Source organism: Pleurodeles waltl, chromosome 7 (genome assembly GCF_031143425.1).
Source record: "Pleurodeles waltl isolate 20211129_DDA chromosome 7, aPleWal1.hap1.20221129, whole genome shotgun sequence".
NCBI lineage: Eukaryota > Metazoa > Chordata > Amphibia > Caudata > Salamandridae > Pleurodeles > Pleurodeles waltl.
The window spans coordinates 655172610-655316788 of NC_090446.1; positions in this window are offsets into that span (position 1 = coordinate 655172610).

Genomic DNA, 144179 nt, shown 5'->3' on the forward strand with positions numbered 1-144179 from the left:
CCAAACTCCGGATCTCCATCTGCTCTCAAAGGGAAACTAAACTTTAATAATATTTAAAGGCAGCTCCCATGTTAATCTATGAGAGGCTTTGCACAGTGAAGACCGCATTTGGCTGTATTTCTCTGTTAGGACATGTAAAACACATCAGCACATGTCCCACCTTTAACATGCACTGCACCCTGCTCACGGGGCTACCTAGGGCCTACTTTAGGTGTGTCTTACATGTATAAAAAGGGAAGGTTTAGGCCTAGCAAGTGAGTACACTTGCCAGGTCGAATTGGCAGTTTAAACCTGCACACACAGACACTGCAGTGGCAGGTCTGAGCCATATTTACAGGGCTACTCAGGTGGGTGGCACAATCAGTGCTGCAGGCCACTAGCAGCATTTGATTTACACTCCCTAGTAAAATCTTCTCGTGCACTTTAATGGGGACTTACAAGTAAATCAAATATGCCAATTATGGAAAAGCCAATTACACATACAACTGGTCAGCAGTGGTAAAGTGCCCAGAGTAACAAAAACAGCAAAAACAGAGTCCAGCTTATAGCAACAACCTGTGGAAAAAGTTAGGGGAGACCATGCCAAGGATGCCAGATCTAGCAGTAAGGTTAGGAATAAAGGGAGGGAAAGCAGACAGAGGCAAGGGCATGACTCTGGGTCATCATGAGGAGGAAGAGAAAAAACCCAGTGAAAGTTCAGTCTGCCTCTATGCTTATTTACTTCGCATGACCACAACCTGAGACTCTTGTCACTGACACACACTTAGAGACCGCAAACAGGACCCACCTTAGGGAGTCCTTCCATTGTGGAGGCTTGCAGCCTTTTGATGTGTTGCAAAATTATGACTAGTGCTGACTAATTCTGCCAGCGGAACTGTAAAATGTATTAGTAATTGTGCATTACAAGAGTAACGCAGAATTACTAAATTCCTTCATTTCTGCCAGCAAAATTAAAAATGCTGCCCAGCCCTACTTTCAATGTTAACGGTAGGCCATTGTTGGGGGGGGGTAGTCAGATTAGGCTGTGGGGTCTGACGGATTTGACAAGCATGGATGAGCAGTATGTCTTTGTTGTTATGTTGTTTGTCCAGGGTGGGGGGAGTTGGGCAAGTTCTATTGGTTTGCCCTCTTTTTTCTTGGGGGGTTGAGTTTGTTGTTGAAGTGCAGGTATTGGCCCAGGGTGTTATGTCTCCTTTGAAGGGCAGCCGGGGTTGGCTGCCTCTATGGGTAAGAGATGTTATTTTCTGCTCCAGGGCACATTATATGGTAAAGATGTCACAATTTTGAGCACCCATGCATCTAATGAAGCTGATGGAAGGTTTCTTGAGGCAATGTAGGACTTCCTCAAGGGCAGTATGATATCCCCGGTCATTTGAGTTGGGGACTTCAATTGTGTTCTTTATGGCGGTAGCAACCAGTGTCGTAGTTCGGACTCTTGCTCTGAGCAAGACTGCTGGTCTCAGGATTACAGTACTTTCGTTTGTAGGTGACTAAGGGGGTCATTCCAACCCTGGCGGTCGGTGTTAAAGCGGCGGCCAACCCGCCAACAGGCAGGCGGTCAAAAAAATGGAATTCTGACCATGCGGAAACCGCCAACAGAGACCGCCACTTTAACACTCCGACCGCCACGGCGGGACAAACAAACAGCGCGGCGGTCACCGCCAACAAACAGGCGGGAGTCAATGTACCGCCCACCCTATCACAATCCACCAATCCGCCACCTTTTCCGGGGCGGTAGCCCCGCCGATAAAAACACGGCAGAAACAGACATCACGAACGGAAAACGCTCACCTCTACACACTCCACGAGGAATCTGAACAGCATGGAACCCGAACTACACATCCTACCAGCTATTGTCTTCCTGCTCCTCTACCAGGAGCACGAACGGCGGCGCAGAAGACACCGGTGAGTACTGCACCTACGACACAAGGGAGGGGGGAGGGAAAAAATTACGGGCACACACATAAGCGACACACCCACCCCCACCCTCACCCACTACAACACACACATCAATGCATAGCAACACATCACAGTTACCCTCCCAATCCCCCGGAAGAATGCAAAGACAAAAGGAAATGACCATGAAAATAGAATTATATTGTACGTCTAAGTAAAAATTTTATGTCAAACATCTAGAACTCTATATACATATTTAAATTGTCCGGTCCAAAACGGGCTACAGCCATTGTTCCTGGGCCAATGGGCCTAAACACATGGGCAAAGCCCACACAGGAGACCCGAATCCTTTGGAAAGAACACTGCAGGGGCATCAGATAGCAAAACTACAGGCACCTCAGGGGGAAGGGAAGGGGGGGCACCTCAGCCAGATGAGTCCACGATGCCAGATCCACGAGGGGCCTCCATGGCCACTGTCCCATCCTGGGGAGTGCAAAGCCACAGTCTCACAAGTCTCTACAGTGGGTGGATCGCCCACTGTACCATCCTGGGGAGTGCAAAGCCACAGTCTCTCAAGTCTCTACAGTGGGTGGATTGCCCACTGTACCATCCTGGGGAGTGCAAAGCCACAGTCTCTCAAGTCTCTACAGTGGGTGGATTGCCCACTGTACCATCCTGGGGAGTGCAAAGCCACAGTCTCACAAGTGGATTACAGACTCCACTGGTTCTGGAGGAGGCATGGTGCCCAGAGTGCTTCGTGCAGCCCTGCCCGACATAGATGCGGGCCTGCCCCTTCTGCCAATGGGCCAGCCGTGCGTGACACGGCGGTGCCCAGCGGAGCGGTGCTTGAGATGAAGGGCCCAGCGGAGCGGTGCAGAGACGGCGGTGCCCAGCGGAGCGGTGCTTGAGATAAAGGGCCCAGCGGAGCGGTGCTTGAGATGAAGGGCCCAGCGGAGCGGTGCAGAGACGGCGGTGCAGAGACGGCGGTGCCCAGCGGAGCGGTGCTTGAGAGGAAGGGCCCAGCGGAGCGGTGCAGAGACGGCGGTGCCCAGCGGAGCGGTGCTTGAGATGAAGGGCCCAGCGGAGCGGTGCTTGAGAGGAAGGGCCCAGCGGAGCGGTGCTTGAGAGGAAGGGCCCAGCGGAGCGGTGCTTGAGATGAAGGGCCCAGCAGAGCAGTGCAGAGACAGCGGTGCCCAGCGGAGCGGTGCTTGAGATGAAGGGCCCAGCGGAGCGGTGCTTGAGAGGAAGGGCCCAGTGGAGCGGTGCTTGATAGGAAGGGCCCAGCGGATGGTGGTGCTTGAGATGAAGGGCCCAGCGGAGCGGTGCAGAGACGGCGGTGCCCAGCGGAGTGGTGCTTGAGATGAAGGGCCCAGCGGAGCGGTGCTTGAGATGAAGGGCCCAGCGGAGCGGTGCAGAGACGGCGGTACCCAGCGGAGCGGTGCTTGAGAGGAAGGGCCCTGTTCAGCGGTTCTTGAGACGGCGGTGCCCTGTTCAGTGGTGCTTGACTTGAAGGGCCCTGTTCAGCGGTTCTTGAGACGGCGGTGCCGTGTTCAGCGGTGCTTGACTTGAAGGGCCCTGTTCAGCGGGGCTTGACTTGAAGGGCCCTGTTCAGCAGTTCTTGAGACGGCAGTGCCCTGTTCAGCGGTGCTTGACTTGAAGGGCCCTGTTCAGCGGTTCTTGAGACGGCGGTGCCCTGTTCCGCGGTGTTTGACTTGAAGGGCCCTGTTCAGCAGTTCTTGAGACGGCAGTGCCATGTTCAGCGGTTCTTGACATGTGTCTCCAGGGAACCAGATCCGGCCATGAAATGGACTTCACTCACCACCAGACATGTGGCTGCCAGGCCCTTCGTGCACATCTGTCTTCTCGCTTGTGGGGCCCTCCTGTGCTGCAGTCCCGGGCCCGTGGGTGTCCTTCACACCTGGAATGGGGCTGGTGGGGCCCTTGCCACCCTTTCCCTGCTCCTCTGTGGCCCTTTCCTCCCTTTTTCGGTGTGCCAGGTGGCACCCCACTTCCTGACGGTGCCAGGGTAGTGTCTTTGGAGCCTGCTGTGTCTGGCCTCTCGCTCCGCCCACTTGGTTTCTTGGGTTTTTTTCCTGGGGGGGAGGGGGCTGGCTGTCTCTTTACTGCTAGCCGAAGTGGATGGCCTTGAACGTGGGGGACTCCAAAATCCTTGGACTATTGTCCTTGTAGGTCTAGGGTTTGTGGTGGCTGAGGTGCTGATTGGAGACTTATGAGTTGGAGGGGGTGGGTCAGGTGATGGGAAGAGGTTAACTTTGGACAGGAAAAGCTTTTTAGGAGCAGTGGGAAGGGTAGGTGTAGTGGGTATGGGAGTGGAGGAAGAGGATGTGGTTGTGGGAGAGTCAATTCTGGTGTCTTTGGGTGCAGGTGCTTGTGCTGGAGGCTGTCGTGAGGTGGATGGCTGTTGGGTGGGTGGCTGCCTGCGTTTGTGTGGTTTGGAAGGGGGTGACAGACACACTGGGAGAGGACACAGGGGACATGTAAATGGTAGTGGGGGTGGTGACTGCACATGTGCGGAGTGTTCTGGTGGGTGTGCTGGTGATGGACGTAGTTGCTGATGATGTTGTGCATGCAAGTGTGAGTTGAGATGTCACAGGGAGGGAGGAGGGAGACGAGGAGGAGGGGGACACAGAGGAGGCAGTGGCTGTTGGCATGTCTGCATGTGGATGTTGCTTGTGTGAATGCTTGTGTGATGTGTGGTGCTTATGTCTGGATGTTGAGGTGTGTGCAGGCTGGTCTGTAGGTGTGTCTGGGATAGGCAGAGGTACAGGGGAGTGGGACTGGGTTGAGGAAGTTGGAGGTGGGAGGCAGGAGACAGGGACAATGGCTGCCGTCAGTGCTGAGGCCAGAGCGTTGAACGATCGCTGATGGGCAGCCTGACCCGAATGAATGCCCTCCAGGTATGCATTACTCCGGTGCACCTCCCTCTCTACACCCTGGATGGCATTCAAAAGGGTAGACTGCCCAACAATGAGCGTCCTGAGGAGGTCAATGACCTCCTCACTGACGGCAGCAGGGGTGACTGGGGCAGGGCCTGAGGAGCCTGGGGCAACGGAGATGCCCACCTTCCTGGGTGAGCGGGCATGGGGCGAAGGCTGAGGGGCTGCAGGGAGGGCGGAGCTGGTGCGCTGGGTGGCGGCTGTACCTGTTGTTGCGGTGGGCACGGATGTTGCCACCACCACAAGGGAGCTCCCTTCCGAGGACGTGTCTGTGTCGCTGGTGTCACCACGTGTCTCCGCTGTGGAGCTCCCCTCGCCCTCTGTCTCACTGGTGTACTCCGAGTCAGTTGCATGGCCCTCCATGGCCATGTGAGATGCAGCTCCCTCGTGCTCCGATGCCAATTCTCCTCCGCCTGGTGATGCTAATGCACACATGAACAGAAAGACCACCAAAAAAGGGGGGGGGGGGAGAAATAAATACATGTTGAGTGCATGCATTGGCGACACAGTTGGCGGAGAGGACAGACACAGAAGCCCCCTGCACTACGCCGCGCACTTGGTGTACACTACTCAATCCGTGGGACATGGCCTACAAGCCTATGGATGACAACTGCACACATAGATGACACAGGGCCATGAAAACTAGTACTAGGCACCCTACAGAGGTGGGGGGCGGGGGCACAGGGCCATGCCTTACGGAGGGGACTAGCCTACAGAAATCGCCCTGGCCTAGGGATACCCACAGCCCTCCTCCCCCACCCAGACACCTCCAGTGCGCGCTAAGATAGCTGAGTGTGCTTGTACTCACCCCCTTGTGTCTGCTGTCATGTCCTCACGCGCCCATCCAAATCGGGGTAGGCCACCGCCAGGATCCGGGACATCAGGGGGGTCAATTGACGAGTGGCACCCCTCCTACGTTGGGAGGCCATCCCCAGCAGAGCCTCCGCGGTCTTCCTGCTCCCGCGGCGGATGTCCTCCCACCTCTTGTGGCAGTGGGTGCCCCGTCTGTTGTGGACCCCCAGGGTCCGGACGTCCTTGGCGATGGCACGCCAAATGTCGATCTTCTGATGGGCGCTGACCTATGTGACATGTACAGGGGGAGAAAATAAAATATCATCATTTTCTGCATGCTCGATGTGATTGGCCCTCATCCCCACCCTTGCCATGTGGCACATGCTCTCATCTGTCGTTTGATGCATGCCTCATTCGCTCCCATCCTCACCATCGTTCATTCACCCCACTCAACCCAGGCATTGGCCACAAAGCATAGTCCCAGTGTACTTACCTGTTGGTCTGGAGGACCGTAGAGTAGAGCATAACGGGGGAGGACCCCATCCACGAGTTTCTCCAATTCTTCAGAAGTGAAGGCAGGGGCCCTTTCCCCAGTCGCAGCAGCCATTGTCTCTTCCAGACCGAGGTCACAGCAGCACTTGCAGTATAGGTCCTCTCCTGTGGATGATCAGGTCTCGAGTGATTAAGCAGATAGAAAATGGCGGTCACGCCTGCAGCGGTGCGTACCGCGGCGGTGCGTACCGCGACCGCTGGCGCACATCGTCATTGGCTCCTGAGACCCATAGGGTTCAATGTTAACCAATGCGGCTTTGCGCCGCGGTCTTCGACCGCCTACCGCCACAGTGTGCCACGCCAGCGCATTGACCTCACATCCCAGTGTCGCACTTCACAGGTCAGGAAGCTGCCATTTCAAGGGCCCACATGGCTTAAATTCTACTGCGTCACACATACCTAGGCCTTGCATCAACACTCATACAAGCCATTCAATGCATTGAGAATCGTGTACTGTGCAAGCTGTGGGAACGTACCTGTGGGTTGATTGACTCTGTGCTCCATGTTGTCCTTCCTAGGCACCGTCTGCTGGGACTTGCGAGGAGATGGAGGAATCTTCCCGTGTACAGACCGCTGGTGGACCTGTCGACAATGGAAGAACGACATGTCATACTAACATACAGACTTGACAGAGCCACTATACAGGAACTGTGTGCCCAGCTGGAGCCAGACCTGATGTCACCCATCCGCCAACCCACAGGGATTCCCACTCTAGTGCAGGTTCTGTCAGTACTCCATTTTTTGGCAAGTGGGTCATTCCAAACAACAGTGGCCATTTCATCTGGGATGTCTCAGCCTATGTTTTCCAAGGTGTTGTCCAGAGTGTTGTCTGCCCTGCTGAAATACATGCGGAGCTACATTGTTTTACCTGAGGTGGGCGATTTGGCAACGGTGAAGGGTGATTTCTATGCGCTTGGACATATTCCCAACATCATTGGTGCAATTGATGGGACACATGTTGCTTTGGTCCCCCCCAGCACGAGTGAACAGGTGTACAGGAACAGAAAAAGTTATCATTCCATGAATATCCAGGTTGTCTGTTTGGCTGACCAGTACATCTCCCATGTAAATGCCAAGTTCCCTGGGTCAGTGCATGACGCCTACATCCTGCGAAATAGCAGCATCCCTTACGTGATGGAACTACTTCAGAGACACCGTGTGTGGCTAATTGGTGACTCTGGTTACCCCAACCTGTCCTGGCTACTGACCCCAGTGAGGAATCCCAGGACAAGGGCAGAGGAACGGTACAATGAGGCCCATGGGTGTACTAGGAGGGTGTTTGAGCGGACCTTCGGCCTCCTGAAGGCCAGGTTCCGGTGCCTCCATATGACAGGTGGATCCCTAATGTACTCACCAAAGAAGGTGTGCCAGATCATCGTGGCCTGCTGTATGCTTCACAACCTGGCTTTGCGACGCCAGGTGCCTTTCCTGCAGGAGGATGGTCCAGATAGTGGTGTTGTGGCAGCTGTGGAGCCTGCGGAGAGTGAAGAGGAGGAAGACGAAGAGGACGACACAGACAACAGGGACACAGTAATACAGCAGTATTTTCAATGAGATACTGGTAAGAATCAACACCGGCATTTTACATTTACTTAAAGTCTCCTGCCTCTCTACTGTCTGAGTTTCCCCCCAGTTTATGTTAACTGAGTTGTGACTTTCCCTTCCAATTTCAGAGATGTGGGCCCCACACCGTGACCTTTGCTTTGTTTCTCCATGGACTACAGCCGTGTGACAGTGGTATGTTGTCATCACAATGTAACTGGACATTTTGGAACGGTTCTGTGTAATACAATTGTTCAAAAATACAGGCAGACTCCAGATTATTTTTGTGCAATAAGTGAGTTTATTAAAGTGCTCAATTTTGGGTAATGGTTGCAATTTGGTGAGGGGTGATGGTGGAGGATTGTCCATGGCAGAGTCCAGATTTTCAGTCTCACAGGTGCATTGTCCATATGCCTGTGGAAGGTGGAGCAGGGGCAGTTTAAGGTTGGACAGGGTGACAATGTGGGACAGTGGGATGACAATCAGGGGGTATCCATTCCTGGCGGGGGTCTTGGCAGCTTACTCTGTCTTCTTCCTAGATCTCAGGCCCCGCTTGCGGGGTGGTTCTCCTTCTGAAGGGGTGGGGTTCTGGTGGCCTGTTGTTCTTGTGTCGGGGCCTCCTGTCCACTAGCGCCGGCGGAGGTGGTAGCCTGTTCTTGGTCCATGCTAGTGACAGGGGCCCTTTGTGGTGCCACATGGTCCCGCAATGTGGTGACAATCTGATTGAGAGCCACAACGATGGTGCCCATTGCGGAACTGATGTGTCTGAGTTCTTCCCTGAACCCCATAAACTGTTCCTCCTGCAGTACCTGGATCTCCTGGAACCTGGCCAGGACCGTCGCCATCGTCTCCTGGGAGTGGTGGTAGGCTCCCATAATGGAGGAGAGGGCCTCGTGGAGAGTGGGTTCCCTGGGCCTGTCCCCCCCGTTGCACAGTAGCCCTCCCAGTTCCTCTGTTTCCCTGGGCCTCTGTCCCCTGGACGGTGTGCCCACTACCACTGCCCCCAGGTCCCTGATGTTGTTGGGGTGGTGGGTTAACCTGGGTGCCCTGTAGTGGTGGACACACTGCTGATTGACGTGTCCTGGAGACAGAGGCATGGGCCCGCTGGGTGGGTGCTGTGCTGGTGTTCCCAGAGGGGGGTAGGTCTGCTGTGGCCTGTGACTGTCTGTGGGGAACCGACTGTCCCGAGGTCCCCGATGGGCCGGGCTGGTCATCTGGGTCCAGGGAGACAGAGCTGCTGTCATCACTGTGGGCCTCTTCTGGGGGTGGGATGGACATTTCTGGACCCTCCACGGTGTCGTGGCGTTCGGGTCCTGCAGGGATATAAGAGTATGTTTATTGGTTCTGTGTGTGTCATAGAGTGCAATGGGTTTGTACCCGTGTACCCCAGTGCTGGCATTCCTTTGTGGGGGCTGTTGTGACGGTGGTTTGGGGGGGATGGGCATGTGCAGTGGGCATGCTTAGGTGATGAGTGTCCATGGTTTGTGGTTGCATGCAGGGCTTGGTGTTGGGATGGGTGGGTTGTGATGGTGAGACATTAGCAAGGAGGATGTGTGATGGGGGTGGGGGGGGAGGGTGGGGGTATGATTTGGCATGCTGGTGGGGGGGATGAAATAGTTGAGATTAGACTTACTAGAGTCCATTCCTCCGCCTACTCCTGCGAGGCCCTCAGGATGCAGGATCGCCAAGACCTGTTCCTCCCATGTAGTAAATTCTGGGGGAGTGGGTGGGGGTCCGCCGCCAGTCTTCTGCACTGCGATGTTGTGTCTGGATACCATGGAACGCACCTTCCCCCGTAGGTCGTTCCAGCGCTTCCTGATGTCATCCCGATTTTGTGGATGCTGTCCCACAGCGTTGACCCTGTCCACTATTCTTTGCCATAGCTCCATCTTCCTGGCAATGGTGGTGTTCTGCACCTGTGTCCCGAAGAGCTGGGGCTCTACCCGAACTATTTCCTCCACCATGAGTTCAGCGTCTGAAAACCTGGGGTGTCTTTGGGGTGCCATGGGGTGGTGTGGATGAGGTGTGAGGTGGTGTTTATGGTGATGAGTGAGGTGAGTGTGGTGTTTTGTGCGTGGATGTTGTGTGAGTGATGGTGTTATGTGCCTGTGAATGCTCTGTACTAGCTGGTAGTGTCTCTCTCTGGCCTTAGTCAATAAATGGTGGTCGTAGGGGTTTGTGGGTGATGTGGGTGTGTGTTTTATATAGTATTGGGTGTGTGGGAGTGGTGTTTGTATGTGTATCAGGTGTGTGTATTTTGAATTGTCCAATGTGGTTGTGTTTTGTAAGTGTGTGTGTATTTTGAGTGCGGCGGTGTGTACCGCCAATGGAGTACCGCGGTTGAAAGACCGCTGCATGGATTCGTGGGTCGGAATGGTATGGGCGTATTTCTGTTGGCGTGACGGTGGAGGTTTGGTCATCGCCAGTTTTTCGCTGCCCTTTGGTGTGGCGGACTTTTGTGGATGTCGGGTTTTTGGCGGTTTGCCTGTTGCGGGTCAGAATGACCGTTGCGGTTTCCCACGGCCCCCTAAGTCTCTTCCTACAACTAGTTGTAACTGTTGTCCAAACCTTACCGGCTTACTAGCAGTACCTCACCAGAAGCACAATAGTAAAAGGTGATTTGTAGCAGTCGCTTACGCATGGACTCAAAGTAAGATCTCTCAGGGTTGTCGTGGTTAAACGGAAATTACCCTTTTCTCACAGTTTTATTATGTCTCATACAAACAAAGGCAATAACACAGATGCAGTGAGATTATAATAGTTTTTATTCAACATAACTGCAATTTGTGATAAGTTGCATGAACTGCAATGATTAGGATAATGAATATACAAAGCAACAGTATTGTGAAGAAGAGAGTCATTGTTATAAAGACCCCCACCATTGTGCAATATATAAAAGAAATCTATGTATATGTATAAGATGGAATATGCCCTAATACCCTAAGGAGAATAGGTCTAACCTCCTACCTAAAAGGAGAGATGGGTTCGTTAAACCTAATCTGCCAAAGCCGTGTCCATGAGAGGAGCCCCCAACCCTCGTTACCTTGGAATGAGGTCTCTATCTCAGACTCCGCAGGGACACGAAGACTGGGTCAGCGTCAAGATGACTGCAGCATCGGTATCAGCGATGGTGGCGATGCCCTCTGGTCGGAATCCCTCTGATTATCTGTCAAAAGTGTGTTGTATTTATACAGATCTACAAGGTCCCCTGACATAAGTGTTATTCATAACAATAGATAACAGGCATGCTTGGGACGGCAATTAATATCAACAATCCCTCGAAAGTATAGGGAAAATCCCTAAGTGTGAATACCTACTGTATGTTTGTCTTTCGTGCTTGATCTTGACGCCTTGGCGCAGTGACACTGATAATAGAACCCATAACAAGTGTCCTAACTATAAACAAGGCCGCCATCTTAAAGGAAATAAATAATGAAATGGACTAAGACAGAGCAAGCTAAGTAGGTTAAAAGTCACTGGGTGACGGGGGCACAAGTTTACAAGCCTACGGCTAAGCTAACTCCTGTTATCCCGTTAAAACAAACTAGGATTCACTACACCAGCACCCACCAAAACAGGGGATAAACCACAAATGACTAGATCACTATCCTTGGTTATTCAACATCAAGGGTTCCTGGATGGTTGGGGCACACTTCACCCGCACTTACAGGAACACACTCGCCACTCACTGCCACAGCGACCCATACTCGTCTTCTACGAGGCTGCAGGCGATCACTCACTTGTTGCAGTTTCTCTCTGACAATGTGCCAGTGCTGCTCTGTTTGCAGTGGGGTGGGGATATCTGCTTTGCGCAGAGTTAGTGCCGGCCTCCCAAACTCCTGACCGATGAGGTCTGTAGAGAGTCACTGGATTCTTCACTAACTGGTTACTTAGTGAAGAACTGGGGCACCACTCCACCATTAGAACGACTGAGTGGGAGGCTCTCAAAGTGGTTATGAGGAGTGCATGCATAGGGACTACCTGCGCTGTGCGGAGTCAGTTGGGGCAGACATCAAGATACAGGAATGGCAATTTGTTTATCTCCATAAGATGGGAATAGGCTCACCAGATATTCGTGCTGAGGTGATGCAGACTCAGGCTCATATTTATACTTTTTTGGTGCCCCATTTTCATAATTTTTTGACGCAAAAGCGGCGCAATCTTGCAAAATACAATTGTATTTTGTAAGTTTGCACCGTATTTGCGTCTAAACCCGGTGCAAAAAAAACTGGAAATATGGGCCTCAGTGTGCTGTTCAGGCTCTGTGTAACACCCTAGACAAATACACTCTTAAGGTTTACCACCAGTGTTTACACAGGGAGGGGGAAAAGTGCAGTAGGCTCTTAGCTTGGATTTTAAAACCAGAGCTAGATGCCCCATCCTACATCTTCATACACCAGACGGGAGCCTGTTGACAATTTGGCTGGATGTCCTACACGCCCTTGTGGCCCATTTTCGAGTTGTATATTGTGCTGGTAAGGTTTGCCAGCTGGGCATGGTGTAGACGTTTCTCACAGAGATGGATCTGCTGCACATATTGCATGAGTGTGATCAGGAACTAGATGGGGTGATTACTTTGGTGGAGCTGGGAAAAGCCTTGTGGAATCTCAATAAGTGAAAAGCCCTGGAGTGGGTGGTTTCCCTATGGAATAGTTTCAGACCTATTCCACGGAGCTTGGGGAAACCCTGCTGAGGGTTCTCCTGGAAATGCACAAGGAGAGGATCCTTCCACCCTCCTTGCTTGAGGCCATTTTCTGCCTCATGTTGAAACAGGGAGGGAACCCTGTGGACCCGTCCTCGTATAGGCCACTCACCCTGCTGAACTTGGATGTTAAAATCCTCTGTAAACTGCTGGCTTCAACATTGGGGGGATGTACAGGAACCTGTACATGAGGATCAGTGTGGGTTGATGCCGACCCTCAGTTCGGTCTTTATCATCCAAAGCCTGACTCATGTCCTACACAAGACTCATGAAGACGATCGGGAATAGGCCCTTGTATTGATAGACTTAGAACATGCCTCTGATACAGTTGACTGGGGTTGTCTGTTGGCAGAGCTGCAATAGTTGGGCTTCTAGAATTGGGTGCAATTACTTCCTACTGACCCTACGGTATGCGTCGGGATGAGGGGTGCAATTTTGGAAGCTTGGATGGTGGGGAGGGCTGCTCTCCTTCACCACTCCTTTTTGTCCTAACCATTGAGCCTTTAGAAATACTATTATGAAGGGACCTGGAACCCTGGGGTATTTAAGTGGGTGGGACCAATCATATTATTTCATTGTACACAGATGATATGCTAATATATGCCCAATCCCCTGGCGAGGCGGTGTGGCTCCTGATGAGGCTTATGGCTGAGGTCAGTGAGATCTCCGTCTTGAAGGTCGACGTTAGGAAGACACTATTATTTCCTATGAGAAGACTGATGGGGACATCCCCGGAGCAGCTTCATGACTTGTGGATCCGATGGGAAACAGAAGGCTTTAGATACCTCAGCATCATGGAAGAACATAGGCATGGTCCTAGGGGTCCTCATAGGAGTAATTGAGTTCTGGAATAAATTGCCCCTGTCGATGATGGGTAGGGCAGCGATTCCTAAGATGATGTTCCTCCCACGCTGTCTCTGTATGATGCAGAATTCCCTGTTTCCACTTTGCATGCAAGTATTTAAAAAACTGAATAGTCTGTTGGTTTTGAGGGTATGGGCTGCCAAGGAAAGCTGGGTTGGTCTGTCCGTATTTAAAAGAGACATGGAGGAGGGTGTCTTGGCCCTTCCCGACATGCAAATCTATTACTTTTCAGCGCATCTGCAGCATACCGCTCAGTGGCTAGCAGAGCCTGACAATTGGGATTAAAGGTCTTTCAAGACATGCTTAAGGGGGGCATGCTGGCACATTTGCTGATGGCATGGGGCTTCTCCGAGCATTCAATTCCATATCTGGTATTACACACAGCCACAATATGGGTATCAGTGGTAAAGAAGGTGCTTTGCAGGGCTCCCTTTGGCAGGGAACTGGGTCTCTTGGAACTTGCATCATTTTGTATCATTGATTTGGACATGTCAATGGAACAGTGGAGGGTGGGCAGTTGTCTCTTGGTCGGTGACGATACCTGGCAAGGTCTTTACTACTTTCCCTGACGTGCAGGGGGCATTTCACTTGAGTCCAGGACAATTCCTGCAGTATGCCTGGCTGGAAAACACAGCGATGGAAGGGTGGTGCAGCTTCCCATTGGCACTGCCACCCTCCCAGGTATTGGGTGGACTGCTAATATGGGGGCGGTTAGGCACCTGATCACCATATCCTATAAGGTGTTGAAATGGAACATGACAAGACATCCATACGGAGCTCAGCAGGCATGGTAAAATGAATTGGGGAACATTTAGCAGATGCGGACTGGGGGCACACCTGTGAGCTGGTGTGGACTGTCACCTGTAACAACAGGTTTAAATTATTGCACTGTAATTACCTACACCATTCGTGTGTGACTCCGTTTCAGATGAACAAGTTAAATCCCACAAGGGCAGTGAAGTGTGTGAGCTGTTGGGAAATGGGTGCCACTTTCGTACACCTTGCATAGTCCCACAGTGCAGTTCATGGGTTTTGGAGAAAGGTAGTGCTAAAGATCGAGACATCTACAGACTTTACGATGCCTCTCACACCTAGAGCCTGCATACTGGGGATAGTGGGGAGAGCAAGGGGGCAAAAGATCCCATATAAGTTTTCCCAGCTCACCCACCTCCCCGCTAAACGGTGGGTGGCCATTGGGTGGTTGGTTCCCGAACGCTACAGATGACACTCAGGCGCAGGGAAGTGCTTAAATTGGGAGTGGCAGAAGAACAACATCTGCACCTGTCTCATATGGATGCAAAAGTTGTTGATGATGTGATGGCCTGGGGATTCCTAGTGGATATACTTAATGGCGATGAGGATTCAGGTACTGACTCAGACTCAAAGTTTGGGGGAGATGCCGTTATATTGCATCCACATGGGCACAGGAGCCGGGACCCTCAAGTGTAACTATAATTTATATGCATCAAAATAAGTTCACTTGGACTATAGTCTACTGTCTATCTCGATATGCACCTTCATGCTGCGCTTTCTTGCTATGTTCTGAAGCATCGGTAACTAGGGGATGGTGCGACACTTTGATGAATCTGATGCACCTGGGGAAATGAACTGCATAATATACAGTGTTGTAATACGTTGGGTATTAATAAAACGAAGTTTTTTTTAAAGGCTTTGACGCTCGGGGCTGTTCCATTCGTCCTGAAATATTCGTAAGGAGGACAAAAAAAAGGGATAAAAACTCTTTTTTATGGTGAGTAGAAGGGACAAAAGGGAGTGCAATGAATGTCTGGGGTTTCGTCCTGCCCTGGGCGCCTGTTCTTGTGATGGTTCCTCTAAGAAATCGCTGCTTCACTTTCTTCTTCAATTGTAAATTTTGTGTATTTACAAAACAATTTTTAATACCTTAAACAGAAAATGTAACATGGTTTAGTGTAAAGTGGCTCTTCGGAATGTACAGGTGCTTGAAAATGAGGATGTCAGCTTCAGGGTTGATTCTTTTTTAAAGCTAAAGGTTAGCTCGAGGAAAAGTATAAACTAGTACCATTTTATAAATGGTCTCTAAGAGTTTTATATAATATACCTGGATGTCTTATTTAACATGTATAGTATTATCTATTGCTTTTATGCATAATTCGGTGCAGAATTGGATTTTATAGCAAGAATAATAATTAATTAGCTGTAGCAGCACTATTTTACTAACTGAGGCAGCGGTATATTGTACTTGTCATGGAGAATGTAAAGGCAAGTGCTCTATTTGACTGGAAAGCTAGCAACATTTTGATACCTCTAAAGTAAACAACAGTACATAATACAGTCACACATAAACCAACTTAACAACGCAATTAAAACATAACACTGCCCAATGCAACAGAAGAGTCAAAAAGTGAAAATAACACCATTACCACAGTAAAACATAACGGGCCAGATGTATCAAGCCTTTTTGCATTCGCAAACGGTGCGAATGCCCGTTTGCGAATGCAAAAATGCCTTTCAGTATTTATGAAAGGCATTCGCAACGCTAAAATAGCAATTCCTTAAGTTTTGCGACCCTGTTTAGAGAATCGCAAATTGCGATTCTCTAAATAGGAAATCGCAAATAAGGAATCCTTATTTGCGATTTCTAAACCACATGTATCAAGCAATTTCTTTATTACGAATTCGACATTAAGGAATCACAATTACCACCAAGTAAAACTTGGTGGTAATCATGTGCAAATTTTAAAAATGCATTGAAAATGCATTTTTAAAATTTACATGTAACGCACAGATGCCCCTTTGGCATGTGTGCGCCTTACATGTCCCCAAAAATGTTTTGGGGTGCAGCAGAGGGGGCCTTAGGCCCCCAGCACCCTGGGGTTTTGCATTTCCAAAATTGCGAATTCCAGTTAGGAATTCGCTATTTGGGAAATGCAAAAAAAACGCAAATATGGGCCTACAGGCCCATAGGTGCGAATAGGGGCTGTATCGCTATTTGCGATTCGGTAATAGCATTTGCCATTTTTAAGAAATCGCTATTACCGAATCGCAATTGTGATACATAGAATTTTGCGTATCAGAAATAGCAATTTCTTAAAATTCGCTAATACTGATTCGCAAAAGGCTTTTTTGATACATCTGGCCCAACATCACTTTACGATAATGCAGCACAAAAACAAAACAGCACGAAAACAAAACATATCACACCACCACCAAAATAAAATGCTACACAATAAATGTGCACAAATATTATTTTCTCTCCTTACTGCCCCAACAAGCCTGCTTTCATAGTATGGTGGGCCAAGTTGTTTCCACCAGGCATTGACTTTATTTAAAGAAAAGGACACAAACTAACGTCAGTCAAAAATGCTTTGTGATCCTGCTCCCTGAGTGTTTACACAGCCCTACTGTGCTGTCCCGCAGTATGAATTGTTGTCTAATGAGACCGAGACATTCACAGAACGTACCTAGTACACATTTAACCTCAGTTCTAGTGAACCCTTGAATGACAGTTACGGGCCATCCACAAGGCTCCTGCAACGCACCTTTATCTTGTACTGCAAACTTCACTACTAGATATATGTTCTAGCGCCTCTACAAAGACCTTCCAAAACCAAACTTGATTGCCCTCTAGTGTGTTCTGTAAACTCAACACTGACACACTCACAGAGCTCTTAAAACATTCAAGCATGGCATCGAAAATAAAGCATGGAAGATCTTGTTTCAAGTAAGATAACTCAGAATGTTAACTGCAGAGACTTACTCATACTGCATGTTGCACGTTCAAATGGCAAGGGGGCAGACTCTGGTCACACACATTAAAACCACTGAACAAAATAATAACAATATTTGCTTTTAACTCTCTCGATGTAATCTACTTAAAATGTACCACACAAAATATGTCTATTTGACCTGTGGGCCTCAAGTGCTTACAAAGTGTTGTAAAAAGGCACAAAACACCATAAAAGCTATGAAAAGCGTGAATGTATCTTTCTACTATAATAAAAGGAATTAGGATAAACTGGTAATTTATCAATGATGAGAAAGCAAGGCCTAGAAGAATATATCCCACAGGTTAAGGCTAGATCTCCTACTAGATAGCTCAGAGTATTAAGCGCTTGCTGCAAATATCTGTATATTAACTCAGGTCACATTCCATTGCCTGTTGGCTGGCTTGGTGGATTAATGAATGTTCTGCAGAGATGCCTCGCCTGAGGATTTCTCATTTCGATTACTAGAAGATACCATACCAGACTGATGGACCTCGATTGCAAATGTCTTTAAGGAACAGGCTGTAATTTCCTATGCAAGTTAAACAGGTAAATAAGGCAACTTTTCCTCTGTATAGATGTTGCAGTGACCAGTTCCAATTCTTACATAAGAGCTCTTGATTACACATAAATTCACTAGCTGCAGAGAAGTGCCATTACTTGTCCCCTCACAGTACGGTAGCCAACTTGTACAGTGATTACCAGAAGATTTAGGGCCTCATTACAAGTTTGACCATCATGAGACCGCCAAACTTGTGATGGTGGTTGGACTGCCGCTGTTTTGGTGGACTGACCGCCAAATTATAACTTTGGCAGTTGGACCGCCAAACGAGCGCCATCCTTGCTGGGAACATGGTTCCCGAAGGTATGATGGAGGTCAGGCTTGCAACCAGCCAACGCAGTGCTAAACTCAGCGCTGCCTGGCCGATTACAACCCCTCTTTCTGACAGACTTTTCATGGCAGGCAACATGCCATGAAAAGTCTGGTGGAAAAGAAGTGCTAGGCACCAGAGGGGGCCCCAAAACTGCCCATGATCTTACATGACCTGCCCAGCACCCTTGGAATGCGCACTGTCTGTTTTGCAGACTGTGCGTTCTGAGGGTGCTGGAGTGTTGGAGGAGCCAAGGCCAATATCCTAACACTGTTCCCACCGGTCAGCCCAGCCAGATTGCGCATTACAATGTTCCTGCCGGTCAGCCCAGCAAGAACATCATAACATGCTTGGGGAAATGTCACCGCTATGGAGGTGGCATTCTCCCCGTGAGTTTGGCAGTCCTGTGGTGGGACCGCCAAACTCGTAATGAGGCCCTGTGTTTATTTTCCAAGTCAAAGGTCTTATTCCTCTAGCATAGTTTAAGGGTTAATGTGTTTTCTACAGAGATTTACTGGTAGACAACATTCTGTTACCACTTCCTTATATGAACATGCACAACCATCATCTAATTAGTTTAAACTTTATATGCTCATGGGTCCTTATCATATGTCAGGAATTGCTATCCCATACAGGGAAATTCTCACCAAATGCAAGGGAGCAAATGTTTTTCCAGTACTAGCCTTGATAGTCCTGAGATGGTTTTCAGCTGCCACCAACAGACAGAATATTCTACAATAGTATACCCTATGCTCAAAAGTGCTGTTATGTGATACTTAGATGACAATTACTACTGTGACATGCAGGAATGGCAGCTGTGAGCCAATACATGGCAAACATATGGCAGTAATGATTGTAATGTTCATGTGGTCATTGCTGCCAGTGATGGCAGATGCACCATATTCCAGGGATTGTCATCATATGGGAGCAACTATATTCCGGTGGTTATCAAATGCCAGGATGGCCATCAGGCCCAAGAGAGACAATTGGATGTCAAGAATAACATAACACAGCACTTGTGTTTTGAAAGCACACATTCACTTCTTGGGGAACCTTGACAAGTGGTTATTGTTACCTAAATCAATAGTACTCATATTATTGACCACATAAGGAAGAAATGCTTACTGGATCCTCTGGGGTGTGAACCTCTTGCCATGAGGTCAAAGACAGGATTCTGGATTGAGGGCATTAAGCCACTGAGCCACCCGGACCCTGTGCCACTATACTCCAAAGAGGGGTATAATTTGCTGTCTCATGACCATATGTGATGAATAGTTAGCCATTGCACAATAGAGATATATATCCCACCATGATCCAAATATAGCCACAATGTACCTGAGATTGTCTGCAGATGGTCGAGATTGTCATCAGATGGTGAGATACTCAGGATGACTACCAAAAGCCAGCCATGGCCATTATATACCAATGGATGGCAACCAAATACCAGGAACACCATAAAGTGATTGATGGCAAACAGCACTGTTTTCCAGGATTGTCTAACTTTTAATGTCCCTTGTTTAAAGCAAGAAAAATCAACCCCATATTTACCAAACTCCACATCACCATCACCCTTCTGGAGATGACAACATTTTCCCTAGTAACCTCAAGCAACAGCTTTTGTTAGGTGATTTCAAAATGTGTTGGGGTTATAAAGATTCTGGGGCTTCTATCTTTCAATTGTTCTTACTCAATATCAACCTCACTCAAATCTGCATAATCACTATTACACAAAAGGCTCCACTTCAGACCTCCTTATAAGTATAGAAGTAAAGAGAACTCCTGATATACTGATCCCTGTAGAAATGTCCGACAACTTGATCATTCACTTTTCTATTCACTCATCGAAAGTTGTAACCACCTAACCATCCAGGAAGTTCAAGTAAGGGGTAAATGATTTGAAAGGCATTGACACAAAGTTACATGCTTCAGAAGTAGTTCACAGATAACGAACTGTAACAGTCACACAAAAATTCCAAAGATGCCCGCTCAATACAATGATAGCACAAGAGATATCCTGTGATGTCTCCCAAATCACTGATAAGAGAAAAAACAAAATGATTAGCACATTGGCTTTCAAAAGTCTAAGACAGCAGAACAAATCTAAGAACCATAAAAATCTGGTATCAAAATCAACCCCTGGAAAACCTGATTCAACTTCTCAGTGAGAGAAGGAGCTATAACAAAATGATATTTTAAGCAAAACCTATAACATACAAATAGTGATGGACCAAGCTAAAAGAGCATGTGTAAGAACTGTTCACATTTCTGACAAAACACACTTTGCCAAAACCAAACCCCTCATCAGCTTTCTCCAAAGAAACATCTAAGGAGCTCTTCATCTTCTTTGTTATCAAGCGGAAAAATATACAACCCTCCATACAACATCACTTGAAACCTAATTTTTATGAAACTAACACAGATACTTTTAGAAGCTCTCAGTCCACTTTTAGAGAAATCTCCTCTTTAAAATTAAAAACAACAATTACTAAACCAACTGTTTCTCTCACTTTACTGAAACCATTCACAGAACATTCCACAATTAAATTGGAAACTACCCCCTCCATTACTTCATCCTGGTGCACTGTGATTAACACGTCTCTAATCCAAGAAATAGTCCAAGACTGTTTAATTATAGGCCAAATCTCACCATTACTAAAAGAAAACATCAACACATCTCAGCAACATGAAATATTTTACCCTTCCAAAAATGTTCTTTTATCTCAAAGGGTCTAGAACATTTTATTGAGAAAAACAATTTGTTGAACAAGCATCGATCTGGTTTCAGATACAATTACAATACAAATTGTTCTATTTTAAAAATAATTTGTGCTGTTCTTTATAGCTCTAATCCTCCTTGTCCCTAGCAGCTTCCTGAGCCACAGCCGAATTATAGAACTTTACTAAAAATACTGTAATATAGAATGAGAAAATGACTCCATTTTCATTTGGGTCCGATTATACCTGGAAAGTTTGTGCCGGCTTATAAACAGGGCCATCTGTCTATCTCACCTCCCTAACAGCCCAACAAGAAATGGTCCAAGGATGTAGTCCCAATCTCATCATCATTAACATATTCATGGATACTCTAGACTCTACCCTCAGCCTCACTAACATCTCTTTCTACTTTTCTCTTTGATAAATTTTCTAGAGCATTCTCTAGTACATTGCCCAGAACTCGGCTTCAAGCCCCAATGACACTAAGGGCATTCTATTTGTGCAAAAAAAGAGACAGAAAAAATAGTTGGCCTCAAATCACCCCACAACTCACTGAATACTATTTGAGTGAGATGTGTTTCATGTAATGATAAATCCTAAGAGATTTCACAGTAATAGTGGAATCTAAACCCTCTTTCATTAAGAAATAGCACACACAAGAACACTAAAACAATGGATATATTCTAAAAATGTATTTTAAAATCAAACTCCTATCCTAGTGCAAATGGTATGAAATTACAATGCCAGAAGGATTTACCAAAAGACTAAACAACAAAACATCTCCCAACATATTTGTTACATACCATTATAACAATCCCAAAATCATATTTCTTTTCAATAAGCTCCTCTTAGTTCCAAAAGGAAAGCCTAATTTGAGTTTCAGAGATGGTTCACCTCTTCATACCTGTTTGAACAAAAGTAATTTATGTTCAGTATAATAGCAAAGCCTGCCATTCTTGTCTTCTGCTGGTAGCTAGGCTGATACGTGGGGCAAGTGAAGGCTCAATGCCTTGCCTTTAACCTTCAGACAAAGTAAGTGATGTGATTCTACACATCCTCTCTCATTTGTGAAGCCTGGCACAAAGTTCATTTTAACCCCTTCACACCCTGTGCTTAGTGTATTAAGCAATATGTAGTCTTTGTTAAATCTTTCAGGATAAACAAATAACAGAAATTGGCAAGATAACCTTCTACTTATTTTCATTCTGCAAGGCTGTGTTATCTTGAACAATAACACTAAACAAGGCAAGTAGTTATCAACTTTCCATGGACATTTGTTCACAACTTCATAACAATTGATTAGAACAGAACAGTCAGTTTGATTAAATACTGTGCATATATTCAATCAGACTTGATTTTTATGTTGCAAAGATAATTTTAATTAAAAGATAGGTATAATCCATGTTAATCACATACATTTTCTTTAAAATGGTCAAGTTAGGGAAGCTAAAAGGGGATAACTACAAGAGAAAAAACATTTTCAAGGAATTCACCCAAAAACATATGTTAAAATACAACCTCAAGTTTATGTTTTCACAATCGAAGCTCATCCTAAGATTACTGTTCACTTCCTCCACACCACTTCCAACATAGCTGAATTAAATCTCAATACTAAATTTCAATCTTGCAGTTTTAGAGTCTGTAAAAGGAATTTGCCTTAATTTGGAAACAAACACTGTGCTATAAACATGTATCAAAGCTGAGACAGGGGGATATCAATTACAAAATCGACGTAGCATCCAGCAGTTTATCCTGGACCGTGACTTTAAACTAATTAGCCAAGCCATCCTGTCATAACTAGACTATGGTAACTTCCTACTCACTGCTATTTCTGAACTGCAGTTAACAACCCAGCATGCTGCTGCTACCATGGACAAAGCAGCAAGAACATTCTACCTACCACATCCACCTCTTTGGTGTCCCTGCAATTACTCTGTCAAAAGAACATCTATAAACATGTTTGCATCACACATAAAGCTATGTTTTTGGAAACCTCTGATTACCTAGCATGAACATTGACAAAGTCTGGTGCCCAATGCATCCTTCGAAGCAAAGACAATCTCCTCCTGGATACAACAAGTTTTTAGGAATAAGACACAAAAATAGCACATCTCAGGAAGGGCACCTACGGAGTGGATCTCTAACCCACTAGCCATCACAACAATCTCTTCCAATTAATTCTACAAGAAACATTTGAGATGTCTGGTATTTAAATATAATTTCCAAACTTGAAATGATCACTGTCTCCTGGAACTTCCAGAAAAAGATATGGGTGTGAAGGATCTTCTCAAATCACTATTTATTTATACATTTTTATAGAATGTGGCATAAAAGTTTCATAGCGCCTTACTGTAAAACAGGTTTCATTACGTTAGCTATAATTATACAAACAGTTGCTAGTTATAATCACTACGAAAGACAAAAAGTGGCGGATAGATATGGACAGTTGTTCATTTTAATTGTTATGAAGAAACAGACTTACATTTGTTAGAGGATATAGGTGGTATAGGTAGTAGCAGCAAAGTTAGGTCAAGGGACAGAGGTAGTTCAGTAATCACAGTCACAGGAGGAAACATTATCATTGGGAAGGTTGGCTGAAGGGCCAGCCATCCAATGTATGTTTGTAGGAGAAGGCTTTCAGCTCTGTTTTGAAGATCTGTAAGGAGGTGGAGGTGGTGCACAGTTACTGGGGCAGCAAGTTCCATATTCTGGTTGCAGTGCCCGAGAAAGATTGTGCCATGAGTTGTTCCTTTTTAGAGGTTGGAGGTTCTAACAACAACCCTTCAGCGTTTTGCGATGATCCAGTGCCCCCTGATAGCTTCAGTTTGTTTCCAAGGTAACGAAGAGTGGATGTATGTAAGGCATGTGGATAATACCCATTTTAGTAGAAACCCCAGAGGCTTGATATAGAGGTTGAACAGGGAAGTAGCAGGGATAGAACTCTGAGTGGCTCATTGAACGGCAGGATTCTGTGAAGAGAGAGTGTCAGCAATTTTCATCCTATGTTACCCACCAATGATAAAGAGTGCAAACCATTTTAGGACCACACAGTCAATGCCCATCTGATTTTTTTGTATATCAAGAAGTGTATGATGTTGTTTTTAAATGTAAAACTCCTTTTTAATCCTACCATATTTGAGCGCTGCTGTCATTACACAAAAATCTCCTTCAAATATTTCACTTGCTTTTGAAGATACTTTTATTTCTTTGTTATACTCCTCTCTGATGAATATTTATTATAAGTGCCTAATAATATTTGAATGGTTTTAATTAACTTTCAATTCTAGAATTTACTACTGCAACAGAGCCAATGGGAAATCTGGAGAATGATTGTCGGCCAAGTGATCAGGTAAAGCTAGTTAGGTTGGGGAACTGTTGGTTTCAAATCATAAACTTTTTCTGCACATTATTTCATATTCAGCATTTTGCTTGTCATCCACAGCTAGCAACTTCCCCATAGCCAAGGTCCCCTTAGCCTCTACTTGAGTCTGGTTGTGGTATACAGCCACATACCCATCATGGATGTATTGTGTGCTGTAGGTTGTATGTTATTATCGTGAAGGCCTTACAGAGACCTTTCTAGAGGTACAATGGGAGATGGAACTGCAGGCACACTTTGATTAATATAGTTTCTCAACTGGCTAGTAAATTACCAGACCAACTCCATAAACTAATACTGTCCTGCAATCACATCCACATTGAAATGGGGAGCACAGGTGAAGGAAATATATAAAGGAATAGAAGTATTCAGATTAACCAAAATGTACAAGGAGTGTAGGATCAATCACAGTGCTTGATTTAATTGCATTAAAAACGTTCTTTTTCCAAACCAATGGTCACCAAATGCTACAATACCCCTACAGATATTTAATGTAATGTACTTATTTACTCTGTTTGTAGTTATATACGATTCATGTCTCCGAAAAACGCTTTTTGCTTGTGTATTATTAATGAGAATGTTAATTTTCATGTTGTTTCAATCAATGTTGGTCATGTGAGCTTGTGCATTGAAAGACTCCGGCGTGCACATTTACATGAACCTTTTGGGTTTTGAAACAGATATGAGTGTTAATGGTTGTTAATCTCTGGGCTTTCATTCAGTGATATATTCACAGACATATATCCACTCACAGTACATATTTTTATTAGCAGCTTAAGAAAGAGCTCATGGGGGATAGGGACATCAGCTTCCACCTTAAAAAAAGAATTCAGTGTCAACCATGTACTTGTGCTATTTTTCTAACCAGAAATACCCAACCTGGCTCTAAAACACAGCATATTACCAACCTTTGACTACATTCAATTACTTTGAACACTGTAACAATATACTAAAATTCCATGTGCATTGCAAAAAACATGTGCTTGAGAAAAAATAAGTTCCTGCAAAGATGCTTTTAGGTCTCACCTATGAACATATTTCAGCTGTCTGTTGGTGAAATCCTGTTGTATATGATAACAATACTTAAAGGGTATTTGTAATTGTATTTACATAGCACTTTCTACCCCTGATGAGGTGATGAAGCGCTTTTCAGTGAGTAGCACAGGGAGAATTAGTGTAGGGACATGTAAGCTGTTACTCTGAGCTGTGGACACTTGAGTCAGTTGGTTAGATTGAACAGGATAAACAAGGGACAGAGGGGGAAGAGTCTAGACTGTATTATTTGGGAGTTCATATTAGTTACATGAGCTTTGGGATGAGCCAAAGGAAGGATACAGGAGGGAAGAGTCTAGGAAGTGTTAATTTGGAAATCATTGTAATTAAATGAAGTTTGGGGTGATGAAGAAGGAACAGAGGGAATAGTTAGAAAGGGCTATATGGGAGGCCATAGTACTAGAATGAGCTTTGAGGTGAGTCAAGGAGGAACAGAGGAGAGAAGAGTCAATGAAGGATCTTAGGGAGATAATAGTAGTAGAATGAGGTTTGGGATGAGTCAGAGAGTGGAGGTAGAGGACATACTGAGAGAAGTATAGGATGAGACGTAGAGCAATGCATTGGAGGGAGTTAAAGGCTTTTTTTCTTTCTTTCTTTTTACAGTACAAGTATAGTATTGAGCATATAGATACATACCTAAATAAAAAGGGTATACATTTATAAGGAAAATAATAAAGAGATAAAAACTTTGCACTGCACAAAGTTCCATAGGTGCAAGCATGGATGGAAAGAAAGAAATTCAGACTTTCAGGTCTTGCTATGCGTAAAAGCTAGTTTATTACAGTAATTAGTATACATTTGTTAACTATATGAATTGTATTGTTATGCATTCCTCAATATTTCAATAGTGAAGCACTTATAGATAGACAGTTATGATCATATTTACATATATTGATAGATGAAGAAAATAGAGACCCAAACGCATGAAATCAAATAACATATGAAAACTATGCAGTGACCTATATACATGTTAAGCATAAAATATTGTGTGCATGTGTGTACTTTTAACAGTAAATAATATATACATTTGTTAAGCAGACATATAAAATATCTATATATTATTAAACCATAGGTAGAATATATATTTGTACAAAGAAATGCACATATCTAAATACATATATATTGTCAAATAATACATATTTACATGCACAGGAATATGCTGTTCATTTATGCTTGAATGTGGTGGTCAAGTAGGAAAGAGCCAACGCATGAGTAGTCTTCTGAAGTTAAGATAGTTATCTGTGACTCTTATGTTTGGGGGAAAGATTTCCATGGCTTGGCTGTTTGAACAGAGAAAGATGTGCAAACCATATTTTTTTATTGTTTGTTGGGGTTTTAAGGCGAAGCACCAACCTTGAGCAGAGGTTCCTTTGTACTATATATTTGGTGATTTAATTCCTGTTAAAAGTGGTCTTGGTCCACGTAGTGCTTTGTGGGTGATACAAACAGCGTAAAGGTGCAGCTTCTGACAACCAGTAACCAATAAAGGGCCTCCAAGGCAGGGGTGATGTGGGCTTGTGGTTTTACATGTAGGATTAATCTGGCAGAAAATTTCTGAATTCATTGTAGTATTTCCATTGTTGTTAAGGATTATCTGTGGTTTAGGCCATTGGAGATAGATAGTTGATTGGACCTTGGGTAGAAATCCTAGGTAGGGAAAGATTTGTCTCAGAGTTTTCATAGTAATAATGCTTAATCTTGCTAACTTGTCCACTTGGGCATTCATACTTTATATAGTTTAGGAATTGGTTCCAGGTCTTCAGGCACAAAGTGGGTTATAATGTTTCTGATCTCCCCATGTGAGTATTTCAGTTTTGCAAGGATTCAATTTGAGATGGATCCATGGGGCAGTCTCTTGCTTATCATTGGTTTGTTTTCTAATCAGTCTCATTTGCTTACTTTTTACTTGATTGCCCTCCTTCGTCATTTTGTTATTGTCCCTCTCCTGTAGCATAACATCTTCTTGTATCCTTCAATGGCAGACATCAGGGAACTCATTTTTGTCTTTTGTTTCAGTAGTGCATGGCAGTGAATTTATTTTCTTACTCTCTCACCTATGTGCTGCTTCCCTCTTTACATTTGTGCCCCCGATGCTCTCCATGTTGCTCCACTCACCAGCTTGCCCATTACTCTTGTTACTCCATTACTTCTGTTTGTGTCAGCCGTAGAAGGTCAAATTGTGGAGGGGTAGGCTTATGGTGTGTTTCTGTCAGCAAGTGCTTTTATGGTTGAAGACAAAAAGCCTAAAATACTGGGCTACAGTGTCCTTTTCCATAAAATGGTACAATGAATTTGAGCTTAGAAACAGTTAATGGGTGTGAGTATCATTGAATGGTTATGAACAAACAAGCAATCACTTTTTTAGCTGGTGCAATCCTATGGTTTATCTATGATAGAAGGATGAACTAATTATAAAAGGTGCAAATTGGACAGGTCCCCAAGTGTAGTAATGTGACACAAGGAGAATATGTACTCAGGAATCTCTCATAGTGACAGTTAGTTGTCTTTCAGCCATTACAACATAGTTTGAGAACCTGGAGGTAGAGGCAGCATAGAGAAGGGGAACAGCTTGCCGTCAAAATGGTGTGAAAATGGAAGTGGGAAAGTGAAGAACAGAGGTAAGTATAGAGATGCAAGAAGAGAGATAAGGAAGACCTGAGTGCAAAGAAAAGATATGAAGATGGACATAGGAGGGAATGCATCCCATTCAAATTTTCAAAGTACATTTATCAATTTGAGTAAGTTTAGAGGTTCAGAGCAGGAAACATTATTTTTTAAATGAAATCAGTGTAAAATCATGGTTGGGCTCTCCAGATGATGGTCCCTTGTTTAAAATGTGAACAGAAAGGGAAAATGTGAAGAGGAAGGGAGACAGTTATGTTATAACAGAAAACTGGTGAGAGCGAAGAAAATTAAACAGACTGAAATGCTGGTAAATATAGAGGAAGAGGCGTGGAGCTGAAACAGGCGACATAGTGTAGATAAAGTTGAGAGAGACAGAGAGACAGAGAGACAGAAAGGGCATAATAAAAAGGCAATAGTATGATATTACAAAATCACAGATGTATCCTAATTCATAGCACATACTCTTTACCTTCAAAAGACATCACATAAACGTTGATCTTGATGACATCATAATAAAGGAAACTACGCAACATTTATCCCTGTGACATTACCTGAACGCAACCCAGGAAGGAAATAATATGAACTTTGATCATCAGCAATAGCTAATAGGCTTTGCCTTCAAAATGTGAGAGCAGACCTAATGGCTTTGCCAATGCTTTTTTGCACTGGATCTCCAGTGTGTATGTAAACACACAAACACATATGCACACACACCTATATAAATGCATACATATATATGTATATTACATATTAGACAGTGTGGTCCTTACTTTTACCATAAGAAGGAACATTTTGTTTTGCTAAGAACTTTGATACCGTTTGATGAATCTTCACAAAACTTTCCAAAAAACACAGTTCATCCACCTCAACTCATTCATGGGAAGTTTCTGGGAGCTCCATCAAGCTGTGACCAAGTAAAACGGAGGTTCCCAAAATATTGTTTTCCCACATTTAATCCCATTAGAAAGTTTGTGACGCCAAACAGAAAAATGGCAGAAAAGAATTACAACATATTTGGCAGTAATTTCAATCTTTATTCAAAAAGTGTGCTTTTTGTTATTTATTAATGTAAATCCAAACAACCATTTTCAAAACATTTGCTGTTAAATTATTGTGCTAACTGGACGATTGGACCTGTGAGAGTCCTGTACTGCAAATTAAAAAAACAGAGTGATCTGATTGGCTGAGACAGCCTTTTTTCCCTGTCCATCACTTTGGAGCTGTGGGACCACTACTGTCCCATGAGCCCGCGCAATCATGTAAGCTGGCAGCAACATGAAGAACAATTTTAAGATTGCCATTACAGGACACGGGGAAACAATCCTTGAGTCCTGAACTAAGTACAAAATATAATATATAAGGGTGCAGGTTAGGGGTTTCTTGACCCCATGGCACTTCCATGGGGTGGTCACAGATGGGCCCCAGGGGAAAAAAATGAAAAGAAATTTGTGCTGCAGGTCCTGTGGTACTTCCATACTTGTTTTGGACTGAGCATGGTCACACATGAGGTATGGCAAGACATCGGTTTCAGTGCATCCGCTCATGGATTTTGATGGAAAGTGATATCTTCAAAGACGTGCAGATATAGATTTGTGACAACATCTTGTGCCTCCCTGACAACTTGTGTAAAAAGGATAAATATTGTTATTTCTCTTTGGCATGTGTTCTGCATGCTACTGTACACACTGACATAGAGAAATTAGTGTTAAATGTTAGTTTATGTGGAGAAAAGGATCCCTTTTTATAAAAAAAGCTATCCGAACCACACAGCTGACACCCTTGCACTATGGAGCATGGGTGTCTGCATTGGTGCATGGCTGCGAAACGTTTGCCATTGCATATAGAAAGTAGAACTGTGCCATTTCATAGTAGATATGAGATAGTTCTGCTCTCTACAATTCATACAACAAACACACACCTTTTCTCCCAATTGTACAAATGATTTCAATTCAACTCATTTCTTGCTGCACGATACTGAGTAAATAACTTCTATTCACAGTTATTTAACCTGTACCATGGGAGTACCACTGGACCAATCTGATATTTGAAAAAAGAAAACATTCTACCCAAACACCCCCTCAAAAGGGCATGTGAGAAAGAATCAGGGCAATGCATAGCAAACAGTTAACACCTAAGGGTGCTTGAGTAAGCTTGTCAGCTTCACTGTCTAATGTCTTACATAACAGGGCAGAGACCAAGACCAGCAGTGACTTCACACTCATATGTGGTTGATTGACTGAAGAGATTACCTACCTTCAAAGGATTAAGTATAGTGCACAGGCTGATTGTAATAGGGGTTTGCCATCTAAAGGACCTTGTGTCTAGAGAAAGTGGATCCTCTGTGAAAAGGTGGGCAGAGGGCAAACGCTGTGTGTAGTAGGGACTTTACCACCTAGGGGGCTTTGGTCTCTGATGGGAGTATGCTGTCTGTGAAGAGTTGTACATAGGACGAATGCTATGTGTAGCATAAGTTTGACCATCTAAGTGGGTCTCATTGTCTGAAAGGAGTGGACTCTCTGTGAACAGCTGTGTACAGGGCAAAGGGTGTGCTTAGTAGGGGCTTGGTCACCTAATGGAGTGTTGGTCTCTGGAGGGAGTGTCTCTCAGTAAAGACTTCAGTAGCAGAATTCTGTACCAGGCAATGGCTGTGCATTGTATGGGTTTGGCCATCCACATCTCAATGATTGGACACAAGAGGTCACCTACCTGCAAATTGTCTGACATGGAGCAAAGTGTGTGCATAGCAGGAGCTTGGCCACTTCATTCGGCTTTTGAGTCTGAAAGAAGTGTGTGCATAGAGGGGCTTCACTACCTAAGGGAGCTTGTGTTTTTTAACTTTTTTTCATCAGCCCCTGGGTACTCTTATGGGAGCCAGCACAGACCCCCATGTGCGCTTTCTGTAGTATTATTTTTTTACTTGAGGGTCAGGCCACCCCTACACTGCCCCCTTATATCTTATTTTTTTTGTTTTTTGTTTTAGGACTCAGGCTTCGTGTTCTGTAATGATGGCTGCAGCATCTCTGTTTGATTGGTGGCCAGTCAATCAGATCACTCAGTCTTATAGGACCTTACCGGTCCCACTTGATTGAGATGGCTAAAAAGCCAATCAGATTGCTCGGTTTTATTTAATTTACAGTAGTGCAGGACTCCAGTGGGAGTCCCCCTGGACCAACCATCAATATATCACTACCTTTTGAACCCAAATTTCCCAAGAACCTGAACAGATTCAGATCAGATCTCAAAAAGCAAGCTCTCTGAGTAAAGATCTAGCAAAATCATAGTAAATCTGCTCCTTGATCTCAAAACGAAAATCTTCACCGTCGAAAATTAGACCTTACTGTAAATAACCGTGAATACTATCTCAGGGCTCTCGACATCTCTTTGACTGTTATAGTGTGTGCAGTTAATCTCATACTTTCACTCTTATAACACCAGAGATGATCTCACGCTTTTACCTTTATGGCAGCAGTGTTAATCAGACACCTCCCCTCTCATAGAGCCGAGCAAATAAGGCAACCTGCGTCATACAAAGGAAATCTAACGCCTCAACTCCTTCCGCTTCACATCTTATGTTGCACTGCAACGTTTCTAATGGCAGAATCAGTCCCAGCCTTTATTCAGGCTGTTTTGGACACATGCAATGTATTTGAAAATGCACATTCTTTCAGATACCAGTGTTAAAATCAGGGTTTTGAATGCTGTTTGCATTGCACTGCAGTGCGTTTCTAGGGATAGCTGGCATTCCTAGTATTCCTAGTGAGCATGTCCAAATATTGTGCGTTCAGAAATACGCCTCTTATTTAGTGTTAAACAGTATTTTAATTTCTAGGATGCAGAGATTCAAATGATTGAAATTCAGAATACTTCTACCAGTGATGACGTACATCAAAAGAAAATAGTCTTGCTGTCGGGAAGCTGGTGTTTCGGTTTAGGCCCCTAGTTGCAAAAATGTATCTATTCAGGAAATAAGGCAGATAACTGGAAACCATTCAAAGCAGACTCTCACTGATATCAAAATAAACTGGGGCATGAAAAACCTACAGGCAATAGATTTAACAATGTCATTTTTATATATCCCAGTCAGATTGAGCTAAATCCATGTCACGCGATGCCCTTTTGAACTCTCGGAAAAAGCTATTATCGCCTGTGTAATATTCTGTGCAATGGTACATTCTTCAGTGCTTGGGACGAGGACCTGCTGAGAGTGAGTGAACTCTTGTTTGCCATTGATACCACACTTCAGTCAACAGGGGCCTTGGGGAATGGTGTCAATTAGAAAGAAACAGAGCGGTTTGGGTGAAACAGACACCAAAACACTAAAATCAGCTCCAAATTGTAAGAAAAGGGACTAGGGTAGAATGTTAACGCTCGTTGTTGAGTGGGGCGACATTTTATTGAAAACTGGAAACAGGAATAAATCAACTAGTGTATGTGGCATGACTGTAGCTGAATCCTACAAAAAACATAACATTACCTCTTTGTCCCAGTCCTTACTGTTTGAGTGTCTAATGTGGCAAGAGAAGCCAGAAGCAGCCCTCTCTTTTTGTTTTTCCTTCATTTTCACTCGGATTGGGAGGAATGAAGATTACCGATAAGTAATCAGGTAATTTACAGGTTTGAGGAAGAAATGTACTTATGAGTCAACGGTTGTGCATGGTCATCAAAATTTCTGTAAATTGAAGACAAGCTACGGCTGGGTCAAGGCTAGACGCGCATAAATGTGTAAAAGACATTGTTCCACTTGAGAGCACAGAATACTGAGGCAGCGTAATCCTGAAGCCATCTCGGGCCTCTTTAATCCATTTACAGCCAGTCCCTGCCCCTGCATCTCACTCTTGCACCTTTCTGTTTTCTACCTTTGTGGGGCTTTTTTGTTTTTCTCTTCCTCCGTCTTTCCCAAATGTGTCTTTTGCTCGTAGTAAATGCTTGAGGGAACTAAATATGTGGTTGCCCTAAAAAATAAGCGCTGGTGCTCCGCACTGGAAACAACAAGCACAAAATGAGCACTGGTTCCACTCAATGTGAGGGAGCAGTACATTTTAAACAGTTTTCAACAGTTAAAGCCCAGGGACAAACTACAAAACATTCCAAGTGGTAATGCCACAGGCATAAAGAGTTGGTTAGACAAGCCCAGAGAAATTCATGCATGTAGGTACTTCATAGCCTGGATAATCTGGGCCATCATAGTAAGAATGGTACCTGAATATCGAGGTTAAAATATTTTGTCACATTTAATATTGCAGGGAAAAAAACAGAACTTCAAAAATGTTGTGAGGCTTTATATTGAAAAGAGGTATATTGTTTTTTGCTTTTTTTACTACTACTTATGGCTATAATAACATTTATTTAGGCATAGAATGTAGCTAGAATACTAAAACTTCAATGTGTGTTTTAAATATAGATAAATGATTTGTTGTGTGTAATTTTTTGTTGGGCTATTTTTTGGTTGCTACTTTAAAAGTTATTTTTAAAAGCAATTAGGTCAAATAGCATTTTCCAATAATTACATTTTGAATTTATTTGAAATACATTATAATATATATTTTTTATGTTCTCATCACCATACTTGATTAACCCAGTCATCAATGATAGCCACTCCAACTCCTCCACATGTACAAAGGCGCAGAGAGAGACAGAGGCCGTTCCTTTTTGCAAGGGATTACTGAGCACTGCTTTTGCCCAAACCAGCAGAAACCAGCAGAAATAGAGTGCAAGTGGTGTATATAATCATAAGTCTTCTTCATATTTAATTTGTAGCCATTTAACCACTGAGGACCATACTTCTGCCTTATTCTTGCACTTTTGATTTCCTGAGTCCATTAGATATACTTTTTTTTACTTGTGCCAACCAGTCCCACTAGCTTAGAGGTATCAGGATCAACCCATTTTCTACAAATAGTATTTTCTTAATATAAAAATGAGTTTCTATATTACGGTGTGTACAAATCAAAACTATTTTTACATTATGGTTTTTCAGGTTTATCGAGGGATTGAGAGGGTAGTGATTTAAAGTTATGTTAATAGTAACACTTTTTGTGGGGATTCAAATGTGTTTATGATATTTCTTGTTTAAAGTCTGCTACATGTAGGAGTATGTGAGTGGTTAGTGTTTTTATCACTTTACATTTTATTATTTTAAAAATGTAAATGTAATTTTGCTTAAATGTAGTTAATATAGTTAGGACATCACATATTTTATGAAATGTAGGACTTTGTATATTTTGGGAAAAAACTGGAATAAAGGGAGACGTGAATTCTATGGCACAGCAAAAGTAGGTCCGTAGCTGATCTCAAATTGACTGCTCACAAGCAGCCATTTATTTAGTCACAAAAATGCAGACTTTATACATATCATCTTAGAAACCAATAACAAGTCACAGATTGAAAAGTAAATAATATACCATCACATAGCCACCACATCAACTGCATCCTTAAACTCGTGACTACTTCTCTAGGTTCCCCTTATCATAATCTAAAGCTTTGATAAAACATTAACCTTCCTTTCCCAAGTGTGTTTATTGCTCTGTTCCCAAGACTTCTTAATTGTCTCTGTATACTCTTGACTAAAGTTACCTTTGACCAATATTTTCAAACCACGTCTCTGTTGACAGTGAGAATGAAATATGGTCTTCGGTGTGATCATAAACTCTTCAAGACTTGTTAAGCATGTATTCCCATTAAGCTAAAACTTGCTGAGTTTGTGTTCTGCTTTCTGGTGAACTCTCACCTACTTTGTTTCCTTGTAGCTGTGGTCTGTACTGCTTTTTAACTACGTATAGTTCTACAGCACTCCCTAATGAATCTGTGGTGGTGAGATTTCATCAGTTTTTATTTTTTACTTTCACTCATCATCTTACAGCAAGCTAAAGCTAATTGAATAAACAACATATCAAAAGCAATAAGGCAATAAATGGTAATTAGGATTTAAGCTATCCTGACATCCAGAATGTAGCCAATTGAACCAACCCTTAAACCAGTAATCTTGGGCACCTCCTTCATCCACTATTTCTTTTGTAAGTTGTGCAAAGTTTGTACGGTCTTGGACAATGTTCCAATGTTTGCATCATTTTCAGGGACATAAGTACAACAAGCAGTTCCTATCTTGGCACATACTTCTCCTTACATGACTGTCATACGAACATTTACATTACTGTGCAGCATGATCATCATTCTCATGGCACAACGCTCTTCCTTTGCAGCATTCAATCTGTCTTCGGTGGCATTGATCACCTTCATTCGTTCCCATCTAGTTATTTGCAACCATAGAGCAGTTGCTTTTTCCTGAACGAACAGTAAGACACTTACAAAAACACCATCATTGAACAACCTGTGCTCTTGGGGAACATCTTTCCAGGTAGCAGTGCCATAATATGCTACAGCTCTTCTCATCCAGTGATAGTGCAACAAGGTCGTTAGGTGGCTCTTGGGGTTGTCATGTAACTTCAAAATATTTATTCCCGGAAGTACCAAGACAGGTGTGCGAAAAGTAACCATAGATCAAAGGCCGCTCCAGTTAGGTAGCACTGGGTATATACCAGTTCTCTGCACTGCCAAAAATAGTCCATAAGGCAGGAGGTGTCCCCCTGCATGTCGGTGTTATCTATTGTGGTATTACAGTTGACACTTATCCCTACCTTGATGGTGCCAATCCCTGTGAAACATAAATAAACAGATATTAATCTCATGACTGTCTGGGGCCATAGTGCACCATTCATCCAAGTATCTCACACTAGATTATCACCCATAAACTTGCACACTTTTGTATTGCATCCTGACTAATATCAATGCCAATCAATAGGGATATGGCCCGACATGAAAACTGAGTGTTAGAATGCCATTGTACATGAGTATAAACTGATCCAGTATCTTTTAGTCCTGACCTGCGGATACAATCTGGGGCAAGGGCTTTACTAAGTAATGATTGCACCAGTGGGCAGGTGTGCCACCCCTAAAAAGCCTGAGTCTAGAACCATTTCTATCCATTCTGTAGTCCTATAGACCTATTTTCGGCATTTGTGCTATTTTGTCCTTAAATAGATTGCCTGTTTGTGAGGAGATGTAAAATTCCTAGTAGGGAGTCATGCAATGTGGCATTAGCTCTACAATGTGCTACCCTAACATGTATTGGCTGCATTTGGGCCCTAATCTTTAGTTGAGTGGATCTTTAGTTGAGTGCAATCTATCTGATCCTATGGCATGGGGTATCAATGAGCAAAAAAAAATATTAATTGGTGCTTTCTAATTATATTTCTGACATGTGTTGATACAATATATTATCTAACAAGCTAGAATGAACATTATGAGACACATTGGTATGTAAAGTCATTTCTCTTGACAGGTGTATGATGTAGTGAGTCAAGCTTAAGTGTGCTTCACTATAGAAATGCAACAACAGAAATGACAACATAAAAATACAAAAAATAAAACAGAAAACACCTAACTTTCCATTTGCAGAATCATAAAATTGTCCCAGTTGCAATCATCTTTCTCCCTCTTTTCCCATTTAAGTCACTGATGGTGCTTGCTGTGAAGCGGGGTCCATCCAGACATCTGATAGGTGGATCTATGGCTTCCTCCCATCAACCTTTATTGCTGTGGTAGTAAACATTGTTACTGAGAAAGGGCCTTTGAACTTGGGATCCTTCCATTTCCAAACAAAGGGCCTCATTACGAGTTTGGTGGTCTTGCAACCGCCACACTTGCAGTGACAGTTGGACCGCTGCACTTCTGGAGGTTAGACCGTGAGATTGCAACCCTGGTGGTTCGACAACCAGGGGGCTGCCACCACCACCAGGATTAGGGATCCCGACAGGGTGGTGCAGGTCAGAGTCATGGTCAGTCATGGCAGTGCTGAGTTCAGCACTGCCATGCTGATCACAAGTCTACTTTCTGCCAGCCTTTTCATGGCGGAGACCCAGTCATAAAAAGGCTAGGGTGAAAGTCAATGCTGCGGGCCTCCATCCCCAGCACCCTCAAAATACACACTGTTTGCTACGCCAGACAGTGCGCACTCCGAGGGTGCTGGGGGCACACTTCATGTGACGGCATTGGCTTTTGCTCCCTGAAGACCCGAGGCCAATTCTGCCACACTGTTTCCACTGGGCTGACAGGCAGAAACCTCCTTCCACGGAGGTTTCTGCCTGTCAGCCCAGTGAAAACATAGTAATTGGGCTGGGGGAGACCTCCAGGACCACTTCGGTCTCCTCCACACAGGTCTGGCGGGAGAACGGACAACCTACCAAACTCATAATGAAGCCCAAAGTTTTTTAGGAACACTCAACTCATATTTACATAGCTGGGAGGTCACCCTCAGTGGTGGAGTGCTTCTCATTTCCTCTGCTTGCTTGTTTGGAGCCTTTGTTAATTCAGAGAGATAAACATGCATTTCATCATTCAGAATTTCAGATGTACTTTCCATTGCACTTTACATCTAGTGGCTGGTATATGCATGTTTATGAGCCTTCCTGTCACTATCTGATGGAGATTTAAGTGGTGGTTGGAAATGGTTGTGTTCCTAAGAGTAAATAGTGTTAGTGGTAATCAATATAACCATTTTTTTGCAATGTGTGCATAATTTGCTTATATTATTTTTCAGCAAGCCATTAAGGTCACTTAACTATACTGTTACTCTAGGGGTGCTAGACAGAAGATACTTTGGGGGTCATTAGGAGTTTTGCGGTATCAGGACCCAACAAAAGGCAGCCAAACTAGTGCCAGTACTGCCAGTGCGGTCAGGCCGCCACGGACAGCGTTAGCTACCTTCAGACTGGAGGTGACCATGTTCCTGCCACTGGACTTCTTACGAGGCTGCACGCCGCCAAGGTTTTCTCTGTGGTCGCACCACCATGAAAACCTTGGCAGAAACCAACTCTATAAAAGGAGACACTCACCTTTTGGAACACATCCCTTTCCGTAGCCGCCATGGATCTGGAAGTCCTCCCACTGTTCCTACTTGCACAATGGCTTTGGAACCAGCGTCGAAGACAACAACCATGAGTGCACACTCCTACCTGACACCAGAAAAACCCAAAGTACACATGCACACACAACATACACATCCGGGACAGCCAGAAACGGCCACACACACGTGACCACCCACCTATAAACACACACACACACACACACCTACATACACACACGCATGCACGCCCATACTACACACACACACACACCCACACTAACCACGCCATCGCCAACAGACACATGCGATACACACACCAACCTGCAGATGCACAGCACTGGCATAGTCCAACACAACAATACATAACAGCATACGTTCACACAAGGACTCCACAACCACAATAAAACACAAACATTTCAGCAAGCAATTTAATAACACACTACCCATGACACTACATACATACAACAAAACATAACTACACCTGACAACCAATGCACACAATCACAGAGCCCTACAAAGAAACTATTGTCATACCACTCTAAAACAACACACAACGCATCAGAAATATCTATCACCACACACCACGCACACACACAACAACCACACAAGGGTACACAACACCACCATTACACATGTCAACACAAACAACACACAATTCATCTACAAACATACATGTACCAAACACAAACACATTATACACACAATACACAGCCATCACAGTGGGACAACTGTCAGGGCCACACATATACATGCAGGCCATAAACAACAGTTATCACAACCCATACACACATATGTCAAACACAAACCAAAGCTGCAAATTACACAGCAGCCATGTGGGAAGAACAGCAGGACAAGTATGCTACCATCAAGTCAACAACTGGGTGTCCCAGATATAATGACTGGAAATATAGAAGGATGAATATAAATAAATAACTATGAACAGATATAAGGCACTTGGCAAGTCCAAAGTCCAACATGCCAAAGGCACAAATGACACCTCTGTGTGCCCCTACTTGACACCTGACTGATATATGACTGCCACAGGGTAGGGGCATCAAGGGGGCAGGCAGACACGTCAGGGATTGGGGGGAGGAAGGTGGGGGTTGGGCTTGGGTTTGGGAGGATATTATTTGGCCATGGGAGGGTGGTCCTTGGGCTTTGGATAGGAAGGGGTTGACTTCTTGGCACGGGGCAGAGATACAAGCAGGGGGCAGGGGAGGACTTGGAGGTAGAAGGGCTGGGCTTGGGGAGGGACACAGACTATTTGGGGTATAAAGGGGTGGGAGAGGAATAGGGAACAGGGAAAACTTCAAGAGGAAATGCTGTTTCAGACATAAGGGATGGTCATGGCAAAAAGGTTTGTGGGTGGAGTTAGAGGGAGTGGTTGTAGGAGGTATTGGGGTGGATGTCTTGGGTGAAAGTGAGTGCGATGAGTGCTTGTGGGTGCTGGGTGTCTGTTGGGTGGGTGAGTGCGGGCATTTAGTTTCCTAGGGAGGAGGGGGAGGAGTGAGGTGCTGGGGGATGCCATGCTGGATGAGAGACTTTCTGTTGGGGTGGTGTCTGCAGGTATGTGTTGCATGTGAGGGAGTCGGAGGTTTGTGGTGGCTGTGGATGTGGTGACTGGGTCTGCTGTTGTGTTGGATGTGGGAAAGACAGGAGTTGTGGCTAGATCAGTAAATGTTGATGTGGTGGCTGAAGGTGTGTCTGGTGTAGTATCTGTGAAGGAGGGGGTGGTGGAGGAGTCTGTGGAGGAAGTGGATGTTGGTGTGTCTGCCGGGGAGTGTTATTTGTGTGCATGCTGATGGTGAGTCTTGTGCTTGCGTTTGTTTGTGGCACCCTTGGCTGTTGAGGTGGATACATGTTCATGTGTCTGTGAGCTTTGACTGGGTTTGGGAAGAGGAGTTTGGGATTGGGAAGATGTAGGTGTAGAGAGATGGTAGACAAACGTTGACTGGATGCCATCAGTGTCAATAACAGAGCCTGAAAGGAGCTCTGTAGGCCAGCCAGGGCACGTGAATGCCCTCCAGGAACGCATTGCTCTGCTGGACTTGAGCTTCCAGTCCCTGGATGGAATTCATGATGGTCAACTGACCCACTGAGATCAACCTCAGGAGGTCAATAGCCTCCTCACTTAGGGCAGCAGGCCTGACTGGGGCAGGGGTGCCTGTGGCAAAGGAAATGCCCACTCTCCTGGGTGAGCGGGTATGGGCAACTGTGGAGTTACAGCGAGGGGTGTGGTAGCAAGGTGGGTGGCAGTAAGTGATGGGGCTGGGGTGGTCCCAGAAGTGTCTGCCACCGCCAGAGAGTGTCCATTGGAGGAGGATTCTGAAGATGACGTGGATCATCCGTTCTCCGGGTGGCACTCCCCTTTCCCTCCGTGCCATTGGGTCCCTCGCTGTTGCTGGTAGCATCACTCCGGGTCCCGTTCCCTGCAGCATCCCCACTCACTGGTGCCCCTTCTCCTTTGCCTGCTGATGTTGGTGCACACAAATAGTGAGAGAGAAGGAGGGAGAGAGATAGGAAGAGAGAGGGTTAATATATTCCTCCCATGCACACTTCTAAACATGCGCATCTGTGACAATACATATCCTGCCTAGCCTATCTCATGTGCCAATACACATGTCCTACATCATGTCACAACATGTGAACACTACCCACCCCTGTATGCCAACACTCACACCTACATCTACATCCAAGTAAGTCTTCACAACTAGAGCCATACACATGATCACCACCATAACCATGTCCTCATGTATATCATGCCCTTGATGAACTACAAATATATCCCTGAAATCATAGGTATCCATACTCCTGTCACCCACTGGAAGTGCAGCTGCCTGAACCAAACACATCAGTCCATGTCCTTTGTAATATGTGCATGAGTGGATACTGCTGCCCACATCCCCACACAGCATCTCCCTGTCACATTACATGGCTGACATAACACTCTGTACAATAACGGCAATTAGATCTAAGAAGTGCTTAAGGCACAACAAGTTAGACAGCCATACAGGTGACATCTGCTGTGAACAGCACAAGTCATGGGTACAGGCATGTGATTAGTCTGACCACATCACAGATAGAGAAGCTGCAGACACATCCATACCCAATCACTGAGTGCAGTGTCACGCCTGATGAACATCAGGAACACACATATGCTATCATGATCCACATGCATTACCAACACACATGCAGTATCACCAGCAGCACTTCACAACATGATAACACCACCCTCACTCACACCATTCCAGATTTAGTAATATCTGCACCTAAGTCCAGACAACAAGTATATCAGATGGAAATTACCTGTAAACATTATGCATACATGGACTAACACCACTGCATTTGCACTGACAACACATCACACTATTGCATGGGACAGCCTCAGAAGAGAAAATATAACATTCATTTCACATCAAAACCTCATAAGTCATACAATACAGAATCCTGTCCTAATCACCCACTTCAGCTAGGCCAAGGGTGACAGACATTTTCCCACACTATCAGATGTTCCCCGAAGTAACCATTGATACATGATGTGGGCATCTAATAAGCTATGTTGCACTGGAATTGCTAGGCCAGTGGCATACATGCCATTAACATTATATATGGTGAATAAAGAGGTCTGTCTAGGCACTTACCACCTATAGAACCATCCCATTGTGTGCAAGCTTTAATCCCCACAAGTCCAGCACTTAGAAATGCATGATTATTGCAATCAGACCGCATCAAAGGTACCTATCAAATGAGGTTACTTGTGCAACCTTCACAAACCCAAGAGATGAGCAGATTACTAAGATATGGGGATCCAACTGTCAAGCCATTACTCCAGCCCTATACAAGTCATATTTGTGCTGGAAATGTTATGGCTACCTCACATGGAGTAAACAACAATACCAGTACATGATGTATGTAGTCCCAATGAAAAACGCTGAGTTACACAGTTGCATGAACAGATAGGGAGTGGACTGACACATTAGAGCAACAAATGGCCAAATGCAATGGGTAGGGTGATACACAAGCTCACATCCATAATAAAGGCAGGATGGAGTCACACATGTGCCAATCTGATAAGACCATCTCCATAATGCTGACATGGAGATGTCTGGAAATGGGAGATGTACATCCACTGACAAGAAACCATCAAAACACATCTTCAACTAATCGTCAGGCATGGTGGCTACTACCCATCCCCGCAAGTCTACATGTATGTTGCATTGACTACATTTTTACATAAGCTACAGTGAGGCAGTGAATTCCATACAACCAGATTCAAGTCCCAGGATACAGTCGGTACTCACCCCTTTGTGGCTACTGTGCTGCCCTCTATCGCCCATCCACCTCAGAGTAGCACTGCCAAAATGCAGACCATTAGGGGGTCAGGGTCTAACGGCCACACCTTCCTCACTGGGAGGACATCCTCAGCTGGGCCTGCGTGTCCTTTTGGGCCCAGCATCTCAGGTGGTCCCACCACTTGTGATAATGGGTGCTCTGCCGGCTATGGACCTCCAGGGTCCACACTTCCTTGGCGATGGCACGCCAGATCCCTTACTTCTGATGGACGTTCACCTGCAAGGATAAGACAAACAAAAGGAGAAAGTAATGTCTACTGGCACCATACCTACAGGAGAGGCCTATACACATCCAACTCACCAAGTGCCCAAACATACCCATCCTCTCTGCCTAAACGGATTCAGTTGATGCCCTTTGCATGCATCTATACTCCCTCACGGTACACTTACCCATTCACCATCACACGCATCCCTATCACACATGACTATGGCATTCGGCTCACCTGGTCTTCTGATGCCCCATGCAGCTGTTCATACAGAGGTAGGACCCCTTCTATAAGCTTCTCCAGCTCTTCTGGGGTGTAGGCTGGGGCCCTATCACCTGCAGGATGTGGCATGATGGCTCCCAGAGACAGTACACACCAGCTCAGGTCGTGGAGGCCTTGCTAGCAACAGTGTCATGAGTCAAGTGAGCAAGGCTGCAGAAAAGGGTGGTCACGGCCGCCACGTACTGGACCGTCAACCCCTGGCAGTCATTGCCATTGGCCCCAAACCCCCATAGGTACCAATGTTAACCAATGACAAGTTGCACAGTGGTTGTGACCGTCTACTGCCATGAGGACATTCGCCGGCAGACTTAGGTCACTTTTATCTGTCCAGTGCTGCAGGACAGGCGGCTGCCATTTTGGGCACATCTGATGCATTAATCTGCCAATATAAGTGTGCCATACACATTTTAGACCAAATTGGGGAGTAACCCCATGTTGTACCATCATGGTAGTGCTGACACGCGTGACATGCATGACAGTGACGTGATGTGCCAGTATATCTGTTGTTGGGCTTGCTTGGATACTCGGTGGCACATAGGTCGTCGCACTATATTGATATATCCCATTACATTTGTAATGATCAGTGCAGGACAGCCCAGTCTGCCACATATGGTACACAACACATGTGATATGTGTCCTATATGACCTACAGTATCAACATTGTGGTCCAAGGCTGGTGTCCAAAGCGCTTCTGCATGCACATTATAGTTTAATGAAGGAGTGCTATGCAGGTCCTACATTGTTAGGTGTGTGCTATTTTGAAATGTTCTGCTTACATGTAGCAAGTGCATTTCTCAATGTACATCCTCTCCTCTCTACCTAGATACCCTGCCATGAGGAGATTGAGACAACCACCAGTGTCCTGTCCACTAGTTGACCTTGCAACCATAGACAGGCATATCATCCAGACCTATCATCTAAATCGACAGACCATCATGGATCTACTTGCACAGTTGGAACCTGATTTCTTACCGGCCATAAGCAATGCTTATGCCATCCCTCCCACAGTACACATCCTGTCAGTGCTGCACTTTCTTGCCACAGACTCCTTTAAGAATACAGTGGGTTTGGCAGGTGGGATATCACAGCCCATGTTCAGTCTTGTGTTGAAGGATGTACTGTGCATTGTTGAAACACCTGGAGAGCTATGTCACGTCCCCCCAACATGCAGATTTGGCCTATGTGAAGGCAGACTTTTATGATATGGCACACATCCCTCATGTGATAGGGGTCATTAATGGCACCCATACAGTCATGGTCCCTCCCAGTGTCAATGAGCAGGTGTCTCAGAACAGGAAGAACTACCACTCCATTAATATTCAGGTGGTGTGTCTGGCAGACCAGTACATCTCACAGGTCAGAGCCAAGTTTCCTGGATCTGTGCATGACTCTTTCACTTTGAGGATGTCCCACACATGATGACACGAGTACACAGAGAGAGGGCCTGTCTCCTTGGTATGTATGCATTTGAAGGTCGTTCACTGTTATGGCATCTGTCATCTACACCTGTCGCTGTACCTGTTATGTCACTGGTCCTACAATTTGTTACCCAGGTGATTTGGCTATACTAACCTTCCCTGGCTGTTGACATCAGCGGGGTACCCTTCAACGGAAGGGGAAGTTCAATTCAATGAGGCCCATAGTAGGATGAGTCGTTGAATCATAATGACATTTGGCCTCCTGAAGGCCAGATTCAGGTGCTTGGACCTATCTGGAGGTGCCCTCCTCTAATTACCTCAAACGTTTTGCCAGATTATAATGGCCTGCTGCATGCTCCACAATCTAGCCCTAAGATGTCAGACACCATTGCTAGCTAATGAGGTTGAGGCAGCGGGACCTGTTGCTGGTTATGCTGATGTGGCAAGTGATGAAGAGGCAGCTGGGGAAGGTGCAGCTGACTCTAAGAATGAGCTGATCAATCAGTACTTCCAGTGACATACAGGTATGTTGATAGTGGGTTGGCAAATGTTGTTTATCCACATTATTTACAGACAGGAGTCCTCTTTAGTTGACTCATCAGTGGGGGTGTAATGTGGTCCTATCCCTATGTGTGTGTGTTTGGGGAGCAGACTGATTGACTGTAAGGTGCACCGTACAAGTGTCTCAAATCGAACAATTGTTCCCACTGAAGTTCCCTAGATTCACATCTCCAATGTAAGACAAATATTGGACAATGTTTGCAGCATTCTCCTGTTCTCATGTCCTTCCACCCACTGACTGTGGTAATGAAATATGTGACTCTGCTACCTATGGCTTGAGGCATTCATAGTCACTAGCCATTGCTGAATGATTTGAGGATTGAGGGTTGTACATAACAGATGGCAGCTACAGTGATTCATGAAGAATAGTCTGTGACTGGTATTGTGTAGGTAATCTCTGGGGGCCTCTATGTGCTGCATACGTGCTTTGGGTGGCTCCATGGCTTGCACCCTGATGGTAGTCTTTGTCATTGTCTTTTTGTAGGTTGGAATACTGACTATACTCTAGTGTGGGTCACGGTTTTGGACTGTGTGACATGTGTCCTGGGACATATTTGTTGTACTGTGTCTCCTGCTGAGGATGCCTCCCCGTGCTGTCCATTACACTGCCTGTTGGATGTAGGAGTGCATATCCATATCACATTTGGCAATCATGACTTTTGGTCTTGCAATGAAGACACATATACTGTAGCTGTGTTCCATTTGTGTTTATTGTGCATATATAGAAATTGTGGCAAAATTATTTGGTGCATACATTGTCCAAGAGGTGATGAGTGAGGTCATGGTAGATGGCATCATCAAAGTAGGTAGTACAGCTGTAGGTAGCACAGTTCCAGTGTCAAACTGCCAATGGGGAGATAGAGTCATGTCATTAAACAGTCAACAGAGAGTCTCAGTGACACACAAAGGAGACATGTCAGGTGAGGCTCACTTCCTGGTAGTGGATGTGCCTTCATGTGGTCTTGGCATCTGCTCCAGCCGGATGTCTGGATAGACGTCCACGTTTGCTGGGGGGTTCTTCAGCTACAGAAGGCGGCGTGTCTGAGGGCTGTGATTTCCCTGGAAGGGACTCCATTCTACTAGCACCCGCTGATCTGGATGTGTCTGATGTTATGTTGCTAGTGGAAGGGGCCTGCTGGTGGATGGAGGCCCCATGCAGGGTGGTGTTGATATCCCTCAGCATCCCTGCAATGGTGGCCATGGTGGGGCCTGCACTGCTGCATGACCTCGTGGTGGGATTCCCTCTGCTGCCTTTGTTTTTTCCCCAACATGTTTATGATCTGGTTCATCCTATCCTGGGAACTTTGGTATATCCCAGGACTTGGGAGATGGTTTCCTGGTCAGTCAAATCCCTTGGGGGCCCCATCCTCTGGCCCACAGTCTCCCTCCCACACACCCTACCCCCATGTGCCTGTGCCCCTGGCATGGTGTGCCCACTCCTACTGTTAGGAGGAACTTCATTGTCTGGGTGTGAGGGGTTGACTTAGGTCCCTGTACTGTGGGGCACACAATAGTTTGATCTGTCCTTGGCACACAGGTTTGGGGACGAAGGGTTGGCTGTGATGTTGAATCCACAAAGCTGGGGGATTGATGTGGACAGGGTGAGGCAGGGTGTCGTAGACTGACCAGGTGTCCCAGATAGGGCAGGTAGGTCATTAATGTCCAGACATCCAGGTATGTTGTCCTCACTGGGGCCTTCATCCTGAGGTGGGCTGGCAATCTCTGGTATTCTCTCCAGGGTGGCACTGGCAGGGGTACCTGTGGATGGAGTGAGAGAGGGAGTTACATTTTGAAGATGTGCTTGCTCATCTCTTAATCATATGCAGACAGTGACTTGACATGATTGCCAGCAATGACAATGACAGATGCTGCACAGCATGCTACTGGTGGGAGATAGTGGTCTGTGACATGTGTACCATACTCCTTTTAGATTGGCGTCATTCAGGTTTAGTACCTCTGACTGTGTGGATGCGAACTGGTACTGAATGATAGTTCACATGACTGTTCTGCACTGTTAGATAGTGACTATTCATGAATGGTAGTTGTGAGTGGAAGATGGTTGGACATAGCAGCATAGTGTCCCAGTGGGAGGAGCGTATCGGAGTATGGAAGGCTAATTTTCCTGTCTGTGCTTGCTGTGCATGTGCATGGAGTCTTCCATCTCACATTCCATGCCTTGGAGGCTCACTTTCGGGGTGGTGGAGCCTGATAAGTGGCCAATTGGATTACTCATAGTGCTGTCGCTGTATTTAGCCTTTTTTGGCATTGTGTTGTGCCATTGCATTGCTGTCATTGCCATGTGATGGTCCTTAGTCATAACATATTGTTGAATATAGCTAGTCCAATAGTCATACATGCAAGGGATGTGATGGGTGTGCATATTCCAGGTATTCAGTTAGATAGGCTAGTGCATTGTGGGAGTCATACTATTAGTATTTGCCAATGCTAACCGTGCCTTTGCCAAGCGCTGTGTGGGCAGATGGGCTGGGTGGGGGAAGCAACCCCAACCACGACTCCGGAAGAACGAAGTCATGAACAATGAAAGCGGAACAACACTTTAGTTAACCACAACTTTGTTGTTCTGTGCCTTAACCACGCATGTGCTGAACAACTCACATGCAAGGTTAAGGCACAGAAGAAGGGAGTCAGCTTCTTTGGAGGACGCGCTCAGTTAAGTGGGGCTGGGGCCGTGTTTGGGGCAGTTTAGGTTAGGTTTTAGGGGGAATAGCTGTTGCAGTAGTTTTAGGGGCGGGGTGGGGGTTGCTGTAATTTTAGGGGCGGGTGAGAGGGTTGGGGTATTTTTTGTTTTAAGGGGCGGGGTGGGAGTCGGGGTAGTTTGGATTTTGGAGGGTCGTGGTAGTTTTAGGGGTGGAGTGGGGGGTCAGAGTATTTTTAGTTTTTAGGGGTGGGGTGGGAGGTCGGGTAGTTTAGGTTTTCGTGGGGTGGGTGGTCGCAGTAGCTTTAGGGCCTGGGTGGAGGGGTCAGGGTATTTTTATGTTTTACGGGTGGGGTATTTTATTTTTTGGGGGTTGTGGTAGTTTTAGAGGCGGGTGGAGGTCAGGGTAGGTTTGGATTTTAGGGGGTGGGGGTTGTGGTAGTTTTAGGGGCGGGGTGGGGGTCGCTTTAGTTTTAGGGGTGGGGTGGGGGTCAGGGTATTTTTAGTTTTTAAGGGTAGGGTGGGGGTCAGGGTAGTTTATGTTTTATGGGGGTCGCAGTAGTTTTAGGGGTGGGGTGGGGGTTCAGTGATTTTTAGTTTTTAGGGGCAGGCTAGGGGAGGGAGGGTAATTTAGGTTTTAGGGGATGGGGGTTGCGGTAGCTTTAGGGGTGGGGTAGGGGTCGCTGTAGTTTTAGGGGCAGGGGTTGGGGTATTTTTAGATTTTAAGGGCAGGGTGGGGGGTCGCATTAGTTTTAGGGGTGGGGTGGGGGTCGGGTAGTTTAGGTTTTAGGGTCGGGGTAGGGGTTGGGGTATTTTTAGTGTTTGGGTGGGGGTGTGGTCGGGGTAGTTTTAGGGGCAGGGGTGGGGGGAGCAGGTTATTTGGGGGGGTTGTGTGTGTAAGGGTGCGGTGTAGGGTGGTTTATGGGGTGTGAATGGGGATGCTTGTGGTGTGTGTGCGTGGTCATTATGTGTGTTTTGTGCTGGTAGTGCAGTTGTGTTGTGTGTGCTGATTGAGATGTGTATCTGTGCCTGTGGTGTACTGGTGCTATTTGAGTCTATTTGCCTGCTCTCTCTGTATGTGTGAATCAGTTTTGTAGCAAAGGATTGTGGGTTGTGTGGGGGTTGTTATAAAGTGCAGTGAGTAGGTGTGTCTGGTGTGGGATATTCAAACTGTCCAATGTTGTGTTGTGTTTCCACAGTAGTGGTTTCTCAGTGCGGCGATTAGCACCGCCAATGGTTTTCCACCGTGAAAGAACCGCTGTGGTGATTTGTGGCTCATAATCTGGTTGGTGGACTTCTATTGCCGTTGCTGTGCTGGTGGAGGAACCGTCTCTTTCCCATCCTCCTGTCTCCTGGCGGGGTTGGATTTGTGGCTGTTTTCTGGTGGACTTCAAAGCTTGACTCTTAAAACAGCGGTTGGATTACCACCAACATGGTGGTCTTTTGGAGGCCGCCACTGCAGCAGTCTTCCGAAAAGATCACCAAAGTTGTAACGAGTGCCCTTTATGTCCTATCACTAGTGTTGCTGTGAGATGTGTGAAAATGGAATTGACAAAGTGTTTGTCTTTGTCAGATTTTATCTCTTCGGGAATGCCCCAACAGAGAATCACCTCATGAATCAGAAAAGTAGCAGCTGAACTGGCATCACAGTGGACACAGGGTCCTGCTTCAACCCACTGGGAAAAAGGACAAATCACAATTATGAGGTAGCGATAGTTGTTACGTCAACAATTATATCAATAAAATCAATATGAAGAGCCTCAAACGGGACCTTGTGGTCATGGCATAGTGGAATTGATTACCTTCAATTGGGGGGTTTGTGGAGAATTGTTTACAAATGGTACAATTATGAATGTACATAGTAAGCATAACATGCAGGTTGGGAACAAACCAATCTTGTCGTATCTGCATAGATAAGTGATCTCTTGAGATGTGAGCCAGTAAGTGCAATTGACCAAGGGCTAATACTATTAAGGCTTGAGGCATTGCTAGTTTATCTGTGGATATGTGTATATAGATCAAATCATCCCTTGTCTGGGAGCGCCCTCTAGCCTCCCATAATTGTTTCTCATGCAGTGGAGCAGCTTCCTGTAGTTCTTGAAGATGTAAACATGCCATCTCAGCATAATAATGTGTAATAATATCTGTGATGGTGTTTGACTTAAGCTCATGTGGCGAGCTGGCCTAGGCCAGTAAGATTGGGATATACTGTGAACCTGATGGTGTCGACGGGGTGTGCGCCTTGCTGTGACGTTAGCTGCCTAATCTGCTAATGCATTCCCCATGACATAAAATCCTGCCCATTTCTGTGTGCCACACACTTTACAACTAGTAAAAATAAATGTGTGACGCCACCTGAAATAAGATTCAAAGTGGAGTCTTGTTGTTTTTTGTGGTTCAGTTTTATTTATTCTTTTGGCAGTTAATACCATTTTTCATAGGTAATATCCATTAACATACAGCATAAGTCACAAGTGGCACTGCTTGTGGTCAGCCAAATGCCTCTATTTGGGCATCTGATAGACTCCTGTGCATGACAAAGCTCCCGCCAGACTTAAGAAAGCCAATTCTTCTGCTCCATCTCATGGCGGTTGAATGTACTGTAGTAGTTACATAAGCCAAATCCAACTGGCAGTGTTAGTTGCTCAACTATCTGAAGCATGTCTGAGGAATGGTGCTCCTGTGATCTAACTTCCGCCGCACCTGTGTCTGACTCCTTTGTCCTAGTTCATAGAGGAGGATCCATTGATAAAATATATAATACTGCCGGGAATGGGATCCGCTGTTGCCTGGCAAGATTAATTCGGGACATAAAGTCATGTGCATCATCTACAGAGTCAAATATAGAGTGAGCAAAAAATGTTGAGGGATTCACCAAATAGTATTTTACAACTTTCAAGGATGCAAACAACAGTATTACCTCCTACCCTGATGCTCTCCGTGTAGTTAGGGTTGTCTTAACATTTTGAAACATGGTAAACACTGCATGTTCCACATAGAGCGTCTGAGGTGCCCCATGACAACAGGGGTGATTTTCTGTCCCCCAAAGTCTGCAGCAGCGAGGGCTTTAATAGAGGTCAGCAGGTGTGCTATTTATGTGCTGTAGTCAAAGACCCACTGCCTCACATAGTTGTAGAGGCCAAGGAACTTCTGCATTCCCCCAACAGTTTCTGGTTCTGTCATTTGGTGTATAGATGCTGCCCTCTCAGGGGTCACTCACTGACCAGAGATAGTGGACCTCCTACTGAAAGTACTGAATTTTGTCTTTCTCTACTTTATATCCTTTCTGTGCGAAAGTGACCAGAAGGGACACTGTGGCCCTCATTATGAACTTGGCGGCAATCACTGCCGACCGTTGTGGTGACGGTGAACAGAAGACCGCCTTTGGCGGAAGACTGGACACTGCCAAATTATGATGCCAAAAAGCCAAACCTCCAAAAATCCTGCAACCTTCACCCACCACCCAAGCCTACAATGGCGGAAGGGCAGTACACCCCAACTGCCACCGGCATGCAGACAAATCCTCCACACACCTAATAATGATGCACAAATCAGCGCAGCAGATAGTGGTTGTGGAACGACCATTTGCGGTACAGACCATCATGGCCAGCAATGGGACCCAACAACAACAAATGCACACATTGGCAACTTTGAAACCCACACACCTGTAGGGCGTGTATAAAACACTCACATACACACCCCACAATCCTTTGAATCACCAATAGCACAAATGAGACTGACAACACAACATGCATATACTGAACGCAACATAACAAAATTCACACACACAAATACACCACCAAAACACACACAAACCCCAAAAACCCTCATAAGCCACACACATAACCACACAACAGCACCCTCACCAATACACCCACAACACACCACCCCCAACACACACCATGGCACCCCCTAAGCACCCCGCCTCACAAATAGGGAGCTAAGGACCATGGTGGACAAAATACTCAAGATCGAGCCACAACTATTCGGGGCACAGGTGCAGAAGACACCTATCGCCAGGAAGATGGAGCTATGGCAGACGATTGTCAACAAAGTCAACACTGGGGAACCATCAAATCAGGGAGGACATCCGGAAGAGATGGAATGACCTGAAATGACTTGCGCAGGAAGGTGATGTCAATGGCATCCAGGCACAACATCGCTGTACAGAAGACTGGTGGAGGACCCTACCTACACCCCGACTACACCGACTAGGAGGAGAAGGTACTGGCTCTCCTGAACCTGGAGGGCCTCACTGGACTCACTGGAGGACTGGACTTGGGAAAGTCAACCACAGTACCTTAATAGTCACCACACCTATAATGCATGCAGCACCCCACCCCTCTCACTACCACCAGGACCCCATCCCTACCCAAGCCACAACACCCACATCCAGTTAACTTACATACCCACAATCCCACAAACAGGCCCCCATCCTGCCCCCTGTACACAGTCACCTACCCCTGCAAGGATTCACAGTGGCACTACAGCACCCACAATGCACCTCCATCCTCCACACAAAATGCAAAGATAAGTACACAAAAGGACCATGCCACAACAGGGGAATAAAAGCACAAAATAGGGCAGAGCTGTGCATCAATTTCCAAAATAGTACATGATATATACATGTCCATTCCTCCCCACAGGCACAACCACCCATGCCACATGGACGGAAAGGCCAAGGAGTGCCAGCGCCGCACACAGAGACAGAGGCCCCACTCAGGAGACCTGAGAGGGATGAATGGAAAGTGAGGAACACCCTGGCCTGTCACACAGTCCTGGATTGTCACCCTCCAGCAGCCCCACCTAGGATACCACTGACAGCCTTACCACCCAGCCACCAACATCTGCTCTGGCCAAACAGCCCCCACCAGTGTCTCCCGGGCACAGACTGGGGGCCCACATATACAGAGGCCAGAGTTTCCACCCACCAACAGGAAGGATGATGAAGGCCCCAGTGCAAGGGGGACTGCCAGACCTGTGCAGGGGACACAGGCACAGGGGGCAAGGGCCAGTGGGAGGGCATAAGTGGATCAGGGGGAAAGCCAAAGGATGAATGCTGCAGCCCAGGAGCTGATTTCTGAGGTCCTGGGAGCATACCACCATACCCAGGACAGAATGGGCCAGATCCTGACCACCTTGGAGCAGAATCTAAGGCTGCAGATAGCACACCACCAAGAGGCCATTGAGCAATGGAAACAGCTCAATGCCACCATGGCCACCATTCCAGGGGTGCTGCAGCACCACTTCCCTAGCCAGCCTGAGACCTCCACCCACCTGCAAGCCCCTACCACTAGCCAGGACACTGCCCTGCCATCTACATCTGCAGCAGCTACTGGATTGGTGGCACTGCCAGAGGTCACACAGGAGACCAGCAACCCTAGCACTGCAGCCCAGGTCCAGTCACTTAAATGTGCACTCAGACACAGATATGCCACTGGAACACCAGCCAAGACCAAGGTCCCCGCTAATAAGTGACTCTGCCCGGAACTGTCTGTCTTGTGTGCCACTGTGCTACCTTGTTGACCTGCCACTACCAACACACCATCTACCAATGGACACATGGACCAAAACTCAGTGCCACCAACAGCTGAGCACATGCACCAGAGTATGGATATGCACCATGAGCCCACTCCCTATCACTGTACAACAATATACCAGATTTGTGTCACTTAATAAAAACACATATGCACTCAAATAGCATGTCCCTCCTCAATATGAGTTAAAATGGTGTGTGTGTATGCATTAGCCAGTCAATTTCATATTAATACCTTTATTGCAGGAGGGGATCCCACACACTGTAGTGTCTAAAGTAAGTCACAATGTACACAATATTGGGTTCCCTAGCGCATGCCACTTCAGTACTCAGTTAACAGTGTCAATGACTATAGACACCATATTACCAATTACATGAGTCAGACTGAAACTATGCAGTGAAGACAACAGCATCATTGAACAATACTTTAGGGTCACTGGAAGTATAGGCGGATCAGCTGGGTCCTGGAGTTAAGATCTTCCTCCTCTTCTTCCTCACCATAACTCTCATCCCTTCTCTGAGGTTGTTGGGCTGGTTGGACAGAACCCTCCTCTTCTAGAAGGGGGATAGCTTTCCTCACAGCCAAGTTGTGCAGCAAGCAGCAGGCCACCACTATCTTACACACCTTGTCAGCGACATAGCACAGGGATCCCCCAGAGAGATGGAGGCAACAAAATCTAGCCCTCAGGAGACCTATAGTGTGCTCAATCACCCTCCCAGTATGTCCATGGGCCTAATTGTAATTCCTCTCTGCTTCTGTCTAGGGATTCCTCACTGGTGTCAGGAGCCATTGCAAGTTGGGGTAGCCAGAATCATCTGCAAAAGTGGACATAAACAGGACCATAATGAACTAGCTGCACATACATATTCGCTGGCTGTCACCTATGTACAGAACCATTGTCATACACACTTACCTATGACCCATCCTCTGTCCCCTTACAGTTGTCCCATCAAGTGTGGTACACTTCTGTTTCTCAGGGCAAATGAATCATGGACTGAGCCTGGGAACCTGACATTTACATGTGATATGTACTGGTCAGTAGTACACACCAATTGTATATTCATGGAGTGGGAGTTTTTTTGATTCCTGTACACCTGTTCATTCACTCTTGGGGGTATGAGAGCTATGAGGGTTCCATCAATGGCACCTATCATATGTGGGATATTAGCAAAGGCATAACATCCAGACTTAATGGCAAGAAGTTCAGCCCTTTGAGAGACCTGGACACATGTCTGCAGGTATTGGACGAATGCATCAGGAATTTTGATAGGATGAGGCTAAACATTGGCTGTGAGACCCCTGCACCCATGCCCACTGTCACCTGAAATGAGCCAGTAGCCACTAAATGGAGTACAGATAGCACTTGCACTTCAGTAGGGATGGAATGATGATTCTGATTAGCCAGTCTCAGTATGGATCCAGTAAAGCACAGAGGGCCCGGATTGTAGCACAATTGAGTCTGTAGAAGAAAATGATGTGATGTTCATCCATGGTTTCATCCATGGTTTCCAAATCAACCAGAGATATGTACACAGATGGGGCTCTCCCTGCCCCCATGGGTCTGTACCTATGGGGGAGGAAAGAACACATATGAAGGGCACACATACACCTGTAACACATGATGTTACTGTATCAATTAATGTGCGACATGCAGGTTACATACACAGATGCTAGGTGTTAAGTATGTGTGCAGAGTCAACTCTTTTGAAATGGCATACTAGTGTGGACACGTTTCCAAAGATGGGTGCATGTGAGGATCCAAAACTCATTTCAGCAAGTGACTAAGGTCGGAGACTAGGCGACCCTGAATGCAGCCCCTGGCCGGGCTATGAGAACGTGGTGGTAGCAATATGGCAGCCTCCTGCCATCCAGGTCTGAGGGAGTGGAAGTGACATAATTTTGCTGGTGGTAGTCGTCATGGCGGAAGGCGGTGTTCACTGCCGTGCACCCAATCATTGGATTACATGGTTGTCAATGGGGAACCTGGGCCTATCATGATCGCCGCCGGCAGTAATGGTGCACACTGCTGCAGAACGTATGCCATGTCGTCAGACTCTTGCCACTTGACTCCTGATTCCCGTGCAGGGCAGTACTCCACTTCGTGTTCTGCTGTTTACTGACTCTGGTCCTTGAGATGGCGCAAGTCACAGGAGAAGGGGCCCTGGCCTTCACCACGGAGGAACTGGAGAAGCTGGTGGATGGGGTCCTACCCCTGTATGCCAAGTTGTATGGGCGACCAGAAGAGCAGGTGAGTTGGCGGCTGTCAACCTTGGATGTGTGTGATTGTGGCGGATGCCTGTATCCATGTGTGTTCGATTTGTGACTGCCCAGCCGCAAACTCTCCGGCATGTACTGTATGTGTGTTGATGTCATGGCTTTCTAAAATGTCCGTTTCACAGGGGACGATATGTCATCTGTATTAGGAGCACACATACTGATGTCTGTTTTTCTGCTCTGTGTGTCCCATGCAGGTCAGCACCCATCAGAAGAGGGGACTGTGGCAAGCCATCGCCAAGGAAGTACGGACCTTGGCGGTCTACATCCTGCAGAGCACACACTGCAGGAAGAGGTGAGAGGACCTAAGACGCTGGGCCAGGAAGACCGGAGAGGCCCAGCTAGGGAAGGCCTCCCAACGAGGAAGGGGTGCCCGTCAGACCATGACCCCCCTAATGGCCCACATTCTGGCGGTGGCCTATCTGGATTTGGATGGGTGCTTGAAGGCAAAAGACCTGGGGATGATGTGAGGGCATGTTTGGGCGGTCCCAATAGGCCCACGGGGGGTCCCCTTTCTGTAATCTTATATGGTTTGGGGGCTCATTGACTGGTGAGTACATTCGCTGACCATGGTCTCCCATGTGTGTACTCCACACAGTTTTTCAGGTCCGTGTTTCCTCTCGGTAATGTAGTGTATTCTGGGGTAGTGGCCACTAGTCAGGGACACAGTCATGACTATTGTTGTAGGTGCTGCGTGAGGGTGTGTGACCTGGATGGGAGTGTGTGTTAGCCAGGGATGTACATTCAATCATGTATTTACAGAGTTCTCCCATGTTTTGTCTCTCCACCCCTGTGCTCCTGTATCCATTGTGTACATCAGAATCATCTGGTGAGGAAGCAGTGGCACCGGCGAGTGGGGATGCAGCGGCCCATGGTTCCAAGGAGATAGAGTCGGCGGATGCCAAGGGGACCAGTGGGTTGGAGAACGAGGGGAGTACCACGGGGGAGGCAACTACCACTGTCGGTAGTGACTCTGATACCTCCTCCAATGGCAGCTCCCTGGTGGTGGTGGACCCTACTGGGCTCACCTATTCTATGTCATCCCAGTTGCTCTCAACCCAGTTGCCCGTGCCCGGTCACCAAGGAGGGTGGGCATCTCCTTTGCCCCTGCACCTAATCCCCTGCCCAAGTCAGCCCTGCTGCCCTCACAGAGGAGGCTATTGTCCTCCTGAGGACCATCTCTGTAGGGCAGACAACTATCATGAATGCCATCCAGGGGCTAGCATCCCAGATGCAGCAATGCAATGCAAACCTGGAAGGCATTCACAGTGCCATGTCTGGCCTACAGAGATCTTTTCAGGCTCTGGCCTCCTCTTTGACGGCAGCCAGTGTTCCTGGTCTTTCCGTTCCCCCCTCCCACCACCTCTACCCCTTCAAGCACCCCTCTCCCTTCACCCGTCCCAAGCACACATACAGATAGCCATGCACACAGATCAACACACAAGCACACTGACAAACACAAGCACCATACTTCAAACCACAGGCATGCACACACCCAACTTACAACAACATCCACTTCCCCCAGTGTGTCAAACTCCCCCGCCACCCTGTCTGTCACCTCACCATGCACACTCACATGCACTGCACCCTCAGTCACTACTACTGGCCGCATTCTTGCACTCACCACAACATCTGACATACAGACATGTACCCCAGACACCACTCCTGCACTCACCACAACTACATTGACAGAAACTTGCAGCACTCACACCAGACGTGCAGACACCCAGACAACATCCATGTACACTGGCAGCCTGTCTTGTCCCACTGTGTCCACCTCCCCTCCTCCCAAAACAATCAAACATTCACAGACATCCATACAACACACATTCATCAAACATCAGCATACTTAACAGGCGCCTGCATCCACGTCAGGCACACCTACACCTGGTACAAGCACTCCCTCCACCTCTACTCCCAGACCTTCCTCTATTGACCTGTTTGAACCCACTGGCCCACCCTGTCTGGTCGCTAAACGTCCCCATCTCCTTGCCCAGTCCACTCCTTCCACGTCCATGTCCACCCCAGTCCACCCTTCTCATTCCCGTGCCCCTTCCCCAGGGAGGAAGAAGGCCCATGTTGCCCCAGGTCCCTCTGCCACTCCCTGGTCCAAGCCCACTTCCACACCTTCCAAGGGCAAGCCCAAACCCCCTCCCAAACCTAAGCCCAAGCCCTGCCTTCCAGACGTACGCCCCCACCCCTGCCACCCCATGCCCCTGTTCCCTGAGGTGCTTGGCTGCCCCAATGATGCCCCCTTCAAGTGGAGTACCCTGTGCACATACGGGAGTCAAGTTCGGCCTATTTTGGCCCTTCACTGTCTTTCACATGGACTGGCCAATGGCTTTATTTTGACAGTATGTTTTTTACAGTTAATAAATTGCAGTGCCCAGTAGTGCTGTTGGCACATTATGGTGATGTTGTTTTCATTGTTTCACTGTGGGGGTGGAGTGCACATGTGTGTACTTTGGTGCAGGTGTTTGTTGCCTTGTGTCAGGTAAGTACATTTTGTTCTGGTGTGTATGGTGTGGGATGGTGGGAGGGGTTGGGAGTGTGTTGCAGGGTGGGTGGGGTGTATGTGCAACTGTGCCCTTTCTTCCCATGTGTACTAGGTTGCGGTACTTACCGCTGTCATTTTCCTCGCCGGTCACAGTTGTGGAGATATATGGCAAGGAACAGCACTGGCATTATTTCAAACTCTCTCTCCATGTCTGCGTCGGCGTGTTGTGTGTGCCTCTGGTGAGTGTTTCCTTTTATTTTGTTAGTTTCCACCACACTTTGTGTGGGGTGGTTCCTGCCCCAAAACTGACAGCAGACTTGTGCTTCATTATTTGGTGGGTGGGTAGTTCCTTTCCGCCGGCCTGTGGGCGGACTCCTCAGTCCTCGTCAGCACTACAATGATGGTGGTGTGTGGATGGACCGCTACTTGTTACTCATGTGCTTTGTTATTTGGTGGCCCGGTCCGTCAGCTTGTTGATGGTAGTTATCGCCACCGCCAGCGGGGCAGCGTTTACCGCCATGTTCATAATGACCACCTGTATTTTTCTTATACTGTTGTTTTGTGGGGCTGCAGGTTAGTATATCATAACCATATTGTAACAAAGTACTGTCACACTGAAAGTTTGACTGATCATTTTTCACCACCCTGTTGAAAATACTTGGGGGTTCACAATACCCTTGAAGCAAATGAGACTACAAATACTGAGTCCCTCGAAAGGAGAACACCGTCAAATAATGACTGCCTGGATGAAGTGGTATGCTGAACAAGGTGTTCTTAAGATCTATGACAGAAAAATGTGTCATCCTGAGGGATGTTTGTCAAACTAATGGAAGGGTCAGGAACAATTGGGAATCCTGGTACCACTACATTTTTCAGGGGGTGCAGGTCTTGACCCATATGCCAAGTTATACCCTTAGATTTCTTAACTGTATAAATTGAGTTATTACAAGGGAACACTCCATGGTATAGTACATATTGCTTTAGAAATGCCTGCATTGTGGTGGCGATGCCTCATCTTCTTTGGAGAGGGGATACTATCTTACCCTGGTAAGATAGCACCCTCCTTTAATGTTATTCTGAATGGGGTGGCAGTGAGGATAAGGCCTACATTATAGGAACCGTTGGTCCAAAGAAGATCTGGTACTTAAGAAAGATCTGCTTCCCTGAAAGAATCAAAGGTTCTATCTGGTGTGCGCGTCCTTACTTCCAATACTGTTGTTAGTGGTAACACATCCTGAAAAAGTATAATCATTTTTTTAGAATCATCAGGTTTGAGGAATTGGCTTTTGAAGGGTTTTTCACACACACAGTGAAACCAAACCAAACTGTTTAAACTCAGAGTGGACATTTGTATTTCTTGGATTGTTTTTATTCCTTTTAGTTTAACCCTCGGCATGCAGGAAAGTTATATGTGATATAATTAATGCCCTTGTTTGTCTTTCTTGTGCATGATAAGTGCAACCACAGTTCTAATTGTAGTGTGCAACAGTGAATCTTTGTGAAGCCAGCCCTAGTGTCACAGTACTTATTGTTATGGTGCTCAGTTTGGGTTTTTGGTAATGCAGTGTTGGTAATTGTTACAACATTTATTATTAACCAAGAAAAGTGCTGGAGGCTCCCCGTGTTCTTCTACCGCTCCCGTGCCCATATCAGAAAGAAGAGATTGAGTTTCAAGGAAGTTGAGTACACTAACTCTACTATTACACTGTCAACAACGACCTGCCAACCAAAGATACAGGGTGCCTGGCTGTACCGGCAAGACGTGGCAGTGTTTTGGCTCTTTCTCTTCCACTCCCCCTTTCCTTTTGGGACACCTGCTGGGGTTTCTGTGACCACAAGGAAGTGCGGAGAGGTGTTCCAGGAGGTCAGAGAGGCATACCATCACCACTGCAGACATCCTGCTTTTCAGGTGAGTGGCCCCGTCTCAACAGTGATGACTATGCCTGAATGCTTTCTGGTGAAACTGTAATGCTTCCTTTCTTCTCCTGCCAAGGTGGAAAATTATCTTCAGTCTTTACAGGGTCCTAATATTTTCCTCAAGGTGCTGGCCTTTGGGCCATTCTAACAGTCCTATCTACATAATCATTTCACTGTGCTTCTTCTACATCTCTCCGTTGTAGGGTGGGAACCAGTTTCTTGACTACCATCCCTGTTATGTCTCTTTTTTTATAATAGGTGTGACGTTGCTGATGAGATGAGTGACCGTTCATCATTGTCTCCTGGACCCTGCCCTTCGTCTTTAACCTCCTGGGGAGAGGCCAGATCTCAATGTAACGTAAATTGTGATTCCAATCATCCTGAAAACTCAGAGTCACCCACCCGTGTTTGTTGTTAGGAGTGCTTGTGCATTTTGGCTTTGGTATCTGTAGGGCGACACTAGAGGATCCCTTCAGAGACTGTGAAGGGATCTCAACCTTGGGATTCTCAAATCCCACTACAGCTTCCTGTAATTGTGCTAGTGAGCAAATGCTAGATACCTTGGGTGAGATATTTGTAGGGTCATATAGAGGTGGGAGAGCAGATAAGGTACAAGATGCGCTGGTATTTGAAGAGTCTTTAGACTTCTTACAAAAGACTCACTACAGGGCTAAGGTGGCCTCTCCCTTCTGCAAATTAACTCCTGTATATTTGCTTTTTAGGTGTGTGGCATGATGATCTAATATCTTATCATCAAATGTCCCTTCCTTTGAATATGTGTATTTCTGGGTAGCCTTAAACCATCCTCTACATTGTTTCTGTAACATTTTCTGATCATCAGGAAAGGTCTTTTGCATGTGTCCTAGGGGAGTCTCCATAGCAACCCCCCCCCCCCCCCCCCGTTTCTGGTAACTTTTGGAATTTGGCTATTTATCTGTTAACTTAATGTTTGACCTATATAAAACTTTCCTTTCCTAAAACTTTACATTCTCCTTCACAAAATAAGGACTCAATTTGTTTCTTTTCTAAGTATTTCTAAATCTGTTACAATCCCTTACCCTAAATAACACGCTAGGTTGGTAGTTTTTGTTTGCTTATCTCCATACCCAGGAGGGGATTACTTCATTCCTTGGACTTCATAGGCCAATGAAAGACTTCTAGAAGTAAGGTTTAGGTTCTGTTGATTTGAGTGTTCTGTTCTTACTTAGGGGTAATGTTTAATGACATCGGCCATCCCTTGTGTCAAAATCTCAGAACACACATTAAGGGGGTCATTCTGACCCCCCCGGGCGGCGGAAGCCGCCCGCCTGGCGGGAACTGCCAGAAGACCGTACCGCGGTCCAAAGACCGCAGCGGTCATTTTGACTTTCCCGCTGGGCTGGCGGGCGACCGCCAAAAGGCCGCCCGCCCGCCCAGCGGGAAAGCCCCAGCAACGAAGAAGCCGGCTCCTAATGGAGCCGGCGGAGTTGCTAGTGTGCGACGGGTGCAGTTGCACCTGTCGCGATTTTCAGTGTCTGCTTAGCAGACACTGAAAATCCTGTTGGGGCCCTGCTAGGGGGCCCCTGCAGTGCCCATGCCAGTGGCATGGGCACTGCAGGGACCCCCAGGGGCCCCACGACACCCGTTCCCGCCATCCTGTTTCTGGCGGTGAAAACTGCCAGAAACAGGATGGCGGGAAGGGGGTCGGAATCCCCATGGTGGCGCTGCTTGCAGTGCCGCCGTGGAGGATTCCCTGGGGCAGGGGAAAACCGCCAGGAAACCGCCGGTTTCCCTTTTCTGACCGCGGCTTTACCGCCGCGGTCAGAATGGCCCCAGAAGCACCGCCAGCCTGTTGGCGGTGCTTCCGCGGTCGTTGGCCCTGGCGGTCCATGACCACCAGGGTCAGAATGACCCCCTAAATCACCTATACTGTCTTGATCACTTCCAGTACTGCATTATGATTAACTGTCTACCGACTATACATTGCTCTTAACTAATATTGCTCGGTATCACATACACAATCTTGCATGCAATTGCACATTACATTTTATCCATGTTTGCCATTGTCAAAGAAAAACTCATATAATATACAAACATGAAATGGAGTCCACTTTGTCCTCAACTTAAAGACTGCAACTTTGGGCCCTACCCTTCCTGTGAATAGACAGAACTTTAGGTAACACGGTTTCTGCTTACCATATCATAAATGCACAAAAGTCTATGTAGCAGGGTAGGTGGTATTCTGGTAGCAGCAGCCAGTTGAGGACAAACGGGACTCCCGGCTGGCTCTCCAAAAGTTGGGAGAAGGCTGGAATAAAGAGCAACAAGACTTTTCTGGCATGGCAAAAGTAGATTTAATCAGTACAGCCAGGAGACTACTCACCTCAAAAGAGCCAAAAAGCTGATCACATATGACTGCTTGCAAGCAGCCCTTTATATAGTCACAAAAATGCTGACTTCACACATGTTATCTTAAAAACCAAGATAAAGTGGCAGAATAAAAACGTATTATATACTTTCACATAAGCACCACATCACCTGCGTCCTAAAACTTGTGACTCTATGTCCCCCTTATCGTAATCCTAACAGAGCTTTGATAAAACATTACATTTCCTTCCCCAAGTGTATAAGCGTTTATTGCTTAGTTTCGAAGATGTCTTATCTGACTCTGTATACTCTTGACTAAAGTTACCTTTGATCAATATTTTCTAAGTCGCGTCTGAATTGACAATGAGAATGAAATACGGATTGTGCGCTGTAATCATAAACTCTTCAAGGTTTGCTAAAAATATTTTTACATTTAACTGAAACTTGCTGAGTTTGTGCTCTGCTTTCTGGTGAACTCTGACCTGTTTTCTGTCATTACAGCTGGGGATTATACTGCTTTTTACCTACGAATAGTTCTACAACGTTCTCTACTGATGTCTGTGGTGGTGAGATTTCCTCGCATTTTATTCTTTCCTTAACAGTGGCTTGTGTTTTAATAGTAGGTTAGTTATATTTTTGGAGATATTTTTAATGGTTGTATTTGTGATTTTATTTGAATTCATGAGGTGCATTCTTTGGTGTGCTTAAATGTTGATGTTTTATTTTTTGTAGAGAGTGTATCTGTTAAGCTGATTTTAATATTTGAAGTATATGGATTCGTGTATTCTTTACGTGATTATATTTATATAAGTGTTTTTTTCTTCTAAACTTAAAGCATCTTATATGTGAAACACTGAAGCAGAAATTGTACTTTTTTGAATGTATATATGTACACACACACACACACACTGTTAGTTTTACTATAAAGAAGAAACATTTTCAAATTTGCATGGATAAATTATAAAGTTGTATTTTGCTCTTAAAATCCACTTTCAATGTAATATTATATTATTAAGAAACATTGAATGTATCTTTCTGTAATCATATCAGATATTTAAGTTTATTAGATGTTTAAGGTAAGGATTGTTACTTTTTAGATATTACATTTCTTATAGTCAATATTTTTGTAGCAGCTATTTTTTAACTTATTATATTTTCTCACTATTTTGCAGGGAGTGTCATTCTTAAATGTCAATATATTTTTATTACCTGCATGTTTACTTCAATATTTTTAAGTCACAGTAGTTTTTCAGTTGGTATTGTGATGTACAAGCCATAGTCAAGACATGGAAAATGATTGCTGCTCTATTACAACAGAATCAGCCATGCTTCTCTATTAAGCACACAACTTTTGAAATTCCTTAAAATGAAAGCTTTCACTTGGGCTTGTGGAATATAGTGAAGAAGCGGACACTGCCTGTTCATCAGCCACCAAAAAGTATGGTACAAGAGATTCCAACTCCTTCACCAAGACTTTTACCCCAGGTGATTATTCCACTGTAGCCTGCATCTAAATGTGTTGCACTGTATTGGAGGTTGTCTCAATATCTCATCATCTAGTCTCGTGTAAGATCACAGATACAGTAGGCAGTAGTATTCTGGTATGTAATGGGGTTCCTCACCAGACTAAGATCACACAGAGAAATATTAACAATATTCTTAGGTACTTACATCACCCTTCCTGCTGGCAGAGTTTATAATGTGAAGCGCAAAGTGTATGTGTCTTGCCATAGTAAATTATGAAGAGAAAATCTGTTATGTACACTACGGGCTGACTTACAAAGCTTTTCCGTACATGTTAGACCTGTACTTGGAAATTATATAATTTGCACATGCATAAAAAATGAAAAAATTACAAAACCACAAACAGCTATGTCCTGATGTTTTGAAGTGTGAAGCCTATGCATTTGTAACATACATAAACATAGTTTACTTCGACAGGTGTTAATTATGAGACCGTGAAAACTGATGGCCATTTCCGGAGGCATAACCATGAAAAAGTGGATGTCAGAGGAGAAGTCAAGAATATGCATTGAACATATTGTGTATGCTTATAGAGTTTTGGACTTCAGGGGAATTTGTGAAGATTTAGAGATACAACTTACGCTCAATTGGGCCTGTCTTAAGACAATTTAAACTGAAGTACAGAAGGTGTTTTTATAAGAAAAGAGGAAATTGAAAAATATAATGAATGTGAAATGTTGTAATTTTTGTAATCACGCTTAAGCAGGTACGATTACTGAAACAGGCACAAGACAGGTGTCTTTAAGAATATCACATTTCAATGGATTTTTCTTGCAATGCATTCGTAATGCATAACTACATAACTATGCATGAAAATTTGCTGCAGTTTATAACTTATTCAACCTTAGGAGTAGGGGAAAGGAGTCTCAGATTCAACTTTTGGGGTTTTGTGTGAATATTCCTGATGTTAGAATCTAGAAGATGAAGGATCCAAAAAACAACAGCTAGCCAGGACAAAAACCTGGATCCAAAAGGATGCAATTAGTTACAAAGAAATGAAATACCCAAGAAGGAAATGACTCAAATAGTTGGCCTCACCAAAGTACACTGCAGCACCTTTCTCAGGTAGTATAAGATTGTTTGGTCAGTTGCTGCACTGCTGACATTAGCCGATTTTCAGAATGCATCATAAATTAAGGTTCCATTTGGAATGTGAAAACCATGCAATCCTAAAATTTCTCTGTATGCAGTAATCATGTGGTATTGTCAGTGACATTCAGTCCATCTGGATGCAATGATTTTAAACATAACATCCAGATGTTTTCTTTCAAGTTCAGTAGTTCTTTTAAGGCATGCTCAACTGGACCTGCGTCCAACCTTGGCATGTCCCCTTACTGGCCACCACCCATGGACACCAACCCTACTTTATTCCTTTTTTGGGTTGTGTGAGACAGTTACTGGAGCACAGTGGTCTGCGCTGGATATGTAGGGAGTTCTGCAGGACCTAGAAGACACAAACTGGAATCCAAACATATTATCAGGTTGTACAGCAAGTACCCTGGGGCCTAAATGCTACTGAAGACCTCCATGTACACATTGATTGAGTTTCCCTTTTAGGCTTTTCAGCTTGGGAAGCAGTTTTTTGTAAGATCTGCATCATTTTAAAACTGTGATCAGTACAATGTTTTCAATTTGTTGAGTTACCTCCAGTGTATTCCGTCAATTTTCTGTTTGCACTTTTGTCAAAAAATAAATTATTTTGTCACCATTTTCTTTGCAAAGTATAGGCTTGATAGACATGTGGGTATCCTGCCATTCTTTGGAAATAGCCACTTGGCTTATCTTTCTCATATTTTTACTGTTTATCTGTGAAGGACAGGTTTTCTCATGTTTACAGTATCAGCATTAGATATACATGATATTTGTGTTCACTACAGCAACATAGTAAGCCACTTGGCAGAATTACTAATTGTGGTAACCGGACACAGTATGATCCCTTAGTTTTGTTTTTGTTTTATTATAATTTATTATTAATTTCACTTTGCTTGATGTATTCCAAAATATATTGTCACCCATGTAAGTATAAACTTATGTATAATTCATGCTGATGACTCACTTGATAAATTGAACCGGCAGGAACATTATGGCCCTCATTATGAGTTTGGCCATCAGGCCACCTGTGCTGCCATAACATTTCTGGTCCTCTTAGGAGTTCACTGCAGGGCCTATGGGCAGAAACAGCGTTTCCGTCAGCCGGTCCTGTGATGAACAGGCCCTTAACATTGATGCCGGCTCCTAATCGAGCCGGCGCAAATGTGGTGGTGCAACGGGTGCAGCGGGTGCAGCAGCACCCATCGCACTTTCCACTGCCCGTAATTTGGACAGTGGAAAGTTTGATGGGCAGTCCATGGGGCCCCCAGCACCCCCTTTCTGCCAGCGTTTGCATGGTGGGGCTACTGCCATGCAAAGGCTAGCGGAAAGGGGACTCATAATCCCCAGAGCAGTGCTGCCCTGGTGGATTACAACCACCAAGACTGCTGCTGGCGGCAACCTGGCGGTACTGGCGGTCCGACTGTGGTGCTTTCGCCATAGTCGTAATGTCTCAGTCGAACCGTCACTTTGGTGGTGGTCTGACCGCGACCATAACTACAGTGAGGTCCTACATCTTTTTTTGAATGTTTGCATTTCTTTTAGATCTATATTTTCACTATGTTTTTAAGAGGGTGGTGTTGCACAGATCATGGTTTGGCCGTGAAGAAGACCAGTTGGTTGAAACAAGTTGAGATGAATAAATTATGACTGCTACACATCCTGGAGCATGAGTTGTTTTTTCATTGCATTTTAGATGAGAGGAAAATGTTTGGAAATGTTGAGTGGATTTCTGCACCAACTGCTCAGCACTGACCCATAGGTGGAAGTGGCTGCCTTGCAGAAAATACGTTTTATATAGATATATATATATATATATATATATATATATATATATATATATATATATTTAACATCACCCAGCTGTAGTCAATCACTTCCACCTCGCGAGGCTGGTGCATTTCTGCGGGAAGCTGGAAACCCGCTAATATATAAATATAAGCACCGCAAAGCTCGTACGGACACCAATTTCACACTCCGGGACCGAGGTTCAAGAGAAAATGTTTATCCAGCAACGTGTTTCGATCTAACGATCTTCTTCATAGTCCGAAACAAAAGCATGTGCCCAACTCCCTTTAAAAAAGATGTTTTCAAATGTTGGAAATCATGAAAATGAAGAAAAGACCGTCATCATTGATGATCTGTGTAGAAAACAGACTCACTTTACATTTTTCATATAAATGTTCAATGTGGAGATGTACATATAAAATAATGGAATTATTAAATTGTACAAACCAAATTATGGCCAAGTGGCCTAACATCATACAGAATATTTGTTCATCCAAAATTCTCATAGCAAAGATTACACAAATTTCACTAATCTTCATTTTGCCTTAATCTAATAATACAACCCTGCTAAACATACCTTCAAATCATAAAGTACAACATTTTTTTCCTATATGATCATCAAATCTCTTCCTTTCATATTCATATTTATCCTCTCCAAGAATATAATACATGAAATGAAGCACAAATTGACATTCATGAAAGCAACAACCTAAGTATTAGCTGGCATAATTTATAAGTTTCAAGAAATTCATTAGCCGATATGAACAAAAAGTTCCTCATCTGTATTAAGGCCTCCAGGTATACGGCTAATCAGCCGAATTATATATTCAGATTCCATGATCCTGACTCTCTTCTCCTTGTCTCCTCCTCATTTACTGAGGACAACCCTGTCAATACCATAAAAAGACATATCATCAGCACTTTGTTTGTGCACCAGCGACCAATGTCTTGCCATAGGATGATTCGGATCACCATTTCTAATGGCCCTTACGTGTTCCACTATTCTTTTTTTGACTGGAAATATCATACTACCTACATAGAGTGGGCAACACAGGCATACCAACACATAAACATAGAAATCACTACTGCATGTTAACAGTTTGTTAATATATCTTATTTTTCCTGTAGGTAATGAGTAAGACTTAGCATTTTTACTTGCTCTGCACGCTTTACAATGGCCACACTTAAAAGATCTTGCTGCACTGCAAGCCACCCCCCTTGGGGCTTTTGTGAACCTGTGTAACTGGGTACTAACATATCCCTTAAGGAGGATGACTTATTATATGTTATGGGGGTGTAAGGGGTACCTCAGATCCAACCACTGGATCAGATCTAACTAGATGCCAGTGGTTACAAATCATTTTCTTTGTAGTCTGGCAATTAGCATTGTAAGTAGTGATTAAACTAATCTGGTTAGATTTATCCTTTCTCCTGGTGCCAGAAAAAAGGAGCTCATCCCTTGACTTTAGATTAACCTTATTTTTTGCTTCCTGTAAAATACTTCTTGGATAACCCCTTGCCCTGAATCTTCGAATCATTCTCTCCTCCTCTTTTTGATAAGTTAGTGGATCACTACAGTTCTGTTTGGCCCTCGTTAACTCCCTACAAGGAATACTCCATTTTATTTTGGCTGGATGATCACTCCGCCCCCGTAAAATGCTGTTGCCAGCCGTAGGTTTGCTGTACAATGAAGCATGGATCTTTTCATCCCTCACCTGGACTAAAACGTCCTGGAATTCAATCTCCTTGCCATCAATTTTGTAGGTGAAATGCAAATTTAAATTGTTTTTTGAGATGTATTCATAAAAGTCCATAAAGGTATTTTTGGTACCATCCCAGATGATAAATAAATCATTTATATAACATAGCCAAAAAATTATGGCCCTCATTATGACATCGGCGGTAAATCCCACTTACCGCAGCAGTGACGGCTGCCAACATACTGTCACTGAGGCAAACATCCCTTCGCCATATTATGACACACAGAAACGCTAAACCGACAGAATACTGCCACAAACACAAACCCGCCAGATCAAAGGTAAGTGGTAAAGTGTTGGTAAGAACACCTACACCATCACGCCAACAAAACAACTCCCTCCATATTATGATATACGAATCACCACGGCGGACATTTAACGGCAGTACACCATTGGCGGTACACACCGGCACGGTCAGAATGGCCACCCAAAAACAATACAACACAACATTGGCCAATACCAAAAACACACACCTGACACTAATACACACACCACACCCACAGAACTTTAAAACACACACCCATATAATCCACAACCCTTTACGAATGTAGAAAATAGACAAGAAACAGACACGCTAATCACAGACACAACTACACACACCACTAACACCCAGCCATCCGTCATGCACCCCACACTCCACCACATCATTCAACACCCACTGCACAACACACACCCATGTCCCCACAAAGGCACCCTCGTTTCACTGATGATAAATTGCACGTCATGGTGGAGAAAATAGTCAGGGTAGAGCCACAGCAGTTTGGAGCACAGGTACAGCAAATATCCATAGCAAGAAAGATGGAGCTATGGTTAAGAATTGTACACAGGGTGAACACCGTGGGACAGCATCCAAGCACAAGGGATTACATCATGAAGAGGTGGAATGACCTACAGGGAAGGTACATTCCATGGTAGCAAGGTACCAGATTCCATACAGAGCACTGGCAGTGGACCCCCACGTCCTCCCCCATAGCTGACAGCATGGGAGGAGCAAGTCTTGGCAATCCTGCATCCTGAGGTACTCATTGGAGTAGCCGGAGAACTGGACACTGGTAAGTCAAAATTTACGACCTATCACCCCCCATACCTGCATGCCATTTCAACCCCTCACCCTGACTCCCAACACTCCACTTCATCCCACACAGTGCACCTAAACATATGACTAACCCCAATGCCAAGCCCTGCATGCCATACCCACTGGATATGCAGCCCTCCCAGCCCTGCTAGTACACCCACCACCTATGCATGCACAACATGGAGAACTATCAATCCCACAATTCATCCCCATACCAAAACAAAGGTGGCAGGGCAACAGCAACAATATATGGGAAGCTAGGGATGTAGAATGTGTCTCAGACATATTGCATAATACATCACTTACATCCTGCAGGTGCCCAAGCCAATCCCAGTGGCGAGGCGATGCCACGGCTATCCAGTCCCCCAACAAAAGATGCCCCCATTGATGACAGTAACTCTCGACATCTGGATGTGGATGAACTTCCTGGCCCGTCAGGGACCACTGGTCAGTCTTCCACCCCAGCCCACTCCCAGTCCACCACATAGCCTCCCCCCTCAGTATCCAACACCACAGCACCCACCCAACGTCCCCACACCTCTGTCCCCAGGACACTTCAATCAACAGTGTGCCCACCTGTACAGGCACCCCACTGCACACCTCACAGGCAAGATAATCATGATCCTGGGGTCAGTGGCAGTGGGTACACCGTTCAGGAGACACAAGCACAGGGGGAAAGGGACACTGGGGGGACAGCTGTGCGCCAGGTGGAGGACAGGCTCAGGGAACTGACTATCCTGGAGTCACTCACTAATGTCCTGGGAGCCTACCAACCATCCCAGGACACGATGGGACAGATTCTTTACATCATGCAGGAGAACCAGAAGCTGCAGGAGGTACACCATCAAGAGATCAGGAAAGATGTGCAGGCCCTCAACACCACCAATAGCAGGGGTGCTGGCTGATAAGGCCAACATAATGAGGGAATATACAGTAAACCAGCGGGCCCCTTCCACTTGCCAGTCAACTGAACAGCCCGCCACATCTGCTGCAGCTAGTGCATATGTAGTGTTTGCACACGTGAACAAAATACATTCAATTCCCCTTCAAGTGAGAAAGTATATTGAAGTCATTAGTAAATCCAATTCATTAACAATCCTTACAACAAAAATGTTATCATAAGCAATCAAAACTATAACGGAGTTCAATACTCTTAATGTCCATAATCAAACTCAGAAGTCAAAACTTCATATAAAGTCCAAATGAAGATCCAAGTTCTTCATAAAGATCCAGGTTCATCTCAAAAATTCTTTTCGTTCCAAATTCTCCAAAATTGTCCACTAAAAATGCTCGTCCGTCCGTCAACACGTGTTTCATCCGGGGAGTACCCCTGGATTTCCTCAGGACCCCCTTTCAAAGTGCACCAATTGCCTATGTTATTGCTGTAGAATTTTTGTGCAAACACTACATATATACTATAGGGTAGCTTTTTATTACTAGCTTAGGGTTATTGGAAGGTGTAACCCCAGTATTTGCACCGTGTACCACGAGATATAGTATAGAGTTATCTTGTGAGGGTGTAGCGCCAGATACTCAAGAATCACCTCCCTTTTTTTCTTTTGAACTGCTGCAGCTAGTGGACAGGAAGCCCTGCCACAGGACCCACAGGCCACCAGAACCCTCCCCCCTGCACAAGGTGTTCCACCCGCAAAAGTTTCCTGCCTCCCAGACAGATGCCAGAGACACTTGCCAAGACCAAGACCACTGCCAGGAAATGAGACCCTCATGAATATCCCCCTTGTGTCCCACTCTGTCACCTTGTTCACTTTGAACTGCCTTTGCTCCCCTTCCTATGGCCCCTTGGATACTGGACCTATGCTACAAACAGACTGGACCAATACCCTGGACTTACCTCTACCATTACCCCATTCCATTGCACTATTCTGTCTATACATTTCACTACAATAGACACTCTTGAGCACAACTTGAGTGATAGTGCTTTATGTGATGAAATTGTGCAATTATGCTAACAGTTACATCTTGTGCAAATGACCTGAACTCTGTGATAACATACATATAATTAGCTGTAGCTGTCTGTAGTCATCACATCGGTACACAGTTGTTTTAACATCAACATCTGCAAAATGAGAAGGCATATGTGACAGTCAGTTGAGATGCATAGGAAGTGAATGCCATCCTGCTACAGCCATACTGACAACATAAATAATCAGAGGAATGGTCAGCTCCACTGTCTCACCTGTGTGTCATTGGAAGTACTGATGTATAACTAATGTTCTGCTGTCCACATCCTCATTCTCTGCCTCCTCATCCTCACTGTCCTCAGGGTCCACTGCTGCCACAGGGACATTTCCAATCTCCTCCTTCTGCAGATAAGGCACATGTCATCTGAGGGCCAGGTTGTGCAACATGCAGCAGGCTACAACTATCTGGGATACCTTCTCAGGGACGTAGCAGAGGGATCCACCTGTTAGATGGAGGCATCTGAACTTGGCCTTCAGGAGGCCGAAGATATGTTCTATGATCTGCCTGGTTCGCCCATGTGCATCATTATACCGATTCTCAGCCCCTGTCCTGACATTCCTCACAGGGGTCAGGAGCCACAATAGTATTGGGTAGCCAGAGTCACCTGCAACTATTGAGGGACAAACATTAGCCTTACACAATGGTATGGGGGATAACTCCTGAATGCATACACTGACATACATTGGGTGGGGACTCTGGCTCACCTATTAGCCACACTCTATGCCTCTGTAGTTGTGCCATCACATTTGAGACGCTGCTATTCCTCAGGACGAAGGCGTCATGCACTGACCCAGGATACTTGGCAGTGATGTGGGAGATGTACTGGTCCACCAGGCACACCATTTGCACATTGAGTGAGTGGAAACTCTTCCGATTCCTGAACACCTGTTCGTTGTGCCAGGGGGGACAAACGTAATGTGTTCCATCAATCACCCCAATAATATTTGGTATATGTCCCATTGCATAGAATTCAGCCTTCACAGTGGCCAAATCTTCAACTTGAGGGAAATCGATGTAGCTGCACATATGTTTGACCAAAGCAGACAAAACCCTTGCCAGCACAATTGAGAACATTGGCTGTGACATTCCTGCTGCCAGGCCCACTGTCACTTGGAAAGAACCAGTTGCTAGGAAATTAAGCACAGATTGAACTTGAACAAGAGGAGGGATCCCAGTGGGATGACAGATAGCTGATATCAGATCAGGCTCCAATTGTGCACACAGCTCTATGATTGTGGCCATGTCCTGTCTATAGGTGAGTATAATGTGCCTGTCCACCAGTGTAGCCAAGTCCACAAGGGGTCTGTACATAGGGTCTTGTCTCCTCCTCCTATTCCTCCACAGTGATAGGTATCTCAGGGACACAAGAGTGAGTAGGGTGTCACAAATTGAACAATGGAACCAGCACCGCAGTGTACATAGAACATGTATGTAATCGGACAATGTGAATGGCAATGTATGTACAATTTACAGCAAAGACGCAGTTTCTAATTTCTGAATGTTGTCCCCCACCATAAAATGGTGACCGTCTGTCCTGTAAGAATGGACAGGTGGAAGTAAGGTAAATCTGCCGGTGCTGGGCATCATAGCAGAAGGCAGTCATGCACCGCCGTGTTATTCCTCATTAGCTAAAAAGGAGCTCTACAGAGTACAGTGTTCAATGGGGACCACTGTTGTGGATGTGACCTCACTTGATTCCTGTCTTTCCACAGGATAACACTTCCACTGCGTGTGCTGCTGTGACCTGTGCCTGGATCCTGCCATGGCCCATGTGACCAGGGAAAGGGCCCCTGCCTTCATTTCGGAGGAGTTAGAGCACCTGGTGGATGGGGTCCTACTTCTGTATGGACCGCTGAATGGGTCTCCAGACCAGTACACCATGGGCATGATGCATGTGACAAGGTTGCATGGAGATGTGTGTGCTAGCAGCGTAGCAGCGTGTCATTTGGATGGTGGGTATGTCAGGTAGTAGTGTACATGCAGGGCTCCGGGTGATGTGTGTGCCACTGAAGATGGAAATGGTATTTGTGTGCCATATGTGTGACAGGCTAGATTGTATGGTTAATGGTGTCCTCCTGTCTGTATTACCTCTGCAGGTCAGCGCCCATCTGAAGAAGGGATTGTGGTGTGCCATTGCCAGCGATGTGCAGACCCTGAGGGTCTATTGCCGGTGGAGCACCCACTGTAGGAAAAGGTGGGAAGACCTGAGCCACTGGGCCCAGAAGATCGCAGAGGCCCAGCTGAGGATGACCTCCCAACGAGGGCAGGGTGCCTGTTGGATCCTGACCCCCCTGATGGCCTGCATGCTGGTGGTGGCCTACCTAGAGCTGGACGGGAGCTTGAGGGCAGCACAGTAGTCACAAGGGAGTGAGTACAGTGCGTGTGACAACAATTAATGTTGGGTGTCATGGGATCCTCGTGGCTGGTTTCAGTTAGTGGGTGCCCCTTAATGCCTGCTCAGCCATTGCTGTGTGATCCAGCTCAAGGTAAATGGGTGTACAGCAAAATGTAGTAACCTAGCTAGGTTGCATTCCATGTCAGGCAGGGCTTAGTGGATCCCAGGAGGGGTGCAGTCGGCGGATGTCTGGATCTCATCTTGCACATATGCCAGAGAGATGCATAGTGCTCAATCCTGATCCCTGTGTGTGATGGTAATGTGTATGCCAACAGTGAGCAGGGGCACTGGCAACTGAGGGAGCTGCTTCCCACAGGACCCAGGAGGCAGAGTCCACTGACGCCGAGGGGACCAGTGGGAAGGAGGGTGAGGAGAGCACCACAGCGGAGACAGGAGATGACAACACTGACTCTGATTCCTCTTCCGATGAAAGCTCCCTGATGGTGGCGGACACCTCTGGAACCACCCTAGCTACAGGTACAGCTGCCACACCTGTACAAGAAACAACCTCCCAATAGCCCCTCACTGAGTTGCCCGTGCCTGCTCACCCGGGTGGGTGGGCATCTCTTTCGCCCCAGGCATCTCAGGCCCTGCCCCAGGGAGCCCTGCTACCCTGAGCGAGGAGGCCATTGACCTCCTGAGATTCATCTCTGTAGGGCAGTCAACCATTGTGAAAGCCATCCAGGGGCTGGCATCCCAGATGCAGCAATGCAATGCAAACCTGGAGGGCATCCACTGTGGGTTGGCGGCCCTACAGAGATCGCTTCGGGCTCTGGCCTCCTCTCTTATGGCAGCCAGTGTTCCTGTCCCTACCGTCCCCCTCCAACTACGACTTCCCAGTCCCAGTCTCCTCAACCCCAACCTATCCCAGGCACAGATACAGACAAGCATGCACACAAAACATCACACAAGAGTAGCACAGTCAAACAAAGGCAGCATAATTCAGGCCACAAACACTCACACAAACAACAGACAGTTGCACACACAACCACATCCACTGCCTCCACTGTATCCCTCTCCTCCTCCTCCCTCACAGTCACATCCGCACTCACAGCTGCATGCACTGCATCAGCAGCCATCACCACCATCACCACATCAAGCAGCACACACACCTTACTTGCAGATACCTCCACAACATCCATCCACGTGTCCCCTTTGTACTCTTCCAACCTGTCTACCCCCCTCCTAAGGGAAACAAACGCACACACTCAGACACCCAACAGCCATCCATCTCACACACGCACACTGTCCATGCACCTGCTCCCAAGTCCAGCAGACGAACACCTCCGACAATGACTCCCACCACCTCCACTCCCATCCTTCCTCCCACATCCCACCCCAATGTCCCTAAGAAGCTTTTCCTTGCCCAGCTTGACCTCTTCCCCCCCTCCACCCGCTGTACTGCCTGTAAGATCAGGGTCTCAATGACCCAGCACAGCACCTCAGCCAAACAGTCTGCCATTGCTCCCATCAAATCATCAGCTGCAAGCACAAAGTTGCCCAGAGTGTGCCCCCTGCAACTCCTACTGAGAGCTCACCTCTGTCTCAGAAAGGAGGACCAGGGTGGTGAAAAGCAAGATACAGGAGACAGGGATAGTGGAGGCAATTCCTAGTCCTGGAGGCAAGGACACAAGTGACATGTTAAAGGCCAAGGGGACCAGTCACAAGGGGGGACACATGGATCCCTCTCCACCACCAAGGATTGCCAAATCACCCCCTACACCAACAAAGAAAGGGAAGGCTCCCATGCAACCACCAATGAAAGGAAAGGTTCCCACTCAACCACCAATGAAATGGAAGAGATCCACTCGACCACCAATGAAAGGAAAGGTTCACACTCAACCACCAATGAAAGGTAGGAAGCCCACTCAACCACCAATGAAAGGCAAGAGGCCCACTCCACCAGCAGATGGCAAGGAGCCCCCACCTCCAGCTGAGGCACAGGATCCCTCGCCTCCAGAACAGGCACAGCAGCCCTCACCTCCAGCAGAGGGCAAGGAGGCCCCACCTCCAGCACAGGCACAGCAGCCCTCACTTCCAGCTGAGGCACAGGAGCCCCCACCTCCAGCACAGGCATAGCAGCCCTCATCTCCAGCTGAGGTACAGGAGCCCCACCTCCAGCACAGGCACAGCAGCCCTCACCTCCAGCAGAGGGCATGTAGGCCACCCTCCAGGGACTGTTGTACAAGGAGCCCCCTCCAAAATCAGTGTGCACGTTCCTCACTTCAGAGACTGTGGCCTTGCACTCCCCACCAAAGACAAATGGACATGGAGCCCCCTCCAGAACCAGTGCGCAAGCTCCCCACTTCAGAGACTGTGGTCATGCACTGTTCACCAAAGAAAAAATGGGCATGGAGCCTCTCCTTTCCCCTGAGGTGCTTGCCCATTTCCAACATGATCCCCCTGAACAGTAGATTCCGGATTGTGTCAGGAGTCAAGTTGGGCCTTGGACTGTGCCCTGTGGTCATGTGGCCCTTTTGTACTTTGGACTGGCCATTGGCCCATTCTGGACATTGTTGCCTGCATTTGTATTCGAATGGACAATATGGTGGCTGTTGGCATCACATTATAGTGTTTGTTGACAATCATTGTGGTCCTTGTTTCATTTTAACGTGTGTCCTGTGACATTGGTTTCACTCTGCAGCTGGTTCTGTGTATGGTGTGTGTGTGAATGGTGTGTGTTGTGCGTGTGTGTGTCACTCTCCTTTTCCTCCCTCCCTCCCTCCCTTGTGTGCTAGGTGGCTGTACTCACCTTCGTCATCTTGTGTTCCAGGAGGGCCACGGCGTAGAAGAGCATTGGGAAGACTTGAAGTTCTAGTTCCATGGTGGCCGGGAGTCCTCTGTGTACTTTCTGGTGAGTCTTTCATTTTCTGTGTTATGTTTCTGCCAGGCTTTTGATAGCATTGGTACTCCCCGGAAATCCTGGAGGTTTGCTATGTCATAAAATGGTGGGCGGTACCTTGTCTTTCGCCTGGCTGTTGATGGCTACCACCGTGGTCAGTGGTGTTAACGCCCTGGCGGTTGGTGTGGTACATTGGCTGTCTATGAGAGGTATCATCGCCATGGTCATAATTTGGCCGTAATTACCACCAGCCTGTTGGCGGTATTACTGCCACTTTAACAGTCACCGCCAATATCATAATGACCACCTATGTGTCTCATCTAATCCTGATTTTGATCAGTACAAACCACCTTTTCTTCTCACCAGCCCATAAAGTTGCAGGCAAAACTTAGGGCAAAGCAACTGCTCATCGCAGTTTCGATCATCTGACGACACCACATATCACTGAACAAAAATATATTGTTCTTTAGGCAAAATTGAACCATTTCCATGAACATCATGGAATGATCATATAGGAAACTGGGGTTGTCGCTAAAGAAATGTCTGCATGCAGCAATTCCCTGCTCATGGTCAATCCAAGTATAAAGAGATGCCACATCTATTGTGACTAAAAGGTAAGATTCCTGCCACAGTATATCATTAATCTTTGTTACAAAGTCAGTACTATCTCAACAGTATGATGGTAAATTCAAGACAAAAGGCAACAAGAAATAATCCAGATAAATGGAAGTAGGTTCACACAAGCTATTATTTGCAGAAACTATTGGTCTGCCTGGTGGGATTTTCTTACTTTTGTGAATCTTAGGAAGGAGATAGAACCATGGGGCCACAGGTTTATTCATATATAAGAATTGATATTCGTCTTCACATAAAAGGCATCTGTCTCTCCATTCTCCAAGCATTTCATGATACTTTGCTATTGATTGTTTGTATGCCTCAAAAGTGGTCAATTCATAATCACCTGATCGAATCAACTGTCTCTCACCCTCCTGTGTCTATTTCTTAACATCGCACAAAACAATATTTCCTCCCTTATCTGAGGGTTTAATAACAATATTTGTATCTTGTGTTAAAGATGAAATCGCATCCCATTATTATTGTGGGATGTTATCAACAGAAAAATATCAATACGTGTTCTACAATAATCCATGTCATCCACAGGGCAAAAAAAAGTCCTAATTCCAAAAGGGAACCTTCATTTTCAGTTAATATATGTTCTGATAGGTTTACATTTGTCAATGATTCCTCACCCATCACTTTTGTTTCGACTGCCGGGTCGTTCTCCCATACGGTGTCACCTGTTTCTTTTGGTGGTTTTTTGCGGGGTCCTTTCCTCTGTTGTAAAAAACGATGCTCATCAACAGTGGTTAAAGATGTGGCATCTTTATTATTTTGAATCACAGAGTGCTCCTCTACATCCAGATAAATGTTCGAAGGTGTTCTGTGGAGATGTACATTTAAAATAATTAATAATTAATTATACAAACAAATTATTGTGTTATGGTTGGAACTGGCGCATGGTGATATCCATGCTTGCATTTAGCCTGCTGTCTTTGAGGAGGTGGTAGGCGACTTAGTTATGGAAGAGGTAGATCTATTTTGAGTGTAAAAGTATGCGGGGAATGGGCCCCATATGTCCCTGGGTCGGGAGGTAGATGGTATCAATTCACCATATTCATTTAGTTGTTCTTGCCAGTATGTGACATCTTGTACCCAGGCAGCTACAGTGTGGGGCACGGGCACCTATCCCAGTGTATGGCCACGCTCCTTTTTGCTAACAGGGGTAGCTTGGGTGTTAGGCGCCTGCACTCTGCAGGTATCTGCTCAACATAGCCTAGTAATGCCACTAACAGCTTTCAAAATGGTGTGTGTCAGGTTCTTATCTGTATGGTATCGAAGATCGCCTCCCAGAATGCCAATATCGGCAGGCATATCCACTCTAAATGTAGGAAGGAGGCCTGGACGTCGCCGCATCTGATACATTTCGCCTCTGGGATTAAGCATATTTTGAAGAGTTGTAGAGGGTTTCGATAGAAGTGCTGCAAGTGTTTAAAATGTATGAGATGTAATCTGTGGTTAGGGGAAAGGTGGTCTTGTTGGGCTTAGCAGTAGTCTCACTGTTCGTCTGATAGTGTTGAGGAGAGGTCCCTATTCCACCTTGCACGGGCAACTGATGTGAAAGGCGGGGCGGAAGCCTGGGTGGAGTTATGAAGGCGAGTGATCAGGCGCCTAGGGGATTGGGACAAAATAATTAATTTTAATGGTGGTAATGTGGGTGGCACATCAGGGAAGGTGGGGTGGAAGGTACGGCATGTCGCCCAAAGTTGATAGTACAACAGACCATCTAATGGTGTGTGACAGGTGCCTTCTGTCTCAGGTAACTGTGTGATAAATTGGCCATAGGGATATATATCTGCAAATTTGGAGATTTTAAGTTTGAGAGCCCATGTCCTTACGCTGTGTTCCTGTAGGGGTGGGATCATTGGGTTCTCAAATAGCGAGATGGATGGTGCATACAATAGGGGTAGTCCAGCTTTTTTACGTATCCCATCACATGCCCAATGCACGCAGGAGACTGTGTTTATTTCAGCTCTGGGAGTCTTGTAAGGGTTAAACAGTGTCATATTGATGGGGCATGGTGCTGTTCTATCCGCCTCTATGGCAGGATGTGGTTGAAAAGGTGGTGGGTACACCCAAAAGTGGAGATATTGCGCTTGTGCCCAGTATCTATAAAGTGTCATGTCCGGCGCTCCTAGTCTGCCCTTCGTCGGCGGTAGAGAGAGAGAAACTCCCAGGAGGCTCTGGGGTGATTTCCTACCCACACCAGGGTGCACAGATTGGATTTTAAACATTTGAGGAAGCCGGTAGTCAAGAGGAGGGGAATATTGAGGAACAGATAGAGAAACTTTGGAAGGACCACCATCTTTGCTCGAGAGATGTGGCCTGTGAGAATAACGGAAGGGGAGACAATATTGGTATCCTGTCCTCCAGCCAGGTTATGCCTTACCATAGTTTGCTTGCCACAGAGGGTTGATGTCTCGACTGAGCCAGATGCCTGGGTGGCGGACTGGCTCCTCTGCCCATTGAAGGGGATATTCGAGGGGGAATGGCAAGGTCTCATCTATAAGGGGGAGTTGCACCGATTTCACCCAGTTTATCTGCACACCTGAGTGTTCTCTGACACAAATCGCCTCATGTATCATGGGAGTCAGGTTTGTACGTGGGTCACGGGTATAATGCACAATGTCATCAACGTACATTGAAATTACCAGGCCCCTGGAGGTTAGGCCAATACCCCGGTTTGCGTGTTGTTTTTGGAGATGTGCCTTAGGGGTGCCATTGCATTAGCAAAGGCAACAGCGGGTAGCCCTGTTGTGTCCCTCGAGTAATCTGGAAAGGTTCTGAAACAGTTCCATTTATGCACACTCTTGCCATAAGGATGGTGTATAAAAGACAGATCTGTTTTATAAATATAGAACTAAGTCCAATTCTCTCCAGAAGGGGGAAGAGGTATGTCCATTCTGGTGTGTCAAATGCCTTTGTGGTGTCTAGTAAGGACCCCGTTGCAGAACATATGGGGCCAGGTGGTGCATGATAGCGAAGATCGTGCGGAGATTATGGATTGTGGACCTGTCCGGTATAAAACCAGCCTGATCTGGACAAATAATGTTTGGTAGTAATGGTAATAACCAATTGGCCAGCACCTTAGCATATATTTTATCATTGACATTGATGAGAGAGAGCAGTGTATAGGAGTCACAGCGTAGTGCTGGCTTGTCCTGTTTGAGTAGGGTAACTATCATAGTCTCTCGTATGGAGGTAGGGAGGCTTCCCGTATCTAATGAGTCCTGGTACATGGCCAGGAGGTGGGGGGCTAGCAATGAGGCGTACTCCTTATAGAACAAGGTGGTAAGCCCATATGCTCCGGGGCTTTGTCACCAGAGAGCTCAGTGATCACATTAATTATTTCCTCTGTTGTAATGGGGGTCTCACGGTAGGTGCGATGAGCTTGATCCAATGACACCAATTGTATTGTATCAAAGTACGTGATGAGTTCTGGTTTGCCCGTCACTGAGGTTGCTTGATATAGCTTTGCATAGAATGTGGAGAATACTTGTGCTATCTCAGGTGTAGTGGTAACTAACCTGTTAGTGAGGTCTATGATTTCAGCTATATGAGAGGGGGTGGGATTGGAATGTAGAAGCCTTGCTAGGATTCTGCCCGGTTGATCTCCCTCGGCATATCTGTGTACCTGAGTTTCTTTATGTAGGTGCTGAGTTTCACGTTTGCCAAATTTCTGAACTCCGTTAATTTAGAGTTAATGTCCGCTAGCAAGTTGGCTTCCTTTGAGTGGAAAAAGGGAGTCTCAAAGGTACGAATCTCACCCTCAACGCCAGCTAGTGATGTGCAAATGAGTTTTAAAACCCCAGCCTGCTTTGCGATACATGCTCCTCTTATTACCACCTTAAAGGCCTCCCACAGTGTTGAAGGCGATTTAACTGAGGTTCAGTTGTGGGCAAAAAATTCAACAATCTCCTTTCGGATCTCATCGCTGAACACAGCTTTGCACAGCGCGCTGGGTGGAAGGTGCCATGAGTAAGGATGTGCCATGGTATGGGAAAGCCGGAGCTCTAATAAGATGGGTTCATGGTCTGATAGAGTGTGGGGAAGATGTGTAACAGCAATCAGCCAGGATAGTACCACTGGCGACACTATCCAGAAGTCAATGAAGGACCACACCCATGGCATGACGATATATAGGTGCCTTTGACGCTGGGTGGATCACAGAGTCCCCAAAAGTCTAGTAGCGAGTTATCAGTCATTATCATACGTAACATTTTAGAGGCGTGTGGATGGAGTTCCAGGGATCCCCCCAATCTGTCCAGTTTATCATCAAGTACAGCATTGAAATCGCCCCCCCAGGTAATAGTCCGCCAGATGTGGCTCTGTATCTTTGACCACAATGTGAAGAACAAGTTTGGATCATCCACATTTGCACGGTACAGGCCCACCAATATTACTGACAGTCTTTCCAAGAAACCTGCCAGGAGTACATATCTGCCTTCAGTGTTGAGTATTGTTTGTGTTGTTTGCCAGGCAGGGCCTCTAAGTAATAATATTGTGAACCCCCTGGAGTAACTTGAGTATGCAGAGGAGTGAGCTGCGTCCTAGCCTCTGGCCTTAAATCGAGGAAAGTTGGAGTCAGCTAGGTCAGTTTCTTGCAAGAAACAAATGTCAATATTGTCTGTTCAACTAAGAGAACGTAATTCGGGCTTTTCTTGCATCATTCAGGCCACGTATATTATAGGTTAGGTATTTCAGAGTGGCCATGTCAATGTAATGTGTACTTTCTCCTGGGCCCAGGACCCATATATGTGTTTTGGGATGTGGTGTTGAAGTTTGTGTATGGAATGTGTAACATCCCACACCTCAGCGGTACAAACATAGACAAACATTATGTGTCAGAACAAAACAACAAACCTCCTGTCCCAGCCCCACACACACCAACCTCCAAACATGGTTGAGAAATGGTTCCCTTCTCCTTCCCAGGCGTACCCAACTTTGTCTAAAGAGAGCAGTTATGGGGCACATAATTGGGACAAGGTGACTCCGGGCATGTCCCAGCCTGCTGGCTGGGTGGCCGGATGCCGGATTCGAGGACCTTGTATGGCGCACCGCAGCAGTGACATTTGCCTCGGTGCATCCTGTGAGCCTTCAGTGTCAGGGATTTACGAGATTGGCTTAGTCATTGTCACTTAAATCAGCATTTCCGGTGGTCCCCATCGAACCACCCATTGGGACACATTTCCTGGTGGCACATTTGGCAAATTTTAGGGCTGCCTTAGCGCCTGCGAAAAAATGTGCTTTCCCATCATCTGAAATTCTGAGCTTAGGGGAGTATAGTAATGCATATGGTATCTCAGATTTCTGGAGGAGTTTCTTTGCAGGAATGAATTCTCAGCGGACAGCCTGTACGGCCGGCATGAAGTCAGTATAGAGATAAATTACATTTGCATGGTGTTGCAGTGGACCTTTTTATGAGCCAAGCATAGAACCATATCTCTATCCCGGTAGTTTAGGAGTTTGGCAGTTATTGGTCTGGCGTGCGTCCTGGGGGGAATCCGGGGGCCAAGCGACCTGTGGGCTGGTTCTACTATAAATGCTGGGGATAGGTTCTCGCCTAATAGACTTCATAGCATATTTTCAACATAGTCTTCCATTGTGGATATGGCAGTAGATTCCTGTAGACCTGCAATGCGGAGATTACTGCGACGGACCTTGCCTCCAAATCTTCATTTTTAGCTTTTATAATGTCCAATATCCTGTCCCTTTTTAGGAGTTGCTCTTTTGATTCAGTTTGCTGATCCTCTATGTTGGAGATTTGAGATTCCAGATTGTCCTGCCTGGTTTCGTGAGTGTCCACGCGTTGTTTCACTTGGTGAAACCGAGCAGTGAGGAGGTCCTGCTTGACATCAATAGTTTTAAGGCTAGTTTTTACATCACATAATATTTTTTTAAGGTCAAGTTCATCAGAATTCTTCTCAGGTTGGGAGTTTGAAATTGAACCATGGGTTCTCTCACTTTCTCCATGGCGTATGCGCTTTTTCTCTTTGAATGAGAGTTTTGCCTGTTTGGCATCTGTTTCGCCCATTGTCGTAGCCGGCACATGGTGTATGGGCAGCTAGGAGAGACTTCCCGAGTCAAGGAACTGTATGCAGCGTGGGGTGGGGGCTGCAATCTGCTGTCTTGGTTGTCATCACCTAGAGGGCCCCACCACTCCCTGCCATCTCCAGGCCACGGCAGGGGGTAGCAGTAGGCCCTAGACGCGATGCCAACCAGATCATGGGCCCTTCACTCATGGCCATCACAGGGGGAAGGGTCATAGCAATCCTCAAGCCTCTTCCTCTCAGGCCCCCCCACTTACCGGGTTCTCATGCACATTGCTTCAGGTCTGCCCAGCGCTCCACCCTTTGGCCTCGGGTCACGTAGTGGGCCACAGGCATCATGCCTAGCAACATGCCACTGGCCTGATCTGGGCTGCAGGTGCCAGTGCAGGCACTCGCATTGGCCGTTGGTCTAATCATGTGCTTCCAGGCCGCTCAATCAATATCTTATCGTCCCTCTGCCATCTGGTCCTACAATAGTCGACCAGCCATTTAGAATCCAGTGGTCGCACCTCAGTTCCCACATATCAGGCGCCGTGCCGAGATGGGACCTGGACCAGCCAGGCCTTGTGATCCTGAGGGGCACAGTGAAGCTGCGTCAGCCCTTCTAAATGTCACTCAGCACTGCAGCATCTGTTGATATTAGCGCTATGCAGTCAGGGTCCTCAATATATTCGGATTTTGTAGGATTTAACTCAGCTGGCTGGCAGAGCCTTCTAAGGAGCAGCCATCTTGCTGCTCGGCGAACCCACGCCCCCTTGGAATTTGGCTTTCACGTACAAAATTGATGACAAGGAGATTGAATTCCTGAACATTTTAGTCCAGGTGAGGGATGGAAAGATCCATACCTCATTTTACCACAAACCTTCGGCTGGCAACAGCATTTTATCTGGACGGAGTCATCGTCCAGCCAAATTAAAATGGAGTATTCCTTATGGGGGGATACTGACGGCCAAACGTAGCTGTAGTGATCCACTAACTTATCAAAAAGAGGAGGGGAAAATGATTGAAAGATTCATGGCAAGGGGTTATACAAGAAGGATTTTACAGGAAGCAAATAAGATTAACCTAAAGTCCAGAAGAAAGGATAAATATAATCAGATCTGTTTAATCACTACTTACAATGCTGATTCCCAGACTATAAAGAAAATTATTTGTAAGCACTGCATGTAGTTAGATCTCATCCAGTGGTTGAATCTGAGGTACCACTTAGTCCCCTTATCACATATAGGAAGTCATCCTCCTTAAGGGACATGTTCATACACAGTTGCATGAGTTCACAAAAGCCCCAAGGGGGATGGCTTACAGAACAGCAAGGATTTTTTAAGTGTGGCCATTATAAAGCATGTAGAGCAAGTAAAAATGTCAAGTCTTACTCATTACTTATAGGACAAATAAAATATATTAAGAAGCTGATAACATGCAGTAGTGATTTGTGTGTTTACATGTTGGTGTGCCTGTTTGGCCTACTCTATGTAGGTAGTATGGCATTTCAAGTCAAAAAAAGAATACTGGAACACATAAGGGCCATTAGGAATGGCGATCCGAATTATCGTATGGCAAGACATTGGTCGTTGGTGCACAGAGTGCTGATGATCTGTATTTTTATGGTATTGACAGAGTCGTCCTTAGTGAACGAGGAGGAGATGGGGAGAAGAGACTCAGGATCATGGAATTTGGCTGAACAGTCGTATAGCTGGAGGTCTCAATGAGGAACTTTTTGTTCATATCGGCTAGGAATTTCTTGATATGTAGAAATTATGTCAGCTAATACTTATGTGGTTGCTTTCATGAATGTCAATTTGTGCTTAATTTCATGTATTAATTTTTTGGGGAGGATGAATATGAAATGAAGGGATTTGGTGATCAAATTGGATGACAAAAAGGTGTACTGTATGATTTGAAGGTATGTTTAACAGGGTTGTAATATTAGATTATGACCAGATGACGATCAGTGAAATTTGGGTAATCTGTGCTGTGGGAACTTTGAATGAACAATTATTCTGTATGATGTTAGGCCACTTGGCCATAATTTGGTTTGTATAATTTAATTATTTAATTATTTTAAATTTACATCCCCACAGAACACATTCGAACATTTATATGAAAAATGTAAAGTGAGTCTGTTTTCTACACAGATCAGCAATGATGATGGCCTTTTCTTCATTTTCATGATTTCCTTTGAGGACTTTTTAAAACATGCTTTTGAAAGGGAATTAGGCATGGGCTTTTGTTTTTGACTATGAAGAAGATCGTTAGATCGAAACGCATTGCTGAATAAACTTTTTCTCTAGAACCTCGGTCCTGGAGTGTGAAATTGGTGTCCGTACGAGCTTTGCAGCGCTTATATTTCTATGTATATATATATATGTCTCTCTCTCTCTCTCTCTATATATATATATATATACTTATATATATATATATATATATATATATATATATATATTTATAAAACCCAGTTGCTATCACCCCTAGGTAGTTATAATTAGGACCAAGACGCTATAGAATTTTTTTTTTTTTACTTGCCTATATCTTTGCCCCCGATTGACGAATCTTCACACAATTTTCCAAAAAGATTTGCCACTCACATGAGCTGATGTCTGGAAAGATTTGGTGTGATCCATCAAGTGGGGTCCGAGAAAAAGGGAGAGTCCCAAAACACTTTTCTTTTATTCACTTTTCAATAGGGATTTTGAGCAGCGATAGCACCCAAACCACTGGATGGAATTGCACCAAATGTGGCAGAAAAGTAGCTCTTGGTCCAGAAAGTGACCATTTTGTTATTTCGTGTAAATTCATTCAGTAGTTTTTGGGAAATTAACAAAAGAATCTATATTTGTATACGGAAAGGCTCAGCGAACCCTCCTGATCTCGTGCTGAAATCTGATTGGCTGCCAAAACTTCAACAAGGAAGTGTTGGGTCAGCTTCAGCCGAGTCTCAGAAAAAAACTTTTCAAAAAATAAAGGGGCTTGTGTAGGGACACCCCGACCCCTTAGCTCTGGTACCACCAAAGGGACCCCCACGACCTAAAAAGCATTTGTTCTTTCATTTTCACCACAAAGCTTGGTAGATCTGATGAAAATTAAAAAAGGAAAAAACAATATGGGCTACTGCGCTTGATTATTCTGAAGCCCCGGGTGGGCTAAGTCCCTGGGGCATTTCCTTGTTAATGCTGGACGGCTGTCTGCCCCACCCTTGCAGCCTTTGGGACCGCCATCACCCCAGGGCTTTAAACAACTTTAATGGGGGTCCTCCAGGTCCCCCTGCAGCCCCGGTGTCTGCCACCTCCCTGGGGCTTAATTCAAATTCAATGCGGGGCATGTGGCACCCCCAAAGCCCCACGGAATCCCACCTCCTCAGAGTTTTTCAAACATTGGAGGAAGGCCACACAGCCCTACTCAAGGAGCCAATGATTGCCTTGGTGGCCACCATCACCCAGGGCAGGCTCCTGGTGTATCCCTGGGTGCCCACCCTATGGACCTAGCTGTTTACTTTGGCTTGGTGCGAGCTGACAGCCCCCACAAAGCAAAAGCAAACAAAGTTTGGTTTCTGACAGCAGGAGCTTTCAAACAGCTTCTGCTGTCAGGTAGCATAGTTTTTATCTTTTTCCCTGGGCGCAAAGTTTCGTAAAGGGAAACAGATGAAAACAATGCTCCCACAATCAGGGAGCTTCTATTTAAAGTCACTCCCTGCTTGTGAGAGCAATGCTGGCTCCCACAGGACATGGACAGCAGGCTAGAACCGTGGGGCATTCAGGCCCGCTGTCCTGTCACTCTCTCTCTTTCTCTTTCATCGGGATGGAAGAGAGAGAGAGATTGTCATTGCAGTGGTCTCTCCATGCAATGACATGACATCATAGTAAGGGGTCACCTGTGGCATAATGGTTGAGGTCACAATCACTCATTCAAAAAATTGAGGGTTCTAATCCAAGTGTGCCTGTGGATGTCTCCCTACTTTAATTTTTCAACGTCAACAGTTTAATGTTCATAATGAAAGGTCATCTCACTCTTTTTAATTGACAAATACATTTTTTCTTTTCAATTTGTCCAGAAATATCTCATTCTGACTCCCACGGGACATGGAGAGCCGGCTAGGCCCGTGGGGCCTTCAGGCTCCCTTGCGGTCCTGTCACTCTCTCTCTTTCTCTTCTTTTGGGATGGAAGAGAGAGAGAGATTGCCATTGCAGTGGTCTCTCCATGCAATGACACCACATTATAGTAAGGAGTCACCTGTTGCAAAAAGGGTAAGGTCACAGACTCTTGCCCAAAAAGTTGAGGGTTCTAGTCCAAGTGTATCTGTGGTCATCTCACAGCTTTAAGTTTTCAACTTCAACAGTTTAAGGTTCATAATGAAAGGTGATCTCACTCTTTTTAATTGACAAATACTTTTTTCTTTTCAATTTGTCCAGAAATATCTCATTCTAAGTATTTCATTCACCAAAGCCTAAAAACTCTTTCTCTCTCCCTCTCTTTGTCTCTCTCTCTCAATTTCTCTTTTTTACTCTCTTACGAACCCACTCACAGACCCACTCAGACACTCACACACACACTCAGGGACCTACCCAAACCCTTGCGCACCCACTCAGACACTGATGCACCCACTCACAGACCCATTAAGACCATCACACATCCACTCAAAGACCCACCCATTCACAGACCCACGTAGAAACTGACACATCCACTGAGATACTGAGGCACCCACTCTCACACCCAGACAGACACTTTCACAGCCACTCTCATCCCCAGATGCACACTCTTACACCTATTCTCACATCAAGAGGGCCAAAGGGCCATGCGCATCATGGAGTTGGGTGTTTAGGGAGGGTTGGCTGCCGGGTCTGGCTGTGACCATTGGTGATTGGATTAACATAGAGCAATGAAAATTACTTTAAATTTAAAAAACATAGAAATTCACTGAAAAAAAGATTACAGCGATGTTATAGTTAGGAAATAGAATTTTAAAAAACATAGAAAGTCACTTAAAAAACAAATGGTTACTGGGACATTCTAGTTAGGCTCACATTTTACCATACCATAGAAATTCACTTGTTATAGTTATCTCTAGTAACTATAACTAGTGCCCTAAAGTAAACATATCTCATGCCATCACCATCACTGCTAATTATCCATACAAATTACGGCACTCATAACATCTTTGAAAACAAGGTTAATAATATCAATGTGATATTTATAGTAAACTTTGTGAGATTAAAAACTGTGAATTGCAGTGGAGCAAGTTATAGTTATCTTAGAGCACAACTTATTGTTATGGTAAAAAGTTGAACAGAGTTACTTCTGGCCTAATGGTCAATGTCGTGTGCTGTTACTCATTTGGCTGAAGGTTCAAGTCCTAGTATTGCTTGCCAGTTTGTTTGTTCCGTGAACAAGGCTACGGCTGAAACGCGTTGGGAGGAAGACCTTTTCTGTTTTGTTAATACATTTTGCAACTGTTCGCTTGCGTCTTGACTTTTCTTTACATTGGAGAAGAAAATACGTGCAGCATGTTTATGGGATTCCCGTTCCCATGTCAAGACCGCTACATTGGAGCCTCGATATTTCGGGCAATTCTGGTGGATATATATATATATATATATATATATATATATATATATATATATATTTCAGTGCTCCAACCATTAAACCACTAACAAACGACCAGCTCTCTCAGGGTTGGTGAAACTTTCCTTTATTCAAGAACATGTCGTAAATAGGTGCGTTTTGGAAAGCGCCTTTGTCAATGTTGGCATTTCATGCCATGCAGTTAATTTAAATAAACAATACAGGCCAAATGAGTGGACGCAATTTGTGAGTTCGTAATCAAAGAAGTACTATTCTTAAAGTCAAATACTTGCTTACTCTCCTTTGGTCATCATCTTTAAACATGCTCACTATGGCAAACGTTATACATTATATCTTCCACGGAGTGATTTCCACAACTTTTGCCATTACACTGTGATCAAATGGAAACCTAAACACTCAATCTATCTTGTAATTACATTGCTTCTCAATGTATGCACTTGAGACCATCTAACATCTCATTCTTGACAATACAAAACAGTGATTATTATTAGTTGATAGTGGTGATCTGCATCACCAACACATATTTAAACCAGTATACCAATTCCATCCTGAATCATAATTCATACAAAATATGTTTACACAAAAAAATCACATTATTGAGCCCTGTGTGGGCATGAGCTGGTTTCTCAAATATGCATAAATCCGAAAGCATCCTAAGGGAATTATATTAATTATCTTTAGTCACATTGAATAGCATGTAAAATAATCAACACTGGTGTGTAGAAATCCATCCACTACTATAAGAGATTATCTTCTCATACCCGCAGTACAAGAGTAAACCATAAACAAGAAAAGGAGAAAGAGAAAAATGGGGAATTGAAGTATTATATTCATACTCCTTCACAGACTATGAAGCAGACCCAAGATGATTTATTCAACACTTCATTAACTGAACATTCATTCATAATAGCCCTAATAATCCCTATAATTACTAACTGAGATGTACTACCAATTCTTTCTCACTATTTAGTCATAAAGACTTCTTAGTTTGGAGGTCTATAATATACCTCGACTAAAGGCGTCTCAATCTCGTGACTCTATCTCCCCCTCTCTCTCCATGTACTATATTGTCTAAGCAGTAAAACTTTAATAAGTTTTTATCGCTTCCAATATGTGATCCGATATGTCTTGCTTGGGGGTATGTGAAATCTTTATTGGTAATCGCTCTTTTATGTTCTAAAATGTGCCTTTTTGTGGGATGTATGATGCTGCCAATGTACTTCAATTGGCAGGGATGCACAAGGCAATAAATAGTGAACATAATGTTGCAATTCATAAATTTAGTGATCTTCTTAGGTGCTGTGCATACTGGAGTCTCTTAGCAGTTCAGGTACAGCAGTCGAGTACAGAATGTTTTTCCTAGCATAGTGACCTGAAAAGCAAAGTTGTATTAAATAGTTGAGGCATATACCACTTCAAAACCATGATATCTGATTCAAAGCACATTGAGGCCACCTTTGGTGACCTGTAGCACTTTACAAAACCCCAAAATAAATTTATAAATAAACAAATAAATGAATAAATAAAGGGGATCTTCTTCTTCTATAGCAAGTTTGGGCCTGTAAAACATTACATTGAAAATCATTCTTTCTTCTGGCTCTCCCAAAAGCACTTCCAAATACTCTCCAGCACTTCAGACATCAAGTTGACAAGTGTTGTCAAATTTATTTTGCTAGGTTTTCCTCCATAAGGAAGGCACTTGGTCTCAAGCCATTGTTTTGGTAACTTCCTCAAAACCCTTTGAATTAATCCTGATAAGCAATAGTTGAGATCTTTTTGAAGGCAGTGTAGACTTTGTATTTCCTAACAGAAAGTAACCCTCTGCACCAGCCTTGTAAAAGGTCCCTATACGTACCATGAAAACTTCCCTTACCTTTGCTTATTTAGCCAATGCAAGTCAAAAGCCCTACCAAATCCAGTAATTTAGTGTCAAGGCCACTCACCTCAAAAGCAGGACCTCTGCAGGAGCAAAGAATGTCCAACACAACCCCTTGAAAACTAGTCCTAGCTCACCTTACAGTCACAGTGTTTCAGTGATGTTTCCCAGGTGATTGGATGTGGATGTGGGATAGATTCAGCAACTAGACTGCTGGAGCCTGGGACATCTGATGGGTTTCTCAGATGGATCCCTCTAGACTCTTATTATTATTCTAGGATGGGTCTGCAAATTCTGTAGCTTTCTGACAAGCAAATCGAAAAATACTTTACTTGACACTTAAAATCACCCAAGTGTTACAAGCACAGGACTCACTCTACGTGTTCCCCACCCCGAGAGTTCATAACTCGCTTACCTCGTAGCATAAATGTTGTTTCCTTGTCTTTACATTAATGTCCTCCACCTGCTTTGCTGTCTTTTTGTGGGATGGATTCCCCAACTGTTCTTCATACTCTTAAGGAATATCCTGATGCTTTTTAGGAAGAGTAGCAGTTCTTTAAAGTTCAATGCTTAGTGCCTTGTAAAAAGTCTTGGAAAAGCCTTGCTAGGGCACCAACCTAGAATTAGTTAGTGTCTCTTGAATGATCTCAGTTAGGAGGGTGCGGCTGATTATAACCTTTTGTCTTTTGTATTTTCAGGTAACTGGAAGACTATGGCAGCCGAGATGAAAGTGATGCAAAGGCGAGCAAAAAGCACTCTACCTTCAAAAGCAGCTCACTGTTAAAGGTAGGCGAAGAAGGAGCAGAGATTCTGTTTCCAGCACTGGGTCCTCAAAGCCAAGCATGTGGCTGGGACTGGTGCGTGATACTTATAGTACTGCACCTAAAGGTGGTGGTCAAATCACGTGGGCTGCTGTGATTTCACAAGAGTTTGAGCGTGGTACATACATGCTGCAAGTAAAGAATGGAGCGGCTATGCTGCCTATGACAAAGGATCAGGGAACTTGTCACAGAGAGCCTGGGGTAAGGAAATAACATTTGAGGGAATTGCAGAAAGCTGGGGTAAATTAAATATTCTATTGCTATGAGGGAAATCAAAGGAAAGGTTCCTGAACTGTAGACAAAGGTTGTGGACTACTCAAATGACCCTTGGTGCATGACATAGTCGCTTCAAAGATTTAGAGTTTACAACATTTAGGGGGTCATTACAACCTCAGCGGTCTTTTAACAAGACCGCCGAGGGACCGCAGTTGCGGAAGACCGCCAGTAGTGGCGGTTTGCCGCTCGGCGTATTATGACTGTTGGCTGCTCTCCGTCCTTTTTCCGACAGAGAGCCGCCAATAGCCATACTGGCAGGCGGCGGGTAAGTGGAGGTTGCTCCACCTCCACCGCCACTCCAACAGAACACCTCCCAGCGAATCACGTCCTGTGATTCGGCGCGGCGGTGTTCTGTTGGCGGTGTGTTGTCGGCAGAGCAGCCCCCATGGCTCCCGTCCCCTCCCGGAGGATCGACGGAACAGGTAAGTCGATCGTCTGTTAGGGGAGGGGGGTGGGGGGGTGTTGTGTGTTGTGTGGGTGCATGGTGGTGTGCGTCTGTGTATGTAGAGGGGGTGTGTTAGTGCGTGTATGCTTGCGGGGGTGTTGCGTGTTTTGGGAATGAGTGCGTGTATGTCTGTATGTATGTCCGTATGGATGTGTGTGTGTATGTCTGTATATGGGTGTGCGTGTCTGACTGTGTGAGTGTGTGGATGTAGGCAGGTATGTCGGTGTGTGTGCGTGTGTGTGTTGGTGGTGCCTGCGTGCGTTTCGTGTGTGTGTGAGTTATGTGATTTTGGGGGAGGGGTGGGAAGGGGGGCCCAGCCACCTTTGGCGGGTGGCAGGGGTGGTGGGGGGTGTAGGGGAGGGAGTTGGGGTGGGGGTGGGGGTTGAGGGAGACCCCTATCAGTGCCAGGGAAGGAATTCCCTGGCACTGATAGTGCTTACCACCATGGATTTCATGGCGGTTCCTACCGCTGGAAATCCACGGCGGTAAGCCGGGTCAAAATACCGGCGGTGGTATTGTGACGGCCGCCGGGCTGGAGACCCAGGTCTCCAGCCCAGCGGGTGGAACGGAGAAAGGGCGGATGACCATGGCGGTAACCGCCGTGGTCATAATACTAAAAAAAAGACCGCCAGCCTGTTGGCGGTCTTACCGCCGCTTTAACTCCGTCCGCCAGCGTTGTAATGACCCCCTTAGACTGTAATAGGGAATATTGAATTACAAATATTGACGGGACAGAATAACTTTACCACAATGTTGAGGCACAAAATATCAAAAGGTAAGTGCACATAGGGTGTTAAGGATTTACTACTCTTAACTCCATATCTGCACTCCTTGATGATACATTTATATATATATATATATATATATATATATATATATATATATATATATATATATATATCACATATACATAAGTCCCGGAATGCAGGTGCTCAGCACAGCGGTCCTGGACGGGCTCCGAGACGCCCCAAATATTCTTCAACACTCCCTTAACATGTCAGGAGAACCAGGACACCTCCGATGTGAAGAACCAATGTATTTCAGCAAAAAAATCCAACGCGTTTCGGCAACAGCCTTTGTCATGGATAGATTGTTGCTATAGTGCTCCAAATAAATAACCCAAATTCATCATAAACATAGAAAACGGACAAAACCACAATTCACCCACCATTAAGATTACAAAGCGGAGGCCATCTTAAGATGTTCAATTTTGGCATAAATAATCATTTATTTATACAATAATCTTTTACCAATAAGTTGTTAGTCAAGTTGTTAGTTGTTAGTTCATCACTGATATTCATCATAATATTTGTAAAACATCAGATAAAAGCTTATACAAAAAATACTAAAATACTAAAATACTAAAATGCTCTTTATATCATTGTTATAAATATATGTTTTTTTGTAAATATATATTTTTTCTACCCATGTCTGAGCTATTTCCATCAGACTTAATAACACCCAAGTGGGCATGCATATACAAAAAACCTCTTATGAAAAAGAATTCCAATTCTATATCTTCTGACATTATTCGCAAATATCACTTTCATACTTGTGTAAAAGAATATTAATATATAGATTTATACACATATATGTAGAGTTAGGTATAAAATGTATAGTCGCTTACCTTTCAATATTTTGGCCATCATTTTTGTGGCAACAATATTCTGGCCTGTCGATATTTGGGATTCAATATTCCTGGCCTACACCAGTAGCTTATCCTAAAAAATGGTGAAGGGCCTCTCCAATTCTTTTCTCTGATCTCTGCTGAACTTTGAAAAATCCAATCAGATTGATGACAAATATATCACAAGCTTTATCTCCCACTTAGGGATGAGAACATTCTTCCTTCAGTACATTTCTCAAATCTTGCTCTATAGGCTTCTTTGTTCTCTTGTTAATGAATAATGCCACATGAGCCTTAGGCCCTCATTCTGACCTTGGCGGTCTTTTCGCAAGACCGCCGAGTTACCGCCGCGGTGAAGACCGCCGACCGCGGCGGTATGCCGCTGTGCGCATTCTGACCGCTGGGAGCGTTCCGCCGGAAAACCGCCAGCAGCCACACTGGCGGTCGGCGGGAAAGTGGAGACTGGTCAACCTCCACCGCCACGCCAGCAGAACACCGCCCACAGAATTACGACCCACATTTCTGTGTGGCGGTCTTCTGTTGGCGGTCTTCTGTTGGCGGTCACCTCCCCATGGCTCCCGTCGCCTCCCGGAGGACCAACACACAAGGTAAGTTGACCGTCCGTGAGGGGAGGGGGTGGGGGGGTGTTGTGTGATGTGGGCGTGCATGGGGGTGTGCATGTGAGTGTGTAGAGGGGGTGTGTGAGTGCGTGTATGCGGGCGGGGGGTGCTGCTGTGTCTATGGGTAATGTGTGCTGTTCGGCAGGTGCGCATGTCTGCATGTATGTGTGCGGGTATGTGTCCCCGTTGTGTATGTGTGTGTAGGGGGTGTGTATATGTGCATGTTGGGGGTGTGTGCATGTCGGGGTGCATGTATGTGCATGTCGGGGTGGGGGTGGGGAGGGGGTTCGTACCACCTCTGGGGGGTGGCAGGGGGGTGGAGGGTGTGGGGGGAGGACTCGGGTGGGTAGTGGGGGGTGGGGGAGACCCCTATCAGTGCCAGGGAAGGAATTCCCTGGCCCCGATAGTGCTTACCGCCATGGTTCGCACGGCGTTTCCCGCCCGCAAGAAACCGCGGCGGTAGGCAGGGTCATAATACCCTTGGCGGTCTTGGGACGACCGCCGGGCCGGAGTGCGCAAACTCCAGCCCCGCGGTCATGACCGCCGTGGCGGTCGGAGTGGAGAAGTGGCGGTCGGTTGCGGCGGGGACCGCCGCGGTCAGAATGCCATTTTTAATACCGCCGGTCTGTTCGCGGTCCGACCGCCGTCTCTCCGCCGACCGCCAGGGTCAGAATGAGGGCCTTAGTGTACAATCCACATGAATTCTAACAATTACTCCCTTGTGGCTTAAATATATTTTCACACCTTGGAAATCTGAAGGTGCTACTACCTCATCAACATCTACATCTTCTTCGTCAACACTTGAGTTTAAATGGCCATCCGGGTTCCTCGGTTGAGAATCCGATGTAAATTGTACCCTAATAGATTATTTTGCTGAAATCCATAGAAGGTACAGGGCTCAAGTGTGTTGGAAATGTTTGCTTTAGTAGCAGCCTCTGATGTCAGTGTATTGGAGACTACTATATTTTCTTTTTTTGTGAATGTGTGGTGGATCTCTCTTTAATAACAGCAAATCTCTAAAGTGTACCCTAACCTTCATACTAAAAGTTACTCTCCAAAATCAGACAAACCCAGGCGTGGCTCCTCCTCTAAGGTGGAGGAGCATTACCCCCCCCACCAGCAACAGCAGCTGCCAAACTTTCACAATAAAACAATAATAATCTATGTTTATTATCATTTTATTGTAAAAGGGGTGGGGCTGTGACGAGCCCCTCAATGCGCATGTATGTTAGACCGGCCAAATACACATGAGCACTAGGCTCTCTCTAACCCGCATTGCATGGAGACAGCAAGCAGAGACTCCCTCTCTGCCTTAAAGTGCCTTGGCTGGGTGCTCCGACCAATTCTGAACGCTGCTGTTATGCTGCCAGCAGCGTTCAGATTGGCTGCAGGGCAGGCGGAGAACCTGCGCTTGCAGCCTGCAGGTGTAGTGAAGGCAAGAGGTGCAGCGCGGTAGTTGCTGTGGCGATGGCGATTCAGGTAAGTTTTTTTTTCAAATTGATTCCCTCCCCCGCCACGTGCCACACCACTCTGGCCACACACCACGAGCCGCTCCTGACTGAAACCTTCAAATTCAGTAATCCTTATAAGCACATTCCTTATGTAGTGTGATACTCAATATACATCTGTGGATTTAGGAAATGTCAATAAAATATAGCACTGTGCCAGTAGTGTATATGAAGGCCCTATGGAATCTAACTTACCATCTGATACCCATGTACACGCCTCAGATCCTTGCCTGCGAGCCGTCATCAATGTGAGGCCAAACAATACACCTAAATGAGATCCGGGCATCAGACTTAACTAAAGTTAAATGTTAGTTGGCTTAAGACTTAAAGAAAATAAACTTTGAAAATTAACAATCGGCGGAAAATGTAATTAAAATCTATTGCTAAACACTGAGCGTGCTGTACAATTAAAATGGATTGAACAATACGATTTAAACAGGCATTGCTTAAAGGAAGCCCAAAAAGAAATGAAGTAATTTCTTACTTCAATCATAGTAAAAGGCATGAACCAAATCCAAAGACAGGAATTAGAAACTGAAAGTCTTTCAGCCATGAATTAAAGTAAAACAAGGAAATAAACGAAATTTACAGAGAGGAGTCAATTGAAATCAATGGATTTGTTTAAGTGGCAGCAATTAATACAAACAATTCTTTAATGGTAGAGGTTACTAGGGGCCTGATTTGGGAAAGAGGAAACTACTTAGCAAATGGGATGAGTTGCCTCCTCGCCAACATTATGTTAGGTGCACCCACCGTCTGCCCAATTTAGAATTGGGCAGTCCATATCTTTGACAATGGCAGAGGCTACTAATTTAGGTGGGAAGGCATACAGTCAATTTTCAGTGCATGTCATCGTCCATCACCGCAAGGAAAAAAAGAGCTGTAAGGATCATTGAAAAGTACTCAAAGCCCCCCTCATCATGGGAGGAAACTCTCATGGTGAGAGGGGCATTGTGGTTTTTATTTTCAAAAGAAAATCCCGCGTTGGGATTTTTTTTTAAAACATGAAAATAAAAAATTATGTGTTTGCCATACAGCTCTGCCATGTTTATGGACTGCCCTTCAAACTTACAAAGCATTGGTAGGAACCACCATGATGGCACTTCCTGTCAATGCAAGGAATGTTGGATGGGCCACCAGTCATTTGTAAATCTGGCAAGCTGCACCTCAATCAGTGCGATAAAGTAATTGACGGACAGACCACCAATATTTAAATCAGCCCCTAGGTTCTGTTTAACTCTTTACACGTGGAACTTTTTTATTGCTTCTCTTTAAGGAGCTGTAATAAAAATGATGCAGATAATATATGCCCCAAGGTTTGACATTAGATCAATTATTTGGAGCATCTTTCTTAGGTGGTAAAATATTTTTGGCCATGAAAATGTATTTATAGGAGCCATAACCTCAAGCCACCTGTCAGAGTTTGGGGCACTCTGTGTAAAAAACCTTTACTTGGTGGTTCTTCCTGAGACAGTGATCTTATGCAGACAACCACTCTTTTTAGTTTAATGCAAGGTATTGACTTTTGCATTACTCTCAAGAGGTCATTAAGCTGCGTTAAGGAATGAAGGGCCAGATGTAGCAAATTTAAAATTTGCGAGGTGCAAAGTGCGAGTCCATGCAACTCGCACTTTGCACCTCGCAAATTGGTATGCAGTTCGGTGTCTCAGACACCGACTGCAACTCGCTATGGGGTCGCAATGACCCACCTCATGAATATTCATGAGGTGGGTCGCAAATTGCGGCCCCATAGCGAGTATAGGCACTCGCAAACATGGATGCCTGCTGTAGTCAGCAGACCTCCATGTTCGTGGCTGCTTTTTAAATAAAGCAGTTTTTTTTTTTTTTTAAGTGTAGCCCGTTTTCCTTACAGGAAAACGAGCTGCACTTAAAAAAAAAAACGAAACCTTTAGTTTCGGTATTTTTTCAGGGCAGGGAGTGGTCCCTTGGACCACTCCCTGCCCTGAAAAAATATTTGTGGGTCCAGTCACAAACTGGAAGGGGTCCCATGGGGACCCCTTCCAATTTGCGAGTGGGTTACCATCCACTTGAAGTGGATGGTAACTGCGATGCCATTTGCGACCGCGAATGGTATTGCATACCACTCAGACTCGCAAATAGGAAGGGAACACCCCTTCCTATTTGCGAGTCGGAAATGCATATTGCTAGTCGGTACCGACTCGCAATATGCATTTCTGCATAGCAAAGAGGCATTTGCACCTCGCAAACGGCGATTTTCGCCGTTTGTGACGTGCAAATACTTTGCTACATCTGGCCCGAAGAGTTTTCAGATGGACAGTGTTTATAGTGTTTGGCTTTTAGGGAACTCTCTTGTGCTATCTAGAAAATACAAGAGATTTTTGAAAGTCACACGATGTTTTCAATGCCTTGCATGGGGTTTGGGAATACAGGATTTACTCCTATTCACACTCTTTTTACATAACTTGCATGCCTTCCTCACTCCTTAGCTCCCTGAGTTTGCAACATCTTTGTTTGAGTCTCACTTATCATCTGGATTGTGAGGAGCATGCGAGGTAAACTGCACGTAGCAAGTGTTCAGGAGGGAGAACTGCCTACTTGAGAACTGTGATGAAGAGGAGGGTTGGGCTAAGTAACGGTTAACAGCATGGGATCAAAGCTTTTAACTTTAGTAAGCCACATGCACAAGGCTTACATCAAAATCTTCATAAACATAAAAAGGAACCAGGGTTCGTATTATACAGGATGTTTCAAAAGGAACATAAGGTATTTCTATAATTTCATTCTAAAGAAGAAACAATCAACAGCACTGTGTTTTTCCATTGTTGGTTTGATTTAAAATTGCAGGCTTCAGTGTTTTTGCCTTACACTGTACAGCTGAAGTAATTGCTTTCCCCTCCTGTCAATCTGCTACCTATTTCTGATCAAGATGACTCCAGCTTAGAAAGAGAACAACTTTTATTTTATTTTCTTGAGATCTGTGTTTGTGGGAAGAATAAGGAATAAAAAAACTGAAAGAAATGCTTGAATTCAGCGTAAATATGGACATTTTTTATTGCTCTGCCCTATCACAAACATAGCAGATATCCTGCCTCACATATTACAAGTGCATTATATCCAATAGCATTGTAATATGGCTGACGCAATATGCGTCACATTTCAGAAAGGGTAATCCATCCACAGACCTCTAAATCAGGCTCATAGACTAAAACAAATCTGTGCGAAAACATGCTGTGAGAAAAGTGGATTATTAGATGGGGTGGCTGTGGGGTCTCATCAAGTAATAATGTCACTAATCGTGCCAGGACCAGTTAGAGTTCTTTAAAACAAACCTTAAATCAGTCCTGGGTAGCTGTGGGACAGAGAAGTCAGGTATATCTCAAACAGAAAAAAGTGTGAACCATTTATCTGTACCAAAACAGACAGAAAAATAAGAAACAAGACACAATAAAAACATTTATGCACAAGTATTCCTCTCTTTATCTGACCCAGCAGAAGTTTCTAAATAATTTCCCAGCAGACAGTCCTCTGGGAAGTCGAGGGACACAGCTACCTTCTTCAGGTCCATAACCTCTCCCTCACTCAAACCTCACTGCTGCCATTGGTTGAAACTTTACCTGATTGTTAGCACTGATAACCTTGTATAAGAGATTTGGGATGATCTGCTCTAGGGAAACCAACTTGTCCACCACAGTGGTCATACTAGGTCCTGTGTCCCTTAGAGCCTCTATCTTAGTACTGTTGATGTACTCCCCCAGAGGACTTTTTTCGTTTGAACTGCGAGTTGTCGCAATTTTTTAGGAAAATACGCCTTCATTTTTTCTTTAAAGATCGGCCCAATCCAACTCCTATCATTGACACAGGTCTCAAAAAACCTTCTACATTTATGCCTCCAACTAACTTGCTTCCTTGCGAAGTTTTAGCATTTGAGAAAGCTATCTTAACCGATCTTGACCAGATTACTCCCAAACGCCCGTTCATTAATCTACCAACTCCTGAACAAGACGCACTTAAGACTTTGGCTTCTGATCCTTCAATTATTATCAAACCAGCTGACAAAGGTGGTGCAATAGTTATTTTGGATGCGATGGACTATAGGCAGGAGTGTCTTCGTCTTCTAAGCGACACTACCTACTATGCTCCCCTTATTCGGGACCCTACCAATGGGCTACTGTCCCACATCAAAGTCATGGTTGAAGAAGCCAAGACTAATGCTTGGGTCACCCCTAGGGAAGCTGAATTTTTGGTGAATTCTCATCCACGCACCCCATATTTCTATTGTCTCCCGAAAATACACAAGGGTACCTTTCCTCCACCTGGACGACCCATTGTGTCTGGCATTGGGTCACTGTTGGAACCACTCTCCACCTTCTGTGACTCATTTTTGCAACCCTTAGTGAAGAACTCAAGCACTTACCTGAAAGACACCAAAGACGTTCTCAATTTAATTGAGGTCATTAATGCCACCACTATTGTCGAGGCTCTGATTACCTTAGACGTTGAGTCTCTGTATACTAACATTCCTCAAACAGCCACCTTACAGGTAGTTGAGGCAGCCCTCCTCCAGCATTCGTGGACCTCACCCACTCCGGTGCATTTTGTTATGCACTGTGCTACTCTGGCAATGACACAGAATTTCTTCCAATTTGAAGAAACTCTATATCATCAGATTCGAGGAACTTCGATGGGGAGCACATTTGCCCCCAGCCTGGCATGTCTTTACATGTATCAGTTTGAGAAACTGTTTATTTTGCCAACAGACAATCCTTTTTTCGACCATATCAAACTATGGCGCCGCTATATTGATGATATTCTTATTATCTGGCAAGGTCCACTGCAGATCATCAATATGTTTACCGATTGGATCAATACGTTGGATCCGTTTTTGAGATTCACAGCACACGTCTCTACCACTCAAGTCCCGTTTCTAGACCTTTTGATACAAATTGTGAATGGTAAATTAGTTACCGACACGTACCATAAAAGTACTGATCGGAACAGTTTACTGTTGTATGACAGCCACCATCCTAAGGCTCTACGCGATAACCTTCAGTTTGGTCAATTCCTGAGGCTTCGTCGGAACTGTTCCACAGCCCAATCGTTTGAAGCACAGTCATTGGAACTGAAGGATAAATTACGTCATCATCACTATCCTACTAAGATAATCAATCCAGCTTACAAACGAGCCCGCCATAATCATAGGGATGCTCCCCTTGCACCCAGTATGCGGGCAGAACAATCACGTTTGACTTGTGTATCCACCTACACCCCCTTGTCCAACACTGTTAAAAAACTTATTAACAAAAGATGGAACATATTACAAAGTGGTGGGACACAGATTGATAGACCCCTTTTTGCATTCAAGCGATCCCCTAATATTAGAGATCTGGTTGTACATACACGGCCGCGTAAACAAGGTAGCTCTAGTGGACAATCCACCCTATGGAATTTACCTCCTATTTCTGGGCATCATCCCTGTGGCTCCTGCAATGTCTGCCCTCTGACGAAACGGACAGATTCATTAGACCTTAAGCATGTTGGTGTGTGGCGACTGACCAAACACACAAACTGCAACACTCACCATTGCATTTATTTGATAACATGCCCTTGTAATCTCTAATATGTGGGTATGACAACTAGACCAGTCAAACAGCGAATAAACGAACATCGCAGCAACATTAGATGCTCTCGCATCACGACCAGACTTAGCGCACATTTTTTTAAAGTTAAACATGGTCCTGATGACTTGTGGTGGACTGTTCTTCAGGTGCCTCCACGCAATGACAATGATCCCAACTATCTGTTCAGGTTAGAACAACGTTGGATATATAAACTTAAGACATCCAACGAAGGCCTTAATGACGAGATTCCTTGGTGGACCCTCTGACCCTTATATATATCAATGTTTTGAGTATAAAACTGACGTCCATGTACATAACCTTTCAGGCGATATAACTTTATATATTCGCACTTTGGACCATTCTTGTTGAGTGGAGTATGAATATTCAACTTTTGGAGTCTATGTGGCCTTCCTGGGTTTACTTTCACCTTCGGTGGTCCATATGACATAGAGTACGAAGTTACTTTCAGGACCATTCCAAGATGGCCGCCACTTACCAATAGTTCTCTTACTGGCCCAGTTAGTCCTACTTCAATGTTTAACCGGTCACATGTTGTGCCGGCGCACAGCCCACTAATTCTGATACCGATTTAAAACCTCCCGCACACGTCGCGCCTTACCTTTCAGGCACGCGTCTCCGGGTAGGTTCAACGGCTGGACAAGAGGAAGATATCAAGTAAGTGATAACCTTGGTATCCGTGAGGACATTTTCTGCTGGTAATGATGTTTACCGACTTACTTTACATAATAATTTTTTTATCGGGCGCTTAACACTCGGGCTGGTTCCGACCCTCTTTTGGGTCCTTTGGGTCACTCTGTGGTAGCTTCCCTAGTATGTGTGCCTACCGGAGTATTCACCGCGGTGGCCCCTGAGGCCATTACCGATTTCACCGGCTTTTGTGTGAGCCGCTCTGACGGCTTCTCCATACGTTACCGACGCCATTGAATACGGCGCTTGGGGTATATATTGGAACGTTGCACTGACTCCAAATTTGAATTAGCGGCGATGTCTGAGTTTTGACGAGTGCGTTTATCATTTATGACAACAATATAATTTCGATGCAACTTCTAAATTACAGCTGCACTTAAGGAATCAGTTCCGACTGTTTCATTAGCTTGACTTTTTTATTCTATACCAGCATTATGATCTACCACTCCTAGCATCCACTATATCATCAGTGTCACCCTGATATGACTACATGTGCACACAGAGAGGTTTACATGAGTATATATTCTTCGAAGTGTATATGTCACACAAGTGTTTTTTGATGAAACATTTTGCTACTATGCTTTTACACAGTGCATTCTCCGTTTGTCTGAGGGCTACGCGTCCCTAGGATGCCTGGTTTCCACCTGGGATGGTAAGCTCGCTTTATAGTGTGATTTGTGCCTGATGATGCCGTTTTAGGTATGATGTTTACCCCCTTTAATTATGGGTACATGTGTTGTGCTTAGGCACCAATATATGTTTTTATGTTCTTTTTCCTGTTTTTAGGGCGACCTATTGGGTGTCTGACCTTGACGACTAATGACGTACAGTAAGTGACTTTTTAGCACACACTGCACTCTCTTTTGTAGGAGAAGTGACGAACTTTGGTCCTGATGAAGCGCATGAGCGCGAAACATGTCGACCCCTTAGTGGAAGGTTAGAGCATTTCTCTTCTTTCCCCCTATGTAAGGAGTGACGGTGGTCATTATTTCCTTCGAACACTCCGCCACCGATTTTAATCTTGGCCTGACAGCCATTTTTGAATTATTAAATTTAGTCTTTGGATGCGCAGAGCCAATTTTAATCCCACATTGCACTCTCCTTCCCTTTTTGTCAGCACGTACTGCAGATACCTACGGATCTGCACAACCACTTTTTCGGTATAGAGTCACCACCATCTGTGTGGTGACCCGTCAGATATTGCAGTGCCGGTCTGGCGAGGAGTTAGCCCGATGATGATGCTTAGCGTCTTCATTGACGCATGAGGGCACTCCTGATATCATATCGATATCCGGTGTCCTATCTGGATCTTTCTTCTCTTTTTGGAACAGTGTACTCTTTTGTTTTTTGATTAGTCCATATACAGGGAGAACGTACACTGGACCATTAATCTCCCAGTCCCTCTTATTGTTTAATGATGGTTTGCCTTTGCCTATAGCTCGCTATGATGAGAGGTAAGGCTGCCAGGGTCTCAATTTCCATCCCAACCACAAACATTTAAACTGGTTTCAGTGTACCTCTTGCTCTCCCCTAGGTAAACGTCCATCACAATCCCTACACTAGCAACCCCTAAGGACAGCCCTCCTGAAGGGGGTCTTCCTTGGATAAATAAGATCACCTGTTTGTTTCCAAACTGTTGACAGTTATAGCAAACCCCAGTCTTTGAAGGGTCAAAACACTTTCCATGACACCCCTGCCCTTTGGACTTAGATGGGTCACATGACTCCCTTTATTTGAAAAGCTTTGGGGGCCCTTTGTAGAAATATGTATTTTTGTCTTTAGTGTTTGCCCTGTTGTGGGACCATACTGCCTGTCTTAGAATTTCCCTTTGTGTCTTCTTGGTCACCCTACTATCTACCCACTAATCAGCTATCTTGGCCAGTTCTCTGGGACTGGGCAGCGTATTGTCCACTAAATGCTGTATGCAGTTTCTCTAAAGGCTGAAGAACAATTGGTTAAAATGTGTTCTTTGACTATTAAGCTGTACATCTCATCTTATATTTTGACATCAATGCCCTTCAACGTAACTTCTATTGCATTTATTAGATGTATCAACAAAGTCTACACAGGATTACTGAGCTTTTTCGTAAGTGCTCTTAAAGTTCTTTCTGTACTATTCTGGGGGACAACCAAACCTTTTGATTAGGGCAATCTTAATGTTGGGATAAGACTCTGCTTCTTCCCCATCTGGGGTCGGGAGCCTATCTCTTCCACTAACTGGAAGCAACTCCCACAACAAGGATCTCCAGTTTTGTTTCCCACCTTCCTCATTCTAAGAGCTCTCTCAAATGAGGCAAACCACTTGTCTATATCATCCTCAACTACAAACTTGGCACAATCTCTTTGGCCAACCTAGGGTCGTGTAAGCCCCTACCCTCCCAAATACACAGTAACCTTGTTACCTGCATATCTCTTTTGGGCTTCAGGCCCAGTCTAGCCCTCTTCTCTTCCAAGGGACATCTTTTTTTTAACTCCAGGGCCAGGATGGCCATTTGCTCTTTTAATAATCTGTGAGCCTTTTCAGACTGGCTAGTGCTGGCTGATCTCTCCCCCCCTGCCAGCAATGGAGGGTGGTCTGGCAGGCTTGCCTTGAAACAGAATGTTCTCCTCATCATCTTCCTCCAATGGAGGGAAGTTGTCATCTTTCACCCTCTATGGTGTCTGATGTTTCAGAGGTAGCTTTGGCTAACCCATCTTCTTTAAAAGTCTTAAGAGCATTCTGGATTCAGCTTTTGTGTACCTGTTCCCTATCTTGAGATTCCATAGAGCCCTGAGCTCCCATAGGGACAGGTTGTGGAGGTTAGCCAGTCGAGCTCCATGGTTCCCCTAAACATTTAAGAGGGGCAAAAAGTGAGGTCAAACATAATTTGGAAAAAGGAAAATGACTCATTGAAGAATTAGACATATAAAAAACACTGAAAACAACTCCTGCCGGTTCACCATTTCGGGATTTTTACTTTTTAGCTTACTGAGCGGTGCTGCTGGATGAGTTTGAGGGTTCACCAAGTAATGATGTCAATATTCTGTATCAGGTCCAGTTAAGGTACTTTAAATCAAACCTAAGATCACTCCTGGGAAGCTGTGCCACAGAGCAGTCAAGCTTAACTCAACGAGAAATACATGTAAATAACTTAGCAGCACCAAATCAGTCACAAAATAAGAAACACAACACAACAAAAACCCCAATCCAATATATAAAAATAGACTCTATCTGCTTATCTTTATAGAGACACCAAGTGACAACATTTTAATGAAGGGAACCAAAATTATGATCTTTGCAACGTTTTCATAAATTACTGGTTTTCATTTCAAACATTTTGGAACATTTTTAAAAGTTTATAAAGCAGTGCTTTTCCCTCTTTGCAGTAGTCTATAAGCCTTGAACATGAGGGACTGGAGCAAAGCCAAACATTTAGTCCGATCATGATGGAACTCGGCCTTCAGGTTTGTCCCAGTGAAAATTAAACTCTGCATTTATAAGCTTTTCAGGTTCTTTTTCTCATTGACGGTGCAGTCAGCAGGGTCTTTTGCAGCTTGAGTCTGGCTTTGAGCTCAACATTGATGGGCAGGTGAAATATATGGGTTCTTTGAAAGCCTTGATACTCAAGGGCATTTGAGGCTACTCAAAAATGGCAAATAGAGAAAGTCTATACGCCTCAGATTCTGTAGTCAAAAACACTACCTTTGGCTTTAAATTACAATGTTGCAGTTTTGTGGTGAGAAAGTGAACACTGTAGCACTTACCAAGGGTCCCGAAACCGAGAGGGACATCTTGGGGACTAGAACTTGATCTCAGTTTACATCAACAGTGTCCATGGCAAATCAGTGTGAATTGGTCAGCTCAGCACTTTGAAGTTGCAGGGCTTCTTTAGCTCTTGGAGTCTACTCAGTGGTCCTTAACATGAGAGGGAGAAGGTCCAGCCCCTGGGGTCTCTCCCCTTGCTTTCAACAGCAGGAGCAGCCATTCTTTCCTATTTTCACTCAGTAGGTGCAGCTTTCCTTGGTGTAACCTTTCTTTCTGAGGTCGAGAGGTTTCACACAAGCAACCCTTCATCTATTCTTTCCACGTACAGCAGTTTTCTTAGGCTAGATGCTAGGGGTGCTTCTTGTATGTCAATGTTGATTTTGTGGGTGGGTAGGACACACTAGCCAATGGGACCACTATTTTCACTGGTCAACCTATCCCTCTTTTACATAAATTCCTGTGGGTTTGGCACTAAACCATCCCACACTGCATCTCTCTTCCTAAATTATATCTTGTGGGCTTGGCACTAAACAATGCCACAGTGCATCTCTCTGTCCAAATCTAAGATGCCTGGACCCTTCTTTCCTGGGACAGAGCCATGGGCACACCATGAGGCATATCCAGTATAATTAGTCACCCCTCCTGGAAAACCAGTTGTACAACAGGTCTTGCCTCCTTAGAAGACCTCTGTGACCTGCACAAAGTGAAGGTCAGGCTGCAGTGTGATTCACAACTGTCTATTAGAGGCAGTAGCCATTTTGAAGATGGGCCACCTGGGGCTAGAGCCATCTGGTAATCCTGCTGGAGGAGGTCACACCTTCTATCACCAGCAGGCCTTTTGTTCCTCATTCTTCACAGAGTACTTCACACCTCTAGGCTATAGGGCAGCAGGCTGCCTCAGGTGACATCTGCTGTACATAATACAAATGGCTACTACAACTTTGGGGAAGGAAAGTGGTGACCTTCTAAAGTCACCTTTCCATTTAAAGTTCCTTTAAATCCGATCTCAGCAATAAGTTCAGTTTAATGTAACAACTAATTTGATACCTTGGAGTACTATAGTCAGTGGCCCCAAATAGAAGTTAGGTCATAGCACTTGGGTTGGTGCAATCTCATGTTGGCTAATGGGACTAACTATCATTCTACATTAAAAATGACAAGTTTGTGTTTTCACTGTCAGGACATGTGAAGTTTAAATTTAACACATCCTTCTTTTTAATATTTGGCCTTCTGCATGGGCTAGTAAGGCCTGCCTTAGGGGGTCACTTAGGAATATTGAAAATAAAGTTTTGGACATGGCAAACTGATTATTTTGCCATGTTGAGTTGACAGTTTAAAAGCAGCCTGACTAGGCTTCAATGGCAGGCCTTGAGCCATGCTTTCACTTTGTCACAGCAATGGTGGCACAATAAGTGCTGCAGTCCACTCCTGGTATTAAACTTACTTGCCCTTTGTCCCATATAATATGTATTTATAGGTAAGTATAATATTCCAATCATGGATTAGCCAATTGACATACACTTTGAGGGGTACAGAGCACATGCCCTGGTGCCTGGTCAGCAGGGCCTTGGTCAGCAGGGCCCTGTGCAATTCAGAGTTAAAAAACAAGCAGCAGCATCAGCCCTAAAATTGATGGTTGATCCTCCAAAAAATATCCCTTTCATTACACATGTACTTCCAAAATATTGACCACAGGTAAATATACCCCTAATAAAATGTTGATTTGTTTAAATTACTTAAGTCCAGCAAAATTTACATACACGTACTGTAGGGCTTGTTGATTTACTATTCAAGTTGTGTCTTTGGGGGAAGAGTTTAAAAGTAGCTTTAAATTATATTTGTCTGTAAAGGGGGTATTCTGTCAATCTATTTTTTGAGGCTGTGACTTTTGGCTAGTTTTTGTACGCTACCAGTAAGAAGCATAATGGTTGCTGCAGAATGTCTGATTTTAAGCCCACAGTACTTTGGCTTTCATGAGAAAGCTTTGAGGTGAATATCTCCTCCCTGCTTTATTAACAGAACAGCGGCAAAGCAAAAAGAATTGTATTTTGCACTGCATATCCATACAGGGACACCATAAACACGTACTTACAGTCGCAGGTAGAACCCACTTACATGTACATATTCCTACATGCACCCCCCACACACGTGCAAACAAACACACACACACATGTGCACAAACACACACACTCACAGCAACAAACCTATTAGCATGCACATGCCAGGAATAACAAATGCAAAATCACCTGTGCACAAAGAAAAACGTGGATGCAGTCATCCGTGCATGCAGATCAACAGAAATACCAGCACCCATGCACATACCTTCAAACAAATAAATGCATACCCATGCATAGAGGCCACAAAAGCACATACATAGTTAAAACAATTACAAGACATAAGGATCTCACACAACACACATTCAGTCTAAAAACACACAAGACAGTAGACACACATAGACAGAGGAACAGGCATAGATGGACGGTTGGATGGACTGTATGATAACACCACCACAGCCATCTATGCACATACAAACTAACATACAACCACACACACAATGTACACAGAACTATCCGCACCTGGACACAAGACCAACTATAGTGTAAGCTACAACTTTGTTGTAATTCTACAAGGTTTGCTTTCACTTCCATGGGTGACATAAGTGAACTTAGTTCAATACACCAGTTCTGAATTTGAAAGACAGGTTATTGTAGCCCTGGAGAGCCCTATCCAATAGATTGTTAAAAGAGAGTTATTGCTTTTAGGTTACTTGCAATCCCTAAGTAACAGAAACAAGCCTTCTTTGTTTTTTATAGTATCACGCACAAACAAACTGCACTAAGAAGAATGGACACATTTAAGTAGGACCATTCATTACGATAGGAACAACCTGTTTTGCATTACAGGTAAAACAACTGCACAGATTACTATAAAAACGAAAAGAAGTTATGTTATGAGTAATAAGAATAGAGTGAACATTTCTCACATAGTTTAAATGTCATCTAAAACCTAAAACCCTGCAATGTATTTCTATGCGCTACACTACAAGAGCATAGAAAGCAGAGCAACTTTGAGTCTAGAATTTCTTAAGGAGAAGCGACACACTGCAGACCTTGTTGACAGTAAAGACAGTTGTTATCAGTGGTGGTGTCAAGGTGGTGTTCTCTGTGAAGGCCACACACGCGCTACGGTAGCAGCCTTCCTCCCAGACTTGAATTTATCAACATTGAGTGAGACTGCGCATCATCGAAGTGCACCAGCAGTAGGTGAGACTGTCTTCTGGCAGCATCATGGACAGTAATCTGGGTGAAGAGCCTCCCTATTAAGTGGTCAAATGGTGGTCCTTAAATACTAAGGGGCAAATTCATGAAAAGCGCCCCCCCAACGCGATCATATGTGCGCCATATTTAAAATATTGCGCACCATGGTGGTAGTAGGGGGAATAGTGTCATAATTTTTATACTAGTCCGGCGCTTTGCAGGATTAGCGTAAAAAATTATGATGCTAATCCTGCAAAGCACCCAGAGGTCCATTGATCACAATGGAAGCCTCATTTCAACGCCTGCTCTTAGCAGGCATTAAAAATGCTAATAAAATGAAGGAAACAAATCTCTTAGATTTGTTTGTGCCATTTTTTCGGCCCCTCTAGCATTGGAACTCCCCCCTTGCATACATTATGCCTGGCACAGGGGTTGTAAATATGGCGTGCCGTTTTTGGCCTTCCAACACCACATTGGCATCAATAAAATGACACTAATGTGGCGTTGGAATGGCACTAGAATCTCATAAATCTGGGCCAACATCTTATCAGAGACTGGAACTTCTGAAATATGACAACTTCAGTTCAGACTACAGTATTTTGGCTATAAGTCTAGACTTGCTCTTGTTTGAATAGACATAGTCATAAGTAGTCACTTGACTCAGATGTATTTTGCAGCAGGTGTTATATTTATGTCATCAGTCGGATGATCTGACACTTTCACAGTTCTTATTAAAATACGGTCAGACTACATGTTCATCAAATGACAGAAATGACGATGAATGTGCTGTGGCCTACCTAAAATAAAGTCAGATGAGTCGGACCTCAGGGGCTCTATGTCACAACAGACATAAAGGTACTATTTACTTGGACCATAAAGACATAACAGTACCCGTGTGTAAAGATCCAATCTCACATTACAACCAAACATACACATGCACACAGACCAATAGGCCTTTCGATGTACAGACCCTCAAGCACAAAGACTTTCAATAAATAGTGTATTCAGCTACACTTGGGTAAGCAGCAATCTGTGGCCTCATAGCATATCCACAGATGCACTTTTATCAAAGCTTTTAAAAAGATCACTTGGGGTACATGGTTTTCCTACTCTTCAATGGTTTGACCTGTATCTTAAAGGCAGGATCTATTCACATGTGATTCAGGAAACTCTTGTAAACAGAGATGTTTAGGCTGCCAAGCTACCAGGGAGAGGTAGTGAGTAAAGAACAATGTGTACAGGTTCCTTCCTCGCCTCCTGTTCCATTTTCGGTTTCACTAGACCTTGTACGTACCTCAAAAGGACATCAAATAACTTTACAGCACCACATAAACTCCTGCAAGGAGTGAAAAAACAAACGTTAAATGTACAGTTGGGTCTGCATGCATTGACTGTAACAAGGATTTCTTTTTACACAAAACAGACATCTGATTTTCACAATGTTCGTAATTTCACTATTTTCGTTTTCTTCCTTTAGGAAGGAGTCCTTATTTGCCTTTTGCAGCAAACATGGGAGAGAGTTTGTCATTTCAAATGGAAACGTTTTTAAGTACCAAGTATTCACAGTTTACTGCACACGTGCAGGGCCTCACGCAATAAATCATTCTAATTGCCTATTCAACAAGATTGCAAATAGCTGCTAAACAAAGTTATAAATGATGATTTGGGTTGTGCACCACAGTGATCCTGCTCCTGGCATAACAACAAACACAGAGTATAATAGCAAAGGTCTACCTTGAGTGTTTTACTGCACCACCATTGAAAGCATGAGACACCATGGGCCACGTATGAAATACAGGTTTTGCGACTTACAAATTGCGAGTCAGAGTGACTCGCAATTTGCGAGTCGCAAAACCTTATGTACAACACTGTCAATTACACTGCGATTCCCAATGGGGTCGCAAAGGACCTACCTCATGAATATTCATGAGGTAGTTCGTAATTTGCGACCCCATTAGGAATAGCCACCCTCACAGGGATGGTGGCCTGCTGGAGGCAGCAGACCACCATGTCTGTGACTGCTTTTAAATAAAGCAGTTTTTAAAAAAAATGCAGCCCTTTTTCCTTAAAGGAAAACGAGAGGCATTTCAAAAACAAACAATGAAAAGCTTTCTTTTCATTTTTTCAGAGCAGGCAGTGGTCCGTAGGACGCAAAAAAAGTGGCGCATTGGGACCGATGCACCACTTTCTTGTAGATCTGCCACTTTATTTGGTAGGACCCCTGGTCTTTAATCCTGTTTTGTGTGACTCATTGCCACCACCATAGTAATTCCACCTGGCTCTTCACAGTCTCCCATCTCTGCATCTGATTGAAGACCACTGTTGAAGTTGGGTTAAAATCAGTCCTTTGTGATACTGAGGAAACTTCATTATAGATTTGTTGTTGTGCGTACTAGTAGCCTTATTAATGGAGAGATGATTGCAACTGAATACGTACAGAGCCAAATTTAAAAAGTACCCCTCTTCAAAGGCATGTCCCTTTAAAAGGGGGCAAAAGAGGCACTACATTATCTCCTTTATCAGGGCCAGGGATAAAATGCCCTCCCCGCCACCACCTCCTACCTCACCTGTGTGCTTTATTGTTTCCGGCACCACTGCCACTTGGCATGGTAGGAAGTTGATGAAAGTAAATTGGATACACTTACAGTCGAAATGCAAGCAACTACATTTCTAAAAAGAAACTCCTGATACAGATTATTTATTTTTAGTAAATTAGTTGCATTTAAAATGTAAATGCTTTGGAGTTTTCACTTTTTCAGCTATGGTCTTCCACACTAGCCCATTTAGTGGGCTTCTGGACCATCACAAAAATGAGCAGGGTTAGAGAAAGGCAGCTAGGTTTCACATGTTTTCTTTACCTTACCTCAGTGCTTGGCCTTGTGAAATGGTGAATGATTTTGAATTGGTCCCGCAACATAAAGAAATCTATGCACCACTCTTGTCCTCAGCAGCCATGTACATGCCAGTATGTAGTGGCCCAGGGTTGCTTTAAACCAGGTGTCTCCAACCTTTTCACCAATAAAGCTACATATGTTCAATGAACTTCATCCAGAGTTATTGCTATTATTAATGTGGTTCAAATCAGACAGGATTACGTTAGTGGCCACTCTATGCAAGATAACCAGCGGTGATCACTGCAGTTCAGGATTGCCAGCAGAATTTGGGATGCCTCTACATAACATAACAGCAACAGCTGCAAAGCCCTCTGGTGCCAAGGTAATAATACCAAGGCAATGATATTAGTAATAATAGGTTTTCCACTGCTAGATGATTTATAACTCAGATATCAACGTTAAACATATTTTGGAAATTATGGATTCTGAAAATACACACATTTTGGTCTCAAATAATCACACTGAAATTTTGGTATAGCTATATTAATTCAACCAAGTAGTTTAGTAGGCTGGGCTTCACACAGGAGAGATACTTACAGGCGGAGAGCTACCAGTAGCTCAATTAGTGACAGTTCCTACATTAATGTGGAGAAGCATTGCCCCTCCATTGCAAGTGTAACAACATGAAAAATAAAATGGTAATAAAACAAATGTATTACCATTTTATTTTTATACTGACAGCCTGTTAGACTTTTCATCCTTGGCGTGGTCTCCCTTAACTTTTTGCCTCTGTTTCCCAGGTTGTTTATGTGTGCTGGACTCTGTTTTTGCTGTTTTTGTTACTCTGGGCACTTTACCAATGCTAACCAGTGCTTAAAGTGCAAGTGCTCCTTTACAAAATGTATATGTAATTGGTTCATCCATGATGGGCATATTTGATTTACTAAAAGCCCCTAGTAGAGTGCACTAGAGATGCCCAGTACCTGTAAACCAAATGCTACTAGTGGGCCTGCAGCTCTGCTTGTTTCACCCACATGAGTAGCTCTGGAATCAGGTCCCAGGCCTGCCACTGCAGTGTCTGTGTGTGCGGTTTTAACTGTAAGTTCGACTTGCAAGTGTACCCACATGCCAGGCCTAAACCTTCCCTTTTCTTACATGTAAGACACCCCTAAGGTAGGCCCTAGGTAGCCCCAAGGGCAGGGTGCAGGTAATACATATAGTAATGTGTTTTATATGTCCTGAGAGTGAAATACTGCTAAATTCGTTTTTCACTGTTGCCAGGCCTGTCCCTCTCATAGGTTAACATGGGGGCTACCTTTAAATCTGATTAAAGTGTAGATTCCCTTTGGGAGCGGATGGACATGTGGAGTTTGGGGTCTCTGAGCTCACGATTTAAAAATACATCTTTTAGTAAAGTTGATTTTAAGATTGTGTGTTTGAAAATGCCACTTTTAGAAAGTGAGCATTTTCTTGGTTATACCATTTCTATGACTCTGCCTGTTTGTGGATTCCCTGTCTGGGCCAGTTTGCCAGTTGGGCTGGTTGCACCTCTCACTAGATAATGACACAAAGGGAGCTGGGGTGTAGTCTACATTTCCTGATGAGCCATCTGTGCTAGGAGGGAGGGGGGGAGTTGTCACTCACACCTGAAAGTGCTGTGCCTGCCCTCACACAATGCAGCCTCCAACCCCTTGGTGAGTGTCTGGGGCATGGCTTGGGCAAGGCAGGATTTCACAATCAAAAGAGACTTTGCTTTGAAGTAGGCCTACTTCAAAGGAGAAAATGGGTATAAGAAGGACACCCAAAACCACAGACTTTAGTACACTTCTGTAAAACAAGAGGAACCTCTGCCTGGGGAAGAGCTGAAGAGCTGAGGAAGAAGAGCTACCCTGCCTGTGACTGTGCTTTGTGGAGCTATCCTGCAGTTGCTGCTTCTGCCTGTGCTAGAGGACAAAGGCTGGACTTTGTGTTGCCTTCCTGCTTGTGAAGAACTCTCCAAGGGCTTGATTTAGAGCTTGCTTCCTGTTGTTTGAAGTCTCAGGGACAGCAAAGACATCTCTCCAGCACCTGGAGTCTCTGCAGAGACTCCTACTCTGCCAAGTGGTGCCCATCCAGTTCCTGGGACCCTGAAAGGAGTAGCTGGCAGCCCAAGAGTGAGAAATTCACCTACTGACTGCCGTGTGAGGAAAAGATCGTCGCATTTCCGAGTTGCGGCTGAAAAATCGAAGCGCTGCCGGCTTCGCGGCTGAAAATCGACGCTCACCTGCAACGCGACTGGAAGATCAATGCCTGGGGCTGGAAAAATGACGCACAGCATTGCTGATGGAGGCTGGTGAGATCGCAACCTGTGCTGCGTGGTTTTCAGATCATTGTGCGGTTGGATATCCAACGCAAACACCTCTGGGCATGTAAAAATGACGCAAGGCCTGCTTGGACCCGAGAATGTTGACCGGATCGACGCATCGCACGCCTGTGGAGAGAAGAAACGATGCATGCTGACCTGACGAAAGGAGAAGCAATGCAAGATCTCGCTCGTGAGTGAAATCAATGCATCGCAAGCCCTTTTTGACGCACACTCACCCGTGCGGGGTTATTTTTGATGCACCCAAGGTACATTTTCACGCCAACAGTTTTAGTGTGTGTTTAAAATTACATGAAGACTCTTTTTACATTTTTTGTGATAACTTGACCTGCATATTGTGGATTTTTGTCATTTTGGTCTTGTTTTGTTCAGATAAATATTTTCTATTTTTCTAAACCTGTGTTTTGTCATTTTGTAGTGTTTTCGTTAAGTTACTGTGTGTGCTGGTACAAATACTTTACACCTAGCACTCTGAAGTTAAGCCTACTGCTCGTGCCAAGATACCAAGGGGGTGAGCAGGGGTTAGCTGGGGGTGATTCTCTTTTACCCTGACTAGAGTGAGGGTCCTTGCCTGGACAGGGGGCAACCAGACTGCCAACCAAAGACCCCATTTCTAACACAGCTGAGTCTAGGAATAGGGCGATTTTTTCTGATTGGCAGCAGGTGGGAAGGTGTGCACTTCAGTTTAAGGTGAGCATGTCACTTTGGCCAGCTGTGTTGCAGCAGCCAAAGGTACGTGAGTTCTTTAAACCTTTCCAAGCTGAGATGGCTTTGTCAGCTGGGCAGAGAGCAGGCAGAGGCCCCCAGTGCCTGAGTAAGCAGTGAGCTACAACCCGCTCCAGCCAATCCCTTTGCTTTTTTCATGCTGCCTAACATTATCAGCAGTATCACAGCAGCAGACGGATTGGTAGAGAGGAGTTGGTTAAAGCTCTGGGGGCCTGTCCTGGAGCCACGGACTGCTGAGAGGGAGTGGAGCACCAAGGCACTGGGTAAGTAAACCCTTTTATTTTTGTACTTGCAGTGCTTTCAACCTCAATACCAGAGCTTGCAATCATGGTCTATTATAAACACAGTTTAAAAGGACAACGAATGAGAGTTTTAAAGTTGACCCTAAGAGAACTGCTTCTTTTTGTCAGTACCTGTCAGTGGGTCAAATATTCACCCCACCCGTTTTATTTGGTAGCAGATGCCACTGAGCTCAAGAGCTACTGGTTGGAGAAGACTGCTCTAAACATTGCCATTAACACACTTCAAGGATCTCTGAGTACAGCGGATTTTGGTGCTTCACTAATGAAAAAATGAAACCTAAGATTAGAAAACTTTTAGTGATTCCAGGAGCTACTGTGATTAATTCTGCATACATTAAGTGAGAATGCTTTTCAAATTTTAAACACCAACATGTCTGATATTTGTCTGACATTTGCTGTTTGACCACTGTTGGTGTTTTGTGGGGATACCAGTATGTTATTTGGCTGCTAATTTTAGAGCAGTAGTGTATGTTAAAGCTCAACATTTCTAGGTGGACCTGGGCAAATCTAATTCAATCTAGGTTTATTCACATTGTAAAAGTCGTAGTCCTAATTTTATCACATAAACCAAACTGAGAATCCCAGAATGCAAAACTAAACCCTGGAAGGAATGCAATGTTCCTGCATGGAATCAGGAAACTTCAGAGACGGTGAACCCACATGTTGAACCAAGCTTAAAAATGCATTACAGGGTATAATGGAGTCTTTCTTAGATTTATTTTTAAAAAGGCTGAGATAAAGTGTGCATCACACACTGGGCCTGTCATGGTGAGTGCTGGATATGGTGTAAAAAGATTGTTTTGGTATAAGGACAATTTTAAAGGTGGTGTAAGGTGATCTCACCCACAAGGTGTTTTTAAATGGTGTAAGGACTGTGTTTCAAATCATGTTGGGCACATTAGTCAGACGTGGGTATGGCTTACAGAAACATTTACAAGACAGTCTGCAAAGGTCCCTCAAACAATGCTTTTGTAATGTGGAAAATTATGCATTTTGAAATCAATGTAGCTATTAACATTAGACACACCTACTATTAGAGAACATCATCTACAGACTCCTCTCCAAATACTTCATTGACCACCAACTCCTCAACACCACTCAGTCTGGTTTAAGACACAACCACAGAACTGAAATTGCCCTCAGTGTCATCCCAGATGACATCTGCATGACCCTGAACAGCCTATAGATGGAGGCCCTCATCCTCCTAGACCTTTCTGCAGCATTTGACATGGACGTCTGCCCCATCCTCATCCAATGCCTACAGGACATCATATGCAAACAAACACAAATGATGGATGGATTGTGGAACCAATCAAACATTCACCCCCAGTCACAGATCTGGGTTTAATCCATCAATTCTTTTGCTCACCATGCCACCCCAGTTTGGACCCAGCCATATGCAAATCACTCTTAACCCTGTTCCCCATGGGAACAGTCCAGCCTAAACTGCCAGGCCAGGTCCTCCCTGGACCGGAAACAAGCATCCTGGGACAGGTTTCAGGGTATCACACTTCATCAGCCAGGCTGGCTTGAATCCAGTGGCATTGTGAGCCTAGTAGAGAAGATGAGTGGGTGACTTAACAGGAAGAAAAAGAACTTCTCACAAGTAGTAAAGAGATGAATTGAGTGTCTAGACATGACAAACAATGGTATGCCCTGATGATGACCTTGCATAAATAGTTGACCATATATCTTTGTGAAGGTTGAAACACATCGGCAAAATTATATGAAGGAGGTGGAGTGGCCAGTTCCACGTCTACAAAGAGATTGAATAACAAGTTGTTAGAGAACAAGCGGATGGAGACGAACAGAGAATGGGACTGTATTTATAAAATCCACTCCTCATTGTATTACTTGTGAGTTCCTAAAGTGTTCTAAAACAAACCGGAAGATTTCCTCTATGGGTTGTTTCTCTCTTTTTTGTTTTGTTTGGCTCTAGACAATGCATAGTGTTTATGTTTAAGTCATACGACATGTTTAAACAATTACTGTATCTATTTGATCCTTAATTATGATGTCATAAAACTTTTTTCACAACAGAATTACTGTGTGATGTATTTGATTAGTTTTTTAGGGAACTGTTTTTTTTTAAAAGATATTTGTATCTATGTACATGTAAGATGAGGGCTTTTTGGGAATAAAGATGAATAAAATTGGATAACGAGTTGTGAATAACATATGATTCATGATTACACACAGGATTAATCTGTGTGCTGTGTATTTTTTTTTAAAAGATTGATTGATAGTTGGTGGGAGGTGTTTTGTTGTACATGATATCCTAATCCAAGCATATGCATGAAATGGATCTGCTCCTTTTAGACTGGAATCATCCAGTCAGTTGAAGGAACAGATGATGGACAGAATGCTGAACAATGCAAACATTCACCCCAGTCACACGGATCTGAGTTTTATCCATTGTTTTTGTGCCCACCATGCCACCCCAGTTTGGAGCCAGCCATATGCAAATTAGTCTTGACTCTGCTCCCCATGGGAACAGTCCAGCCCGAACTGCCAAGCCAGGTCCTCCCTGGACCGGAAACACGCATCAACCATCATCAGCCAGGCTAGCTTGAATCCAGTGGCACAGTGAGCATGGGACCCATGTCTGGGCATACCTTTCCCACTTAGGGCAACAAAAGTGAAAAAGAACAGATGATGGGCAGAATGCTGAACAAAGCAAACATTCACTCCCAGTCACAAAGATCATGGTTTAATCCATTGTTTTTTGGCCACCCCAGTTTGTACCCAGCCATATGCAAAACAGTCTTGACCACATCACCCATGGGAATAGTCCAGCCCAAACTGCAAAGCCAGGTCCTCCGTGGACCAGAAACAAGCATTCTGGGACTAGTTTCGGGGTATTACCCCTCATCAGCCAGGCTAGCTTGAATTCATAGTCTTTGGTTTACAGAAGGGGCCCCAGATGCCTGTGCATCCCCTTCTGTAATACTAATAGCACTGGTGCACATGTAGAACCAACACTACCAGGAGAGGGCATTTCCTCATTTGCATAGGGCATGCCTTTAGGAGATGCACCAAAAGTGCACCTTTAAAAGGTGATGCACTTTCAGTGCACCTCCTAAAGGCAGCCCTCTGAAGGGGAAAGGGGGTCCAATGGACCACACCAGATAACCCCCTGCAGGCTGGTATAGTCACTCATTGCATGTGCTTATAAGAGGAGCTCTATCCCCTCTTCAAAGTACAGGCTGCGTAATATGGTCCCAGATGTACATACCGAAGTTCAAAGGTACTGAACCCTACCACCTTCTGTGAAATTCCTCTGTAGACAAACAAGCAACATAGAAGGAAAAAATCCCACTTCTGACATGTTCTATGACAGAGTTTCCATCATTTTCATCAGTGTCTTGTTAAACAGTTGCTTCAAATCATTGGTTTGTGGATGATATGCTATGGAGATATGATATGTCACAAAAGAGCTCTCATATCTCTCTCATGTAAGAAGAGATAAAGTTGATTCCTGTCCTTGGAAACCTGACCCTAGAAAAGATCCTCAGGAGTGCTCTTAGTACCACTCATTCAGCCATGCACCTCAGGACACATGGTAGCATGATCCACCACAGCCCAGATAGATTTGTTGTCTGAGTGTGCATTAGAAGTAATATGGACCACCTATGTCTAGTCCCACCTGCTCAAATGGAACTCCTGCAAACTGGTAAAGGCACAAGTAGTGCCTTTGTCTTTCTTCCTGACATACCACTCTTTTGGCAAGCTGGGAAGGTTCTACAAAACCTCTCTGTCTCTGTGAATCCCTGGCAGTAGAACAGAGAGTCTAATTTATCCTGGGTTTTTCTAATGTGCAAGTGTTTTGACAAGTGCATTTTGGGGGCCAGTGACTACAGGAAATTCATGTGAAGTAACAGAACCACTAGCCGTCTGCTAGATCCTGGTTCAGGATTCGCTGGCTCACTATGGAGAAGGCCATTCTCCCAGCCAGCAAAGTTTTCCCAACCACACCTTTGCTGACCTGTTCCTGTCCTTCCTTAAGAAGTCCATCAAACATAGGCCACTCTCCTAGTGCCTTACGGAAATCATCCTGCAGCTTGCAATCCTCTATGGTTCATGCCTTTATGGAATCTGCCCTTTCCTGCAAACTACCTTATCCCAGTCCCTGCAAAACAGGAATGGTTTCAGTCTCCTCCAGAGATTTGCAGCCAGGCTCTGGTCAACACAGCTGATGTGCAAGAAGCAATCATATCTTTCCCCAGGAGACGGCAAGCGCCTTGCTTTTCCATTGTGCCCAAACATTTACCATGGCTTCCTTGCCACTGAGAACAATCTCAATTGGGGCACAATTCTCCACACCCTTTCTATTGACTACCAACCCTGTATCCTTGATACCACTGAGAAGTTCCTCAAGCTTAACCCCTTAGCTGCTGGGCTTCCCCCCACCCCCCCCCCCCCAGTGCTGAGCCCTTTTTTGGCTATTTGGAGTAGTTTGCGCTTAGGCCTTTATAACTTTTTGTCCACATAAGCCATCCACGCCAAATTTGCATCCTTTTTTTCCAACATCCTATCAATTCTAAAGGTACCTGGAGTTTGTGGGTACCCCTGGAGAAGACCAAGAAATTAGCCACAATACAGATACAATTTTGTTTTCAGAAAAATGGGAAATAAGGGCTGCAGAAGAAAGCATGTGTTTTTTCCCTGAAAATCGCATCAACAAAAGGTTTGTGGTGTTAAAATCACCATCTTCCCAGCTTTCAGGAAGAGGCAGACTTGAATCAGCAAACTACATTTTTCAGCACAATTTTGGCATTTTACTGGGAAATACCCCATTTATTTTGTGTGCTTTTAGCCTCCTTCCAGTTAGAGACAGAAATGGGTATGAAACCAGTGCTGGATCCCAGACAGCTAAACGTTTCTGTAAAGTAGATAAAATTCTGAATTCACAAGGGGTCATTTGTGTAGCTCCTACAAGGTTTTCCTACAGAAAATAACAGCTGAAACAAAAGAAATATTGAAATTGAGGTAAAAAACAGCCATTTTTCCCCACGTTTTACTCTGTAACTTTTTCCTGCAATGTCATATTTTCAAACGTAATATACCGTTATGTCTGCTGGACTCTTCTGGTTGTGAGGATATATAGGGCCTGTAGGTACATCAAGAACCCTAGTAACCCAGAGCCAATAAAGGAGATGCACCTTGCAATGGGTTTTCATTGTATACAGGGTGTACAGCAATTCATTTGGTGAAATATAAAAAGCGAAAAATAGGTATCAAGCAAACCTTTGTATTTCCAAAATGGGCCCAAGATAAGGTGTTGAGAAATAGTGGTTATTTGCACATCTCTGAATTCAGAGGTGTCCACACTAGCATGCAAATTACAGGGCATTTCTCAAATAGATGTATTTTTTACACATTGTCTTACATTGGGAAGGAAACAATGTAGAGAAAGACAAGGGGCAATAACACTTGTTCTGCTATTCTGTGTTCCCCAAGTCTACTGATAAAAATGATAACTCAAGTGCATGGGTAGGTGTTAGAAATGGGGTCTTTGGTTAGTAGTCAGGTTACCCCCTGTCCAAGCAAGGACCCTCACTCTAGTCAGGGTAAAAGATAATCACCCTCAGCTAACCCCCGCTTATCCCCTTGGTAGCTTGGCACAAGCAGGCAGGCTTAACTTCAGAGTGCTAGGTGTAAAGTATTTGTACCAACACACACAGTAACGTAATGAAAACACTACAAAATGACACAACACAGGTTTAGAAAAATAGGAAATATTTATCTAAACAGAACAAGACCAAAACGACAAAAATCCAATATACATAAGTCAGGTTATTAATTAAAAAGCAAAAAGAGTTTTAAATCCTTTGGTAAACAGATAAAACACTGTTAGCGTTGAAAAGTACCTGGGTCGCATCAAAATAACATGCACTGGCGAGTGTGTGTTGAAAAAGGTAAGCGTTGTGTCGATTTCTACCCACAAGTGTGCAGGGGAGCGATGCATCGATCTGGGCAGCACTCAGTTCGGGCAGTCGTTGAGTCGTTTTTCCACGCCCAGCAAGGTTTGCGTTGAAGATCCTGCCGCATGGTGATAGCAAAACCGTGCTGTGTGGGTTGTGACGATACCAGCCTCTGTAAGCGATGCAGCACGTCGTTTCTCCGCCGCATGCGTCGATTTCCCAGCAGCGCTTCAAACGCTGCGTCAATTTCTACCACGGATTCAGCAGAGCGTAATTTCTTCTCTTGGAGGTTGGGTCAGAAATGTCCCCGTACGGCGGTCTGTGCGTGGGTTTTCAGGCTTCGTTTGCCAGCTTCACCTGTCAAGGCCCCAGTAACTGGATAGGGCACTACTTGGCAGGGCAGGAGTCTCAGCAGAGAGTCCAGGTGCTGGCAGGGGAAGTCTTTGATGGGCCTGAGACTTCAACAACAGGAGGCAAGCTCAGGACAAGCCCTTGGAGATTTCTTCACAAGCAGGAATGCACAACAAAGTTTAGAATTTGTCCCCTTTTACCAGGCAGAAGCAGCAACTGCAGGATAGCTCCACAAAGCACAGTCACAGGCAGGGCAGCTCTTCTTCCTCAGCTGTTCAGCTCTTCTCCAGGCAGAGGTTCCTCTTGAGTTCCAAAAGTCTGTGGTTTTGGGTGTCCTTCTTATACCCATTTGCTCTTTGAAGTAGGCTTACTTCAAAGAAAAGTCTCTCTTGTTTGTGAAATCCTACCTTGCCCAGGCCAGGCCCCAGACACACACCAGGGGGTTGGAGACTGCATTGTGTGAGGGCAGGCACAGCCCATTCAGGTGTGAGTGACCACTCCTCCCCTCCCTCCTAGCACAGATGGCTCATCAGCATATGCAGGCTACATCCCAGCTCCCTTTGTGTCACTGTCTAGAGAGAGGTGCAAACATCTCAACTGTCAAACTGACCCAGACAGGGAATCCACAAACAGGCAGAGTCACAGAATAGTTTAAGCAAGAAAATGCTCACTTTCTAAAAGTGGCATTTTCAAACACACAATTTTAAAATCAACTTTACTAAAATATGTATTTTTAAATTGTGAGCTCAGAGACCCCAAACTCTACATCTCTATCCGCCCCCAAAGGGTATCTATGCTTTAATCATATTTAAAGGCAGCCCCCATGTTAACCTATGAGAGCGATAGCCCTTGCAACAGTGATAACCGAATTTGGCAGTATTTCACTGTTAGGAAATATAAAACACATTAGTATATGTCCTAACTTAAACATGCACTGCACCCTGCCCATGGAGCTACCTCAGGCCTACCTTAGGGGTAACTTACATGTAAGAAAAGGAAAGGTTTAGGTCTGGCAAGTGGGTACACTTGCCAAGTCGAATTGGCAGCTTAAAACTGCACACACAGACACTGCAGTGGCAGGTCTGAGCCATGTTTACAGAGCAACTAAGGTGGTTGCACAACCAGTGCTGCAGGCCCACTGGTAGCATTTGATTTACAGGCCCTGGGCACCTCTAGTGCACTGTACTAGGTACTTACCAGTAAATTAAATATGCCAATCATGGATGAACCAATTACACACACATTTTGTAAAGGAGCACTTGCACTTTAGCACTGGATAGCAGTGGTAACGTGCCCAGAGTAACAAAAACAACAAAAACAGAGTCCAGCACACATCAACAACCTGGAAAACAGAGTCAAAAAGTTAGGGGAGACCGCGCCAAGGATGCCAAGTCTAACAGTAGACCTAATGCCCGCTACAGGAAACACAACATGGACACATCACATTTTTACATTGAAATCTGACGTGTTTTTTGGAAAATGCCTAGCTGTGGATTTTGGCCTCTAGCTCAACCAGCACCTAGGGAAACCTACCAACCTGTGCATGTTTGAAAACTAGACACCTAGGGAAATTCAGAATGGGGTGATTTGTGGGGCTCTCATTAGGTTCTGTTACCCAGAATCCATTGTAAACCTCAACATTTGGCAAAAAAGCACTTTTCCCTCAGATTTTGGTGCTGCAAAGTTCTGGAATCTGAGAGGAGCCAAAAACTTCCTTCCACCCAGCATTCCCCCAAGTCTCCCAATAGAAATGGTACCTCACTTGTGTGGGTAGGCCTACTGCCTGTGATAGGAAATGCCCCAAAACACAACACGGATACATCACATTTTCCCAAAGAAAACTAACCTGTTTTTTGCAAAGTGCCTAGCTGTGGTCTTTGGCGTCTAGCTCAGCCGGCACCTAGGGAAACCTAGGAAACCTATACATTTGTGAAAACTAGACATCTGGAGGAATTCAGAATGGGGTGACTTGTGGGGCTCTCACCTAGCTCTGTTACCCAGAATACTTTGCAAACCTCACAATTTGGCAAAATAACACTTTTTCCTCACATTTCGGTGATGGAAAGTTATGGAATCCGAGAGGAGCCACAAACATCCTTTCACCCAGCATTCCCCCAAGTCTCTCGATAAAAATGGTACCTCACTTGTGTTGGTAGGCCTAGTGCCCACGACAGGAAACTCCCCAAAGCGCAACAATGGACACATACAATTTTTACATTGAAAACTGACATGTTTTTTTGGGAAGTGCCTACCTGTGGATTTTGGACTCTAGCTCAGCTGGTACCTAGGAAAAGCTACGGAACCTGTGCATTTTTTAAAACCAGATACCTAGGGGAACCCAGAATGGGGTAACTGGCGCACTCTCACCAGTTTCTGTAACCCAGAATCCTTTGCAAACTTCAATATTTAGCAAAAAAAAACACTTGTTCCTCACATTTCGGTGATAGAAAGTTCTGGAATGTGAGAGGAGCCACACATTTCCTTCCACCCAGCACTCCCCCAAGTCTCCGGATAAAAATGGGACCTCAATTGGTGGGTTGGCCCAGTGTCCGCGTCAGGAATAGATCAAACAACGGTCAATGCTGGCACTTACGTGAGGACAACTGTTGACCCTGGGGTGATCTACTCCTGACGCAGACACTAGGCACAGGCACTCAGGTGTGGAAACACTGGGTGGTAGGAATTTTGTGGATTCCAGCATAATCCTATAGTTTGTGTGACAGAAATGCAGGGAAAAAAATGAGTTTTTATTCAACATTTCACCTTTGCAGGGTATTCTGGATAAGAAAACTTTGGGGAATTCACACAAGTCACACCTCCGTAGACCTCCCTGGGTGTCTAATTTCCAGAAATGTCTGGGTTTGGTAGGTTTCCCTGTATGGCCGCCGAGCCCAGCACCAAAAACACAGGTGCCTGCCTTACAAAACCAGGTTATTTTGTGATATATAATTTTGATGTCTCCACAATACGATTTGGACGGTGGAATTTGGGGCTGAACTAAATAGGGGAGCTCCCAAGAGAGCACTCTCTCTGTGCTTGCTGCTGCATGGGTTGGGCTAACCCACTATTGTCTACTGCACAGACTGCGCTTGCGAAGGGACAGCAGGACTGACCTCATTACCTCCGTCATATTCACTGAAAGAGGGGTTATCGAATGGGACTCCTCCAACTGAGAAATCACTCCAAGAGTGTGTGCCATTGTCCTATCCCTCAGATGCTGTCTCAGTATATGCTGTCTCAGTCTCTGATCCTATGTCAGAGCTGTCCTCTACAACCTGAGTGAGGGCTTGAGCAGCAGTCATCCAACGAGATGTCATCTCTGCTACTGGCTAAACTGTCGCTTTAAAACTCTAGCCTAAGTAGACAGTCACAAACTTGCTGGTGGGTGTGAGTGTGATACGCAACAGTAGAGGTCACCTTACCTTGTATTTATTGTATAGCTGTCCTGGCTCACATTAGCCCAAATCACCTTGCATTTAGGGTGAATTATTTTGATAGTAATATTTGAAGCATGACACCTAAAGTCGTTAGCTGAAAGATCAGGGCTTGGCCATTTGACAACTATCCTTAATAGTCTTATAGGTTCATGAGAACACATACTAACAGTTAATAATATTCATAGTTGCCAAGTAGTGCCTTATTGTGTATGACATCATCAGTCACTTGTGGCATTATTCAACACAATTTTGCATCCAGCTGCTTTAGTGAAATTTGTTGCTGCAATGGAAGAATGCATTGTTATGTTGGCTCAGAAGCCATGGGTTTTTACAGGGAACACCACTACCCATTTGCACTGATGTATTTTAATCAGTCTTTTATTATCTTTCACATTGCCTTTTTTTAGTATCTTTCACAGTGACACCTAAGTGTACAGTCTGGTTGACAACAGTGAGGAATGGAAAGGACTTCAGAGAACACCACTCACATTCAAAGTCATGCCTGGTCCTGACAAAAGTAGTGGCTTTGGTCAATATTGACTTTTCAACCCAATGTTTAGCGCTGCCACTGATGTGAAAGTGGCTACAGATATGTTGACTATTTGCAAAAAACTATCATGGCCAGAAGACCCTGAAAATCATCAGTAAAGTGGCACTCCAATCCTATCAAATTTTAATCAATGTTATTGACACAAATGGTATATTGCAGAATTTGAAGTTCATTTTCCCAGACTGCATTGGGGAAAACCACAAATGCATAAGCAATCTATTGTTAAAATATGTTAGGTTTTGCATCAAATCTCTCACTGACCTAATGTCCTTTAAAATGAAACATTTGACAATGTTTAATTGAATATTTCCTTTGAGTTTAGTTAAGCAATGCTGCTTAACTAAATCCAGAAAACAAGTGTTAAAATTCTTGCAATGAGATACGCTCACAGTAACCAGGCTTTATGAGTATGGCCCATGTTACTTTCATTTTTAAAGTGATTTTAAAATTCAAAGTTTGAACTATCAACTTTGCTCTATGGAAGCAAATGTGTGATTCTGTTTTTATTAGCATGTATAGGAATATGTATATATATATATATATATATATATATATATATATATGTTTTGAATGTGAGCAACTTGAATAAATATAGGTCACAACTTCACCCGTGGAGATTGTTTTATTGAGCATTACACACTGTGGATTGTTGTCACCCTGTGCCGCGGTGTCACGAGTTTGGAGGAAGACTTGTGTTGATGTACCTGTTATGTGCCATTCCCCAGAGCACACAGAGGCCCGCACTGGGACGTGAGGAGCGTGGTTTGTCGGGGACATTTATGTTGGTTTGATGAGATACAGCAGCCCTCCACCGAGAATGGAGACGCAAGAAGGAGAATCACCAAACACAGATGCCGCCTTGCTAAGGTAAGGGGAGTGACCAACATGGGTACTGGAGGGTGCAGGAGGGGGTCACTGGCCCTGCCATATGAGTCTGTGGAGGTTTGCAATGGTGTTTGAGCAAAGCTCCTTGAAAACGGTGCAGCCACATCCCTGGAATTGAGTGGCTGTAACATTAAAGGAGGATATCAGCGCAATGGAATGAAATGGGTGTGGATGATCGCAGTGGTGGAGCCTGAAATGTAAGAATAACGGGTGAGGGTCAGACATTACGTTTTGGTATGGAACCACGCATTAGTAACAACATATGGGTGTGAACATTCAAGGAAAACCGTTGATATATTTTTCCTGATGGACGACTGACAAAATATTTTGTCTTTCACTTTTTTGATGCAATAACCAGTGTATATCCTCTAGGATGGAGGATAGACAGGCCAAGTGGAGAATGGCGGTGGAATGTACTTTTACCGACACAGTGGAAGTTCCTGACAATGGAAAGTGTTTGATGGGCGAGAAAGCTCCCACACAGCTGATCAAGGAATTGGAAAAGGTAAGTAGAGCAGGGGCCAAGCAATGGTGGGAGATAACTTCTCTAAGTACTTGGATTGCAAGAGAATACCTAGAGGCCTAAGAATTATGCTTCTCCTCACATATGCTGATATGGATGAAGACCTGAATGGTGTGAAAACACTGAGGAATGTTCAGTGAGGTTGATGAGGACAGTAACCAAGCATGCCAAGCGGAAAATGAAAATGCAAATAGCAAAGGTTGATTTGATTATGAAGGATTTAGAGAAAAATAAGGACGATCCAGAGGTAAAAGAGCAGCTGATGAAAATGGACAGGAATCTGCAAGAATATGATGCTGAGATCATGGAGAGGAAAGCAAGGAAATTCTCAAGAGATTGATTGGATTATCAATATAGTCGTATTTACACTTTTGCCAAGAAACGTGATAGTCTTAGGCCACGTGAAAGAATGGAAGTACTGACTAACAAAGTGCCCAGTGAAAGTGAATTTAACTCGGACATTGGATCAAGTGCTATTGAGTCGCCGGTGAGAGGGAGATTTTCACAGGGAACTTCATCTTTTACACATGAACACGTGGCCGGGCGGCAGAGGTGGAGCACAATGGAAGGCTAAAAAAGGAAATGCAGGATGAGGAGGAGCAAGAGGATGGGGACGAAGACGAGGACAAAACAGGGAGCAGAAATAGGGATGTCTAGTATGGTTGCTGCCATGAAAGTTAAATCTTTGGTTATGAACATTTCTTCTGTTAAGCTAATCCAGAATCAAGAAAGAATATTGAATTTGGGCCGAACCTTCTGTTCGATGGTGGCCCCGACTTCACAGATATTAAAATTGAGCTGCATCGGAAAGTTGAAGATCCACAAGTACTATTAAATGAAACCCAAGAAAGGAATATGGGATAAGGATTCTGCCACAGTACCTTCCAATTTCAATATTGTTGACATCCCTGAATTATTGGCTATCCATGATTTGTTGAATGAGGGTTTTGAAGGTTTCCATGGGATACAGGAGGTCCTATGGGTGCCAGATGGGGAGTTGGCAGCTCAAGTGACAATGTAACTGCAGCTGACAGGTCTGATGAATTGAAGCTCTTTGTTACAATTTCACAAAGATATTTTGAATGAAATGGGATAATGACCTGGTAGGGAGTGGCTTCAACCTCAAAACTAAGTTTTGTCCACAATTGCCCTCTGGTAATAGGGTTGATCAGTTCCACGAGCTGGTGATATAGGATCTGAATGAATTGCATAAGAGATGTTGTAACAGCAGAAGTAAATGAAACTTCTCACCAAAGGATTGGAAGGAGATTTCTGCTTGGAGAAACGACTCCTCATTGATAATAAAACCATCTGAGAAAAGGGGGCAATTTAGTCCTGATGGATCTGGATACATATCTCATGGAAGCCAAAAGACAATTAAGCAATGTGGCCTACTAATCTCCCACATAATCCTATGAACCAAATGGAGGAGGAATATCACTCGAAGTTGAGGGTATGGGATAAGTTTAACCTGTTGGACTGGTATGAATACCAATACCTATGGGTGGGGCATGCCAAAATGTCTACAATCTATTTCCTCCCAAAGATACACCAGGATGCAACGGTGCCACCTGGTAGGCCAATAGTAAGTTCCGTTGCGTCACCAAATAGTTTGAGGTTTCTAGATTTAGTTCTTCAACATTATGTTGTTGGTTTGACATCTTATCTGAAAGACTCAAATGACTTTTTAAGGAAACTGGATGGCATCCCTTGGAGAGATGATTACATTATGGTGTCTCTGGCTGTGGTGTCCTTATATACATTAATTGAGCATGACGATGGTATTTGGACTTGTGAATATTTTCTCAGGGATAGACCCATATAATTTCTTGAGCATACACAAATGATGATCAGCAAGTTGAGTTACTGTCCCATTAATAGTGTTTTCACCTTTACCAATAAATATTATATGCAATTACATGGTACAGTGATGGGCACCTCCTTCACCTCCAGCTATGCAAATTTGTTCATAGGGTGGTGGGAGAAGGAGGTGGCCTCGGCTGAAAAAAATGAGCAGATCATGGGAAAAGTGGCCCTATGGACATGCTTCATAAATGACATATTCATCTTGTGGGAGGGAGATGAGAGGGAGTTGTGTGATGGCATTGACATATTGAACTGTATTAATGTTAATATCAAGTTCACAAGTGAATGTAGCAGGTCTCATTGTAATTTGGATGTAGAGTTGAAGGTTCTAGATGGCAGACCTATAACAAAGATTCAGAGAGCACCCATGGCCACCAACTCTATTTTGCCCGCAAACAGTGGGCATCCAGGAGTATCGAAAAAATGGAGCATGGCCAGGCGGACATGTTCCACTGATGAGAAATCTGAAAATTACATTCACAATATGATGAGGAGGTTTGTTGAGCGAGGTTATCCTTTAGGTGTCTTGAAGAATGCCAAAGAAAGGGTGGCTGGGAAATGGAGGGAGCAGTTATTGGACAAGAGATTGAATAACACAGATGAAAATGCGAAGAGATTGGTTTTACAATGCAGTGAGACACAGTCTATTATAAAAAGAGTTTTATAGAAGAACTGGCAAGTGTTTAGGAAAGATGAACATCTAATGAACGTAACGCAGGTTAGTCCACGAGTAACCTCTAAGAGGGTGAGATCTTTGGGGGATATCTTGATGAGCAGTTTTTCAGATCCTGGTGGGAGTGATTGGTTATCACAGAATGCTAAGCATTTCATCAAGTGCAAAACCTGTAAAGCTTGCAGATATGAACTGAATCAGAAGGCATACCGCACATATGAAAGTCTTGAGGTTGCAATCATTGAACAGTTCACATGTAACATAGATTATGTGGTGTATTCATTACAATGTTGATGTGACAAGCTGTATGTGGGTGGTCCAACAAAAAAACTGAAGATATGAATCTTACAACACATATAGAAAATGGTGATAGGAATGATACTATGGCTTTTCACTTTGAACTTCACCATGATCGTTCATTGGCAAGCTTCAGATATTTTGGAATCAAACACATCTAAGCCCACCCCAAGGAGGGGACAGGGAAAATGAATTGAGGAGAGAGGAGTCCTGATTAATCTTGAGATAAGGCACAGAGATCCCATGGGGTTATAATATGGATGCTGAGCTGTATGTTCATTTAGAAGTATTATTCACTAGTGTATTGGGCCCATTGTGTGTTTAAAACTGCAGAACCCACAATATTTTATGGTTGAGTAATTCTGACCTGTGTGTCTTATGACTCCTGTAGAGCTATCCCTGGGACACTGGCCTGTGATAGTCTGTAGGGGATGGTCATTTTTGAGACTTCATGAACCCACTGACTTTTGATAGGAACTTAACTGTGATTATACCAATGAACTTGAATGTTTTTAATAATGGAGTGCGATTTTGCACGTGTGCATTATATAATAGGAATGAGGTGACTGGAGTAGATTAATTGGTGGGAGACCAGTAATTGAAGATGTAGATAGGGGATTTGGTGTTAGTTAGAGAATAAGGATACATATATTTGTGTTGGTTGTTTGTTGATCATCTAGAGTGTCTCCACAGGGAAGTATATTTATTCCAACGCAAGGACCCATTTGCTAGTGGTAATTAGGAGTTTAACCATGATTGATACATTAGCACAAGTCATTTTGAGGAAATATATTGTGGACCACTTTTTGGCATTTGCGCTGATAATGGAATTAGTTAGGTGTTTATGGCCCCAGAATGCGAAGGATAATTGATTGCATTAGGAGTGATGAATGGAAAGGGCATTTGAATCCTGGATATGATCTGCCCGGTATGCAATATTACTTGCTTACTTAGATAGGGCTGATATGTATGTGAGGTGGGGACTTGGTCCATTGATTTACAGAATAGGGAGGAATTCCAAAAGGAAGGATGAAAGTGAATACCAGTTCCTGATTAACATTATATGTATTGAGTTCCATAGGTTACTTTAGGGCTGACTATATTATGTTTACAATAACAATGTTTTCATGGACAACCCAGGTCATCTGATTGGGGCTCAAACAATTGATTCAATCTTTTACTATAGCACAAGTCACTTAATTGGGGCTTTAATGTAATCATTTGGGCCCATGGATCATCGATAAAACAAATTTGCCCATGTTCCATCTATAATACAAATTTGTATTAAGGGACTATGTATGTCATAATTCCTAGGAAATAATATTACTTGAATTATTATACATGTCACTTTATTGAGGCCCTAGAGGTCCAGTGGCCTTGGGTGGTATTCCATCTTTGTTTATGTCCTGTGATTGTTATAAGTCCTTTTCATTGTCGTTTAATCCCTTTTTGATATCATGTTTATGTTACCAGGATATTCTAGGAATAGCACATGTCACTTTAATTGATGTATTGAGGGCATATAGCCCTGGTCTATGAATTGTCTACATCAATTATATATGGAAACTATTATGTATGGATAGCATATAGTACTTCATTGAAGCATCAAAAGTATCTGATGTTCATTTATGACTTATTTACATCAATCGTTTATGGATAATTTGGTTTCACATATGATTTGATATCAGGTTACAATATCACTGATGTTTTACGTAATGCATGTGCCACTTTATTGGGATATATTAGATATATTATATTTTGGATTTTGTGTCAGATTTGAGGAGTTTCTGATGAATAATATGTGGCTTTGCTATAGTATTGGGAACATATGAATTTTGGTTAAATTGTTATGAGTGATAACCTTTCATCTAGTGTCTTTTTTTATTGAAATACTCAACACTTGGGAGGGTCAGTAACGCATTACAGGGATTTGCATTACATATATCATTTGGAATTGGAGGTACAGCGTTGAACTATTGATGGGTATTTGGACTCCCTTGAATTATGTTATGTCTTATAAAAATAAGGTTTAACTATGATTATCCATGGATACATTGACTTTGTGTTAACCTCTTGATAATGTTGTGATGTTTAGAAAAGTTATCTCCTGTGATATTAAAAGGTATTATTGCTTGTAAAATGATAGTTACGTAATTTACTGCAGATAAAATGGAGGCTGAAATGGGTCACTTTGATTTCTATTGCTATGGTGTAGGACGGTCTAGTGTTTGGGTCACTGACACAAATTAAGGACTATGTTTTATAAGGGTTACCATTAGAAATTGCTGTAAGGCCCAGTTGAAGGTATAATGTCGAAACGCGATGGCCATTACTTTATTGAGCACCTTGAATAACTATATAGCACAACTTCACCCTTGGAGATTGTTTAAGACTGCGTGTGGATGTGTATATATATGTACATGTATATATATATATATGTATATATACACATATATATTTGTAAATATACATATCTATATAAATATTGATAGATAGATAGATAGATAGATAGATAGATAGATAGATAGATAGATAGATAGATAGATAGATAGATTCACTGAAAAAAACATAGCAATTTACCTGTTATAGTTAAGAGTTATCTCAAGTAAGTATAACTCGTGCCCCCGCCATGCAGAGTTATCTGATCAGTAATTTTACTGCAGATGTTACTGTGGCATTATCAATGATCTTATCAAAGATATAATGAGCGCTGTAATTTGTGGGGTAATTAGCAGTGCATGGCGAGGGTGAGAGTTATAGTTACCTTAGGGGATCAGTTATAGTTACTTGAGATAACTCTAACTAGAGAGCGAGAGAGAGAGAGAGACAGGACTGCGGGGGAGCCTCAAAGCCCCTGCGGTCCTGGGGAGCCAGAACTGCTTGTACAAACAGGGAGCTGACTTAAATAGCAGCTCCCTGCATGTGGAAGCAATGTTTTCATCTGTCTTCCCCGCACACATATTTGCGTGTAGGGAAGACAGATGAAAACTCTGCTTCTGCAAGGGAGAGCAGTTTGACAGCTCTCTCTTACGGAAAGCAGAGTTTGTTTGCTTTTGCTTGGTGGGAGCTATCAGCAAAAATCTATGTCCTGGGAGCGGACACCCTGGTACATAGCAGGAGCCTGCCCTGGGGGGTGGCGGTCCCCAGGACCATTAATGGCTTGACGGGGAAGGGCATGCCCCCCCCCTTCAACTCTGCATTTAGCCCCAAGGAGGTTGTGGTCCCTGGAGTTGTAGGGGTCCGAAACAGATCTCCCACCTGCTGTCACAGGGAGGTGGTGGTCCCCGGGGCTGCAGGGAGGCCGGGCACCCCATTGCATTGAAATAGAATGTGTGCCCGGGGGAGGTGATGGTCCCCATGGCTGCAGGGGGCAGGTGGCCCCCGCATTCAAAATATGGGCCCCCCCCATTTGATTTGTATATGTGCCCCACTGAATTGGAGGTCTCTAGGGCTGTGGTGGGCAGAGAGTACCCCAACATTTAATTTGTAATAAGTGCCCCGGTAAGGTGGTGGTCCCCAGGGCTGCAGGGGGCAGGGGGCAGGTGCCACCCCCTCATTCAAAATATAAATGCCTCTGGGACCTGGCCCACCTGTGGGCTGTTGTTAAAGCAAGCACCGGAGCCTGCACTTGTTTTTTTAAAAAATTTCGGCAGATTCACGGATCCGCAGAGACTACAGTCGAAAATGTTTTAAAAAAAATAATTAATTAATTAATCTGGGACCCCAGCACCAGAGTTAAAGGGCCAAGGTGACTCTACCCTGGACCCTTTTCTTATTTTTTTACTTTCTTCTGGGACTCGGCTAAAGTCAAGTCCCAACATGGCTGCCAACACTTCCTTGTTGAAGGATTGACAGCCAATCAGATCTCAGCATGAGTTCGGAAGGGGTCACAAATTCTTCATGTCCCTATATATACAAATTTGGATTTTGTTTAATATCTCAAAAACTACTGAATGGATTGATACCAAATAACTGCCAAATTTGGTGTAATTCCGCCCAGTGGTTCAGGTTCTATCGCTGTTCATAATCCCTGTGGGAATTAACATGGGAAACTATCCAGGCAGCAGCTGACGTGACAGTCAATTTAGTGATACTTTGTCAAGTGGCGCCAAAGAAATAGGCAAGTAAAAAACAGTTTTTTCTATAGAAACTAGGTCCTAACTAAAACTACCTAGTGGCAATCACCACTAGGTTATATTTATATATATATATATATATATATATACTGTATATATATATATATAGATATATATATATATATATATATATATATATATATATATATATAGATATATATCTATATATATATATATACAGATATATATATATATATATATATATATATATATATATATATATATATATATATATATATATATATATATATATATAAATATATATTTGGATGTGAGAATATATTTGCAAATAAAAAATATAACCATAGTTTGTTATGCACACACACACATTCGTTATGTCTAAAGTACATACGTGCTAAGGTATATACACACTGACACAACCAGCTTTTTGTTGATTATGGGTGTGCCTTGATCAATGATATTTGGTATGTAATTAAAAATGAATACCGCCACCAGGAGCCCTCCAAAATTTTAGAACTGGCCATCCTCTATTTCTACCTCGAATTGGCTGGTGATTTCATGGCAGAAGTCATTTTAGGGCAGAGGTCTTCAAACTTTTTGATGCCGGGACCCCCTCTTAAGAAAAATTTAGGTGTATGGACCCCCTCCTGATAAAAATTTCTAGAACCTGGTACTCCTCATCATCAATATTAAACATCCCCATTTCGCACAGCAAATCATTTTTACTGTGAGGAAATATTAAACAGTGTTTAGCAAATCAAAGATCGGTGAGTGTGGGGGCATGGTCAATGGTGTGGCTAAAAACAAAGGTCCTCATTTATTAGGAATTGACATGGGGCAGAACTGCAAGTCTTCTTGCTACACTTCCACACTCTCAATACAAAAGGGCAGGAATGGACCGTATTTATGAAATACAGTACATTTCTGTCCTTTCCCCCTGCGCTGGTGCACAATTGCTGCCTAGTGACAACATAGGCAGGATTGTATTTGTGCAGGAAGGGGCACCTTCCTGCACAAAAACAATCCAGAAAGGCTTCGTACCTCTTTCTACATGTGTGGCAGATAGCAGCACACATGGAAAGAGAAAAAAACAAGGAGAAATTAAAACATTTCTCCTCATTATGCCTGCTCTGGGGAGGCGTAAGGTTTTGGCACTGCCCCAGTTTACATGATTTTGTAAATCTGGGGCAGTGTCAAAATCCATCTGTATTGCATAGGAACACCCACCACTACGCCCGTGGAACGCCTCCTTGACGCAAAGTAAGGCAATGCAGCGACTTGCACTGCCTTGCCTTACTCCATATCAACAAGGCCATTCAATCCGCTCAGGGTGGCTTTGAGTCAGCTCATAGGTACGATTGAGAGGCTTGTGATGCTGGAGCATCAAAAAAAGTGATGCTCCAGCAGCGCAAGCCTCTCATAAATAAACCCAAAATATTCTCTAAATTCTTTTAAGTCTTTCACCGCCAGGTAGCTACATATAAAATAATAGCCAGCTGAACTGAAAAATAAATAAAATAAAGTTGTTACTCATTGGGAAATGCGCTGTAGTGCATTATGAAACCTCTATTAGTTAATGCATTGCAGAGGTCTGTGTTTAACTGGAGAGCAATAGAACTAAGGGGGTCATTCTGACCTCGGCGGTAAAAGGCCCTTACCGCCGGTCAGAAGACCGCCATCATACCGCCGCGGCCGAGGTAAACCGCCACGGTCATTCTGACCTCCAACTGCCAAACCGCCGAAAACCCGACATCCACGGAAGGCCGCCTCATCAGCGGGCAGCGATAAACTGGAGATGACCAAACCTCCACCGCCAAGCCAACACAAACACGCCCATGCCATTACGACCCACGAATCCACGCAGCGGTCTTACAACCGCGGTATTCCATTGGCGGTACACACCGCCGCAATCAAAATACACACCTAGCTCCAAAACACAGCCACATTGGACAAATTGAAATACACACACCTGATACACATACAAACAACACTCCCACACATCCAAGTAACTATAAAACACACACCCACATCACCCACAAACCCCCACCACTAGAAAATCGGAGAGAAGGCGATAGAGAGGGAGAGAGCACAGCTATCGAAAACCCCAACACACACAGGAACACAACATCATCAACCACACCACATCTATGCACACATCACCACACACCAACACTCACATCACCACAAACACCACCTCACACCTCATCCACACCACCCCATGGCACCCCAAAGACACCCCAGGTTTTCGGACCAAGAACTCAGGGTCATGGTGGAGGAAATAATAAGGGTAGAGCCCCAGCTCTTCGGCACACAGGTGCAACACACCACAATAGCCAGGAAGGCGGAGCTATGGCAAAGGATCGTCGACAGGGTCAACGCTGTGGGACAGCATCCCAGAAACCGGGAAGACATCCGAAAGCGCTGGAACGACCTACGGGGGAAAGTACGGTCGATGGTCTCAAGACACAACATCGCTGTGCAGAAGACTGGCGGTGGACCACCACCCACTCCTCCCGAATTCACTGCATGGGAGCAAGAGGTCTTGAACATCCTGCATCCTGCGGGCCTCGCTGGAGTAGGTGGAGGAATGGACTCTGGTAAGTCGAATCTCAACTACTCCCCCCCCCCAACCACCAGCATGCCAACCCACACCCCCACCCTCACCCCCAACCCCCCAGCACACATCCTCCCTGCCAATGTCTCACCAGCACAACCCACCCAACCCAAAACCAAACCCTGAATGCCAACACAAACCATGGACACCCATCACCTATGCATGACCACTGCACATACCCATCCCCCCCACAAACCACCCTCACAACTCCTCCCACAAGGGAATGCCAGCACTGGGGGACAAGGGCACCCACAAATCGCACGCCATGGAACACACAGAAGCAATAACCATACTCTTTCACCCCTGCAGGGCCCGAACGCCAACACACCGGCCAGGAGGGTCCAGAGATGTCCATCCCACCCCCAGAACAGGCCCCCAGTGAGGACAGCAGCTCTGTCGACCTAGAACCTGATGACCAGCCCGGACCATCGGGGACCTCTGGACAGTCGGTTCCCCACACACAGACACAGGCCACAGCAGACCTAACCCCCTCTAGGAATATCAGCACAGCTCCCACCCAGCGGGCCCATGCCTCTGTCTCCAGGACAGGTCAATCAGCGGTGTGTCCGCCACTACAGGGCACCCAGGCTGACCCAACACCCCAACAACAACAGGGACCTGGGGGCAGTGGTAGTGGGCACACTGTCCAGGGGACAGAGGCCCGGGGAAACAGGGCAACTGGGAGGGCTGCAGTGGGACAGGGGGTGGAGGACAGGCCCAGGGAACCGACTCTCCAAGAGGCCCTCACCACCATCATGGGAGCATACCACCGCTCCCAGGAGACGATGGCGACGGTACTGGCCAGGTTCCAGGAGATCCAGGCACAGCAGGAGGAACGGTACATGGGGTAAAGAGAGGAGCTCAGGAACATCGTCCTGGCCCTCAACCTAATAGTCACCACATTGCGGGACCATGTGGCACCCCAAAGGGCCCCTGTCACCAGCCTGGACCAGGAACAGCCTACCACCTCCGCCGGCGCTAGGGGACAGGAGGCCCCCACACAACGACAGGCCACCAGAACCCCACCTCCTGCTGAAGATCAACCACCCCGCAAGAGGAACCTGAGATCACAAAGGAAGACAGAGTAGGATGCCAAGACCCCCGCCAGCATAAGATACCCCCTGATGTCATTCCACTGTCCCACATTGTCACCCTGTCCAACCTTGAACTGCCCCTGCTCCATCCTTCCACAGGCATATGGACAATGCACCTGTGCGACTGAGAACTGGACTCTGCCATGGACATTACTCCACCCCCACCCATCACCGTTTTACTATCATGGACCTATATGTAGCACTAAAAATAAATCACTAATTGCACTTAAAACACTCAGGAGTCTGCTTGTATTCTTAACAAATGTATTACACATAACGGTTCAAATATGTTCAGTTACATTGTGATGACAACATACCAATGTCAATGTGCTTTACTCCATGGGCAAACAAAGCAGAAGTCAGGCAGTGGGTCATACAGCTCTGAAAAGGGAAGGGAAAGTCACAATTCAGTTGAAAGTGACTGGGGGGAAACACAGAAAGTAGAGATGCAGGAGGCCTGAAGCAAATTTAAAATGGCGTGGGTGATTCTTACCTGTGTGCTACTGAAAATACTTTTGTATGACTGTGTCCCTGTTGTCCGTGTCGTCCCCGTCGTCTTCCTCCTCTTCACTCTCCACAGGCTCCACAGCTGCTACAACACCACCATCTGGACCATCCTCCTGCAGGAAAGGCACCTGGCGTCGCAATGCCAGATTGTGAAGCATACAGCAGGCCACGATGATCTGGCACACCTTCTTTGGTGAGTACATTAGGGATCCCCCTGTCATATGGAGGCACCTAAACCTGGCCTTCAGGAGGCCGAAGGTTCTTTCTATAACCCTCCTAGTTGGGCCTCATTGTACCGTTCCTCTGCCCTGGTCCGGGGATTCCTCACTGGGGTCAGTAGCCACGGCAGGTTGGGGTAACCAGAGTCACCTATTAGCCACACACGTTGTCTCTGTAGTTGTTCCATCACATAGGGGATGCTGCTATTTCGCATAACATACGCGTCATGCACTGACCCAGGGAACTTGGCATTTACATGGGCGATGTACTGGTCAGCCAAACAGACCACCTGGACATTCATAGAATGGTAATTTTTCCTGTTTCTGTACACCTGCTCATCGTCTTTTGGGGGTACTAAGGCCACATGGGTCCCATCAATGGCACCAATGATGTTGGGGATATGTCCAAGGGCATAGAAGTCACCCTTCACAGTGGCCAAATCACCCTCCTCAGGGAAAACAATGTAGCTCCGCATGTATTTCATCAGGGCAGACAACACTCTGGACAAAATCTTACAAAACATAGGCTGAGACATCCCTGATGACATGGCCACTGTTGTCTGAAAAGAACCACTTGACAAAAAATGGAGGACTGACAGAACCTGCACCAGAGGGGGAATTCCTGTGGGTTGGCAGATGGGGGACATCAGTGCTGGCTCCAGCTGGGCACACAGTTCATGTATAGTGGCTCGGTCAAGTCGGTATCGAAGTATTATATGACGTTCCTCCATTGTCGACAGGTCCACCAGCGGTCGGTACACGGGAGGATTCCTCCTTCTCCTCGCAAGTCCCAGCGGACGGTGCCTAGGAAGGACAACATGGAGCACAGAGTCAAGCAACCCACAGGTACATTCACCCAGCTTGCACAGTACACGAAGCGCTATGCATTGAATGGCTTGTATGAGTGGCAATGCAAGGCCTAGGCCTGTGTGACGCAGTAGAAATTAAGCCATGTGGGCCCTTGAAATGGCGGCTGCCTGACCTGAGAAGTGTGACAGTGGGATGTGAGGTCAATGCGCTGGCGTGGCACACCGTGGCGGTAGGCGGTCAAAGACCGCGGCGCCAAGCCGCATTGGTTAACATTGAACCCTATGGGTTTCAGGAGCCAATGACGAGGTGCACCGGCGGTCGCGGTACGCACCGCCGCGGTACGCACCGCCGCGGGCGTGACCGCCATTTCCTATCTGATTAATCACTCGAGACCTGATCATCCACAGGAGAGGACCTATACTGCAAGTGCTGCTGTGAACTCGGTCTGGAAGAGACAATGGCTGCTGCGACTGGGGAAAGGGCCCCTGCCTTCACTACAGAAGAGTTGGAGAAACTTGTGGATGGGGTCCTGCCCCAGTATGCGCTACTCTACGGTCCTCCAGACCAACAGGTAAGTACACTGTGTGCACATTGAATGGGCTATGCCTGTGTTGAGTGGGGTGGAGATTAGATGGTGGGGTGGGGAGACAATGACGAGTGGAAGGCACGACAGATGAGAGCATGTGCCACATGGCAAGGTTGGGGAGGGGGGGGCAATCACATCTATCATGCGGAAAATTGATGATATTTCCAATTCCACCTTGTACATGTCAAATAGGTCAGCGCCCATCAGAAGATCGACAGTTGGCATGCCATCGCCAAGGAAGTCCGGACCCTGGGGGTCCACAACAGACGGGGCACCCACTGCCGCAAGAGGTGGGGGGACATCCGCCGCGGGACCAGGAAGACCGCCGAGTCACTGCTGGGGATGGCCTCCCAACCTAGGAGGGGTGCCAGTCGTACCCTGACCCCCCTGATGTCCCGGATCCTGGCGGTGGCCTACCCCGATTTGGATGGGCGCGTGAGGACATCACAGCAGACACAAGGGGGTGAGTACCAGCACATTCAGCTATGTTTACGCGCAGTGGAGGTGCCTGGGTGGGGGAGGAGGGCTGTGGGTGACATTAGGCCAGGGCGCCTTCTGTAGTGTAGTCCTCTCCTTTAGCCATGTCCCTGTGCCCCCGCCCCCCACCTCTGTAGGGTGACAAGTACAGCTATCCATGGTCCTGCATCACCCATGTGCGCGTTTGTTGTCCCTAGACCTGTTGGCCTAGTCACAAGTACTGAGTAGTGTACCCCGACTGCGTGGCTTAGTGCATGAGGCTCCTGTGTCTGTCCTCTCCGCCAACGGTGTTGACAATGCATGCACTCAACCTGTCTTTATTTCTCCCCCCACCCTTTTTCTTTATCTTCTTGTGCATGTGTGCATTAGCATCATCAGGCGGAGGAGAATTGGCACCGGAGCACGAGGGAGCTGCAACTCACAAGGCCCCGGTGGGCCATGGCACAGACACCGAGGCCACCAGTGATACGGAGGGCGAGGGGAGCTTCACAACGGGGACCCGTGGTGACACCAGCGACACCGACACGTCCTCGGATGGGAGCTCCCTAGTGGTGGCGGCAACATCCGTGCCCCCCGCCTCTACAGGTACAGCTGCCACCCAGCGCACCAGCTCCACCCTCCCAGCAGCCCCTCAGCCTTCGCTCCGTGCACGCTCGCCCAAGAAGGCGGGTATCTCCTTCGCCCCAGGCACCTCAGGCCCTGCCCCTGTTACCCCTGCTGCCCTCAGTGAGGAGGTCATTGACCTCCTACAGACCATCATTGTTGGGCAGTCTACCCTTTTGAATGCCATCCAGGGGGTAGAGAGGGAGGTGCATCGTAGCAATGCATACCTGGAGGGCATTCATTCGGGTCAGGCTGCCCATCAACGATCGTTCAATTCTCTGGCCTCAGCACTGACGGCAGCCATTGTCCCTGTTTCCAGCCTCCCTCTTCTAACTGCCTCCACCCTGTCTCTGTCTCCTGTTCCTCAGCCTATCCCATCCACACCATCAGACCAGCCTGCACACACCTCAAATCCCAAGGCCAGCTCATCCAGACATAAGCACCACAGATCACACAAACATTCACCCAAGCAACACCCAGATGCAGACATGCCAACAGCCACTACCACCTCTGTGTCCCCCACCTCCTCGTCTCCCTCCTCCCTCCGTGTGACGTCTCTACTCACACCTGCATGCACACCACCAACAGCCAGTACTTCCATCACCAGCACACCCTCCAGTCCAGTCCGCACACGTGCAGTCACCACCCCCACTGCCATTTACACGTCCCCTGTGTCCTCTCTCACTGTGTCTGTCACCCCCTCTTCCAAGACACACAAACGCAGGCAGCCACCCACCCAACAGCCAACCACCTCACGACAGCCTCCAGCCCATGCACCTTCACCCAAGGACAGCACACCTGACTCTCCTACAACCACCTCCTCTTCCTCCACTCCCATAACCACTACACCTACCCTTTACGTTGGTCCTAAAAAAGTTTACCTCTCCACTCTTGACCTCTTTCCTTCACCTGACCCACCCCCTCCATCTGCTAAGAGTCCCAAGAGCACCTCAGCCACCACCAGCCCGGCTTCAAGGGTCACCGTAGTGCAGGGATTTTGGAGTCCCCCCTTTGCCAGCAGTGATACATCGGTCAGCAGCAAGGAGACAGCCAGCCCCCCCCCTGGAAAGAGGGCCCGTAAAGTAAGGGGCCGCCGCGAGAAGACTGACACGGCTGCCCCCAAGGACCAAAGTTCTGCCACTTCACCTACCACAACATCCAGGGGAGGCAAGGCCCAGAGAGCCACATCGAAGGAGGGCAAGGGCAGCAGGGCGGAGAAGTCAGCCAGCGGGAGCGCGGACCAGGAGGGCCCCACAAGCCCCATCCCGGGTGTGAGGGAGGACACCCAAGGGCCCAGGACACCGTCACCGAAGGGTCCAGCAACTGCACGGTCGGAGGGCGACTGAGCAGGGAGTCCTGGCCAGGTCTGACTCCCTTGACTTACAGAACAAGCACCGCTGAACAGGGCCCCGCCGTCCAGAAAGGCACTGCTGAACAGGGCCCCGCCGTCCAGAAAGGCACCGCTGAACAGGGCCCCGCGTCCAGAAAGGCACCGCTGAACAGGGCCCCGCCGTGCAGAAAGGCACCGCTGAACTGGGCCCCACCGTGCAGAAAGGCACCGCTGAACAGGGCCCCGCCAAGACAGGCACCGCTCCGCTGGGCCCTTCCTGTAAAGCACCGCTCCGCTGGGCCCCGCCGTCTCAAGCACCGCTCCGCTGGGCCCTTCCTGTCAAGCACCGCTCTGCTGGGCCCCGCCGTCTCAAGCACCACTCCGCTGGGCCCTTCATCTCAAGCACCGCTCCGCTGGGCCCCGCCGTCTCAAGCACCGCTCCGCTGGGCCCTTCATCTCAAGCACCGCTGAACTGGGCCCCGCTGTCTCAAGCACCGCTCCGCTGGGCCCTTCCTGTCAAGCACCGCTCCGCTGGGTCCCGCCATCTCAAGCACCGCTCCGCTGGGCCCTTCATCTCAAGCACCGCTCCGCTGGGCCCCGCCGTCTCAAGCACCGCTCTGCTTGGCCCTTCATCTCAAGCACCGCTCCGCTGGGCCCCGCCGTCTCAAGCACCGCTCCGCTGGGCCCTTCCTGTCAAGCACCGCTCCGCTGGGCCCCGCCGTCTCAAGCACCGCTCCGCTGGGCCCTTCCGGTCAAGCACCGCTCTGCTGGGCCCTGCCGTCTCAAGCACCGCTCCGCTGGGCCCTTCATCTCAAGCACCGCTCCTCTGGGCCCGCCGTCTCAAGCACCCTTCCGCTGGGCCCTTCATCTCAAGCACCGCTCCGCTGGGCCCCGCCATCTCAAGCACCCGTCCGCTGGGCCCTTCCTGTCAAGCAGCGCTCCGCTGGGCCCCGCCGTCTCAAGCACCGCTCCGCTGGGCCCTTCCTGTCAAGCACCGCTCCGCTGGGCCCCGCCGTCTCAAGCACCGCTCCGCTGGGCCCTTCATCTCAAGCACCGCTCCGCTGGGCCCTTCATCTCAAGCACCGCTCCGCTGGGCCCCGCCGTCTCAAGCACCGCTCCGCTGGGCCCCGCCGTCTCAAGCACCGCTCCGCTGGGCCCCGTCGTCTCAAGCACCGCTGGCCCAATGACAGTGCCGGTTCTGTGTCGAGCTACTGTTCACGCTGCACTCGGCCCACCCTGCCTCCTCCATTGCCTGTGGAGACTGTTATCCACTTGAGAGACTGTGGCTTTGCACTCCCCAGGATTGAACAGTGGGCAAGCCACCCACTGTAGAGACTAGAGAGACTGTGGCTTTGCACTCCCCAGGATTGAACAGTGGGCAACCCACCCAGTGTAGAGACTTGAGAGACTGTGGCTTTGCACTCCCCAGGATTGAACAGTGGGCAAGCCACCCACTGTAGAGACTTGAGAAACTGTGGCTTTGCACTCCCCAGGATTGAACAGTGGGCAAGCCACCCACTGTAGAGACTTGAGAGACTGTGGGTTTGCACTCCCCAGGATTGAACAGTGGGCAACCCACCCAGTGTAGAGACTTGAGAGACTGTGGCTTTGCACTCCCCAGGATTGAACAGTGGGCAAGCCACCCACTGTAGAGACTTGAGAGACTGTGGCTTTGCACTCCCCAGGATTGAACAGTGGGCAAGCCACCCACTGTAGAGACTTGAGAGACTGTGGCTTTGCACTCCCCAGGATTGAACAGTGGGCAAGCCACCCACTGTAGAGACTTGTGAGACTGTGGCTTTGCACTCCCCAGGATGGCACAGCGGGCATGGTGGCCCCTTCGTGGATCTGGCGTCGTGGACTGATGTGGCTGTGGTGCCCCCCCTTCCCTTCCCCCTGAGGTGCCTGTAGTTTTATCATCTGATGCCCCTGCAGTGTTCTCTCCAACGGACTCAGGTCTCCTGTGTGGGCTTTGCCCGTGTGTTGATACACTTTGACCCACGGACAGTTGAAATTTCAGTGACTGTGCTGGACTTATTGCCTCTATTTATCGGTTACGCACGCAATGTTTAAACTTGAATTTTTTTTTTCATTTTCCTATTTTACCATGACTTCAATGAACCTATTTTATACATAAATTTAGTTTCTCACTTTAATTATATCTTTGCATTATTCCGGGGGGTTTGGGTGGTGTCACTTTGACTTGGTGCTCTGCATTGGTGTGTAGATAGTTGGGGGGTGGGTGTATTGCGTATGTGTGTGCCCGTAACCCTTCCTCCTCCCCCCTTCC